The sequence below is a fragment of the Cupressus sempervirens genome, chromosome 9 (genome assembly GCF_028749045.1).
Source record: "Cupressus sempervirens isolate cs-2001-9-10 chromosome 9, ASM2874904v1, whole genome shotgun sequence".
NCBI classification, from domain to species: domain Eukaryota; kingdom Viridiplantae; phylum Streptophyta; class Pinopsida; order Cupressales; family Cupressaceae; genus Cupressus; species Cupressus sempervirens.
In genome coordinates, this window is record NC_143126.1 from 724,246,565 (window position 1) to 724,390,743 (window position 144,179).

Sequence of the window (144,179 nt, forward strand, 5' to 3'; positions counted from 1 at the left end):
AAGGGGGAAGAAAACATAGATGCTAGAAATTTAGTTTTGACACTAGGGAAAATTTCACATTTTTGGAACCTGTCATTAAGGTGCATAGGTACAAAAGTGCACTTTTCACAGAGGTGCGCCAAAAATTTTGAAGAAGAAACCGTGTACCAATAGTTAGCTTCCAATTGCTATTTTAAGAGCATTCCATGCACTAGAAATGCATTTTGATGGTAGTTCAACTCCTAGAAATGCTCAGAGAAGGCCAAGATTCTATTTTTAGAGCTTCCAGTGACTCTCAAATCCTCTTGCAACTTCTTTCTTCTTATCTACTTCTTCTTTTATTGTTTTAAGTCATATAAGGCTCATGCACCCATTAATTGATATAAACAAGGGTGGAGACCTACTTTAGCACCATTTAAAGAGTCAGTTTGTATATAATAGGATTTTTTTTATTAGTTTTTAGCATGAGTTGCATTTTAGGATCTCTCTCTCCTAACACAAAAGGAGGAGATGATTTCTTATAAATGCATGGATGTAATATGTACTCTAGGCCGTTATATTGATGCAATAATATATGTTATTAGTGCTCTCATTCTATGTGTAGTTATTATTGCCGGAGTGTGTTATTTTTGTGGCATGTTCATGAATAATAATGGAGCTAATGATTTTATTGTGTTGTTATGATTGTGTGATCTTTTAGTTGTGGTTTTTGCCTCATTTTAATGAATCCCATTGACATACCGAGTTGGAGACAAGATCACCTATTGTTCTTGCATAGCTTCTTGTCTCGCATGAGCATACTGTCCATGGCCTTGCAATTTTATGAGAAGTGAAACATTTTTTGATTATTATTGAGTTCCCACCGATGATTGCATCAATGGAATTGAAGAAGTAGTGCTCTTATTTTCATTGGTTTCCTACCCAATCTTTTCGACGATTTAACTCGTAGGCATGTTGTTACTATGATTTATGTCTATTAGGAATTTCTGTTTCAAGTTATTTTCTTTAATCTGTCATTACCTTATCTTTGTTATTTTCTTTGCTAACAATTAGTTAAAATAGGAATTCATATTAGTTGCATTGATAAATCATATTCATCATAAAAGAAAAAATATAAAAAATATATCTCTTTTGTGGTTACTTTTCAAACAGTGGATCAAACATCTTATCCAAAATTGGGTGAACCAGCAAAGGCTTCCTCATGAACATACACATTTATTTTCAATTGAGTAGATTCCAGTAGGTTGCAAGATCACCCGAAACCTTGGAGTTGATCCTAGATTATCTTTTCAAGAGAGGAGTTTGAAGGGATTCGTGTCGTTAAGCATCATGCAAAATAACAGCTCAACACCATTAAGATTAGGGATTAACATTTAAGATTAGATTTTTTAGTTAGGATTAGAATTAGGGCTTGGATTTTACTTTTAGGGTTAGGATTTAAAATTATGGAACTTAGCATTTACAAAATTAGATTTTAGTATTGACTATTAATATGTAGGTTAAGATTTAGGATTTAACATTTTGGATTAAAGTTTTTCCATTTAGAATTAAGGTTACAATTTAGCATTTAAGATAAGGGTTAGGATTACATTCAATATTGTGGTCTATCATTTAGTATTAGGGTTAGAGTTTAACATTTAAAGTACAATTTTAGCATTTACAATTAGGGATAGGATTATGGTTTGTTGTTGAGAACTATGATTAGCATTTAGAGTTAGTGTTTATATTTACAATCATCATTTACTATTTCAAGATGTTATTTAGGTAAGAATCTAAATTTATTATTTTATATTTATGTTTATCTTTTTCAATTAAGGTTAGGATTTGAATTAGGGTTAGGATTATACTTTAGCATTTATAATTAGGGCTTATTATTTATGATTAGTTTTTAAATTGAGATTTAATATTCAATATTTAAGATTTAAGATTTTTGTTTAGTAATTATGGTTTAGCATTTAAGATCGAGATTTTATATTTAAGATTGAGATTTATTTTCAAGATTAGGATTAAGTTTAGGGTATGGATTTACATCAACATAAAGTTTTTAGTGTTTAAACTAATAGGGAGGAGCTCAAGGACAACAGGATATGAACACAATTTTTTACATTTTTTTATTGTTTTGTAAGTTTAGAATTTTCAAATTTAGATTTCTTTTGTGCAATGAAGTTTTTTTAATTGTTTTACCTAAATTATTAATGTTTTTTATTTTTATTGTTTTACCTAACACTAATGTTTATGTTTTCTACTTAAATTTTATATTTTTGAATTGAAAACTAACCTATAGTTTATGTTTTCAGTATCAATTGAACCTATAATTTATGTTTTTGTTTATGGTTTACCTATTCTACGTTTTATATACTAAATTTGTTAAAGAAAATAAGTTTTAAAGTAAATACAAAAAAAATCTAATTATAGATATAAAACTAATAATCATGAATAAAAAATCAATAAATTGACCAAATTTTTAATCAAAAAACTGAAAATAATGAAATAAAATAATAGAAAACAAATTAAAATACCTGGTGTAGACACCTAGAAATCTTTAGAAAATAAAGTATTTTTATTTTCTGAAAAATTCCTGATGACATCATCATTTATTAATTAATTAATTATTTAATTTATTTATTTATTTTTATGCCATTAAATCCCTTTATCTTAATTAAAAATATTTAATTAAGGAATCCCTCCCAAAAATGTTTAAATCTTATTTAAACATTATTTCCTTATTTATTAATTATTTAATTAATAAATTGACCACAAAACCCAAAATAAATAAATAAATAAAATTTTGCCCAAAACTTGGCCAATTTCCTTAAGACCACTAACCTCTTCCAAAATCTTCTAATCCTTCTTTAATTTTGATTAAAGGCTAATCCCATCATTTCCTACCCCTAATCTCAACTCAAAATATTTAATTAAGATTAAATATTAATCCTCGTGTTTATTAAAAAAGTTTTAATAAATATCTCCTCAACCCAAACCCTTGAAATAAATAAAACTTTATTTATTTCCTAAAAATCTAATTTATCCTCATCCTAAGAAGTTCTAGACTCTTCTAGAAAGTCTTCATCCTCATCCTAGGAAATTCTAAACTATTCTAGAAAGTCTTTATCCTCATCCAAAGTCTAGACTTTTCTAGAAGATGTCTTTAAACCTAATCCTAATCCCCTCCTAACCTTGTCACATTCCCTAAACATGGGTTAAGAATTACTAACCCAAGCCAAAGTTAACAAATATCTCCTCCTTCACCCACCCTCATTAAATGCCATCCACTTGCCTATCCCTAAGCTAATCCTAAACCATCCTAATCCATCCTCTAATCATTTGCACAAGTCTAAGCAAGCTTAAAACCTTCCTAATCAAGCCCAAGTTGAAATTCCTCTCATCTCCCTCAAAATATCTCAACCATAAAACTTTATGAAGCCCACTAGGCCATAAATGACTCTTCCAAGCCCTTTTATTGCTCTTACAAGCCATTATGAGGGTCTTTATGAAGATTTTATCCCTTGAGCCTCCTTTGTTGACTCATCCTTCCCCTTTCCTCCATCCTCTCACCCTATGACATGTGTCACTCCCTGATTGGCTGTAAGGAAGCACAATCCATGTGCTCTCCTCTCATGCAATCTGAGCCCTCCATGAGCTTTTTTCCATCCTTGCATCTTAGCCCTCAATCCCTCAAGCCTCTTGCCTATAAATTAGATCCTTCCCCTTTGCAAAATAACACAATCCATGAAGTAAAGTCATAATGCCATTTTGAGAAGCCATTTTACATCAAAACCATACACTCACACCCAAATTCCAACTCCATTTGAAGCCCTTTTTGAAGCATAAGCTTGAGCATACATCCTATCTATTTAGACAAAGCTACTCAACAAGAGAGCTACTCATTGAGAGAGCCCATTAATGGCTCATATTCTCAATTGAGAGTTCATCTTAGTCTATCTTGAAGTTTATGAATTTTGTTTAGTTTGTAGAAGCTTTATTCGAATTTGGTTTCTATTAGCATACTAACATTGCTCATATACACCTGGAAGAGTGAAAAATTCAGCTGGGGGGGTTGGTAAGGCTTTTCAAATTGGGCTCTCATCTTCAAAAATTGCTATCACCAAAGGAGCTAACAAAAAATGTCCACAAAAAATGACACAAATGCTCAAAAAATTTTGATATAATATTTTACAAATCGAGCACCCAAATTTTGAATTGCACACATGTTTAGGTTCAGTAGATCTATCGATACTCTAGAATTAGGTGCCTGATTTTTTAAAATGGATCGGGCTATTAAACCATAACAAGCACCTCATTCTTAAAAATTGGGTGCCTAATTTAGAAGAAGTCTCATTCCGTGAAAAGGACTTCCAAAGAATTGAGACTCATCGTCTTGCTCTTACTCAAAGGTTAGTAATTATACATAGAGACGAAGTGTTTGGGGTCAACCTAGATAGAGAAGGGTTGTGGGGTAGAGGGAGTGGGTGTTGGGGGTTACTAAGAGAGTGAGAGAGAGATTATGGATTCATGTGTTTCTGTATACAAAAATAGAATAAAAATATTTAATTATATGTGAATTTAGTTATATACTTATAAATATCTAATTATAAACATATATATATATATATAATATATAGTATTTAATTATAAATATATATTTAATATTTAATTATACATTAATTTAGTTATATAATTATAAATATTTAATCCTAAATATAAATTAAAAATGTAATTATATTTGAATTTTTTTATATACTTCTAAATATTGAATTATAAATATTTGGTTAATTTGTGATAGATATAACCCGATCAAGGTTTGTCTAGCAAAATAACCCAATTGGGTTTTGTCTTGCAAATAACCTGATCGGGTTATTTAGATGTGGCAACATAATTTTTGCTTTAATAACTCGATTGGAATATTTGAAAATCTAAAATTCGACCGAGTTATGGCTTCCTTGGTATTAGCCTTGGGGACCCAAAGGCTTGGGAACTCATTTTCCCTCCAATTTCAACCCTTTAGGCATTTTTCATCTTCTAAGATGAATTCTTATATTTCCCTTCATCAGGTTTCCAAACGATAAAGTGGGCATCTCTGAATTCACCACCATAATCTCACATGTCTTCTTAGCTTTCTGAATAAATAAATTTATTTTTTGGACAACATTAATAATGGACTTTGATTAGTTTTACCACTATCTTCACAGTCCCTATAGACATATGTCTAACTTTTTTTTAATAACTTCTAATATACTTAACCAAATGCAAAATAAATTACATATTATTTTTCTATACTTCATTCTAAACACAAAAAAGTTTTTTTTTTCAATTATTTTTATGCATGTTATGTACTACACACAAATAGGAACTAAAATTTCATGATGTAGTCACCTCAATAATTCATAAAAAACATACTCATTAGAAAATCACACAACTTCTAGATATCACTTCTAGCTACTATCCTACCAAAGGGATTTGTAAATTATTAAATATAACTAGGTATTTTATGTTCCACAGGAAAATAACTATCTTATGTTTTCTAAAAAAAATCAAAGACTATTTTTCGTGTACACAAGCTTTGACCCACCAAATGTTATTTGTTTTGTATAAACTCCCATAGTTTAGAAAGTAGATTCAGAGTACTACAATTTATATTTTTCACACATCTTGTCATGTTGAGTGGATGACTCTCAAAAGTCTCATCCAGGTTTAGGTTTACCTAATTTTAGGAAAAAAAAATTTGTCCACTTACACTCTCCTTTTTGTACACCATCTTGGTGCACTTACCCACTTTTATATGTTGTATAAACTTTTTAACGATATAACGTGTAATAAAAATAATTATAAGGTTTATGTTATTAGCTAACAAAAATAAATAAAATAACATTTTTTATGAACTCAAATTCAATTTTTAATTTAATGTATTTTCTATTAGTCCAATTTGTCCCTTCTAGTATATTATTTATTTAACTATATCTTAGAAAATAATGAAAGCTTTATATGAATGTATCAACCACAAGAATAATCCCCAATAAAGTTTGAACAACTTATAATTAGGGTTATTACTTCCCCTTATGAACTAAGAGTGTAAACTTTAGCTTTCTATTTAAAACTATGTTGCTTGTCTTGAGTTAATGAAGTTGCTTCTAATATATTTGAACCTTTTTTATTGAAAATTTAATTTTTTAACCTTGGATTCTCTTAAATTTCTTTTAATATATCTAATATTTAATTTAAATATTTTAAAATAAATGTATATTTTAATATTAATTTATACTTAATAGTTATATGTAGTATTGTAAATAGTAAAATGGCTTATTAAACCATAGGTTTTTAGGAACTAAGATTTGCATTCAAACCATAAAAATATAGAGCATTAGATGAAGGTTTAGTCATAACAAATAACTTGCTATTGTGATATTTATTCTTTATTTGAAGAACCAACTCCAAATTTATCAAGTGATTGCATTGTTGTAGTTTTCATGGTTGCATTCATCATATCCTACATCTCTATAGACCTTATAAAAAAATTCATTTGTGGCCAACTCCACAATGGGTTTCTGCATTTTGGACAAGCAACCAACTATTTTGTACAAGTTGGGTATAAAATTAGGCTACCAAATATTGATAATTGAACTCTTACTACTTTGATTGTTGCTTTTGTTTATGAATTTTCATCTTGTGGGGACTTAATTATCTTCTCTAGCTCATTAATTTTGTCTAATTTTATCTCTCCTCAAGCAAGTGTTGAAATGTCATTGATAAAATAGTAAATTTCTACAATATTTACTAAGCAATAAGTAACCATTAGTTTTAAAATAATAGATAGTTACATAAATGTATAGATTAAGGATTGAAAATTGTAGGGACAACTAAGAAGAACAATTTTCTGAGAACCATAGATATCATTGAACAAGATTAAATAATTATATTTTAATCTATAATAAAATATACTCTCAAGTGGCCCAATGTTATAAAAGGATTGGCTTCACAAGGCCAAACTTTATATGCAATGAATAAGTAAAGAAGGTAACCTTTATGACATTACATATTTTTTAGTCTTTGACCAAAAATCTAAACCAACCCTAAAACATCAATGTGCTACTTGAACACTTTTGTTTTTCCTCCAAGAAAGATAATCTTACAGAACCATTTCAGCTTGACTAGACGCATTTGTTTCACATATTCAATGCACCATTAATTGCAACACATGTATTTATGTTGTTGAAATTGTTTCTTTTTAAATGTGGCCACCATCTAATCTTGTGCAAATTTTGTAGTCTACAATGCATCGAGATCCTACTGATTCCAAAAAATATTTTTATTATATTAGTTGTCAATCGTTACCAATACATTTATGTAGAAAGGAGGTGAAAGCATTGAATTAAGCATCCTATTAAATATGTCAACCTAGAAACATACATTACCTTCACTACATTGTGGAATGGCTTAAACATCACACACTAAGCTTAATTTCTAGACCAAAAGTGTTAAATAGTCAAAGTTGACTTTTTTTCCCATGTTTAATTCTTCCCTTAGTGTGTGATGTTTACTACATTGCCTTTCATATGCATCACAAAGAGTAATTTTCTGGTCAATTTTCTCTAAAACTTATTGGTAAACAGATTTTTCACTGTGAAATAATCTTCAAAATTGACTATGTTCGCTCTGTGAATAATGACACCCATGTCAACAATTGAAGAGATTGTAACTAATCACTATCAACTTGCAATCTTCCTCTACATTTGAGTGGGGCAACTCCCTTGTATTTTGGGTGTATTTGTATTTTTGTGTACTTTTCACTTGAAAGTATGAAAGAATAGAACTTGAAACTAAATAAGATGAACAATAGAACCCCAAAAGATATACATATGAACACCAAATGAGATTCCTAAAAGATAACAATTTCCAAGGGCTTTTGAGCAGAAAATGTAGCAATGACAAAGAGAGACCCCAACATACGAAAAGATAAACTATCCTAGTAGACTCACATCAAGATACCAAGAGATGAACAATTTTTCTTTGCATCAATTACATAACCCACACAAATGCATAAAGGAGCCACTTATTTAACATGTGATAAAGTAGCAGTCATAATTCAGAGAGACATTTGAACATATGCATTTTTAATTATTTTTGAGAAAGTACCAACCCAAAAACCTTAACACATTAACATAATTTATTGAAAGTTCCTATGTATTTCAGTAGGCTTTCATCTTTGTGATATATCCCCCCTCCCTCCCCACCATCTGGATTAATAACTAACTCCCTTTTACATGTTTTGAAGGAGGTAAATTAATCTCTAGATTTTTCTTTAAAATGGTCAAATGATTATTCTTTGACCAAGGTGACAAGAGTCATCATTTACAAAATTATAACCGGAGACCTAATATGTTAAATATAGAGACCAATTATTGACTTTACTAAAATAGCTCTCCATTAGCTATCACCATGCTTTAATTTCCTTATCTACACCTTTGATCACTGGGTATTCTATGTTGACATGATCCACAAATTCTCAAAGCATGCGATGAAACATCTGTTATACTGCCATGTCTTGGTTCTTACCAGGAGTTCCCTCTTACACAAGCAAGTAGCTTTTTAAATCTTTTTCAATATCTCTACATGCATATTTTGCAATTATTACATTTCATGTGATTTTGAGAAATTTTACTAGATAGCTTATGTGCAGGTCCATTTCATATTTCTATGTTTAATCAAAGCTTCCATTTTGACCTGCAGGGAAGTTGCTGATGAAACTTATCAATTTCCGCTTTCACCTGCCATTTACATCTGCTTGAGAATTTCTAAGTGCCGTATTCAACAATTTTATTCTATCATATCCTGCAATCACCCTTAACAACGAGCCTATTATTCAAAGCATTTTGTACAATAATTTATCAAAAGCTTCTGATGTGCTCCTTCACAAGCACTCTCTATGGCTTTAAACTCCAATCGTACAAGTTTCAAAAATAACTTCTAGCAGCGCTTCCATTGGCCCAAGAGTGACATTATCGTAAATTTCCATGGCCTTCCTTTCATATAATGATTAGAAAAATGAAAGGTGCAATCAAGGTGGCAGTCATATTATATAACATATCTCCTTTTGTTAGTTTGAGAATAACTACATTGTAAACTAAATGAAGACCACATTTTACTGTGCTTGAACGTTCTATCAGATGATTTGATCAACATCTCATTTTCTATGTTCCTCGCCTAATCTCGGCATTACGGCTTATTTATGAATTTGAATGGTGATTTATTATACTTAGTGCTCGCTATAATTATACAACATGTGAGCATTTCAAGCTATATTATATGATAAAATGCACCAGTGCCACGTTAAGCTGCACGTGCATACAATTACTTTATGTTCCCATCTTAACATTGGTGTTGATCACGCTTTAGACATTATGGAAAACAAGTCAACATTTTTTATAGGCTTTGAACGTATTGTAATTGTGAATTTCCATATAATGACATTTCTTTTGTAGCAAGTGATTTGAGTGTACCGTCTCAAATGGGAAGCCAAGAGAAATTAACTTTCTATACTACAATGTTTCAATGAAGATTTGTTTTCTTAAAAGTTCATACAACATCAAGATAACAATGCGGAAGAAAAACACACATACACATCCAGTACACATAATAAATTACAAATACAATTTTCATTTCTCAAAGGTTCCTTCATGGTGAGTCACATTTAAGAAATTTTTATTAATTATTTTTAATCCTAAGTACAATGTCCATAATCATAAAGGAATAACAAATACATAATCTCATAAGAAGATACATAAGTACAACTGATACAATGAAGCACATCCATTGCACATGTCACATGGAATGTAATAACAAATAAAAGTATATCAATAAACAATACATCATATTGTAGGATCTCAAGATATAAGATACATGATATGTAGATATATAAAATGAATAGAATCTTCAAGATAAGAATAAGAATGGTAATGATGCAACTGCATCAATGAACCTCCAATATTGGTGTCAATCTAAGGGGAACTCAAATGGTAAGAAGTCCTACCTCTCGACCGCATGGACACCTAGTTAGGCTCTTAGTCACACCATGTAGGAGGGATAATGTACAATCCACATATGAATAATAAAACCACAAAATCAAGAATGAAAATCCTAAGCATGGATCCTAAAAGCCCTCTACAACAAGTGGTACTACTTATACAAAAAGACAATCTTAGAGGCAACCCGAAACAAAAACATAAATATAAATATAAATAGGAAACTAAAGATGCATATGGGGAAGTGTCATCACATAATTCAACTCTAAGGTTACACTAGCAAACTCTTTAGACCCCAACCCCTTAGTGACTCTATGTGGTATTAGTAATCCTTTTGTACAAAAAAGGAAACTAAATGTGCAAGCTCACCATCAAACATCTTCTCCCACTCTCATCCTAGCATGTACTAGTGCTCAAGGAATGGGCGAGGAACACTTAATATTTTTGATTAATTTTAAATCTCCCTATTTAATGTGTAGTTTTATCACATAATTAAGTTACTTACAATGAGTTACCCTGGCAATCACTTAGGGCCCCAACCCCCTTGCAAGATACTTCCCCCTTATACACCTAGATAACCTACCCTAATGCTCCATTCAAAATAATCCAAATAATACCAAAAACATTCTCATAAATCATAATCATAAAATTCATCAAAGTAAATTAATGGGGCATAGACAAGAATATCACATCCACACAAGGATTCATTGTCCATCTCAATATAACATCTCATAAAATTATCCATCCCATAATGGATATCTCATAATCATAGTAACAAATCATAAAGTCTCATCATTATGAGAACAATAATAAATCAATATCAATAACATATACCTCTATTATAGAGTACATCACTCATAAAGATAACTATTCCAAATTATTGAAAGTAACATAAGACACAAGACAACAATCCAGAACATACAGTAACATAACTGATAACGTAAGATAACCAAGTAAATCAAACCTAACAAAATAATGGTTGTCACCCCTTTTGGTTAAAAGACATAATGATTGGATCAAGAAAGATCACTCACACTTACACTCCAAACCATACATTGACTAATCGAGACATAAAATGATTATATCATTCATGTAGAAAATAGAATCTAATAGCCTTTGGTGTTCAATACTAATTGGCCAACTACATAAACCCCAAAACATCATAAAAGAAAATGCAACAAAGCCATATACTAATACAAGTTTAGTTTTGCAACAAGATTAAGTTATATTATAAGGTTCGACTTGGCTATAAGAGTTTATGTTCAAAAATATGCATGAATTCCTATGGTATAAGTGTAAATCAATTCTTCATATATATTAAATTGCCATGATTAATCAATATTATAATGATATTATTGCCAATAATTTATTGAATGATTTAATTAATTTAATATGCATCGAGCTTTTGAGTTGACATTTTCTACATGTTATACTTTTTTTTGTCAGACTCCTTTCTTTTTGGAAGTTGATCATGTTGATTTTTTTAGACTGGTGTATTATTCTTCCTCATAAATGGACTTAATTCAAATGTGACTCCTTTCTTTTAGTTTAGTTGGGGATAACTACAGACATGCTTGTAAATAATTATTAACTCTACTTAGAAATTGATGGGATAATAAAATTAGTAACTTCACAACCCTAGAGGTTCCTTAATTGGCATGTGGTATGCTTAACTTCTTATTTAAAATGGGTAGTTTGTGGGCTGACATGTTGGCCAACCTAGGTACTTAGAATGTCTCCATTTATTCCACAAGCTTATTGTTTGATCTCTCTTCTTTTCTAAATATTTTGCATCTTATTGATAAATAAAAATGGGGTGGTGGTTAATTGGTCATACACATTTAATTGCAAATGAGTTGGACTTGTGTGGACATTTCATTCTCTATTTCCTTTCAACATAAAGAGGCTCTCAAAATCCACTTGTTGTTTTGATGGAACCACAGTTTGGATCTGATTATTATCAAGCAACATAGTGTGTTTTAATTGGATTAAATTCACAATGATTGTAGAGGTTGTAGATTGTCTAGAAATGGAGACTTTAGATTTTGATGCACACAGAGATTACACACTTACAAGAGGAGTGATTCAGTATGAATGGACATTATTGTTTGTTTCTATAAGTTGATTCCAGTTAGTTTTAAAAATGTCTTCACAACATGATCAAACTTGTTAAGTTTCAATCATTTCTAGCAAAGACTTATAAATTTAGTGGGGATGGCTTGTTTCTTTTATGACTGCTTGATGAAAAATTCCTGCATCTTATCTAAATTTCTAAAGTGTATCTATTGAATATTTAGAATCTAGTTATTAATGTAAGGAGGGAAATGTGAGTTAGGGGTTATGGGGCTTTATTCATAGCCCATTGTGATGTAAGGGATTTTGTTGAATATTGTATCATCTTAAAATGGAAGAACTTCCATGTTAAGAGTGCTTAGCCCTCTGAGTAAGTGGTTTGGGGTCATGTCAACTGCCCTAAATGGGTCTTTGCATGGCTGACTATTTTCCCCCTATTATGCTTCTCTCTCTCTATTTCTAGCCTATTCTTGATAAACTACTCTATTAAACTAATGACTTTGGCCTCTGGGTCAAGGATGACCTTCTAGGTCAAGGTCGACCTCGACCTCAACGTAGGTTATGGATGACCTCGACCCTAACCTAGGGCAAGGTCAACCTCATCCCTGACCCTAGGTCATATTTTCAAATTCTAGAAGTTTTAGCATCTCAAGCTTCAGAAAGTTTCTTTTCCCACTTCTGAGTCAGTTGTTTTTTGTTTCAGAATGGTAGACTCTTAAATTAAATTTAATCTAGGAATATTCCTAAGGGTTAAGGTTAAATGGGATTTAATGCTCCTATGTCAGCCTTCTCTAGGAATTAGTGCCATAGATTTCTATATAAGGAAGCCTTCTTCCCTCAATTTCTCTAAGATAGAACATCCATATTTTCATGAGCACATCCACTATCTACAAACTAATTTCGATCCACTTATTATGGAGTGAAGTTCTATCATGCATTCAAGTGTTCAAGAATCCAATTCATCAAGGAGATCCATTGTTAGACATTGAAGGATTCAATCTCTATGGAGCCTTCTTGTTGAAGATTTCATCCACATTCATTCAAGCCTTCTTCTATGCAAAGATACATTCAAGATTGGTGTTTAAGATCTAATGACATTGAGTTGAGACATCCTACATACATTCTACATACATCTGGAGCACACACCTATACTTGTGGATTTAAGGATTTGAATCCTCCACAAGGATTTCCACATAAGAAAGGTGAATAGTTTCATTTACTTTGTTTATGCATATATATTGTTTCAATTATATTTCAAGGTTAATTCCAAACTGGGGTTTGACTGAGGCAAACCCCCCATCCAACAAACAAAACCATTTTTCTTGCAGAAATAGGTGTGGAACAAAAAATTGGAGAGTAGATTCAAATACCCTTTTCGTCAAACTTGTGAGATCTGCAAACAAAAATTTTGTCAAAGTAGTGTAGGTCAAGGTTGACTTTTCAAGGTGCAATTGTGCCCTACCAATAGGGTCAAGTTTGGCCTCCCCTCAAAAAGATAGAAGATTTCTGGGTTTTCTTTATCTCGACATTTCTAATGCAAAATGGGTTGTAGATTTTCCAAAAACTACATACACACATCAAAAAATAGCATTTTTCAAATTCAAGGTGTGTATTTGTCTTTTATCTATTTTAGGTCTTTGGCACATACTCTCCCATAATATAAAGATCGCACATAACCCCACTCTTTCCCCCTATTTTCATCACTTGATCCATTTTTGCATTGAACACTTTCTTGTGTTTAATCAATCTGGATCATTCCTTTTGAAAATTAGGGTTGTGAAGAGGGTTTCCATTTTATTTCTATTCATTTTGGTGAACCTAACATGCTTACCCTCTTTTGTTTTTTGAAATTAGATGCCCTATTGTGCTTTGTGGTGTTATATTTCCTTTCATTTCATTAGGTCTTTTCTTGCATTAAGATTAGATTTAGTTTATGCTCTTGCATTTTAAATTCCAAAATACAAAAAAACTACAAAATCTATTTCAAAATACAAAAATATTGTTGTTTTTAGTTTAGTTCATTTGCTTTTCATTAGTTAATGAGCTTTATTATTTCTAATCTTAGGGTTAGATGCAGTCATAGACTTATGGGTACCTTTGAGCCTGAGTCTTCTTCTCCTTTCCTATGGATTTTGGATGAAACTTTGATTCTTCTTGATTCTAATCCTCTTATGGAGCAAAACTCTTCTCATCCATCTCATGATGAGGATGATGCTTTAAGAGTTCCTCCTAAACAAGTCCAAAAACTTTCAAATGAACTTGATAAAATAGTTAATTAGCTTCTTCAAGAAAACCATAATCAAGATTCTATTCAAGCTATAGAAGCTCTTAAGAAAGTTCTTTGTGATTGTAACCAAGGTGTTAATCTCTTGTGTGGAATTACTCACCTTGTGCACTCCAATGTTAAACCTTTAGCTCAAGAAGCTCAAGATTTAGGGTTGTTTCCTCCTGTCACTACTATCGAACCTTCTTTTGTTCCTCTTCCTAGTGTTCCTACTTACACTCCTTCTTTGGTGACTGCGACAGTTCCCTCTATTTCTATGAATGTTCCTCCTATGTCCCTTCCTATTTCACAACCTTCTTATTATAATGTTCCTTTTACTTATTCTACTCCTCTACCAACTATAGTTTCTAGTGTTCCTCCAGTTGGGTCTTCTATTCTTATAGCTTCTTACACTTTACCTGGTGTATCTAATGTTTCTATTCCTCCTATTTCTTCTCATTATTCTATAATTATCAGTTTGGCTCAAAATGTGTCATATTTACAACAACAACTTGCATCCTTTAGTCAAAAAAATCTTAGTATCCCTACTTGTGATATGGGAAGTCCTTTGTCTCGGGATATTATTCGTACTCCCATTCCTCAGCAAGCTGATATGCCTCATCTTGAGAATTATAATGGTAAGGGAGACCTTGTTCATCATGGTAAAGCATTTCAAATCCTCTGTAGTGATTATGCTCATGATCATAGTATTTTAGCGAAGTTGTTTGCTCAAACTTTTTGTGACAAGGCCTTATAATGGTTTTGTTCTTTGACTCCTTATTCTATTCATTCATTTCCTCAACTTGCTAATGCTCTTATTTAACAATTTCAAAACAACATTGGCCTACAAGTTTCTTTGATTGATTTGATGCATTGTAAACAAAATTCTAAAGAAAAATTGACTAAATTTATTGGTAGATTTAAGCATTTGCGGGATCATATTTCCTATTGTGTTCCTGATATTGATATTCAATGTATTTTTATTTCAAATTTGCAAAAGGATATTAGAGATAAGATTTTTCTTGCTGAATTTACTTCTTTTCAACAACTTTGTGTAGCACTTCATCATTATCAATTACAAATGAGTCAATTTGAGAGCACCACTCAAATGGTTCATGTTTTTATTGATAAAATTGATGTTGCTCCTAATCTAAATAAAGTGCAAAAATTTAACAACTATGTCAAGATAAATAAATAAGAAAATGTAGTTGTTGATCAAGTTGTTGTATTTCACAATGCTACTTCTGCATCCACTGCTTTTTGATTGAATCATACATTTACTCCTCTCTCTGAATCTTTACATTCTATTATGAATAGGTTGTTAATTGCTAATATGATTACTTTACCTCCTATTCATCCTCTTTTACCTGCTACAATGGTGGCTAAATCTTTTGATCCAAAAGATTTTTGTCAATATCATTTCCATAATGGTCATGATACTGAGACATGTTATTCTTTAAAACATAAGGTTCAGGACTTAATTGATCCTAATACTTTATTTGTTGATCATTTTGATGGCAGTGGGTATAAACATGTTTCTCCTCTTAATCAAAATTTGCAAATCTATTCGAATCCTTTACCTACACATGATACTAATACTATTGCTCAGCCATCTTCTATGGATATTGTATATGATTCAAAGATGGATAATCTTAATCATGTGGTTCAATCTATATCTCCACCTCAATATCAACCTCCACTTCAATCTCAAGTTTCAGTTGTACCTCAACTAAAACCTAAGCCTAAATTGAAGCCTCAACCTAAGATTTGACAACAACCTAAGAAGAAACAACCTCAAGAAATTTTGATTAGCTTTGATGATTCTAAGACTATTAAAGCTCCTAATGGTCCCCTTTATATTTATGCTAAGATTTATGAGATACTTACTCGTGGTTGTCTTGTTGATCCTACCTCCTTAGTCAATGTTATTACAAAAGAAAAAAAAAAATTATGAAAATTTTGCAACGTGATTTTTATGATAAATTGGATGTATGGATTCAAACTTGTAATGGTTTTATTTATCCATCATTTGGTTCTATTGATTTTCTGGTTCAACTTTGTGGAAAGATTATGAACACCATCTTTGTTTTTGTTCCTGCTTCTAATCAATTTCAAGTTAAGCTTGGTTTACCATGGTTAAATGCCATGCATGTTGTTGCTTCACCTATTTATAAATGTCTTAATTTTTTTTATGATGATGAAGTGAAGATAGTTAATCATAGTTTACATCATACTTCTAGGTCTAGAGATGTTGCTACCATTGATTTCTTTTGGCCTTCATTACCTAATTCATGTCCTACTCGACCTAATCATCTTTTTCGTTCATATCAAGTCTATAAGCAACGAAAGATTATTGAGTTAAGCTTACCTCCTAAGGATCTTAACCATGGTATTTTTCCTGCACCTTATATATATCCTTTATCTATGGCTTCTACAACTATTAATCAAGCTTCTCCTTTAGCTTGTCATTGTACTAGTAATCATGTTAATCCTCCTATAGAACCTGTGAAGGATCTTGTAATTGTTCCTCCTAGTTCTCAACAAATTCTAAGTAAAGAAAAATGTAACCGCTTTGCTAACGAACGCTGTAAAAAGTGCCATGCTAAAGCTCAATCTCATAATTCTACTATTCAAATATCTTTATCTTCTTTGGATACAACTATGCATGATGTGTTAGAAGAATTTTTTGTTGATAATAAGTTGTATGATTCTAATGATTCTATTTGTATCTTAGATCCTATTTTGTTCATGAAGATACTCTTGATGATATTGATGATGTTAATGATGAATATGAAACTATTGACATTGATGTTCATTTACCTAATATGATTTCCTCATAATTAACACTCACACCTTGTATTGAACATTGTGATTCTCAAGAAGATCCTTGTTTGGAACTGGCTATCATTCCTACTATGGTGGACATAGTCCCTCTTGTGAGTTACCCCCCTTCCCTAAATAATTAAAAATGAGATGAGGAGAGTTGGAGGAACACTTGATTGGATAGTCCTTTATCATAGTCTTTGTTGTGTGTTTGTATGTGTATTGTGCTTCTCTTGCAATATGTTTGCTAAATGTTATTAGATTCTTTTATATGATCTTTGTTTCTTCATTGGTGCAACATGATAAAAGAATTGAACCTATTGTATTATTCCTCTATATGTATCTCTATTCCTCCATATTTTATTTCATATTATGTCATACTTGTGTTATTGTTCGTACATGTTTCCTTGTGTAATATGCTTGGATTCGTGACTTGGTAGCACTAATTCGTTTTGGTCTCTAGGTCATGGTCCAAAAAGATTTTTCTTTGTTTTATTGTGTGGTCTTTCCTCCTTTGTGATTATATTTCTACTTTCTTTGGGGAATGATGTCAATTCATTTGCAATAATATTTTATATATATATAGATAGATAGATAGATAATCTTATGATCATACTGACCCCACAGTAGGTAGATCCCTTCTGTGTTCTCTATATGTTTATGTGGTATTTCCCTTGAGTTTCCTTTGTTTGGGGGCATCTCGTAGTGGAAATGTAATCACTTGAGTTGATTATGTTTCCATTTAAGACATTGCTCCTATTAAAGTGTTAGAAATGAATTTAACATGGGGGCATACACTTTTCTCACTTATTGCACACACACACACACTTTTCAATACATGTATATTATTTTTTCAAGATACCTTTCTCCCTTTTTGGATTAGTGACTAATCCTTAAAGCATGGATTTATATTTTAGGATCTCTTGATCCCTCCAATTTCAAATATTTTTGAACCCTTAAGGTTGAATGTGTCCTTAAGATTGGATCTCTTTAGGTTGTACTCTTGTAGAATAGAATGTCCTTGAGGCTGAATCCTTGATGGGTTGCCTAGTGAGTAGCCACATTCACTAGGCAGTTCAATTCCATCTTTCCAATTGTGCAGTTTCCTTGGGTGGTTCACAATGGGACATAAGTTCTCATTGGGGGAAATAATCACACTCTTTTTTCTTTTTTCTCTTTTTCTAGAGATGTCTCTCTTATTGTGATCTTGGAGTTGACGAAGACTTGAGTCTCTGGGGGCTTGAGGATTTCTTTATCCCTCTAACTAATAAGATTATCTTTTCATTGTGATCTTCTTTACCAAGATTTTGCATCAAGTCCATACTCTTGCTAAAGTGGGGGCTTAATGTATCATCTTAAAATGGAAGCACTTCCATGTTAAGAGCATTTAGTCCTCTGAGTAAGCGATCTAGGGCCATTTCAAGTGCCTTGAATGGTTCTTTTCATGGATCTAACTATTTTCCCCATGTTTTGCTTCTCTCTCTCTCTCTCTCTCTCTCTCTCTCTCTCTCTCTCTCTCTCTCTCTCTCTCTCTCTATTTCCAACCTATTTTTTATAAACCTCTCTATGAAACTGAGGACTTTGGCCTCTAGGTCAAGGACAACCTTCAAGGTCAAGGTTGACCTCAACCCTAACCTAGACCTTGTACCTAACGCTAGGTCCTATTCTCAATTTCTAGAAGTTTTGGGATCTCGAGCTTTAGAATGTTTCTTTTCTTGCTTCTAAGTTGGTTGTTTTAGGTTTTGGAATGGTAGACTCTTAAATTAAATTTAATCTAGGTCTATTGCTAAGGGTTAAGGTTAAATGGGATTTAATGCTCCTATGTCAGTCTTCTCTAGCAGTTAATGCCCTAGATTTCTATATAAGGAAGCCCTCTTCCCTCATTTTCTCTAAGATAGAACATCCATATTTTCATAAGCGCATCCACTATCTACAAACTACTTTTGATCCATTTACTATGGAGTGAAGTTTTATCAAGCATTCAAGTATTCAAGTATCCAATTCATCAAGGAGATCCATTGTTAGCCATTGAAGTGTTCAATCTCTATGGAGCCCTCTTGTTGAAGATTTCATCCACAATCATTCAAGCCTTTTTCTATGCAAATATACATTCAAGATTGGTGTTGAATATCTAATGACATTGATTTGAGACATCCTACATACATTCTACATACATTTGGAGCATCCATACTTGTGGATTCAAGGATGTGAATCCTCCATAAGGATTTCCACATAAGCAAGGTGAATAGTTCCATTTACTTTGTTTATGCATATATATTTGTTTCAATTATATTTCAAGGTTAATTCCAAACTGGGGTTTGACTGAGGCAAACCCCCCATCCAACAAACAAAACCATTTTTCTTGCAGAAACAAGTGTGAAACAGAAGATTAGAGAGTAGATCCGGATACCCTTTTCGTTGAACTTGTGAGTTCTGCCAACATAAATTTTGTTAGAGAAATGCAAGTCAAGGTCAATTTTTTAGGGTACAATTGTGCCCCAGGATAAGATTGTGCCCCACCAACAGGGTCAAGATCAACCTCCCCTCAAAAAGACAAAAGATTTCTGAGTTTTTTTCTATCTCAACATTTCCAGCATGGAACGGATTGAAGATTTTCTAGAAACTACATACAAACATTAGAAAATAGCATTTTCCAAATTCAAGGTGAGTATTTGTCTTTTATCTATTTTAGGTCTTTGGCACATACTCTCCCATAATAGAAAGATCACACATAACCCCCCTCTTTTCCCCTATTTTTCGTCACTTGATCCATTTCTGCATTGAACACCTTCTTGTGTTTAATCATTTTGGATCATTTCTTTTCAAAATTAGGGTTGTGAAGAGGGTTTCCATTTTCTTTCTATTCAAATATATATTATTGGTGGGTGATTTTTAGGTGCACTCTCATAGGGTATGTGTCAATATTGTAGTTATGCTTCACTCTGCAAATTCTATGTTCCTACACACATTATATTTTTTGGGCTCTTGGAGCCCTTGAACCACCTATAATTTATATAAATATTAAGTTTTGCCAAAAAAAATCAATTCTAACTATTCATACTATCATGCTATTATTAATTTAAATATTCTTAGATTATAAATGGCTTAGTTAATAATATAAAGCATTATATTAAATATTAATATCAATATCATTCTTAGAGTATTACTTTAACTTCCATATAAGTCCAATATTAATATTTAATTTTCATTAAATTTGTAGTTAAATTGGAACTAACTCAACTTAAATTATAATTATAATTATATTATATATAATTCCACCTATAAAATCTACTAACCATAACTAAATGATTATATAGTTAACTTCACCATAATTTCACTTAAAATATAATTAAATCATAGTTAAATATTTATTAACTTGTAACTACAATTGCATAAAAAAATTTAATAAGATTTTATTCCACCAAAAGTTAACTGAACTTAGTTGTATAAACAAAAGCATTAATATTATTTATTTATTTATTACAACTCACATATAAATAATAATTTAATTATTTATTTAATTTTCTAAAATAAATAGATAATAACATTTTTTTTTTTTTAATTTCAAATATGAAATTCATTATTTATTTTCTTTTTTTTAATGTGATTTTGAAAATATATATATTAAAAAATAAATACAAACAAGCTTGCATGCATCATTTTCACATGCCTATCTACTCTTAAACATGCAAGACTCTTAAATCAATTTTTCTAACATGAATTTATTCATGCATAAATATATTCATTTGTATTTATTTCTTTACATGCATAACTACATTGATTTGCATGTATATCTTTATACAAATATTTTCTTTTTAAACATAACTATTTTCATCATAAATATATTCTATTTTTATTTACAAAATATGTAAAAATATTTTGACATATAATTTTCTCAATTTTATTTTATTTCAATATTAGATTAAACTTCTAATTTGAATGGCAATGTCTAATTCATCTTTAACTTTCAATTTGTTTTAATTTTATAAATTATTTACAAAGATATTTAATCATTCTCTAAACTAGATGGATATTCATATTTTCTATTCATTTTACATGTAATTTTTCTCAAGAACAACCTATGGTTTTGACAAGTTGCATGTAACATAGTTTCTTTAATATTGAAACAAGGGTTTCTAGATTTAATTTTTATTAGAGTTTTATACACAAGAATAGTACATTTATTTTCTCTTAATTTCTCAAAAATAATATAACCCAGAAATAATTTCTCTTTTAAATTTCACAAATAAAACTCATTCATAAATTTTAATAATCACAATACCACAACCTGATAGACACGAAGAAGACAAACTTTTTGAAAGAAACATTTGAAAGGTTCTCAAACCTTACCTCAAATCTGCCAACAAATTTCCAAAATAACAAAAGCCCAAAACATGCAATACAAACTACTCCTAACCTTAGAACAAATTATCTAACTTTTCTTCTCACAATTGCTTTTCTAAAACCTGTCTAACTCTAAAATGGAAAAAAAAAAAAAAAAAAAACCTCTACTAAAGATCTCCAACCCTAACTAGGGTTTTCTAATTTATAATTATTTTTATAAAAAAAAAAACACTTACTTTTAATTAAATAACTTAATTTAATCAATCTTTTCATGTACACTCAAAGCACTTTTAATTTTAAATATTATTTTCTTTCTTTTCTCCACTTTATTTATTTTGCATGACACTTTTAGAATCATAATTTATTATTTTAGTTAATAATAAAAATTAAAGCCCACCATTTAAGAGCAGCTATAATTTTATCATTATTAATTAAATAATTATAATAAATCAACATTTATTCTTTAATATTTAAATTATCTTCTTCTTCTCTTTTCAAATTAGACTTTTAAATTAAGTTTTTAAATCAAATTAAAGTATATATTTAATTAATTTCTCAATTAATTAAATATTATCGTACTTTAATATTTAATAATGCTAATATCATATGATTAATCCAAGTACCTTAATTAAATCATTTATCAAGCAAATCACATAGTCAAATCCACATAAAAGCAACATAAGCAAAACCGACCAAAGTTAAAATCAAACAACATACAAAGGAAAATTAACAGGTTTCAAAAGGGTAGGCAGTCAAATAAATGTCCTCCTTCTCAGGACAAGTAATTAGGCTTTTGTTGGGATTGGACCTAAACATTATCTCCTCATTCTTACCATTTAGTTATTGTGATAGGGCATGCTCATTCTAACAATTCAGGGAAGTCGATGTTTAGTCCCTACAACCTGCTTAAAAGATGAGCATGTACATGTGCATATATATCTAAGCTAAATAGGCAATAGAGAAGAGTGGTATATCATGTAGATCCTAACTCTCAGGTGACTATGACTCCTTCCCTCAACCACATCAAGCACATCAACATAAATATGAAATAGGCGGACACACCATACACATGCAAGTATGGAGTAAGTATAATCAATAAATCACAAGTGGCATTATATTCTAATATAAACAACTCATCATTATCCTTTGAATTCATATCATATGATGTCATTATAGAAGCAATTACATTTACTAACTAAGAGCAATTACAACATCATCATTACAAAGATAGTCATGATCACCAAATAGACACGTGAAAGTATCATCATTGCAACTAAGTAACTATTAGTGAACAAATTACTCCTTTTAAATAATTTATCAAATTCCATCTATACCCAAATATCACAAAGGACAGAATCGCTCACTGCAGTTGAGGAAGCACTTTTATTTTACCTTACACTTCCTCTCTGAATTTTTTAAAGGTACAGCTCCCTTATTAAATTTACAATAAATTTGAAACCATTTTCACACTTTTTCCAAAAGTGCATAAGGGTCTCTCAACTACTCCTGGGTAGTGAGGTGATTATCAAAGGCTACTTAAAGATGAACAGATTCAACTGATACAAAAAAGAAAACCCACTTCAAAGAATGAATTTTCGTTAAAATCTCAACATGTATCACCAACAAAGAATGAAAATTTAAAGAACTTACAATCAAGTAACAGCAAACTGGGACTTTCGAATTGCCAAATCACATTCACAAAGTAATAATAATTCGACACTCTGAACACAAAGTTTCAAAGCATAATCCAAAATTCTTCATATATGTATATTCAAACTTCAATGCACCAAGTCGTTGAAAGCCAAAATATTCATATTCTATTCCCAAATACTGTTATCAAAATCAAATCTATAATGAAATACTGCTATCTAACCTCTATCTTCTATCTCCTATTTGCTCTTCGCTAAAAAAAACACAGTTCAATGCCCCAGCATTTATAGTTTTTCGAATCCGAAGGGCCTCCATTAAAACCCAGCCCTATCGGATTAATACAAGAAACCATTATTAAACTAGAAAGTAGTTATCAAAAAGAAAGGGTGCCAACAGACGATCGTTCAGTTCCCAGTATCTGCATCAGTTTTCTCCTCTTATCCAATAGTTTGACACACTAGCTTCCAACTCCGAAATGTGGATACAAATTCCTGCGTGGCATGGGGGTATGGGTTTTTCAAACTCATCACCTGGGCTCTGCATGTGTCTTTCTGCCACCTATACTCCTTCACCTTCAAGTTTTGAAGTGGAATCAGGTTCTCATTAAGGCGCAACAGGATTCGATGCTTGCCAAGGAGGTGAAATCATCAGCCTTCGGTGATTCTTTGTCTCTGATCTATTCTACTGCTCCGGTGAAACTCCTGATTAGTGCTTCAGTGTCCATATTTCCTTCCTCGAATTGTAAGATGCCTATAGGATTGACAATCTTCATGTCCTTTACCAGTTCCTCATGCATTCCTGTGAACTTACTTTCGATGCCCTGTATTTCCATGGTGGTCTCTTTGTAAATGGACTCCTTCCAATTCATATTATTTTTCAGAATAAAAAGTATATAGGGGTCCACAGCTTTCATAGGATTTTCATTCAGGAATTTGAGGACCCAAAAATTTTCAACCTCTGAGACCTGGAGAACTACAGCTTGGCAACGTGCTAATTCTATTTCCCATACTGGGCTCAAGGTTTGAATCTCCCCTAGAAGTATTTCAGCTTCGAAGTAGATGCTAGCAACTTCAGAGATAAATTTATTTCCCTAGTTTACTATGTTATTTGTCCAGTAGTCATGGCATCAGTTACTAGTTTTCCCCTCTACATCTGTTTCATCAATTGCTGGCTCTCAACAGAGTTTGGGTCAAAAGGCTGTGATACCTGGATTATGGGAGCAGCCCCTAGGTTGATCAGCGAATTGATGTATGCGGCCATTGTCACCACCATTGCTTTTAGTTCTTTCTTTTCCCTGGAATCTTTCTTTGATTATGTGAGCATGTGGTCAGCAGAGAACTTAAAGAAATTGTTGCCAGTATTTCTATTTATAGCACCTAGTTCAAAAGAAGTAACTTTGAACCCTTCATCATCGATCTCCCCAGATTCTTTCTTTTGTTTATAACTGGCCACCTCTACTATGATTTTTCCCGTTACTAGGTCTTTGGTGAGACAAGCATCCATTTTTACTTTTTTTGTCTTAGAACCTCTGGCCGCGTATCTAGTGACTATGTCCTTTACTAGTGTGGATACTGGTTGTAGACTCCGCTTCTTGTTGATTGAATTCGATAACCATGAAGGAACAGTAGGAGTGGTTGACATTACCTGAGTGTCTCTAGCTGGAGTTAAGAATTTAGGTTGATCTACTCTCAGGGCTTCAATGAATTGAACCTCGCCATCTGCTTCATCAGGGGAAACAAATTTATCGTCTGAATCCTGCCTCTGAGATGTCATTTTCTATTTCTGAATACTAGGCTGCTTTGAGGCTTTGGACTTAGACTGGGATCTCATCCTAGGGGTCGTAGGTTTTGAATGGGGAGGGGATCTCAATTTCTTATCTAGAATCGGTGCATCACCTGCAATATGAGAAAATGGAATGTCAGATTGAAGTGGTCCTGGGGAAGAAATCACCTTAGGAGAAGACTCATTGATATTTCTTTTCCTTTTCCTCTATAACTAGTCATCTATATAGGTTAATATAGATCTAGCTCTCAAATTAACATCATCTTCCTCCTCTTTGCTCCAGTCTACCGCTAGGAACTTTGACTCATTGGACTCTTCCCAACCGAGCTCGATTAGGTATGAACTGTCTTCAATAATTTCCTACGTTTGGAACTTCAATCTGAAAGACTTGATTTTTTGTAAGGTTAATCTAGAATGGTCTTTCCTCAAGACTTCTTCTTCATCTCCACAATCTCTCCATAGATCTTCTAGATGAGGAGCATCTGAAGGATTTACTTCAAGGCCAAGGGTTAGAGCTGCATACCCCTTACTATCAAAATTTCTCCTGCTGTGGTAGAAACCAAGATTGAATCCCAGCAAATTGTTTCTGATGATGGAAGCATTATTCATATTAGTACAGACTAAGGAGCCCAATGTGATAGGAAAAGCTATTTCCCAATTCTCCTGAGGAAGATTATCTTTGATGACTAAGAAAAGTTGTCTGCATAATTCGGCTAAAATGAAACAATCGAGGGCATATCGAGGTAACTTCAGAGGTTCATCTTCAAACCCTCCGACTCTTAAGTATGTGAACCTAGGAAATTGAATGAAGTGACTCCCATACTGTTGAACTAGTTTTTGTGACTCAGAAGAAAGTCGTGCCATCTGAACACCCTTTAGAGTCAAATAAACGCTTCCATACAACACATCATGCACCTTACGAAAATCCTCCAAAACTCCGTCTTTCTGCAACAAAGGACAATACTGGAAGATGATTATCTCTTCGTTCCATACCCCATGTGGAAGGGTAGTGAGATCACATGTACAAGCAATACAATAAGTCAAATACGAGGCCATATAGAAATCCTCGCAAGATTCTTTGGCCCTTTTGAGTTGGTTCCTCAAGGAATTGGCAATGATCTCCGCCCAGTCCATCCACTACTCGCCCTTCAAGATAATCTCAATATATCTATACATCCATTCTTCAAACAACTATACATCAGTTGAACCCTTCACCCTATGCAATAATACAACCAGGTCATGTATATGAGGTTTCATGTGATCCTTCGTAATGACTTTGGGCAGCCTAGACCCACCTCCATAGTTAACTTCGGTCCATTTCCTGGCAAGGGTGTTTCAAAAAACGCTAGGGGTTTCCTGATATTCGGCCAAAGCTTGAGTGGGTGAAAATGCAACAAAGGTGTTTGTTGTTAATTGTAAAACAAATGATTTCCCTTGAGATGGAAAGTATTGTGTTGCCATTCTCACTTATTATGCTTCTACTCCTTACATCATAATGGTCAATGCAAAGTTGCAGAAGCTCAGGGCTCACAAAAGCAGGAGGAAAGGCAGGGGCTTCAATTATCCCACTTGTTAACACTTCCATGCATCCCTTAACCTCTTTGGCATTCTCAAGAAAATTCATTTGCAGCTTTTCTACATTCACCCCTTCTAAATTTGTATCATAGATCACTGGTCTTTTACATTCAAGGTTGGAAGCATTGCCGAAAAAGTGCAAGACTGGCTTCATTTTCAACCAAACAAGAAAAACCTCTGGCAGATAATTCTTTGAAAACAACAGATTTGCAAAACAAAACAAAGATTTCTAAATTCTTGCCTGCTTTCCGCTGAAAACCAAACAACTTCTTCTATCTTCTCTAACAGCTCCTCTTTGAAATCAGCTTTTTGCAAAGTAATTTACGAAGCTACTGAATGGTTTTGTTAAAGGAAAGGTTTACATGCGGAAGTATTGGATAATTAATAGGCATGATGACATATCACCTCACATCAACCTTGGCATGTTCGAAGCATCGCTGCATGAGCGTTTCATTTAATGATTTCTCTTTTCACATAAATTAACAATGATTGATTTTGTACAATATCTGATCATTCCTCAAGTCTGAGATCTTTTCTCCCACTTCTAATGATGACGACCTCCTCCTTGGAAAAAGAGCAAGATCTTTTGACTTTGATATCTAACACGAGCCTCAATTGATTGTGAAAAGGTGGCACATCGTATTTTAGAAATAAATCATTGCCAATCGTTCTGATCAAGAACCACTTTGAACCATTTTCAACTAAGATTCAAAGTGGTTCGAAGTGCTTCAATGAAAGCCACCGCATAAAAAAATATTTCTTGCCAAAGAACAAAAACATTAGTATGAAAATATTTGGTTGAACTACTTTGAACTACTTTGAACCTCAGTTCAAAGTGGTTCAAAATGGTTCAAATGAAGGGGATCACAACTGCTGAAGCTTGCGACTTCGACTAACTACTTCAAGGAGTGGTGAACACATAAATGGTGAGGAAAGGACTTCGAATGAAGATAGGTAAAGGGGGTTTGAAGGAGGTCCTTGAAAAAAAAAAAGGCGACTCTACACATGACTAATAGGGGCTCTGACTGGGGACTGTGTATGCGAAATACATAGAGAACTCAAAAAAAGGGGACAAAAACTAGACAAAGCGAACGGGAAAGAAAACAAGAAGAACAAGAAAGACTAAACACGAAAAAATTGATATGTACATGGCAGGGGACATTAAAATTCAGATCTTGACCAACTTCAAATCCTGCCCATTATATGTAAAAGGCAGATATGTTCCGTCTGGATATCTCAATCGAAAAGTATTAGGGCCAACAATCTCTGAAATGAAGAATGGACCTTTCCAAAGAGATTCAAATTTTCCGTGTGCCCCTTTTGGTTCTTTCCTCTTATCCCACAAGAGTACTTCATCATGTTTAAGGAAATTTCTTGGTCGAGCTCTTCTATCGAAGATACGTTTCACATTCATCTGGTGTTCTATGATATGGTCAACCAGTTTGCATCTCTCATTTTCCAATTTGTGCAGATACATGACTCTTTTTTCCAATGAATTCCTAAAGAATTGATCCTCAATGATCGATTGCAATTTTGCAACTGATAACTCCAAGGGTAAAGATATCTAGGCTCCAATCCCATATACTAGTTCAAAGGGAGCCATTCCAATAGCTCTTTTTGGTGTGATCCGATCTGCCCATAGTGCTTCATAGAGTCTTTTGTGCCAATCTTGGGAATTATCAGACACTAATTTTTGTATGATGGCTACTAGATTTTTATTGCTGGACTCCGCCTACCCATTCCCCTGTGGGAAGTAATCCAACGAATGAGCCAAGGATACACCATGTTCATAACAAAAAAAAGATATATCTTTTGATGAAAAATAAGTGGCATTATCTGAAACTATTTTCTGAGGTATGCCAAATCTGACAAAAATCTGCTCCATCAGGAACTCGCACACCACTTGGGAGTTAGATTTCTTCGTTGGTATCGCTTCCACCCATTTAGAGAAATAGTCTGTTGTTGTTAAAATGTAGATATGTTCGGTGCTTGATGGAGGATTTATTGGTCCGATAAAATCAAAACCCCATTGTCAGAAAGGTTCATCAATTACCACAGGCCTGAGTGGCAATGTTGTTAATTGAGGGCGTCTAGTAAAAAGCTGGCATTTTTCGTAGTTTTTCACAAATTTATAAGCATCTTTGAACATACCTGGCCAGTAGAAACAATTCCTGAGAATTTTAAAAGCAGTAACAGTGATGAAAAATGTCCTCCGCAAGCCTCTAAATGATATGCTTTTAACAATTTTTCCTGTTGTTCTGTGTCCACACACCTTAAAAAGGTCCCATCGATTCCTCTCTTATAGAGAACACCATTTGAAATTACATATTTTGCTGCTTTCAACATTAAATATTGTCTTTCTTTATGATTCATATTCGATGGGCATTCACCATATGATAGAAAATATGCAATGTCTAAGAACCAAGAATTTGTTAGGCTAACCAATAAGACTGTATGGGCTTCCTCAGATTTATCAGGGGATTCATCTTTACCTTCAGCTATCGATTTGCACAAACCGCGCCCTCTTACCAAAGAAGTAGGATTGATAGTCAGATCATATTCTTGGACTTTAGTCACCCAAACCACCTGTTTATTCATTCCTACTTCTTGTTGAGTTAAAATGCTTTTGACTGCGGTTTCAAGTACATACACGACAGAATGAGAATGTAGTATATAATACCTAAATTGTTTCAATGCTTTTACTACAAGGAATGCATGTTTTTCTATTGGAGTATAATTCAACTCATGTCTCTTCAGAGGAACACTCATAAAGGCGATGGGAGCCTCACCTCCATCATTCTGCTGAGTTGGAATACTAGATAGAGAGTGTTCAGAAGCATAACAATAAATAATGAAATCCTTTTCAAAGTTAGGACTCACCAGCATTGGGGTGCTTGCGATAGCTATTTTGATATCTTCGAAGGCCTTTTTACCCTCCTCTTGCCATCTAAAAGGATGCTTTTTGCTCATTATATCCAGCATATGTTTAACCTTCTCAGAGAATTCGAGTACAAAACTTCTCAAGAAATTGATCTGACCGAAGAAGGATTTTAGGTCACTTCTATTAGTAGGCAGAACCAACTTTTGTATTGCTCTCACCCTCTCTGGATCAATTTTTATCCCCTCTTTGGAAACAATATGCCCAAGCAATTTACCTTCTTCCACGAAGAACAAAGACTTTTTAGGATTCAAAGATATACCGTATTGTCTGCATCTTCCCAGCACCTTTTCTAGATCCCTCAAATGATGTTTCCTTCTTTTAGAATAGATAGTCAAATCATCAAGATATATAACAATTATCCTATCTCAGAGGTCCTTGAAAGAGGAGTTCATAGCACGCTAAAAAGTGGCCCCAGCTTTAATCAGACCAAAAGGCATTCGGCTATAAGCGAAGGTACCCCAAGGAGTAATAAAGGTTGTCTTGTGTTGATCCTCTGATGCAACACTAATCTGATTATATCCTGAATAGCCATCAAGCATAGACATTACTTCGGACCCAGCAACTGTTTGCAGGACATGGTCCATAGTAGGAAGTGCATAGTTATCTTTAAGGCTTGCTTGGTTCAGATTCCTAAAATCCATGCAAATCCTTATTTCTCCATTCTTTTTCCTTATAGGAATGATATTTGCCACCCATGTTGAATGATGTATTGGGTAAATTATACAAGCCTTCAACATCTTTTCCACTTCTCAGAAAATAGCTTCTGAAACTTTGGGGTTGTAATTCCTGAGTTTTTGTCTGAAGGTGGTAGCCCCTAGTTTCAACGGTATATGATGCACAAATTCACCGTTTCTAAAAATTTTTAAATCACTATAACCCCACGCAAAAACATCCTGATATCGAATTAAAAGTTCAAATAACTTCTCCTTCTCCTTTGTAGAACAAGTTCGTCCTATAGAAATCCACTTAGGGTTTTTTGCATTTCCTATGTTGATCTTGTCAGATTCTTCCTCCTTCTCATTAGAGCCAACATCTTTCTTTAGAGCGCTATCATCTTTTCTACCAAAAAGATGTTCTAGGGAAACCAAACCTTTAGGAATCCTGTTTCCTAAGAGTTGGATCACTTCCCCTATTTCCACTGATTCTTCCTCAATGGGTCTACCACAATGTTCGGATCCTTCGAAGAAGGTTTTAGCAAAATCGCCAGCACAGGCTATAAATTCTTTTAGTTGTGCATCATCATTAAAAACTTGCCAATGATTAACATTGTCTGGAACCCTGGGCCTATAAATCATTTCGATCCTATAAGTATCATTTTTGAATTCAGGATGTGGTAGCAGTAAAGATGCTGAGACAGCTAAAGAGTCAACTTTTTTATTTTGAGCACAAGGAATGAATTCAATAGAAAATGCTTCAAATGACTCGATTTCATCCCACACTAAGTTTCTATAGTGCTTCAATCTATCATTTTTTTACTGAAAATTGTTTTCTCACTTGCTTCACAATGAGTTCAGTGTCACCTTTCACCTTGAGGCACTTTACTCCTTTAGCTTTGGCTTCTTGCAAACCTAGAAGCAGTGCTTCATATTCTACAGTGTTATTGGTATTATGGAAGTCTAGCTTAAAAGAAAAAGGAAAAACTTCCCCAAAAGGTGAAATGAGAACTACACCTGCACCTGAGCCTGAATTCGAATAACCTCCATTGAATTCTAGGGTCCCTAAAGCGTCTTCTGAACTTACCTCTTCTTCTCTGCATGTCTCCTCTCGCAGAATAATACAATTTTTGAACTGACACTCTTCATACAATATCTATGCTTTAGGGTTATCAGAAGGTACTACAGTATATTTATGCTTGGGCTCAGGTTCTAGCTTTATTTTCTTCTTCCCCACAGAAATCCATGCTTCTGACCAATCCATTTTAATTTCCCCACCCATGTCTTTGCAAAAAGTTCTACTAAGCAGCATTCCATAGCTGGCTAGGATATCAGCTACTAGAATAGTAAGTTTTACCCTCTTTTCAGGACAAGCATAAAGAACAGCCTGCACATCTTTCACCTGACCAACCAAGGGTACTTGCTTCTCGTCCATAGCGTAGCAACATCCAAAGGTCTTTGTGAGCTCTAAACCAAGGGCTTTTGCAACCGGTTGGGGCATAATGTTATCTAATGCTCCAGAGTCAATGATGCAATTACTAAGTTTCTGACCATTTAATAATAAAGATATATAAAATGGATTAGGCTTAGTCTCCTCTATTTCCTTTTGAACAGAATTAGCAATGGTTTCAGTGCCTTTGGCGTATCGTTCAGATACAAATATGGGTTTGTCGACAGTTTTTGAATCTTCAAAAACTTCATCTGTAACATGTGCATTAGTGGCAGAACTTCCCTTTACATATTGAACCAACTTGTCCAATTCCTTTGGGTTAAGTTTTAGATATTCAGCTGGAGAAATTGATATGGAAGAAGTTTTGCAGAATTCAACAATATCAAATGTCGAGGTACTAGCTTTCGTTTTTGTTCTGGACAAGATTTTCGGTTCTATAATTTTTGTTGTATCAGCATGTATATGTTCTTTACCTTTAGAATTTGATACATTGGGGGAAGTTCCTGGATAGGATTTCTGATTTCGTTGGCCTCTAGTCATTATGTTGCAAGTAGAGTCTTGAAGTGTTGTATAAGCATCACCTCCTCTTTCAGAATCAGACTCATACTCAAGGAAATAAGAACCGAATTCTCCACTCTCTACACTTTCATTTTCGGTCATTCGCTCTGTTGCAATGGCATTTTTTCTAGTTGGATACAATTTAGCCAATCAAGGCATTCTCATTCGTCATGATCTGAAGTCATATGAAATGAACACATGGTTTCTTTTGGAGCTTCTTCAATTTGTAGTCTTGTTTGAGGAGCAGTTAATAGGGGTGTTTTACCAGAATTTTGAGGTTGTTGTCGTCTATGAATATCCTAGTAAGGGGTCTGATATGGGTTGTGGATCTTGTTCTGCTGTCCCTTCATCATTGATATATCATTCATCAAATTCTACAAAACTGGGTCTATGGGGGAAGAAGATGAAGTAGTCCCAGGGGTATGTACATCTCCTTTCCACTTACCAGCATTAATGAATGCATCTTCCAATTGAATAGCCAACCTCTAAGTAGCGTCCAAATCAACACAAGCATCTTTAATAAGGTGAAAACTTATATCCGCTAGGACGACATTAATAAAAAATGATTTTTGATTTTCTACGTTGGGCCTAGATGTTGTAGGAATTCTTTGGACCAGTCTATTAAATTTAGCCACAAACTCTCTCATGGGTTCATGCATATCTTTCTTCATTTGACTGAGTTGAGAGAATAGAGAACATTCATTTTCAGGGGTTTTAAATCTATTTTCAAAAGCATTCTTCATATCATCCCAGCTAGTAATGGACTGATGAGGCAAATGATTAAACCAGTCAGTCGCGGCATCGATCAAGGTCCGCACAAATAATCTCACAGCAACTTCCTGTGTGGGGACACTTATGACAGCACAAGCTGAATGAAAAGCACTCAAATGATCATCTATTGAAACCTTGTCATCTCCACTAAACTTGGGTAAAACCTCAGTAGCGCCTTTAGGAAGTGCTGCGAGATTCACACCTAAATTTAATAGACCTATGTTTTTCCCCCAAGGTTGATTAGCGGCCATGTTAGGTGGAATAACTTGCAGGGGTTGGATTGATGGGTAGGCTGGAACAAGAGTATTCAATGGAAGCAAAGATTGTACTAAAGGTGAGAAAGGGGATGGTTTGGGTGGAGAGTTAGGCCTGCTTTAGGGTCTAATCAGCTTCTTTTTAGGGTTGTTAAATTCTGGCAAGAATTTTAGGTTCTTCAATGGCTCAAAGTTTTCATCAAGAATTCCTTTTTCTCTTTCTCGTCTCGTGTATCTACGAGTAGCCAGTTCTATCTTACTTATAGGTTCAAGGCCTTGCAGGTGCCTGGGCTAATCTATCCACAATGGCCGTTGCTTGAACTTCTGGTACTCCTCTCAACAATTCAGCTCTTTCTTCTTCTCTTTCAAGGACTGCTAATATTTGTTGATATTGTTGACCATTCCTACGTACTCGCCAAGCGGTTGCAGCTAAGTCTGAAATTATGTCTTCTTGAGTATCTTCAAATCGAAGGTTAGGTTGTAATATAGGGAAGACCTCGTTATGTGGAAGAACCATTGTTACATATTGCATCTAAGGGTTAAGGCTCTTTCAAAAGGGACTCTCCCCAGCAGAGTCGCCAAAAATCTGTTAGTGAACAGATTAGTCCTTTTAAATAATTTATCAAATTCACTCTATACCCAAATATCACAAAGGATAGAATCGCTCACTGCAATTGAGGAAGCACTTTTATTTTACTTTACACTTTCTCTTTGAAATTTCTAAAGGTACAGCTCCCTTATTAAATTTACAATAAATTTGAAACCATTTTCACACTTTTTCTAAAAGTGCATAAGGGTCTCTCAACTACTCCTGGGTAGTGAGGTGATTATCAAAGGCTACTTAAAGATGAACAGATTCAACTAATACGAAAAAGAAAACCCACTTCAAAGAATGAATTTCCGTTAAAATCTCAACATGTATCACCAACAAAGAATGAAAATTTAAAGAACTTACAATCAAGTAACAGAAAACTAGGACTTTCGAATTGCCAAATCACATTCACAAAGTAATAATAATTCAACACTCTGAACACAAAGTTTCAAAGCATAATCCAAAATTCTTCATATATGTATATTCAAACTTCAATGCACCAAGTCGTTGAAAGCCAAAACATTCATATACTATTCCCAAATACTATTATCAAAATCAAATCTATAATGAAATACTGCTATCTAACCTCTATCTTCTATCTCCTATTTGCTCTCCGCTAAAAAAAATACAGTTCAATGCCCCAGCATTTATAGTTTTTCGAATCCGAAGGGCCTCCATTAAAACCCAGCCCTATCGGATTAATACAAGAAACCGTTATTAAACTAGAAAGAAGTTATCAAAAAGAAAGGGTGCCAATAGACGATCGTTTAGTTCCCAGTATCTACATCTATTTTCTCCTCTTCTCCAACAGTTTGATGCACTAGCTTCCAACTTCAAAATGTGGATACAAATTCCTGCGTGGCATGGGGGTATGGGTTTTTCAAACTCATCACTTGAGCTCTGCATGCATCTTTTTGCCACCTATACTCCTTCACCTTCAAGTTCTGACGTGGCATCAGGTTCTCATTAAGGCGCAACAGGGATTCGATGCTTGCCAAGGAGGTGAAATCATCAGCCTTCGGTGATTCTTTGTCTCTGATCTATTCTACTGCTCTGGTGAAACTCTTGATTAGTTCTTTAGTGTCCATATTTCCTTCCTCGAATTGTAAGATGCCTGTAGGATTGACAATCTTCATGTCCTTTACTAGTTCCTCATGCATTCCTGTGATCTTACTTTCGATGCCCTGTATTTCCATGATGGTCTCTTTGTAAATGGACTCCTTCCAATTCATATTATTTTTCAGAATAAAAAGTATACAGGGGTCCACGGCTTTCATAGGATTTTCATTCAGGAATTTGAGGACCCCAAAATTTTCAACCTCTGAGACCTGGAGAACTACAACTTGGCAACGTGCTAATTCTGTTTCCCATACTGGGATCAAGGTTTGAATCTCCCCTAGAAGTATTTCACCTTCAGAGTAGATGCTAGCAACTTCAGAGATAAATTTATTTCCCTGGTTTACTATGTTATTTGTCCATTTATTCATGGCATCAATTACCAGTTTTCCCCTCTGCATCTATTTCATCAATTGTTGGCTCTCAATAGAGTTTGGGTCAAAAGGCTATGATACTTGGATTATGGGAGCAGCCCCTAGGTTGATCAGCGAATTGATGTATGTGGCCATTGTCACCACCATTGCTTTTAGTTCTTTCTTTTCCCTGGAATCTTTCTCTGATTGTGTGAGCATGTGGTCAGCAGAGAACTTAAAGAAATTGTTGCCAGTATTTCTATTTATAGCACCTAGTTCAAAAGAAGTAACTTTGAACCCTTCATCATCGATCTCCCCAGATTCTTTCTTTTGTTTATAAGTGGCCACCTTTGCTGTGATTTTTCCCATTACCAGGTCTTTGGTGAGACAAGCATCCATTTTTACTTTTTTTGTCTTAAAACCTCTGGCCACGTATCTAGTGACTATGTCCTTTACTAGTGTGGATACCGGCTGTAGACTCTGCTTCTTGTTGATTGAATTCGATAACCACGAAGGAATAATAGGAGTGGTTGACATTACCTGAGTGTCTCTAGTTGGAGTTAAGAATTTAGGTTGATCTACTCTCAGGGCTTCAATGAATTGAACCTTGCCATCTGCTTCATCAGGGGAAACAAATTTATCGTCTGAATCCTGCCTCTGAGATGTCATTTTTTGTTTCTGAATACTAGGCTGCTTTGAGGCTTTGGACTTAGACTGGGATCTCGTCCTAGGGGCCATAGCTTGCGAATGGGGAGGGGATCTCAGTTTCCTATCTGGAATCGGTGCATCACCTGCAATATGAGAAAATGGAATGTCAAATTGAAGTGGTCCTGGGGAAGAAATCACGTTAGGAGAAGACTCATTGATATTTCCTTTCCTTTTCCTCTGTAACCAGTCATCTATATAGGTTAATATAGATCTAGCTCTCAAATTAACATCATCTTCCTCCTCTTTGCTCTAGTCTACCGCTAGGAACTTTGACTCATTGGACTCTTCCCAACTGGGCTCGATTAGGTATGAACTGTCTTCAATAATTCCCTGCGTTTGGAACTTCAATCTGAAAGACTTGATTTGTTGTAAGGTTAATCTAGAATGGTCTTTCCTCAAGACTTCTTCTTCATCTCCACAATCTCTCCATAGATCTTCTATATGAGGAGCATCTAAAGGATTTACTTCAAGGCCAAGGGTTAGAGCTGCATACCCCTTACTATCAAAATTTCTCCTGCTGTGGTAGAAACCAAGATTGAATCCCAGCAAATTGTTTCTGATGATGGAAGCATTATTCATATTAGTACAGACTAAGGAGCCCAATGTGATAGGAAAAGCCATTTTCCAATTCTCCTGAGGAAGATTATCTTTGATGACTAAGAAAAGCTGTCTGCATAATTCGGCTAAAATGAAACAATCGAGGGCATATCGGGGTAACTTCAGAGGTTCATCTTCAAACCCTCCGACTCTTAAGTATGTGAACCTAGGAAATTGAATGAAATGACTCCCATACTGTTGAACTAGTTTCTGTGACTCAAAAGAAAGTCGTGGCATCTCAACACCCTTTAGAGTCAAATAAACGCTTCCATACAACACATCATGCACCTTACGAAAATCCTCCAAAACTTCGTCTTTCTGCAACAAAGGACAATACTGGAAGACGGTTATCTCTTCGTTCCATACCCCATGTGGAAGGGTAGTGAGATCACATGTACAGGCAATACAATAAGTCAAATACGAGGCCATATAGAAATCCTCATGAGATTCTTTGGCCCTTTTGAGGTGGTTCCTCAAGGAATTGGCAATGATCTCTGCCCAATCCATCCACTGCTCACCCTTCAAGATAATCTCAATATATCTATACATCCATTCTTCAAGCAAGTATACATCAGCTAAACCCTTCACCCTGTACAATAATACAACCAGGTCATGTATATGAGGTTTCATGTGATCCTTCGTAATGACTTTGGGCAGCCTAGACCCACCTCCATAGTTAACTTCGGTCCATTTCCTGGCAAGGGTGTTTCGAAAAATGCTAGGGGTTTCCTAATATTTGGCCAAAGCTTGAGTGGGTGAAAATGCAGCAAAGGTATTTGCTGTTAATTGTAAAATAGATGAAATGGTTTCCCTTGAGATGGAAAGTATTGTGTTTCCATTCTCACTTATTATGCTTCTACTCCTTACATCATAATGGTCAATGCAAAGTTGCAGAAGCTTAAGGCTCACGAAAGCATGAGGAAAGGCAGGGGCTTTAATTAACCCACTTGTTAACACTTCCATGTATCCCTTAACCTCTTTGGTATTCTCAAGAAAATTTGTTTGCAGCTTTTCTACATTCACCCCTTCTAAATTTGTATCACAGATCACTGGTCTTTTACATTCAAGGCTGGAAGCATTGCAAAAAAAATTCCAAGATTGACTTCATTTTCAACCAAACAAGCAAAACCTCTGGCAGACAATCCTTTGAAAACAACAGATTTGCAGAACAAAACAAAGATTTCTAAATTCTCACCTGCTTTTCGCTAAAAACCAAACAACTTCTTCCATCTTCTCTAACAGCACCTTCTCTTTGAAATCAACTTTTTGCAAAGTAATTTACGAAGCTACTGAATGGTTTTGTTAAAGGAAAGGTTTACATGCGGAAGTATTGGATAATTAATTGGCATGATGACATATCACCTCACATCAACCTTGGCATGTTCGAAGCATCGTTGCATGAGCGTTTCATTTAATGATTTCTCTTTTCACATAAATTAACAATGATTGATTTTGTACAATATCTGATCATTCCTCAAGTCTGAGATCTTTTCTCCCACTCCTATGATGACGACCTCCTCCTTGGAAAAAGAGCAAGATCTTTTGATTTTTGATATCTAACACGAGCCTCAATTGATTGTGAAAAGGTGGTGCACCGTATTTTAGAAATAAATCATCGCCAATCGTTTTGATCAAGAACCACTTTGAATCGTTTTGAACTAAGATTCAAAGTGGTTTGAAGTGATTCAATGAAAGCCACCGCATAAAAAAATATTTCCTGCCAAAGAAAAAACCCATTAGTATGAAAATCTTTTGTTGAACTACTTTGAACTACTTTGAACCTCAGCTCAAAGTGGTTCAAAATGGTTCAAATGAAGGGGATCACAACTGCTAAAGCCTGCGACTTCGACTGACTACTTCAAGGAGCAGTGAACACATAAATGGTGAGGAAAGGACTTCGAACAAAGATAGGTAAAGGGGGTTTGAAGGAGTTCCTTGGAAAAAAAAAAAAAAGGCAACTCTGCACACGACTAACAGTAACCATTACTATCTAGTGCAATCAATTTCCCTATATATTAAAGTATCATATTTCAAATATTAGTTAAGGACTAACATGTCCATAGAAGGGTCGAATAGAAATTTAACAATGAATTCTATAATGATAGTAAAGAAGGGGTATTACATTGAGATCTTATCAAACAATTCAAACGTAGCTTCTTTGACTCTACATTTTACATGCATGTCTTCCTTTCATTTTTGTTAAGATCATTTCATTCCTTAAGATGACATCCTTAGTGGCATGTTGCTAAGGACTTATCATGTATCTCTATCACCACGATGCCAAATCCATGTGTGGTGTAGCTTAGAGGATGAATTAACGCCAATGTTTACATTAACTTAAAATTTTCTGAAGACTTCTCAACAATATTGTCTTCCACGAGATGTCATTTTCCGGTGGCAAGCTACACTTGATGTGTGCCCTTGGTAGATAATAGAAAAAGTGGTAAGTTAATAATATGCATCTATTATTTCCATTGGCTCTACAGAAACTCTGAAAGAACTCCACATTTATATTCTGATGAATGTTCAATTTGTGTTTAGGACCTCCATTTTGGCGTAATATGAAGAATATTCATCGGCGAATTCGTGCATCAAATTATATTGTTAAAACATATGCATTTCCATATTTCACAAGCATGTCTATCGAGCTGCAACTACAACTTCAGACAAAAATGATATGTAATGCCCTGCCAGGGAACCCAAAAGAAATTAACCTAATATCTCACTAAGTTTTCCAAACATTTTATTTTTGAAAGATTAAAACAACAAGAGATAATATAGTGTAAGCAATAACTCACATACATAGAAATAATCCATAAAATAGATTACATCTCTTAAGTGTTCCACAATAATGTTGAATCACATATATAAGTTTTATTAAGATTAAATCTTATACATAACAAATTCCACATCATAGGATAATCATAAGTATGAAATCAAATGAAAGAATATACAAATACATAAGATGTCACATGGCATAATCCAACATGCATAATCATCCTCTATACAAGTCACCGAGTATGAAATGCTAAAAGAATATACGTCATAAAAAGATACCACATCTCATAAGATCTCCAATAATCAAGTACAGTACATCAAAATATGACTGTAGAACAAAATCACAAAATTAAAAGAATGGAACAACTTCACAAGTACATCCAACAATGACATCCAATTGTCAGATCTCCATGGTATAAGAAACACTGCCACTTGACCTCGTAGAACCTAAATGGACCACTCCCATCGTGTTGAGGAAATAATCTCAAGTCCCAAATGGATAAAAAATCCAACATTGTAACAAGAATCTAGGTTGAGGAATCCTAATAGCAATCTATCTCAAAGGTGCCAAGTACACAAGTAACATCTAATCCTAGAGGCAACAAAGACACATAGGAAACCTAATATACATGTGGGCAAGTGTCATCACAAGAGCCAATTCTGAGGTTAGTTTGGCAACCTTTCTGGACTCTGGCCCCCTAGTGATTCTATGCGGAATCAATATCCTTTCTTACAGATAAGGCATATTAATGAGGCATGGTCGCAACCAAGCATCCTCTCTACTCCCATCCTAGCATGTACTAGCACTCGAGACATGTGCGAGGTAAAATAATGACTCTTGTTAATTCATTTTAACTCATTTAATGAAATGTTATCACTTATTAATACAACTTACAATGGGTTACCCAAGCAACCTCTTTAGAGCTCTGACTTCCATTGCAAGCCACTTCCCAACATACACATAGATAACCTACCCTAAGCTCATAAAAGTATATCTCATAAAATTACAATTCACATCAATCCCATACAAGCAACTGGAAAGCACCAATAGATAAATCATAATATTCACCTCAGTCCTATACAAGCAACTGGAAAGAACCAATAGATATAGCACATTGGTTGGGAATAAAATAATCATGACAAAGCAACGTCACATAAAAGCATCACAAAAACAACCACTTCCCAAGCCTCTGGTAAACATGCCTATCTGATCAGACTACTGGGTTTCCCCAAACCCACCACAAAATAAAACATGACATCTTGACATGCATTTAAATCAAGTGGAGGTATTTAGTCTTCTTTTTAATAAAAATATACTGCCATAAAAATTGATTTGTGTATTATCATGTTATTAATTTAAATAATCTTAAATCATGAATGATTTAATTGATAAAATAAATGTATATTATTAGATTAAATCTTAATATCAATTTCATTTCTAAAATATTAATTTGACTTCTATTTAAGTTTAATATTAATATTTATTTTTATTTTTATTCATAATGCAACTCAAGATAACTTAAATTTGAAATTATAATTATAATTAAGTTATCTGCAATTTCTCTCATAATATTAAATATTCATAATTAGATGATTATAGTGAACTCAATTATAACTTCTCTTAAAATATAACTAAATTACAATTATTTATTTATTAACTTCCCACTTGCATTAATAAATATAAAATTATTTATATACAACTAATAGTTTAACTAAACTTAAAGATTCTTTAATACCAATATCCACTTTATAATTCCCGTGTTCAGCTTCTGTGTCCGGCTTTGGCTCCTGCATCTAGCTCTGGCTCCTGTGTCCAACTTCGGCTCCTACATCTGGCTTCTGCGTCCAACTTTGGCTCCTGTATTTGGCTTTATGGCAGCCGCTCCAGCCTCTACTTTTCAAGCTAGGGCTTCTCCTAATCCTGATGGGGATATTCATTCCCTAGGAACTATGGGTGGTTTGGCCATTTCCTATGCTAATGTGGCTACCTATGAGGCTGGTCTTGGTGGTCAGGTTGTGTGTTCAAGGCCTCGTGCTACTGTGCCTATTGCAGTAAGTAACCCTTTGATAAATCTTGAGTCTGATCTTGTCGATGAGATTTCTACTCAAGTGGAGGACTTCTCCTCTACTGCTATCATTTTTCATTTTAGGGGTTTTTGGCTCTGGCTCAGTAGAGGAGAATTCCTCCACTTGTGTAGAAATCTCATCGACAAGATTAGACTCAAGATTGATCAAAGGGTTACTTGCTGCAACAAGCACAGTAGCAAAGGGCCCTGGCTCTAGGGAGAGTTGTTGCCCCTTTTCATGTGGTGGTGGTACTTATGCCCTGGTTGGAAGGGTTTTGGGGGATTCTTGTGGTTAGGATGACTTTGCTTGGCAGAAGGATGTTGGGATGGTGGAGGATGGATGGACAAAAGTAAAAGGAAAATAGGTCAAGCCCTCTTTTCCATCATTTGATATGTCTTTACATTCTCAAAAGATGAGATCTAAAAAGTAAATCTTGAGGCTTAGATTTCTTTTCCAACTGCTCACATGGTCTTTTTGAGGTTGTCCCTTTTTGTTTTGGTTATCCTAGTCTCTTTGGCCTGTTGTTTTGTAGCTTGACATGGTTCGGGATTAAATGTCTTCTTTTGTAACCATGGGCTTTCAAGATCCCATTTAGAACCTATTTAGGTGGTAACAGTTCATTGTGTTATTTGTGAGGCCATGATGGTCACCTTGTTTTGTTAGGTGACCTATTTGATATAAGGGTTGTTATTTCTAAGTTTGGGCTTCATTAAAAATTAGATCTGTAAACGGTTTCAAGCACCCTTCAAAACCTGTTTTCCTTAATAAAAACCATCCACTTTATAATTAAATAACTAGTATTAATTTAATTTTTGAAATTAATAAATAAAAAATAATTTTTCTAACTAATATATTTTTAAAAAATTTAGAATTAATAAATAATTCTAAAATAATAATAATAATAAATCTAATAATTGAATTTTCAAAATCAACAAATAATCATTAAAATTAGTGTTTTTAAATTTTTTATAATAAATAAATAAATATGAAAACTATATTATATTTTTATAAAATAAAAATAATAATGCAAATAGTACTTTCACATGCATTTGATCTTTCAAATCATGCAACCATAATATACTTAGTTTTCTACATTTAGTATATTTGTTTTTACATGCATGTATAAGTTTAGCTACAACATGCTTTCCTCCCAATTAATCTTTTTCTTTTCCAATAATTTTTGCAATTAAATTATTTTAGATATAAGAAGAATATTTATCTTTATTGAAAAATTAATGATAATCACATGACAAATTTAAATTCCAAACACTAGATGTTAAATTTGTTGTTTTCTTCCAATTTTCTACAATTGAATTAGAAAGGGTTTTAAAAGAATATAGTCATAATAATTTTCTAAAATTTTCTATAGTTTTCCTCAATCACATTCTCTTGATTAATAAGTTTTCCTTTTCAAAAGCTACAACATAATTCTTTATCCAAAGATTAATACAATAAATTTATAAGCATTATGCAAGCACCCAAGAAGACACAAAGTAGGCAGATCTTTCAATAAAATTCTACAATGGGTTTTCAAACCCTACCTCAAAACAATAGCTAAAGTCTTAAACAGCCTGTGAGTGCATGCAAATCCAAATTCTCTGAAACTTTCAAAATTTATTTTTCTCCAATTCCAAATTTTGCTCCCCAAAACTAGTGTGGAGAAATGAGTTCTCATCTCCTAATAAAGAATTTCTCAACCTAGGAGTTCATTTTTACAAACATGCAAAAGTCTTTCTTTTTTATTATTTTAATTAATTTAATTCTTTATGCATACTTTTTGCATTTTAATTCTAATAAAGTTTATTTAAATTATTCTCACTTGCTTTTATTATATAATAAGACATAATTTGAAAGTATATTTATTAATTTAACTAATAATGATATTTAGAGTTCATTTTAAAAATGAAACTTCTAAATTAATTATTATTAAATTAAATAAAAATAATTACGCCAAATTTGGACTTTTAATTAAATCTTTAAATCTATTTCCTCTATTTAATTAATTAAATATAATTAAAATTTGATTTTTCTTTATAAAAATTTTGTTGAATTAAATCATTTAATATTCTCTTTACTTAATATAATTATAACTAAAAATCATAATAGACCCACAAATATGAATAAGAAAACCTATCTAAAAAACAAAGTACTAAATCAAACTCAAGGGTCAAAATCTCGAATTCATGTCACTTGACGAATTCGAAAGGGTAAATAACTCAGATACTTGTCATATTTTTTAGGACAATTAGCTTAGGGTTAGGATTTAGACTCGAGAACTATCTCCCCTCTTTACCATTGAATATTGTGATAGGGCATGCTCATCCTAGCAATTCAGGGAAGTCGATGTCGAGTACCTGCAATTTGCATTAAAAAGTCAAACATGTACATATGCATACATATATACATACATAGATATGTATGTATGTATGTATGTATGTATAATAGGCAATGGCTAGGAGTGGTGCATTGTGTAGATCCCGACTAGCAGGTGACTACGACTCCCTCCCTCAACCACATCAAAAATGTCAAACATCAAGTAAAATATGCATGTACACCATACACTTGCAAGTATGGGGTAAGTAACCATAAAACCACATATAAATCATCCATATAATTGTCATCATGAAAGTAGCTAAAATCACTATGTGAAACATAAAAAGCATCATCATCGAAAGAATAACCATGAACACATGAAATAACCGAGTATCAAGTAGCTCATCAAATATATAAACTAAGTATGAAATAAAATCAATCAAATTAGGTAACCAAGTACCACTAAATCATAATACAACCATAAAAAGTTGACCTAAAAGAATTTGACAATAAAACATGAATAGTAAACTAGAGATAGGCACTACATGATACTCATACTCTACGATGCACATGTATTGTATATTAACAAGAAATTCACCTTCTTAGTTCATGGCTCAATACTTGTCATTCATGGAAGCCACAGGTAATTTGTGCTTTAATCTCCTGGTATTCCACCAATAATTAACATTTAATTCAATTCAATCAAAAGCTACTTTGTACATCTCCTTGTATGGAATGTATTGATGAAGCCGTTAATCCTCAAGTATTGCTAAGATATCTACATAGGCACGTGCTATATAGATGGGTTAAATGTGACTTATTTTTTCAAGCCTAATTTATTCCTTAGTGTGTGATGTTTAAGGGTGGCTTGTACTATAAGGTGACATTTCTTTGAAGAATATTGTCAAACAAGTTGCATACATGGTGTCTCTAGTTTTCATGAAGGCCTATGATTTCTCAAGGAGCATAAATCTCCAACCATCACACATTTACAAAAGTCTCCCATGTCCACTAACGTATCAGTTTTATAGCAACCTGGCATTCTGTCAAATATTTCATATATCCTCTGATTAATCTAGTAGTACTTATCAATCATGAACATGCATTGTGTGTTCTTGCAACACTCTAAACACCTCACATAGCATCACCTACAATATCGATATCATGTGAGTTGTATCAAGGGTGGAAGATGGGTATTAACTCTTTGGGTTACTCCAATGCTCCTTTCCAAAGCATGTGCCTTGAATATATATATATACATACATGGTGTTTACATAGAATATCCTCATGAATACTGCACAACTCTTCTATGATAGTCATTGTTTCAAAGAGTTCTATGTTTGCCATAGTTCCTATTCAAAACTTACTAACTCACTCCTCATGGCGTGTGTATCAGGAAGCTAATCTAGAATCTTTGTATCAGGAAGCTCATCTAGAATCTTTGTTTGGATCAACACCTATGCTTCATTATTGATCTGTGGCATTGCATGTTCTAGTCCCTGCAGTTTCTTAGGGTTGTTTTTAAGTATACTTAGTTTAGAATTTAAACACCTACATGAGCAAAAAAAACAAGAAAAAAATATATACAAAATATGCTTTGTTTTGAATAGAGAAACCTTCAACTTTACATGAAGGAACAAGAGAACAAACCAAATATTTTATGCTACAAGTAACATCACAAAATGATGGCTTTAATTTCAAGACTTCAATATCTTTTTCCAAAATATTTACCTTCTTATCCAAATCAACATTCTCCTTCTTGACTTCACCAAACAAGATTAATTTTTCTTTCATATTAGAACAACTTTGATGTTTCAATTTCTACACTTTGATTGTGCACGTTTGGTGCATGTGAAATGAACATACTTTAATCCCATGCCAGCTCTACTTGTAATTTCTTATAAAATTTCCCCTTCCATGAGCTATCAGAGATCTATAATTTCTTCATTAGGTATGGGCATATAAAATAACTAACTTTTATTTGGGTTCATTAAGCTCTTTAACTTGAGCTTTCAAAAGAGGTTAAAATTTTATTCTAAAATATATTTTTAAGTTTAGCCACTTAACTTCCTTCTTTTGAGGGGGTTAATATTTTGCCCAAAAAAACATTTTCAAGATTTCTCACCTAACCTCTTTTTAGTTAGAGAGGTTAAGAATTGAAAACCAAAACCTATTTTTTCAGAGGTTAAAGTTTTGATTACCAAAATGTATTTTTAGGCTTTTTTAACCTGCCATAACTTTTGACTCAAACATTGAATTCTAAAAATTCAAAAGCTACATGGAGCTATGTTACCCAAATATTTTTGTGAGAGAGTTAGTTAAATTAATTGCACAAAGAGAGAGAGAGAGAGAGAGAGAGAGAGAGAGAGAGAGAGATTATGATTATTTTTCTTCTTTTCAAAACATATTCTCTCTCCTCGTACTTTTCTCTCTCCACCTACTACCTCTCTCTATGTACTAAAACTTATAGAGAGAAGTTCGGGTTTGGATTGCTTTCTCTCACACAAAACTTTCTCTCTCCACGTACTAAATATAATCTTTCTCTACGTGCTCAAAATTTTTAACCTAATCCTAACCAAAATTTCCAACCCAAACTTTGACTTTAAAACAACCAACGGTTGGAAATAAAGTGCACAAATATAATCTAGAAGACTGGTTTTATCGGTAGGGAAAGCCATCTTTACAATTATATAGCTATCTGAAAGAATGTTTTAGTTCCCATCTCACGAAACATTTAAAACCAATCAAGGTAGAATTTAGAGTCTTCACAGGTTGCACCAAGATCCAAGCATCATCATTTGATCTACAACATAATTACATTGATCTTGAGAAGATGTAACCAAAATTACATATGTTGGAAGCAAATTAGAACAATAGTCTTTGACAGTATTATAGCTCTTGTCACTCTGATGTCTTCATGTTACGATACATATAAACAAGGCATGCAAAGTATCTGACAGAATGATCATTGGAGTCATATTATATTCATGTTGTGAGTCCAAGTTACTTCTCTGAAATTCTGTTGCCAAGCCCTAAAAAGGGAAAGTTTCAAGCAGAAGAAAAATATTCAATGGAAGCATAGATGTAGCACATGATATGTTTGACTAAATGTAATTGCTATCACTTCCATGAACTACGCTACGGTGGTTGTAAGCACTTGAACCATGGAACGTAGGTAGAAGGTAAAAGAGCCAAGTTTTATCAAGACATCACCATGCACATGAGCTATTTAATTCCAACCGCAAGAAAGAAAAGTTTGAAGTAGAGGCAAGACACAGCTTTGTTCAATGGTTTCCACAAAAACCAAATATGACCATGTCAAAGGATTCAGCATTAAACCCATTTGACAAATTATCAAATACAAAACCGAGGATGCCAAAGAGGAGATAGAAAAGGCAATAAACTGTTTGGTTTTATGTCCTCAACCCAATGCAGCCGTAGGTGTAAAGCATGTAAACTATTTGAATGAATGTATAACTCCCCAGCCAATAGCGGTTTGATTGTTAGACTAAAATTTCACCCTATTTAGCGTAGATGTGAACCTCTTGGCAAAATTGCCCATCATTTCTCCAACCCGCTGCCTTGATGGGAATATGAAATGAGTTGTGGTTTTTTGACACAATGCATTGAAAGCATTGGAATGAAGGGAGGTATGCGAATAAGGCACTAAAATCTGCGTCAAACAAGCTTAGACCAGGCATGTGAATTGTTTTACGAGATGCTCATGCTCTATCTAAAGTCAGAGAAAAGGAACTCGATACCTTTGAGACTCAAAAACAAAAGGCACAATACATGGCAATATACTGAAGCATTCAAGTGTTTGATGCAATACCAAATGCTATATTCAGGAAGAGTGTAGCTTTTAAGCGATTCTCACTACATCCAAAATATCGAAGCATAAAATCAAGGGGGAACATGCCATGTATTTGATTGAATACATCATCAAGTTTCTATTTTAACACACTCCATAGTTGACAAGAGCCCGTGTAGAATAAAATATTTATTGGGGAGTCAATGCTCTTAAAAAGAGAATGTGAAGTAACCCACATCTTCCTACCCTGCAACAGTTCAATGGAAACATCAAAATGCATGGAAACTATTTGACATAATGCCTCTATTGTATATAAAATGTGTGCACTATTTAGAAGAAGTAAATGGACCAAAATGGTATTGATAAAGGTTTAAAAATATCTTGTGAATGCAATATATAGCTTATTTGAAGACGTGGATACACAGAAAAATAAGAACCATGCATAGAGTTGCGCCTATATGATTTTCAATATGTTAAAGGCGTTGTTCTATCATAAAATGATAGACTTGAAATAAAACAATAATGTCGTTGAGACACCGTCGTGAAAGGAGAGCTCAATTCTCAACTTCCTATTTACAAAGCTTATCATTTCAATTATTTGAATGCTCCAAATAAATTATGGAACCTACGAGTGAAATGGAGATTTTGATAAAGTTTTACAATTGCCTCAAGGAAATGGAACAAAGAGTTTGATATGAGGCAAAGGGAACATTGACTTCACATTTGACATCACATGAGGACAAGGAGTTGTAAGCAATACTATGAGGTACAAATTCCAAGGTAAGGAGCCTCCCATGATACTAACAAGCACACTTCCCAAGATATCAGATACAAAGATGGGACATATGGAAATTGTAGACTTTTGGAAAATGATGAGCAAAGAAGGTAAATCAACTCTAGCGCAACGAACATTGGAAAGTGGTCTATCCCATGCAGGAGGACTCCCACTTGCAGTTCAATGTGCAAAACTAGTTTTGGAATGTATCAAGCCATATGATCAGAATTCCAAGGATATCAAGACCTCAAGAGGTAATATCGTGGCGAGGTTTGATCTAGTGTCTATCTCCATCACATTCAAATTGCCAGTAAGAGAAGAATTCATAGAAATCTCTAAAGAAGGTGCTCAAGGATACTTCCATCAGAATAAGAAAACATGTCTGAATGTCATTTCTACGAGTTGGTTGGATCAACCTAGAAGAGGACAAACACAGTTACCAAGAGTGTTACTCAGAAATATCTTTAATGAAGACATTTTTGGTATGATAATTCTTCTCAACAAGGTAGTGGGAAATCAGATTGTTGAAGATTTTCAAGATTGGATGTTTTTGTACATTAGTACCATCACCACTAGAAAACAATTTATAGATTGGGGAGAAATGATTAGTGATGCCCTTCATCACCAGGTAACCGGATTCAATGCAAGTCAGGGGTTTTACATGTTGTCGTACCTAATGTATGCAATTGCTAGTATGAAGTCATGGCTTGGTCTTAATCCTTATGGGGAGTATAACTTAACCACACAAATTTATAATTATTACCCCCAATTGCAATTAAAAGAAAGCAATGTGCTCTTCTGCAGGGTGAACGATGCTTTTTCTATGCTCACACCCAATGAGCTACAAGGAGATATAGGACTTTGAATTTCTCGTAAAGTAGCTAGTCTCATCAGTACTTATGGTAGCTTCATACAATACCCCCGATTCACCTACATCCACATTGGAGGATTTCAAGATTGTCCTGTCATGTTGCCTCGCTTAATAGATGACAGGTTGGTGCTTTCAAAAGTTTGCAGGCAAATTGGTCAGGTAAACAAAAAGTGCAAGAACAAAAGATCAATTCCTTTCCCAATCAGTATTGGGGCACTACAGTTATCTTTCTTCTTCATATGCTCAAAATATCGAGAGATCCATGGTGAACATAACTTTACACTCTTTCCATTTTCGCTTCCCATTTGATGGCAGCGAGTATGTTAAAAATAACTTGGCACTTGGACCAAGCTATCTCCATTTCCCTACAATGGAAGATTATTAGGTGAACTGTGAAAATGACTTCGAAGTGAGGAGAAGGGATTGGATGAGATTCACAGTACAACAAATCATTGATTACAAAATGGGATGGGATGTGACAGGCATAAAAGAGGATGGGTCAAGCTTAATTGATCCTTTCTTCTTCAAGTGAATACAGTTGTTAGAATTGTCGTATATTAATTGGTCTCTGTCGAAATTGAAAGACCTCAAGGAAAGGACCTTATTTGTGATTCAACGAACTGAAAATTGGTTAAAGAATAAAGTTAAAGAAGTCACAACTACTAGATCAACAGGAAGAGGCAGCTCAAAGAAAAATAACAATTCCTAGGAAGGTACATCAGTTTCAGCCATTCCATCTTCTATCCCTACTTCTTTTGGTTCTTTACATAACACACAAGGTGGAGATGATGGTGAAGATCCGAATAAAGGAGTTCATCTAGATTCAGCATGTGAACTCAACGCAGTCACTAGGAAGAGGAGATCAAAACCCAAGGAGAAGACTTTAAAACCAATTCAAAGGATGATAGAGGAAGCTCCCGAGATGAATGCTTTACCGTCATCATTTGTAGATGAGATGATTCAATCCATAACATCCCCTGCACGCTCATTGTCTCTTGAAAGTGTGGAAGCAACTCAAGAGGTGCCAATTGTAGAAAATGTACATTTGGATTTATCATCTACAATCCTACAGGTTCCTTCAGTAATCGGCCCATCTACCAATACCTCAACATCTTGGTTGCAAAAAAGTTTAGAGAGGAAGAAGAAAAGGATGATCCAATTGGAAGCACCAAATCTGGATGTCATAGTTGATTTAGTGCATAAAGGTGCAAAGATAAAGAAGACTAGAATAGATTCTAGAATGGCAGTGAATCCTACCTCAGGAAACTTATTTGTTGAAATTGCACAACCAATTGCAAAGAAAGACATGAATGAGGCAAGCGAAGTTGATTTTAGCATAATTAAAGTGGATCTACGCCAAACCACCCGTGAGAGAAGAGAGCACAATTTTCAAGTGCCAGTTGTTGTCTTGATGGAACAGTCAAGGAGAGATAAACAAGCTAAGAATCAACTCAAGTGTCAAGTTGGAGCCCTCTCTTCATGCATCTAATTGGTGGTCGGTGATTCTTTTCCAGATCCTAGCTCATCTACAGAAATTACAAGAGATCCCAAGAAGATGTTTGAAGAAGAAACCATCCAAGACATAGGAGAATGCCAAACTTAATGTAAGATGGTAAAGGCATGGATAAAATGCATGAAAGAATGAGCATCAAGCCTATTTCAGGAAGTTAAGGTCACATTTACTAAGGCAGATCATATACAACAAAACATTCAAAAAGAGTTAACAACTCTCAAGGAACAACAAACATTCTGGAAAGAAATTGATGCTAATTTAGTAGAGTTTAAAGGAATGGACAACGATATAGTCAAATCGTTGAAGTTAGTCACCAGTGGAGAAGAAGAGCAAATTGACATATGGCTAGAAAACATCAAATGGAAGATTGATAGCATGAATCAACAATTGGAAGAAGCAGAGCAATTCTTAAACTCCTGCAAGCTACTGAAAAAGAAGGCCTTGGGGAATATATCGATGATTGTAGAAGGTATTCCTATTAGTGAACACACTCAAGATCCAGGCCTATCTTCCATTTTGGAATGCATAGAGGTAAAAATCAACACCGAACTTGGCAATAAACAAAGTTCAGATGCTAGCATTATGACGAGATTGAGTAATGTCTCAACGGCGTTGGACTCCTGTATTAAAACTTACCAGGTTACATCCTAGAGTTGGATGAAGTTAGAAAGAGACACAATCTATGCAAGCTAAAAATGCAAAGTTTAATCATCATTAAAAACAAGGCTTTGGCACAGGTCATCAAATCATTTAGAGCATACAAGGCAAACTTGACTCAACTACTCACAACACTTACAGATCAAAGAGCAAGCTCAGGAAATATCAGTAATCATAGTTGAAAGTTAGAAGTGGATATATCTAAAGTTGTCTCATATTTTTGTTTATGTATTTTGTAAAGAGGTCAACTTTAGAATTAATTTTGGTTTTGGCCATTGTCTTAACTTTTTCTAACTGTAGTTAAGCATTGAAAGTTAGAGTTGGTTACGAACTATCTTTGAAGTAATCCAAACTCTAACTTTTTGAGTAGTTACGAACCCGAAAGGTTAGTTATGCTAGAATAGCTATAAATTTATGAACCTCAATGTAATAAGGAACTTTTTTGGACTTGGAGACAGGGAACACTTATGTTTTGATAACAAGGCAATTTTTGGAAAATGCATACAATTGTTGTTCTTGTAATCAATCATTTCTTATGTTCTTGGTGCTAAGAAACAAAGAAGGTACACTTTGCGTTCTCTCTTTCTACATATTTGAAATGTTGAAATGTTGATTCTTTCTTTGTAATGGGTGTTTTCCACGGTATTGTACAAATGCTCATGAATTATTGAATCAACATTGTGTCAGTGATAGCTCTCAAGTGTAGTTCTTGATTGTTTTCATTAACAGCTTACATTGATTTTATGAAAACATTGAAGTCATGTGGTGCATTTTCTATCAATGGTTTCCTTTTTATATTGTGAGTTCTAATCATCTTTATTGAAAAATCAAAAAATTTATCTTACGAGGGAGATGCCCCTCTAAACACAGAGGAAGGTCAAATATCAAGGGCCTATCCAACTGTTGGAGATATCGATTTGCCACACATTCCATTGGGCTAAATCACGTATTTTCTAAGTGACAAATCTATTTACCAACAAGCTAGAAGCTAATTTTGGACAAATATCAGCCATAGCATAGGTATTGTTACCCCACAAGAAACCTTAGTTGAGATGATGAAAATTTAAAAAATATGGCCAAATTTAATATCAAGCCAACAAAACTATATAAGAAACCTGCTATAGAATAATTATCACTGCCACATATATTTGCAAAACTCTTAACTTTGTTGCATGAACTCATGTTCTAGGTTGGGATACCATTTTTGGCGCATTTGAACTTCTAATATTGTGTAGAATTCCCTTCATCGCACATAATGGAAATTTCTAATATTTTTTCCACACATCAAATCATCGTTTCAGTATTATGACATCATCAAGGTTAAGACTTGCTTCTGCATGATCAAACTTCAATGTCAATTAACCGTGTGGAGGTTCCCTCAACAACTATTTGAAATGCCACTTCCTCACAAACTTGTAATCGACAGTATTCTTTCAACAGGTGAGATCAAAGTGTTCCGTATATAATAGCCTATCAACCTCTTATATAATAATAATAATAAAAATCTTGAAAACTTACAAACCTTGTTTTTCAAAATGCATTTTTCATTTTCTTTTATTAGTATAAAAGAAAAAGATGTGTAGAAAATATAAAAGTGGTGTCATTATCTCGAGTTGCATAAGGGAAAGGTCAACTGTTCTTAGAAGTTACAAAAGTTTTGATATACCCGATGTATCAATTGTGAATGATGTATATATTGTAAGCTAATTGGAAGATGTCTCCAAACTTTTGTTGCTCATTGTATCTTATTCTTATTATTTTTTAACATCTAAATTATTTTTTCTTGAAGTGTTACCTTTTTATGTATTTCAGCTTTGTTCAATACAAAAAAAATATTTTAAAAAAACTTCCATCAACCTAATGTAAACACAATTTACATTTTACTTTGCATGAAGGTTTGTGTCGTATTCACAAATGAGATGGGGTTTTGTACTTCCAACACAATGGATAAAATTACCTTAATTATATTTTACCACAAGTAACACTGTAAAATAGATCTTTTTTTTTTTTTTTTAATTATTATTTTTTAACATGAAACATAAAAAAAATTAAAATGAGTTTAATACATTTATATTGTTATAATAAAGAATTATAAAACACCCTGAATATTTTTTGCCCATATAATTTTTAATGAAAAGCAAATTACAACTATAAATTAATTTTCTATTTAAAAGTTGAGACGAGTCGCTTATAACTATATAAATGTACATATAACTATTACTTTATTCATTTAAAACACTTATGTACATTTATATATATCTGATTTTTCTTGATCTTTAAATCATATATAAGTAATGTCAGATTAAGATTATAACCACACAAAAATAAAAGCAGAAAAGTATAAAAGCCAGAACTTGAGCAACGTTCTCAGGCTTCTGCTATGATAGGGTTGAGATTTCCTGCATATTTCTTTGTAAAATCTGTCAAGAATTCCTCTGTATGCCCCTCACTCTTTCCTTGCAAGAAATTACGATACCAGTAGGCTGATAACTTGGGATAGCGTTGTAGTCCATCATTAAAATCAATATGGTACATACCAAATTTGGAGGTGTATCCATATATCCATTCGAAGTTATCTAGCAAAGACCAAACAAAATATCCTCGCACATCTGCTCCCTGCCTGTTGCCACAAGTTTACTGTTACATTTCATGGCGCAAATTTGAAACGAGACAAATTTTGTTAATATGCTATTGTATTAACATTTTAATTTCAGTCTTCAAGATTTTAAACCTGACAGATTTTTCCAAATACTTGAGAGCATTTTGGATGCATTCCACTCTAAATGTATCGTTCAATATCTCCAAGAAAGGGAGGTTGTCATTCCCCTTGTTGCCGAAACCTGCAATGGATACAATTTAAGAGAAGGGTTAAATGTTTGTATCTTACTTTGAATTATTTAAAATAATGAACAAACTAAAAATTTCGATTTACCATTTTCTGATACAAATAGAAGTGGATTGGAATATCTGGTCTTCACATAATTTACTATCTTTTCAATTCCGTAGGGTACACAAACCATATTTGGTGGGTACATCTGTCACATGACAATTCAAATTTTGAATTTATTGAAGTTAAATGATAGATATACCAAAGGCCATTTGTGCTTGGTAAACTAACCTTTTTACCAATGGGAATGCCATCTCTTTCGTCTGTCAATAGAATTAAAAGGCAAATCAAATACCTCATATTTACCAGCAGATTTGCTTCAATTTTTTGAGGTTTTCTTATTGCAGTGTCTTAGCATGTACTTTTAGGAAATAAAATAGGATTCATTGAGATGGTAAATAAGATTTGGTAAACCGGAAGAAACTTTATGAAATGTTTCTCTCACCTGTAACTTTAGTTAAGGAATCGCCGTGGATTTCGCGCGGGGGAGAATTCTTCACAAATGAAGTACTTGTTGCATACAATGAACTGTAGTAATTTAAACCAATGAAATCAAATGAGCCTCTAAGTTTGTGGCGCAAATCCTCTGAGATAGTGGGCAGGTGTTTTCCCAGCAATTTCCGCATAATGGCTGGGTATTCTCCAAACACTATGGGATCCAAAAACCTGGAAAAAGATCTTCACATTCTCAGTTTTTAGAGACAAATCATCATGGCTAATCAAAAGAGGAATTGAATTTGATAGGATTATGTGGCGAATATATATAATGAACAAAGCTGAGAATAAACAAACAACAAAAAGAGAGTTTTGTTAAATAGCAGATGACTATACCAAACACAAGCAACAAGATAGAACAATAAAGCTGTAGCTAGTGCAGCCCAGGAAAGGCTTCATAGCAGAGAATCATGACCAGGCAGGCCTCAAAATATAAGAAAAGATTTCAGATTACATAGCATGCCCACTGTCTCATAATAAGCCATGATAAAACTTTTGTGAGAAGCACAGCCCATAGAGGAGTTCTTAAAAGTCATTCTTCAAGAATTGGAATAGGACATTCAACCCCTGATTATCTTTCAGCTGTGTCTGTTCTTGGACCTACTCCAACTGTTTAGCCAGCTTTATAAAGAGGCAAACTGAAAAAGAATTCTAAATGAAGCACTAAAATTGCAATCTCCAGATAAGATAATGATTCGTAAAGAATTGCACTACACTCTGATCTCCACAAATGATTAAGAACAGTTTGCCATATAGACTTTGAAATAACATTCTCCTGAATTCCTAGTCCCCAAAATGGCTTCTTCCCATCTTAGTGCGCAACTAAACAGGAGGGATACCTTTATTAAAACATTTAGAGGAAAGAGCAAGAAATTGCATAAAGATAGCTAGCACCCATCCTTGAGAAAATTGCTTTAGATGAGCAGAGAGAGCTTAATAGTCAACTGAGGAACTGAGAAGAATACCATTTCAACAAAATATTTGTCCTTGAGGGAAGGCTACAACAGTTTTTCATGTGTTCCAAGAGAGCAGAATACTCCTAGTATCCATATATCATCAAGGTGAAGGATGTCTCAGACTCTCAAGTGATGAGCCTGATTAGGAAAGCCAAGGTCAATGGTTTATCATCAACTTGAATGAACCTGTTTCACTTTATGGAAGAGGAGGAAAGCTTAATCTGTGCTGACAAGATGAGGCTTTCCAGTTGAAAAAACTGAGTTGCCAGTTGCCATTCTTTCCACCTCCTTTTCATTGGCGCAGCAATTCTGATTTGGAAGAATTCAAGAAAGCAGTAAGAAAAATCTTATCCTGCCAGTTGACATTCTACTATTCTCCTTTCCCAGAAGCTGTGGAAAGCTTATAATGGGTGATAATCTTCCATGGTACATCTTGGGAAACTCAGGTGATCCATTGGGCGATGAACAAATGCCCTGAATTTTGTGGTCAATAAAACTCAGACTTCCTCTAGTTTTAAACTTATAGGCTGAACACAATTCAAACAAGGATTATTTTCCATTAAGGTCTTCAGTTCCCTCTAACAGTAAGTTAGCTGGTTTGTAACATTTTATCTTCACAGCATGAGCCTGAATTTTGGCTTTTCCAAAACAGTCTTTGTCATCACACAGACTTCAATTTTACTATTCTACTACTTCACAAAAATTGAGTGGCTCATGATGATGGGTTTAAACTTTAAAATTTAGCAGATAAGCCCATAATCTCCCACATTACGTATGAAACTCAATTAGTTCCAGGAGCGCTTGGCAAAGTAATACTTTAAATAAACCACTCTTAGAGCAAAATAAAGAATGTTTACCAAATTCTTGTTCAGATAATCAGATTTTATCAATGACTAAGTTAAACTGAAATAAAATAATATAATATTCTATTACTTGAAAATGAAAATTTAAGCAGGAATAGTACCAAGAATTATGGAAAGCATGGATTCTGTCCTTGGCTTCAAGGTCTTCTGAGGAGTTTGTAAGCGGTTCGAACCATGCTGATGAAATGACTATTCCAATGAAACCTCCTTGATGAGCCTGCCTTTTCAATTCCAGATGTCAGCTGATGCTCATTAATCCTTGCAGTGTCAAATTACACTTGATAAATCTTTTCTGAAAAGCTTTTTTTTAAAATTGCATCATGATTGTTCTGTGTTAATTGTATCATATTAGAACCTTTTTTTGGAATCAAATGTGCAGTTTGATTGGGTTACATTGTTTCAGGCCTCATTAATAGCTATGAGGGAAAGGATTAAAGAGTATATTGCTAAAATATTAATTTTAAAATGACAAATGACCTGAAATTGTCTTCTGTAGACATCCACAGCTGAGGCATGAGCACGCAGTAGGTTATGGCCAGCAACGTAAGGCTCTATTGAAGAGTTGCCAGCACTGCAATTCCACAAGGAAGCAGAGCATCTTTGTGGAGGATATCCCCCTGTTTCATATCCCATTGGTATGAAGACATTGGGCTCATTGAACGTAGTCCAGTATTTCACTCTGTCTCCAAACATCTCAAAGCAAGCTGCTGCATACCGAGCAAAATCATCTCTGATAAACAAAACGAAAATACACATGCCTTTGAGTTTGTTGAATCTTCGCCAAGAGTTTCCTAGATTTATTATGAAAAAATTTGAATTCCATCATTTCTAGCCTCTTTGCTGAAGTATGAACCCATAGTAAGGGCAGTGTTCAATATTAGCTTGTAAGTTTGTAACCATTTAATCCTGTTTATTGTTCCAGCAGAGAAGCCAAAGAGGTGGTCTCAAATAGTATAAGCAGGCATATTGAAAAATCCTGGCAATGAAATTCTCTGCAAACAAACCACTCTCAAAGCAAGAGCTAAATCATCAACTTTTTATCAAAAAGGAGAGTAGAGAAAATAGGATTTTACACAATGCGTGGATTCAGCCATCCGCCATATTGGTCTTCCAAGGCCTGAGGAATATCATAGTGACACAATGTGATGAATGGCTGTATTCCTGTCACATAAAACATTCTGAGCCCTTAGAATGTCTTGTTGTATACCATAATATGATACAAAGCAATACAAAACAGGGGTTTTGTAGGAAGAAAAGAATGGAAAGAGGATTGCCTTTACTGAGAAGCTCATTTATGAGATCATTATAATATCCAACTCCCCTTTCATTTATTTTTCTGCTACCCTCTGTAGACAAAAAACATTTATCAAATGTTAAATTAACTAGACATTTCTATCAGACTCAATCTCCTATTGTTTCTACATACTGCAGGTAAATGCTCAAAACTTCTTGTGGAATTGCAAATTTAGTTAAAGGAATGCAAATTATTGATAACATATAAAATGGAATGGAAGGTGAACTTGTGAACAAAATTTAGGGAAAATCATGGAATTTATTAGATATGCTCCTTAAATGCTGAGTCTAAGGAGCATCTTGCATTCGAAATGTCTTCCCAATATGAGATCAGTGGACACTTTTTGGTCTCTTCAAAGACTTGGTTGGTTCTATACAAGCTTTCAAGAGCCTTATGTGGACTCAATATCTTTCCTTCAAGATGTATGACATATTTGACATTTGTCAATGACTTTCTAGAAGAATCTGTACAAGAGAACCTCATTGTAGATTGATTTTTTCCTACTTCCAGCTCTCTTACTTCGATAGGAAGAGGTCTCCTACCAACTTCCAAGTTCACATAGTAGATCTACTAGGCATGGCAAACCTATTGACCCCCATGACCTCATTCCATAAACACAATTCCTATTGGCCTTGAATGTGAGGATTGCAAATGGCTTTAAAGATTATCTTTCGAACACACTTACTTTCCTTTGTTTCACCATTCACTTTTTGTTTTTTATTTTTCATAGGATGTGCCCCGACACTCCTTTTTGTGATCTATACGTTGTATTCTTTTACTTCCATGGACCAAATTCGATATTTCATGGACACTAATATATTAAATGAATTGCCCTTGTCAATGAAGAAAAGTGTTTTTGATAGAAAGTATATTGTTTAGCAAACACCCCCAATTGACTCATTAAATTTTATCAACAAAAGTTAACAAACATTCTTACATGACCCCAGTTGTAGCCTTCCATGGCTAGATAATGTGCTCTAGGTTTTAGTTTTAAGTTGATTGCATGGTTAAATTGTTCAGAGATATCCTGCACATCGCAAAAATTAAAAATCTGTGAAATGGTGCATCTAAAGGGAATCTAGATTGAGATGGAGGAGACATAATTGGTAGAGATTCCAATGGTGGCTTGATTCATGTGGGCTCTCTTCACATAAATGATAACACAAATAATGAAACGAAATAGCTAGCTTTAGTAGTAGGTTTGAATTTGGCTTTATAAAAAGGGTGTAAGCATGGTCAAAAATGATTTGAATTTTTTTATTACAAGGATTAAGAATCAAAATCGTCCAAATTTTGAATATCTCTAGGTTGCCTGATTAAGGCTTAGTGTTTGCAAGAACTTCTCTAATGCATCCTTAATGCATTGCTATAGAGAAGGCAATCGGGCATGTAATACTGTTGCAAATGTGAGTATCTCTTGGAATCCATTATCTACCCTCTTAATGATTCAATGACTCACCACCTTCATTGGGAATGCTTTGATAGGATTCCTTGGTGGGATGTTGCCTCTCCAAACCCTTGTTAGATTGTTTTTTTTCTGTCGCATCTTGTTCTAATGCTACACATTGACCATTCACATAGTGGTATAGTACTAGATAATTTTTAATCTGTGATGGGTAATTATCCCCACCCTAGTATGTGTGCTCACATATTTCTTGCTCCTTTTTGGTATCATGATGGCTTTGGTGCCTTGTGTTTAAGCTATGTGGCTGCTTCTGAACTAGTGTTTTCTTTCTAGCTAAGGTTAGGTGGCATTTATTTGTACATAAGCATCTAGATGGCACCTAAGAACTTTTTCCTTTTTTGTGAGGGACCCCAGATGTCAGATTACCATGAGTGCAAAAAAAATTAAGATCCCCTACCAATCATTGCATACGGTGAAGAAGGTTTTGATTTAGGCGAATTTTAAGGACAGTGGAAAGCTTTAGTCAAGAGGTCCGATTCTAAATAACTTCAAAGCTAGATTAAATGTAGTAGTGATCTTGGAGAACGTGCAATAATGACTTGCTAGTTTGGTACAGTGGAAAGCTTTAGTCAAGAGGTCCAATTCTAGATAACTTCAAAGCTAGATTAAATGTAGTAGTGATCTTGGAGAACGTGCAATGACAACTTGCTAGTTTGGTTCTTCACTACAATAACATGAATCTCCCAGGGGTGGTAGGAATTCATTTTATTCAAGTTGAACCATATTTGTGGGAGGCTACAGAGCAAGAGAAGTTTGAAGAAATTGTTGGTCTTGATGCTTACAAGGAACTTTTGGCCCCCTCATCAGAACCTTATGAAGGGAGAAGTTAAGGCAATGAAGGATGATTTCAAAAACTTGTCTTTAGTGAAATGAAAGCTTTAGTCAAGAGGTCCAATTCTAGATAACTTCAAAGCTAGATTAAATGTAGTAGTGATCTTGGAGAACGTGCAATGACAACTTGCTAGTTTGGTTCTTCACTACAATAACATGAATCTCCCAGGGGTGGTAGGAATTCATTTTATTCAAGTTGAACCATATTTGTGGGAGGCTACAGAGCAAGAGAAGTTTGAAGAAATTGTTGGTCTTGATGCTTACAAGGAACTTTTGGCCCCCTCATCAGAACCTTATGAAGGGAGAAGTTAAGGCAATGAAGGATGATTTCAAAAACTTGTCTTTTTATTTTGAAATGATCTCTACGTGGAGATTCAGAATATACTTGTTTCTCATAGGATTAGGACTTTGGAGGTGGTAAGTGCTTTTACACTTCCTGCTAAGATGAACATTCTGGCAAATTAAATAGGAGTTAAAAGCAATTTTTGAATTCTTACTTTGCTACACAAATAAATTCTTCCACTAAATAATTTACTGTGATCAAAATCACAGAACACATTTGCCCAAAAAATAATTGTTTAGTTACAAAAACAATATAAAATAGCCATATTGGACATTGTTACCATAAAATTACTTTATTATGGGGGATAGCACGAACGTATAATAGAATACTAATTGTGCTTGCATCAAATAGCTCAAATCTTCTATGCTCAATATTGTATACAAGTATGAATATCCCCTTAGGGCAGCCTGAGAATGGTCAAATGTGAAATCCTTGTTCCTAGCCTACTTGTTGGATATGGTGTGCATTTGGATGTTTGAGTTTCATTTAGCTGGAGGTTAGACACTTCAAAATTATGTGGTGGGCAGACTGAGGTTACCTCTATTCTGTCAATTCCTTGTTGATATTTTGACTCTGCTTAGCCTTGGACAAATTTGGGTGTAACTGACTTGGGAAGTACTGCTTCAAGGAATCAGATTGTAACTTTGTGATGGCAATAAATGGGCAAACAGTTCTATAACCGTCTCCATCCTTCCTCTAATTTGTAAGATTCTGACATGGAATGAGAATTTTTAGTGTTGGTACAATAAATGTATGAATTTGCATTAAGAAAAATCATAACAAGGATTTGCATCCTCACCGAAGGTTTTCTTGTTGAGGATTTTTGTCTTCATTGGTGGTGATTACCATACTACTTTTGCTGGTTTTAGGAAGTTATAGGTTTTCTTTGAATTCTTTCACAATATTTAAACTTTGTTACATCAAATCTTTAGCTCTTGATACTCTACTTGTTAGAGTTTAGACAAACTAAAGCAATAAAAATATCTAATATAATGCAAAATGAAAGGAAAAAATAACAATTTACAATAATATAGTTTAACCAGTTTTACAGAGAGACATGTCTTCCCTCCTTCGAGACGTGTCTCCAAGACTTTTTGAGTCTCCAGAGTCTTCAAAAATGGCTGGAGACTTCATGGAAAAGTTTCCCAAAGAATCCCAATCTCCGTTCCCAAAAAACAGTCTCTTGTGCATCTCTAGATAAAAAGGCAATTTTAAAACATAACATTTTATTTTGACCCTCATTTTGAGACATTTTGAGATAGATTTCTGACTTTTGTTTTCAGTTCTAGATAGATTTTGACCCTCATTTATAGTCCTTTATAGAAAGATTTCTGATTTTTTTTACAGTCAAGAGTTTTGTGTTTGCATATCAGCAATTTAGCATCAAACTATATATTTTTTAATTTCAAATCTCAATATCTAATGATAATCTCAATGATTATTAAATCTGATATGATCATATGCGATACTCAGAAATCAGATATGCAATGCAAGTTATGAACTATTTGACTCTATATGACACAATAGTAAATGACTGAATGAGTAAATAACATTACTACTTAGTATTAGTCTTTGACTCTTCAGTATTTGCCTTGGTTTTAATGTTCAATGTTCATAGTTAAAACTTTCCATTGTTCTTGTTTTCAAAGCACTATATTATGCATTTATGATATTTCTTAGAAATTATTATTAAAAAATTCCGTCTTCAAGTACCCGTCTCCTGTTTTTGAAAAATAGTCAAACCAGTACTGGAGAACCCCAAAACTCCCCATCTCCTATTTTTGAAAAATAGTCAAGCCAGTACAAGAGGCCTCCCCGTCTCCAAGGGACCTTGGATTTTTTACACAATGCACTCGATGCAGGCTACATCCATAGAGAAACATCTACCTTTTATTTTTATAATCCAGCAAAGAAACAAATTTAAATCTCATGGATTTTCACATTCTACAACCACTTATTTATCAGCCATTTTGGAGGGTTACAGAGATTTGTATACATACCAAAATAATTTTCTACTCCTTTATTGAATACAGGGCAATTTTTTCTTCAAGGGTGCTGCCCCTAGATCTCTATCGTGGGCTCAACATTTGGGCCCCCACGTCAAGGATCACCACTTGAGCCACACAAGAGGGGCTCTTCTCCACTTGCACCCCTCTATAATTGACTTGGAGGGGAACAAGACTAAAATAGTCACCAAATTTAATCTCAACAACATGATCAATTACCACTTACCAATACTACCATCCACAAGGATCATGTATATGAATAAAATACAATCATAACAATAAAATTCCTTAAAGGAAATCATGCATATTGATATGTCATCAGTATAATTGTAGTAATCTTCCCTAGGGTGCAGTCATTTGACCCACACGGTTTGTTGCATTGTACTTTGACGAAATGACATGGAAATAAGTATATGTAGTGATCATGTCAATAATCTCATAGATACAATCTTTACCTTGCACCTTTGGAAGGCCCATAGTGGATTTCATTGAGACACTCCCATTTCTAATTTGGAATGATAGGGGCTACAACAAACTGACTAGAAATACATCCTCCATTTTGTTTTGTTTCCACAGCATACACTACATAGCATGCTTCAACACGTCATTATTGAGCCCTTTCAATGAAAAATGTTCCCTTACTTTCTTGTATGTTTTGTAGTAACCTAGATGACTAGCAAGTGGTGTGCCATGACATGCTCTCAAAATTCTTTCCATCGCCTTAGATTCCGGTACAAGATACACCCAATTTTTGTAAAGGTTGAGCTCATCAACCACCCTAACCTATTACCTTGTAATTTTCCATTCAAAATATTAGAAGCAACTATGATCTTAGCATATTTGGCCATTATGAAAGCCTTTCAATCAGTTAATCAGCCATAGAGCAGAAATAAGGTTTCCTAGATAGTAGATCAACCACTACATTATTCTTCCTCCTAACATACTCAATGTAAAAATCATAGGCTTGGAATTATTTTATGCATTTTTGTTGCCTATCATTCAAATCTTTCTAATAGAGGAAGATTTTCAAGTTGTTATGATCTACCTTAATCACAAACCAAGCATTGTTTGAGTTTGGATTCTGCATGCATGATGGAAAACATCTCCTTGTCATAAATAGAGAAGCTCCTATCCATCTTGAGCTTCCTAATCTCAAATGCTATGGGATGCTTATTCTACATCAAGATTGCTCCAATCCCCTCTCTTGCAGCATTACATTCTATAACAAAAGAAATTGAGATATCAGGAATACCCTAAATAGGAAATTAACTCATTGCCTCCTTGAGTTTTCCAAAAGCTTTCTATGTTGAAGCGGCCTAAGAGAAAAGCTCCTTTCTTAATCAAATCTACCAATGGGGCTGCAAGCTATTAGAAAACCTTAATAAACAGCATGTAGCAGCTACAAATTTCCACAAATCCAGTCAAATTTGTCGAAATCCTTGCTCGAGGCCAATCTTGTATTGCTTTGACCTTTTTTCCGTCCATGCTAACTCTTTGAGCACTAATCTTAAATCCAAAATATAATATTTCAGTAAAACAATCAAACACAAGGATGCATTTCCCCCTCAACCTATGAGCTTTTGCTACTTGAACATCCCAGAGATTTGGGAATGGGTACTTGGCATCCCCTCACCACTACTCAGTCACTGCCAAAGTACGGGGATGACTAGATATATAGATATATTTTTGGCTGATTGAATGATGTTTTCAGATCATTTGCAACAGAGTTCCCAAACTGAGACTCAAGAAGGCTGACTTAGCTACAACTTGGCAATGGCTCGACAATGACTAGGCAAAATGAAAAAATAAAAACCTTGAAATTATATACCTTTATAATTATATATATATATATATATATATATAATGTGAAATTCTATATCATATTCCATAACTTGGGCCAAGTCATAAAAATTCGGCAAGGTTTTCTCAGCTTGGTGACCCAGACTACTTGCACGGCTTGCGAAGAGTCATGGAACTCTGATTTGCAAACATAATATGAGCAGTTTATGAGCCTAGTTTGGTTTTTGGGTAAGTGCCTCATATTACCTCATAGTTTGGAATCCTTCGTTGTGGAGGTACCACCAACTATGAGCATCCTTCCTAAACTGATGACAAATAACATCATTCCTTAGACCTCTTGTATTGACAAACTCTATGAACTCCCGTAATCAAATCCCGTATATAAACATTAGGAAAGAGTCTTTTAAATGCTACCTTGTACACATCAGACACTTCTAAATCTCCATATGGGTGGAAACCTTTCTAAGATCAGTATATTGGGTGTTATAATATTTGGGTATCAATCATAGGCAATAATATGTAGAGTGGTCATTTCGTTCCATTGTTCTATGACTACTTGCAATTGTTTTAAACAAAGTCTCCTCAGGATCTTGCTCTTTTTTCATTTGCAATTTACTTGATGTTCTCAAGCATTGAGTCTATGTCATCATGGATCTCTCCAAGGCAAGGCCTATACATGTCAATATACTAAAGCATGCTCATAATGGGCTCAGTGAATTCAATAAGATAATCCACACATTCCCATCATGAGTCATCTAGTATCCTTTGCTTTATTTTGGTAATCTTCTTAGTGTTGCTTTGCTTCCATATAGACCTATTATTACTAATTACAATATTGCAAAGTGTCGCTTTCACTTGCACAAGTCATCTCAAGACGATTAAATTTGATGCAAATCTGGTTCAGCAACCTGTAACATAAATTAGAGCCAAAAAAAATACAACTACTAGAGATATATTTTTAAAAAGAATACACATTACACAATCAAATGATGAAAGTGAGAAATTGTCAAGTACTAATTTTATTTTTTTTAATTTACTTGAGTTCAAGTTCACTTACCTCCAATTGCTCCAACAAACTAGAAACTCTACAATTCTGTGTTTTCCATTATGACTTGGACAATATTTCTAGCTCCCACTTGTTCAATGGCAGAGGAGAGAATATCAACAATATATGAGTCATCCTTTACTTCCCCTCACAATCCACAAAATTCAAAAACATTGCCCCTTTAGGGGACACCGCCATGACATTGATCAAGGGACGATTTCTTGCATCTTTCCACCCATATGAACTAAATGATACCCCTATCTCAACACATGAATCCCTTATGGGCTTCAATGCATCATCAATCCCCTTGACCTCACTATCCAACAAGGTGGTTCGTACTCTCATAACCAAGGCCCTTATACCCTCGTGGGGCGTCATTGACACTTTTCAACATCTTTTAGTATGGAGAGTGAACAACACCAAAAGGTAGCCCATTTGCACATAAGAAACTTGCCACATCAATATCGACAATTTCCTGACTCTCATTTTGAAATGTTATTTCCAATTGTCCCTTTCTTTTGTATATAAGGGGTGCTTCAATTTTAGTATCAAGGCCAGAGGAGGTAGCATAAAAGGGGTGATCTTCTATCACAACATATGTAGAGGGGGTTGCATTCCCTTTGCATTTTTTTTACTTTTACTACCAATGGTTCTATTTTGTCTGTGTGTTTCTCTCTCTTCTACTGCCTCATGCTCTGCAATACATCTTAATATTGTTTCATTTGGTATTGTTGAGACTGTTGACTTGGTGGTCAGCACTTCCTTGGAGATTCATGTTGTGGATTGAGTTAAATCTGACATTTGTATCGGGCACTAACAATTTGAGCTTCTGGTGCAATGGAAAATGCTTCCAACAAGTGGTATCAGAGTCTCGGGTCACAGGTTCGAGTCTCCCTTCAGTGGGTGTTGAAGGCTCAGTCAGTCCTGAGGGGGGATTGTTGAGATTGTTGACTTGTTGTTCAGCACCTCCTTGGAGATTCAAGTCATGGATTGAGTTAAATCTAGCATTTGTATCAGGCACTAACAGTTCAAGCTTTTGGTGCAATGACAAATTCCTCTAGCGAGTATAGGTACAATTTTTTTGCTTGATCATTTTGTGACTCCTTCTAAGGATTTCACCCAAATGGCTTAGCACACGAAAATAAAGGAGAATCAAAATGGGGTTTTATTTTTTGTTCAGTATTGCCTAAGGAGGAAGAGGTAGATGTTATTGTAGTTCCTTTTCCTATGGCAAGGAATTGTATACATATTCAATATAAAAGAAAGAGAATGACAAATTCTTAAAAAGTACGTAGATCTTATGGACAATGAAAGAGAAATGAAAAAAAAAACTTTAAAGAAAAAATAAGGCAAAAACAAAAGAAAATGAAAAAAGGACTTACCTTTTCCACTCATTGTAAGCTTGCAAAGGTGTATGAATGAGAAACAAACACTTGAAGAAGATCCGCAAATCAAACTAAACTCTTGCTCAGCCACCTATTTGCACCAACTCAAGAGAAAATACCTTATTTGCACACCAAAAATTGTTGAAGATGGTAGCTGCGATAGAGATCTTTATCGCTAGAAATATGAACGTTATTACCGTTATTGTTACGTTCAGCTGAAAAAGACACTTAAGTTTTAATTTGTAATATTAAATGAAATGACATGTGTCATTCTCATGCATTGAGGCATGAATATTCGAAGAGTCATAGGAGTTATGAGAATCTCAAGGGACATTCGGTTATAATGTGAAGAGTCTCTCCTATTGTTATATATATCGCATTCAGTGATAGGCATTGTACACTTAAATTTCATTATCAATAAAGATATGTTTTGTTGTGTGGCTGGGTTTTTCCCTTCATTCGAGAAGGGTTTTCCCAGGATATTTCTGGTGTTCTCTATTTCAATTTTTGTCTCTTTCTTATGTCTGGTTATTTTCATGGATTTTTGATCTCTAGTTTCAACATGGTATCAGAGCCTAGTTTTGATAACAATGCAATGGAAGAAAATTATATATTGGTTATTCTCTCTAGTTCTGTCTCATCCTATTGCATGCATGTAATATTGCATGTATGTAATGTATTATGATAAGGGTTTAATCCTTTTTGAGCATTTTGATTATCGGTTTGTGATTGTTATTTTAGTATGCATTTTGATCTGTATGACAGATAATTTTAATCTGATTCTGGATGTCTTTAGGTGGGTTTGTTATTCATATGGTAATGTCTTCATTTTGAATGTTTTGAGCGGGATTTAGTGCATGAGTTTCATCTTGTAACTACAGGCACATGTGTTGATTGAGTGCGATTTTTTTGGCTTTGGGTGTGGGATTTATGATGGCTAAAATGGTGTTGCAAGAGCTTATGGATCCTTCCATATTCATGAAGTTCAAATCCTTCTTAATAGTCAAAAATAATTCTTCAAGCTTGCATGAATTTTTGTTGTCTATTATATTCAAAAGACACCTGCAGGTAGTATTGGTCTACAATGCATGCTCGAGATGCATGTACACAACAATGCATGATCAATTCATAAACTCACAGTCGGTATATGATCAGAGCACTGTGGTTCTTCGTTGAGGTGGCTCGCATGTTTTTTTTCTGAAAGTCTTTTTGTTGACATTTTCACTCTGTCTTTCTTGGTTTTAATATCTCTTTTGATTGCATGGGTCTCAGTTTTAGATTATCTAAGAGTTTTCATTTCGAGGCATGCATATCTTGATAACTGCAGAGATTCATTTTTTTCTTTCATTATAGTTTTTGTGTTTTTCCTCCCATAAGTTTGAGGCATTATGCAAAGTATTTTCTTTGCGTAATTGAAGTGCAAGGTGGGAGAGGAAGAGGCTGGGTAAAGGAAGAGGAAAATGGGTCGCGTGATCAGAGCTCAGAGGAAGGGAATTGGATCTGTGTTCAAGTCTCACACGCATCATCAAAAGGGCCCTGTATGCTTTCGTAGTTTGGATTATGGAAAGCGAAATGATTACCTAAAGGGCATCGTTACAGAAGTTGTTCACGATTCGGGACTCAGCGCCCCCCTCTACCGTATTAACTTTAGGCATCCCTTCCGATCGTCAGCAAAAAGAGTTGTTCATCGCTACCAAAGGAATGTACACTAGACAGTTCATATATTGTGGTAAGAAGGCTAATATGACTGTGGGGAATGTCTTGCCGCTGAGATCTATTCCGAAGGAAGCTGTGGTCTGCAATGTGGAGCAACATGTGGAGGACCATGGCTCTTTTGCCAGGGCATCTGGTTACTATGCTATTGTTATCAGTCATAACCCGAATAATGGCACTTCAAGGGTTAAACTTCCTTCTGGAGCTAAGAAAATTGTGCCTAGTAGTTGTTGGGCAATGATTGGGCAGGTCGCTAGAGGGGGTCATACAGAGAAACCTATGCTGAAAACAAGTAATGCATATCATAAGTATAGGATTAAGAGAAACTGCTGGCCTAAGGTATGTGGTGTGGCCATGAACCCTGTCGAACATCCTCATGGTGGAGGAAACCACCAACATATAGCGCACACAAGTACTGTACGTCTTGATGCTCCACCTGGACAAAAGGTTGGACTTATTGCTGCTAGAAGAACTGGGCATTTGTGTGGACAGACTGCAACAACAAACAGATAAGGATGCAACAAGAATCATGAAATGGAGATATTGTTAAAGATATATTATTGCATTCAGATACAAAGCTCAAAAGGAGCTTGTGCTTCAGAGGGAGGCTTCATAGTTAAAAGGAAGTGTTTATGGAATCCCTTTCACTCTCATTTATGCTTGTGATGCTTATGGTATTTGTAAAATTTGAGATTTAAATGGAACTAAGTCTTATTTTTATGCTTACTTTTATTCTTGTGTGAATAAATGAGATTGTAAGAGCAGCTATGATAACTCTTTCACTATGCGATAGTGAACATCATGTTGAGAGAGTCCATGATGTCATCACGTTGAGAAAATCTGTGATGGGAGTTGGATGTCATGTTGAGAGATTCCATGACAGTTTACATTGAGTGAGTCCGTGAACAAAGGCTTAGCTATGAGTCTTGCAAATCTTTTCATGTTGAGAGATTCCATGAATGTGATTAATTATTACAAGTTTTCATGTTGAGAAATTCCATGAATGTGATTAATTGTTACAAGTTTTCATGTTGAGCAATTCCATGAATATGACTGATTGTTATAGTTTTTCATGAATCTAATAGGATATATGGGATTAAATTTCATCATTAACATTTTGGTTGCAGTCTTGTGTGATTGTTCAGCTAAAGATCTCTCTCTGGCTAAGAGGAAGTGTTGAAGATGGTAGCTGCGATAGAGATCTTTATCGCTAGAAATATGAACGTTATTACCGTTATTGTTACGTTTAGCTGAAAAAGACACTTAAGTTTTAATTTGTAATATTAAAAGAAATGACATGTGTCATTCTCATGCATTGAGGCATGAATATTTGAAGAGTCGTAGGAGTTATGAGAATCTCAAGAGACCTTCGGTTATAATGTAAAGAGTCTCTCCTATTGTTATATATATTGCATTCAGCGATAGGCATTGTACACTTGAATTTCATTATCAATAAAGATATGTTTTGTTGTGTGGCTGGGTTTTTCCCTTCATTCGAGAATGGTTTTCCCAAGATATTTCTGGTGTTCTCTATTTCAGTTTTTGTCTCTTTCTTATGTCTGGTTATTTTCATGGATTTCTAGGCTCTAGTTTCAACAAAAATAAGAGTTAGAAGTCAGCATAAGCCTTTCAAATTCACAGTTTAAAGTGTGGACGTTACAAAAAAGATTACATTTGCCAAAAAAACAACTTGGTCACTGTCTTCAATTGTTTATAGAGCCAATTTCTCTCATGGTTCAATAGGGGTCCTTTTTTGCATGTAGTCTGCCCAAGTCCAAACAACTAGTGGTATGGTTCAAACTAGGCCCCTACGGGCTGAAACCTTTCTAGACCCACAAACAGACCAAACCAAAACCACAAACCAATTCAAACCATGGCTCGTTTAGTGACCCATTCTAGCAAATTGGATATCCTAATATAAAATATGTGCAACACCCCCACAACCCCCCCCCCCCCCCCCCCCCCCCCCCCCCCACCAACTTATTTTTATTCAGGCCTTACAAAGAAGGGTTTAGGCTATTTTGGTAAATAAATTCAACCAACCCCAATACTTTTATTGATTAACGTATTAGAAGACTTTACGAAACCTCTATCTCTTAGTTTTCGACTTTTTGGAAATATATTAGTTGACAAATTGGTAGTTGTCGTTCTTGTTTCGTTAGTAGTGGTATCCTCATAGTCTCATCCTTTTTCTTCACTAATACCACAAAAGAAGCAAATAGCCTAAAACTAGGACTATGTGCCCCATGTCTTGTAGCTCCATAATTACCTTCCAATCTCTTACTTGTATCTCCTTGTGTGGTAAAGGCATAGTGATGATGAATTTTTCTCCTTCCTCAAGCTCAAGAACATCCTCTAAGCCCCTATCTAGTGGTAGTCTAGGAGAAAATTTATTATCTTTTATGTTTATCCAAGACATATTCAATATCAAAATAATAAGATCTCATGTAAGTGTCCCATGTCTTGTGGCTCCTTACCTTATCAATGTCTTCCTTGTATCTCCTTGGGTGCTAATAAGACAATGATGGTTTTTTCTCCTTTCCCAAGCTCAATCACATCCTATAAGCCCTTATCCAATGGTAATCTAGGAGGAATTTCACTATGTTACTTCTATGTTTGTCCCAAATGGGTTGAATATCAAAATAGTAATACTTCCCATCCTTGGATAGACATGTATTTGCAATCAACCACTCTATTATCTAAGAAACTTGGTCAATCCCAAAAAATCTCTATCTTTTATATTGAAAGCACTATAAGGCTCCCATTAGAAAGGTTGTGTTAAGTTACCTCCTTCCCATTAGATTTGAACTTCAGCTCCATACTCTAACAACTTTGTGTGTAGTCACCATGTGAGTGCAATCATTTCACTCCCAACAACAACTTTATCTCACCAATGCCAATCACAGAACACATATTTGACACTATAAAATTGAACTCTTCAAAGTCTTTTGTCCTTAATCTCATTTCATCCACTAATCCCTCACAAATGAAGTTGTGTGCGGTCTCTCTATCAATCACTTATTGTCCTTACAAAACTCGTCTATCATGCAAAGCATGATATCTAGGTGCCCCCAATAGTGTTGCCTAGATTCTTTCTCGTAAGGTCTTCATACTCCACTTCATACCTATAATTTATTTGACCCTTCCCCAAAAATTTCTAACTTGACTAGCATGGATCTCTACAAGTGTCTCATCACTTTTTCTTGGAAGCTCATTCTTGGGTTTCTCAACCTTTGTTTGGTTTTAGGGTAAGTGCCTTTAGTTGAGGAAAAATCATTCGAGTAGGCTCCCTATGTTTGATGGTGCCTTCGTGGAGTAAAGTTTGTTTTTGGCCATTGCGTCCTCTAAGATTAGGGCTCTACCAATAGCCTCCAACAAGGAACTCATATCAAATGCCTTATCAAACCCTTGAGTTCTTCCAAAAAAAATACCTACAAAAAGAAATGAGTCTTATTTGCATCACATCTAGAATCATTGCTAATAGGCTCAAAATTTTTCCACATAGGGCTTCACTATGTCCTACCTTATTTCTACTAGCTTGACTTCTCTTCTTACATCTCCTCCTATGCCCATTATACTCCATGAAAGTCATGTTGCAATGGATGCCTAGACTTCAAGCAAAATAATTGACATAATATCTTGTCATATATTCATTTGAATTGGGCGGTACTAGTGACTCTTCATCAAGTGAATCTTCTCCTTTTTGAAAGAATTTGGCTTTGAATGTCTTTGGTCGGAGGATTATTCGAAACTTTTTTATTGGAAAAGTGACTTCCTTCAGCACTATTGGAATTAGATCTCCCTACATTCCATTGTTGATTCATTTCCCTCAAATTCCTAACTCAACCCTATGCTCTCTAAAGGAGATTTGCAATTCTCTAGCCATCTATTGTCATTTCTAATGACTTCTTGGAGGTTGATGTCATTATTACTTTCATCCATGGCCTCTTCTTTCTTTTTCTTCTCTAGTACCTTATTTCAAAAGAACACTTATACATACACTCATAGGAAGGCAAGAAACAACAGCTCTAATACCTTTTAGATGAACCTTCTAGGAAACCAAATAGAAAATAAATGCAATTTCAGAATTCCTATTGGGCTACACAAAGAAACGCTTTAACTACATAATAATTTATTTTGGCAATAGTCAGATTACACCTTAGAAATTAGAATTGTTCAAAAAGTAATTCTCCTACTTAGTTACAAAAGCACGAACAATATAAATAACCAGATCTGATAATTGTTGTCATAAAATTGCTTCATTATGAAGGATAGTGTGATCATAAAAAAGAAATTATTGTGTATTCTTTCACATAATATCTTAGATCTTCTATACTCAAATTTGTACAAGGATGTCACAATTACCCCAGAGAAAGTGGTCGAATGTGAAACCCTTGTTGCTAGGCTAGTTGGACCTAATCCACACTTAGATGTTCATTTTTTTCCTAGCCAGCAAGTGAGTCACCTCAAATGGGAGTTTCACCATAGGAAGACTGGGGTCACCTCCACTCTTCTTGTTTCCTTGATATTTTGAGTTTGTTGCACCTAGGATAGATTTGGGCATGATTGTAATGGGTGGTGTTGCTCCAAGGACTCATTATATAACTAGCTGATAGAAACAAACAGGCAAGCAACTCTATAACATGAACTACCCGTACTCTAATGTGTAAGATCATCATGTGGAATGACTGAATTTTCAGTACTGGTATTAAAAAAGATTAAAAATTACCCAAGAAAAACTAGTGATGAGGGTTTGCATCCTCACCAAGGGTTATGTTGTCGAGTTTTTTCGTCCTCATAGGCAATAATTGACCATAAAAATGTATGCCCAAAATTGGTTCATCCTCCCAAAAGATCAAATGCTTACCTTTATACTTGATTGTCTTTGGTAGAAGATGTATAATACAGATTAAGTTACCATAGGGTGTTTCTTGACTCCCTAGCTAGCTTTGGTGGTGTAAGGCGACCAAGCTCTTATGCAAGTGGTTATTATGGCTTAAGGATGATATGTAACATCTAAAGTGTTGGAAGCTTCTTTAGATGGTTGTAAAGGGTTTAATTCTCAGGGAGTATACCATCTCTAAACACTACTTGTTTCCTGTTAGCTTTTGGACTTGAAGGTTCAACTTGTTTGGTCTTTGGTTTCTAGGCCTCAATTATTTCCAAGGATTTTGTCTCTTTTTGTCTCAAGATAATTGGTGGTTCTTCATCCCCACCATTCCAATACTTTGTCTAATGCATATAGTTGTGGAAGGCACCACAACCCTATTAGACATTCCAATTGCCAGAAGAAGATTCATGATGTCTATGGGAATCAACTTGGATAAAGTGCACTAGTGAGGTTGACCTTCAACACCCAAATGAGGTATGGACTTATCAACTAATAAAGAGACTTTGGGGAAGGTAAGGTTTTCAAATCCCAACTATATAGGGGTACTAGACATGATGTCTAATAGCAAGTAGAGAACATTTATTTGGCCCTCAAAGGTGTCCCAAATTAATGAATATTTTATGAATTTGCAAAATTCTATTTGGGAAAGCTAGGGTTGAACAGTAAAGTTCTACCAAAGGGATAAGTAAAGTATACATCTCTTGTATGTCCATTGCCCTTAAGCTATGCTAAAATATGGAATATGAGTTATGTGGTCAAAATTACCACCTCCGAAATTAAAGCTTTGACTTTTGTCAAGGTTATCCCCATCATGCTATCATGTTCCTATTCCTTAATCTTGCTTTCAGACAATACCTTTAACAGATTTCCAGGCTAGGTTGTGTCACTTGAGGCAAAACAATGTCAATAAGTTCATCACTCTGCAGGTTCATCAATAAGTTCATCACTCTACATGTTCATTGATAAGTTCATCACTCTACATGTTCATTGATGAGCATGAATCTATTAGCATACAATGACAAAACTCCAACAGAAAATGCATAAGTTGGGGAACAATTTTTAAACAATAACCAAGAAATTAAAACAGATCAATGGTTTGTGGGGTAGCTTTCAAATTTGAGTCCAATGCTCAAAGAACAAGGAAATTTTAATCAACATATTCTCTTATTTATTAAGAGCATGCATGGTGCTATTCGGAGGGCGTTGTTAAAAATGGGGTCACCTATGGTACTTCCAAAGTTGACGAGGAATTTGTGTGAGCTGTGCAGTGTTTGCTACATGTCGGTATTTAGTATTTGTAGTTGTTTCAGTGGGGCAGAGCCCTTGCTCTTAGATTGGCTAAGTAAATTTATACTCAGTTATGAAGTTGTTTTTGTTCCAGAGATCACAGTTACACTGAAAATCTTTTGGGGGTGTATGGTTTTGTCTTCTACTTGGATCAACATAAAAACTATATATATCAAAGCACACCCCAATGATAAGTTTTACCAGAACATTTCACTTAGAAGTACAGTTTAGTGTAACCACTAAAGATCCAAGACCAGCCCATGGTAAGTGTCTCCTCAAGAGGCCCCATATCACCTGGGTTTCTTGAGTTCACTAAAAAAATGACTTGATCAAACTATATAAGAACTCTTACTTATATTTCAAACATTAGTAGTGGTAGTTCTTCAATGCAAGCTCCCAAGTTACTGTATTGGAAAATAAGAGATCGTGATGCACCATACAGGAGCATTTTCCCTGCAAAGTGTTTTTATTTTTCCTAATCCTTAATTGCTTCCCTCAATAGAGGCTTCTGGATTTTTAGCGGGTGAATTCTCACACGGGTCCAACATTGCTCATATTCTTCTGGCCTAGGGGGTTCATATCATTCCAAAAAACAAAGCAATGATAGCATCTTCCCATTAAAATCATAAGATTCTTGCTTGAACTGTGAGAATGCACTAATTTTGGTGTAACTATCTCATGTTTGTTGCACAATTTTACTTTCAGGCTGCCAAATCTTTTCAGCAGTGAAGGATCCCAAATTTTCTTCAGCACTCAGCAGAGTAACAACCCCCATAGAACCGCCAGTTAAAGTCTTGTAGCTTTTGTAAATCCACATTAAACTGCTCAAATGATTTTAATCTTCATGTGGTCTAATACAATTGATCTCCTTAAGAAACGACTTTGCATATTTCAAAAGTATAGGGTCTGATCTTGTAGTTTCATAAAGCTGGGCAGAATCTTTGAACTATGTAGTAAGCTCTAAATGTCTCTAGTAGTCATCACTGATCACAGCCTATCTCACAGCTGGTGCTATCAAGCATTATTGCAAGAAACACTGCAGCAAAAACAGAAAAGCAATGTAAAATTAAACAGAATCTTCACATAAAAAACAGTGTGGCTACCGTACAGGACAAATTTCGAACAGGGGCTTAGAGATTTAGTGCCACCTGAAGATGCTTTAGCACAATTTATTTACCAGCTTCTAATATGTGTAGAACTACTTGGATAAATATAGTGGAAAGTTTAGTCACAAATCTACAGAATTTATACACCGAAAATCTCAGAAAAATTATGTGAAATTTATTACTTACCAGGAAAAATACGTGACCAAGCAATAGAGAACCTGTATACATCTACTCCCATCTCGGACATTATTTCCACATGTTCCTGCAAAATTTTACATAAAATTCATTATATACTCAAACATAAAGTAGATTTTTTCCTCTATATTTTAAATTTTTTGATGTCGTACTTTGTAGCGATGATATTCATCGATTGCCACATCCCCTGTTTTTCCATCCGCAATATTTCCTGCAGTTGCAAATCTCAATGATAAGTAATATTATGTACATACTGCAAATACTGGAGAGTACTTTCTCAGTCACAGCCCCAGTTAGTTTCAATGAGTGCCCGCCTCCTTGATGAGGCACCTAAAAGCCTAAAATAAATTAAGAATGGAAACATAATCTAAAAGACTATAAAATACCATGCAAGATAAATCTTATAGACTAGTTTTAAGAGAATTTTAAATATTGTGGTGGATATTTTTGGCTTCGAGACGTTAAATATTTCTTGAGAGGGTCAATTTTAGCCAACACTTGGGCATTTAGTCTATTAAAATTCGTTTTTCTTTGGCTAAGAGTTAAGAACTAAGATGTGGGATTTTCATTTTGACACAGACACTTCTTTTTCTCTGATATGCAACCTATTAACTCATTACAGATTAAAAATCAGACTCTGCGCACTGGAAGAAATAAGGCAGAAAGAACATATAGAACAGAATAAATATCCTTGAAAATAATGGAAACACAGAGAAGATCTAAATTATAATATAACAGTTACTTTTCATATGTTCTAACTCTTTCAATCTGACCAAACAAATTATTATACACACCCAAAAAGAACATGCAAGTGACGACTCATAATTTAACTCTCTAAGACCCACAAATAGCTGGTAGATGACACCTGTTTTGTTTAACCTAAAAAAACTGAGAAGTTCCAAACAACTGCTTCAGGAAGAGATTTTCAGCTGGCCACTGAGTCTGTGGCACATAATCCACTCCTTTTCTAAATTCTGAACTTCAAGAGTAAGAACTAGTTTTGCCCAAGCTCTGAAATAGAATATGCTAACGAAGCTCAAGAGGTCAGCTGCTATTAATTTTTTTTTTTCCTTGGTATGTAAGATTGGTTACCGGTACAAGTTCAGGTTCAAGTTCAGATTCGAAGAACCAGTTCGCTGGTACGGCAAAATCTTGTGGGTTTGTTTGGGTTTGTTAGTACAAAAACATGTAAAATTTATATTTATATATATATATATATATATATAGACACACATGTTTGCAGCCTAGAAAAATGAATTAAGATTAGAATGCTACATGGTATCATTAAAACAACAAAAACACTATAAACTTGTAATCTTAGCATCATATCTATTATCAACACCAAAATGTTAAAATAATATCGAGTTCAAGCATCATTGTTTAGATTTTCAACGATTAGAACTTTATGCTATGTTTCAATCATCTAATGGATTATCTAAATATTCATCATCTTCTTCTTCATCAAAAGCATTAAACATTGTCAATGTTATTGGGATCAAATGCACTAATAACTTTCCGGTTTTCCAATGTCCAACACTTATTACTTTTTCATTGTACAAAGAGCTTGTTTGTTTGTAATTAACATCCTACTTGAAAAATATTATATAAGCAGCTTGCAATGCTCTTTACCTACTGAAGATGTTATTTAATGTTTCAAATTTGATTTATCACTATAATTATACAGAGCTTCAAATTATTCAGACAGGGGTCATTATCAGCATTGGATATAAAAATGTCACTGAAAGAAATCTTGAGGGCTAGTTTAATTTTGTGTAATAAATATTTCTTCAGAAAATTTTGTTTTGTAATGTTAATAATCTTTATTAAAATTCTGTTATAATTGTTTTCTGCACTAAATTATAGAATGTTCCCAATGGAACTGCACTCGGTCTACCTGGGTCTGCCCTAGTTCGATCATGGTTTGACCTAGGTTCAACTTGGAGGAACCCACCTGCTTGGGTATGAACCCAAGTGGAACCCAAAACGAACTAGGACAAGGACCAAGAACTGGTTTGAAATTTGCCTGGTTCGAAGGGCCAAGAGGAGAACTGGGTAACTAAGCTTTTATGCTAAGATGTTACTGCATCAAATGTAAATTCTTTTAAACATACTGCTCACAATTTGGACTAGATGGTAGAACCATTCTTTTGAGCTAGAGAATAGAGGTATGGCATTCCATGTCACCATGTTAGGTACTGTCATTTTTCACAACATTTCTTCTTCGTCCACCTAGTTTTGATTACCTTTCTCTTTCTTTCTCCAATCAACAAGGCATAGATTCTTCTCCTAATTGTTCTCTTTCTATTTTGTTTTTCTCTTCTCCGGACTAAGACCCACACCTATATTTCCTCCACCACAGAAAGATATCTTGGCTTTTTATATTACTTGTTTTACTTTTTAGAAGGAAATATTTTGGTGCTCCAATGCCATTGCTGTCATTTTCTTCAAGCATTATCCTCTTTTATGAAGATGTTTTCCTTTCCTATCTTGGCCTGATGTCTCTAGAACTTTAGTTGCTCATAGGGAAACTCTTCCTTTGCACCATCGTCCTTTGATGTGCACTCCTTTACGCTTGCAACAATACTAGAAAATAAACTTTGGTAAACAAAACTTCCCGTAATCATTCTAATTTCTTTTCTAAGTAAGAGATCTCTCTTTTCACCAGTAATGGGATTTTCAAAACACCTCTCTAACTGCTCCTTTTTTGGTCTTCTCTAATGTTTTTATTATTTCATCAATATGGGGTTCCTAAAGATCTCCATCTCTATTGCTGCTTCATCTCGAATATTACATCCCAAAATTTGACCTAATTTTAAATTTGCTGATATCCATTAGATTCAATGGATTTTTCTTTCATAATCATGTGAAGTAGGTAGTTATTTATATCCATTGTATTAACTGTTAATGAAGATGGTCATTATCCATTATCTGTCATGTGATGTTTAGCAGTTGCTTGATTTTGAAATTATGGTTAATAATTAAATTCTTTTAAATATTTATATGAAAATTATTATGGAACTTGTTATTATTGTGGAAGTATTTCACAGGTGATTGCAGGAGAAGATGAAGGGGGGAAGCATTGCTAAACGGGATCAACGGAATGGGATGCTAGCTCAGTCCAGTCATCAAGATTGACAGGTATGATCTTAAATTACCTTGGTAAGGACCTAGCGACTTGAACTTCAGGATACAACTGAAGGACCTGCATGAGCTATTAAATAAATAATTTAAAACATAAAATAATTTAATTAAAATAAAATACGTACCTCAAAGGATTTTGAATGATCTTTCACCATACTATTTTAATATATACCTATATACGTACACATAGATATAAATATAAAGTGACACCATAATATTATTTTCTTTATAATAAAATGATGCCACCTCATTAATATATCTACGTGTACATAGATAAATATAAACCATAATATTTTTCGATTTATAACCTTCAAATCTTCTTCCATCCTTTTATTCTTTTTCTTATTTGAAACTGATTGAACACTTGACACATTTATTTGGCATCCAAGAGCCAAGACATTTCTCTTATGTTACGGCTTCTTGGAAGCCAAAAAGACATAATATCTCTTTATATTTTGAAGTCGAGGGAGATGGAAGGCATCATTATTCTTTTTTTTACATCACCCGACTTCCTTGTTTATATATTTGACTTTTGTGTTCATCACCGCCTTCTTCCATATTACCGACTACATTTTTCTTAGCTCCGATATCACTGTTGTTATCAATTTGTAACTATTGCATTTTTTTCCTTTCCACAATTTCTTAAATATACAGTTATTTCGCCGGAAATTGTGAGCAATCTCATACTAGGATTTGTGTTCAAGATCCTTGCAAGCAAAAGTGAGGAAGGTTATTGAGCATCCAACAAGACTCCATTTTTAGATTATTCTAGGTTATGTGGATATCCGAATACAACATTGCAATATGATTTTTCTTGATCAATTGTTACAGCAAAATCGAATTACATGGCAGTAAGCTGCAGCTTATATCATGATGAAAAATATCTTGTTTAATATCATAGGATAGATCTTCTCTAAATTAGATTTGTTTATGACAATTAAAAACCAAGTAACCATGTTATGAAATCATGATTTATTATGCCATTGGAGATTAGAGTTTAAACAATATTTTTTGCAAATCTTTAAGAACATCTTCTTCAAATCACAGATTGTGATAAACTGGAATATATATATTAATCATGAATTAGTTGAGAATCAACGGACAGAGCCGATTGCTCTGAGATTCGGGCACCTAGGACTCACCGGCTGTATAGCCATGGAAAAGGTGAAGAGGTGAGATGGAATCTGCAATGATATAGAAATAAAAGTCAGATATGATGAATTAAAAACGAAAATCATTTTATTAATAGCTCATGCTCGTCCTTATTATTGTTTCTTGTTGTCAAGTTGAGCGGTGGTGATCGGGTCATTGAACCCATCAAAGAAACTTGGCTAAGGTCGTTTAAAGACATGTTTGCCATCTATGATCACTTGATGTCAGTGGTGCCAGTTATGCAGACATGTTCATCCATAACTATGTGGACATTCTAAACACCAGAATGCTCAGGTGGCTGGACTAAAAGTATCCCAAGCCCGATCTCAGAGTAGGGAGGGCCTTTCTAATTCAATAGATTGTGTGGGGATAAGTATGGTCCAAAGTTGAGAGGTTAAGCCTAAGTCAATGCTTCTCTTACCGAAAGTCGAGGCTTGCACAACCAACTAAAGACCCACCAGATAATACTTGTATGTTTTCTTTTTTTTCTTTCCATGTTAAGCATTTACTTTACTTAAAGATAGTTAATTGTTATCATAGTTATAGTTAAATTTAGTTAAACTGATCTTGATATAGTTATTTCAGTTAATCTTTATTCTAGTTATTTCAATTGATCATCGATATAGTTATTTCAGTTAATCGTTATTCTAGTTATTTCAGTTGATTATTGATATAGTTATTTTCAGTTAATCGTTAATATGGTTATTACAGTTGATCATTGATATAGTTATCTCAATTGAACATGGTTATTTCAGTTAATCGTTGGTAGTTAAAACAGTTAATGTCCTATGAAAAGGAATTTAGTGATTAGTTCAATTATTTGTTGGGAAAAACTCTTTATAAATCGTCTTTGTTTTTGTTATGAAAAACCATTTGTTACATCGAATGTGAATTGCTGCAATAGCTGCAATGTCTTGGGCAGTGATATGATAAATTCTTCTTCATTTCAGTCTTCCAAATATTCACCCCCTTTGTGCTTCATGGTAATCATTAATGTATTCCTCTTGTTCAAGGTAACATAGTTCAGCATTTTCATCTCATTCATCTATCCCCTCTCTCAAATTCTTTGCAAAGTACCTTTAAGGGTCTTCCATCCACTAGCAACTCTGCCAACTCAAAACATTTAAAATTTCCATGTTCTAAAACTATTCTCTCCATGTTCTAGTAGTTTTGTCCCTTGACCAGTCCTGAGCTCCTTGTCTTTGTTTTTCTTTTCTTTTCCATTATTTTCTGTCTTCTACTGCTTCAGCATCTACCACAATTCCCGTAACTGAAACTCCAATTTTCATAACCTCCTTCAATTGCTTTTGTCCCTTCCTTCATCTTAGTTCTTCCAACTTAATTATCCTTTGGCACATCATGTAAAAACTCTACCGTTGCATCCATAGCCATAGCCACAACACTTCTCTGCAAAACTCTTGGCTCTTTTTACTAACAACTAAAGCTTCCCTACAAATTCTCTACTCCCAATATCTTTGGATGCTTTCATAAAAAACGGTTCAGGCACTTGCTTTATCTCCAATCTAGAACCTGTTAACTCACTAAAATTAAAAACAAACTCTTTTTCATAACAACTAAGGCTGTCCCAAAAATTCTCTACTCCAAGCATCCATACCAACAGATACAAATTTCTCTCTCTGATTTGTAGCCTGTTAACTCACTGTAAATAAAACACTCTTTTAAATAACAATTAAGGCTATCCCAAAATCCTCTATTTGCAGCATCTTTGGATGCTCTGATACCAACTGGTGCAGACACTCTTTATGTGTTACAAACTGTTAACTCACTATAGATGAAAAAAACACAGTAGAAAGAAAAGTACAGGACAGACAGAATAACACTATAAATATCTTTAAAAACAATGGAAAAATATAGAAAATATAATCTACATTATAATAACATCTTTTCATACTCTCTGACTTTCCCTTAAGTCTACCCAAATGCATTCCTATATGTAGCTAAAAAGCACATGCAAGAAAATACTACTCTAGAACTTTCTAGGATCTAATAACAGCTAGTGGATGATACTTGTTTCAGTTAACCCAAAAAAACAGATCAGTTACAACCAAATTAATGAGACTCGGACCCGGCTCGGACCCGGCAAGGGTAACTCAACTCGTGACCCAGCTCAGACTCGCCTGTGACTCAACAATGACTCGGCAAAGTGATAAAACCCTTGAAATTTAGAGATTTTTTTGGATTTAAATTAATTCCATGCACCCATTATTGAATAAAGATTAAAGACACAATAACATCATAAAATAGAAGGTAATTTGATCACATACATAACATACATCGATTACGTAACTACAAAGGCAAGAAAATTAAAAATCAACCGAGTCAACCGAGTCACCTAGGCAAGTCACTTGTTCCATATTATTGCCACTTTCCTTGATCATATGCCAAAGACCTTGTTCATATTCCTTCAATTTTTCAGGTATATTTCCCACCTGGGTTTCCAGCAACACAAGTTTGGCCCGAGCATTCTCCTGATCCTTCTACACTTTACCCAATTTTTTCTTTAATTGCATATTCTCATTGTAAGTCCAGGAATCTCCACAGAGGGAGGAGTCAGCTTTAATCTTTGCAGTATTAAGGAAGGAGAGCGAAATCCCCAAACTCGAATCATCCACCTCCTTCTCCCTATGGATCTCCGTGCCCTTCTCTTCTTTTCCTAAATCTTTCTCCCTTCCCATTTCCTCCTCCACATTTTCCTCTCCAAATCTCTGGGTTTCTCCACCCTGGTTTTCTTCATTACTAGTGTTACCCGACCCTTCATTTTTTTCCAGACTTTCCTCCACATCATTCTTCTCGGTCTCATCTTTACTACCAAGATAACCCTCCAAATTAGAGCTAATATCCCCCATCTCCGTGTCTTCCTCTGTCTCCGCATTTTTATCTTCATATTTATCAAAGGACTCAATAATATCCTCAACATTTTTTTAGGGGGTATCCTTAATCACTAATTTCTTCTTCGCGCTCTGTCCTTCATCCCCTTTGCTCTTTTTTGACTGGGAGTCACTCGCCGACCCCCTTTTCTTCTCCAAAATAGGCGAAACGTTTTGGATCTTCCATCTAAAATAAAATATTCATGAAGACAAGATAAAACATCCCTTCATATTACCTTTATCTAGTTAAGCTCGTAAAAGTCCCCAATCTTCTCCAATTTTTGCTCTTCCTCCTCAGTTTTCGGAAACTTTTGAAAGTGGCATTAGAAATGCTCATTTCCTTGCTGTATTTCAGTCCATCCTTTGGGAGACCAGTCACTTCAGCAATGAAGTCCTCTGTGAGATGAGTCAGACGCCATGCAAAGTTATCGTATCCTCGAACCAATTCTTAAAGAAAGCATCTATAACATGCGGTTTGAAACCATGCAATTGCTCTAGGTAAGGAGTCACATTTCCTTTCTCAAGAATTTGCCAGACAAAGGCTTTAGCCTTCCAATTTTTGCAATTTTTGGGCTCTTGTTTCCTTGGCTCTCCCCCCATTATCAAACAATGTGTGTCTCTAAGAATGAACAGAGTAGCTAATCCCAGAAAAAGAGACAAAATGAAGCAAGCCAAAATACTCGCAAAAGTTAACAAGGATTTCATTAATCTTCCAACGTGCCATGCCCAGATAATAATAGCAATGAAGTACATCCTAGGGATTGTAACACACCCCTCCGTAGACCCTCTTTCAATTATCATTAAATTACTGATCTTGGAGGATCTTTCCCTCCGTCGCATATGTACCATCATACTTAATGAGCGATTTTAAATCCACATTTTTTCTGAGGTCGTTGTGCCACCTCAGCATACTACCCCCTTGCACAGCCCTGCTGGCAAGCCAATCGGCAACGACATCACCTTCTTGGTAAGAATGGGAAAAGGTGACTTTTTCAAAATTAGTTGTTAGAGCTTTAATTTCCATTATACTATCCTCTATAGTCCATGTACTTGGGGTTTTGTCATTGAGCATATTTATAATGTTTAGGGAATCACCTTCCATCCAAAGGTACCTGCTTCCAGTTTCCACAACCATTCTCATGGTGTAAAGGGCAGCCGTGGCTTCAGCTCTATGGCTGGTTGATATGCCAATAGGAATTGCTATAGCATCAATAGTGTTACCTGTATGATCCCTCATAATTCCTCCACACCCTACTTTTTCAGGGTTGCCCTTAGAAGCCCCATCAAAATTCCCTTTAACCCATCCCCTCGGAGGAGCCTTCCATTTTACACTTGATCTTTGATCCTCCACCTTCTTTTTAGGTTCTGTATTATGCATAGGATTGTCAATCAAGAAACCATCAGGAACATTTTTCTAAGATTTGAAATTTTCATTTATTGCTCTGATGATGTTTTGACCAAGAACCCATTCAGGCATTTCTTTCTCTTTGAAAATTCTATTATTTCTTTCTTTCTAGATTCCCCACCACAAGTGAGGAAGGGTGATTTTCCATAGATATTCCACATTACTGTCCTTAGTTGGGCAAGTCTAGCTCTGAAAATAGTGCTCAATTTTATTATGATGAACCTGTTGGTAAACAGATTGTTCTTTCCAATGTAACTCTTAAATGCCCGAACCTGTGAGAAACAATTTGATACCAACAGTTGGATAATCTATCATGAGGTTGATAGATTTCCTCTGAAGAAAGGTACAACTCCCTTATCAATGATATTCAATGAATTTGTTTGTTCCTAAACTAATTGAGTACGTTCTTAACCCGAGAACGGAAGAGGAAAACCAAGCCATCCCTAGACAGAACTAACTCAGGTAGAGAATTCAGTTCTACACCTAGCCAACCCCAGGAATTCACATTTCCTATGACTCCCCGACATTGGTAATGCAATGTGAATGCTATGTGTGCAAATGCATTGGAAAATGAAATGAAAAAGAGTGTTAAATAATCCCAATTCTTGTAACAGGAATGTCTGCAAATACTCTGATCTACAACCCATTCATAATTCAACACAAGATGGAAGATGATGCCCAAAACTGAAAATAACAATACTTTGATTGATAATAATCAAAGGAGAAATACTAAATGCTCTGATTTAGAATAAAACCCCTGTTGCTTTAAACATCACAAATAAGAATACTCAGATTTTATTTGCTCACAACTTATGCTCAATCTATTACAAAAACTCGAACTCTTAACCTGCATAATGAAAATGCAAAACAAATTAACTAAGTCCCTTCCCCCTACTCCAGCTCTCTGACTCTTGCAGAAAAGAAGAACCTATATGTAATGCAATAAAATATCTAAATTAAAATGCCCTCTCTTCTGTTCCAGCTCTCCGACTGTATGCAGAAAAGACCCCCTCCCGCTTTTTACTGAAAACTTTACAGAATTTATAGATCTTTACAATAACAGGCTTGTAAGAGCCAATGACCTTTCCTCTTCTTTGAATACAAAGAGACAAAATACAAAGAAAAAGACTTTTCAAATCTGAGAACTCGAACAGTCACCACGGATGAAGGAATACAAGAATAATGACTTCTCAATTCTGAAACTATTCATTTCTAACCAACATTTGACCTGAATCCATTGGGCTTCTAGAGTCGCATCATTTCCTCTGCTCATATCTGCTGCCTGAGTTCAATGATCATTGTTATAACTATTCCCATGATATCAATCCTGAACTGCGATATAACATTGACCAAACAATGGTGGAGAATGATAATGGTGACAATGATGGCGTATTACAGCATTGTATTTACTAGTTACATCTACCATATCTTTGACATTTACATATTCCTCCCTCGTGATAGAAGTAGCAAGGCCACTGTAGACTGCCAATCTTTTATGATATGCAGCCATACCTTTTACAAATTCCTCATAAGCCCTTGGGCATCCTGGATAATAAAAGAAATATTGCAATTTTCACAATCACGGCGTATTCTTTCAGGGTGGAATTGCAGACCCACGATGAACTTTCCTTCCTCTGGATTTTATCCATTTGGGTCATAAAAGCTTCAATCAAACCACTTGGGGCATATGCCATTGCCATGAATCTCTCCTTCATTTTCAACATTGCGTTGCTTAGTTTCTCCATAAGAATGAGACCAAAAATACATTGGACTTGAGATGTAGTGGCAAGAACTACACTTTTGTTTAACTTGCATTCATTCCATGGAATAGCCTCTCGAGTACAACAGGATCATCCAAAGCACTTATGCATAATAATGGCTTTGATATGTTGCTCACAAAATAAGCACTGCTACACTTGCGGTAATATGTATCCACTGTCACATATTTACCAATAGGATAAGTAAAATATTTGTCAAAAATCACTGATAGAACGTGTCTTTTTCAATCTGTGCATGGGTGCTCTGATGCATCTGAGCATAATCTCGAGGACCAATAGCTAGAGCCTTGTTGTAAAGTCTTTGGACAAACCCTCTATTTATACACTGATCACATATCACAAGATCCCAAGGGCAACATATAGCAGCACCTCCAACTAATGGAGTATTCTCCCCTTCCTCTCCAAGATATTTGACTAGTATATTTGCACCAATGCTTGTCTCAACAGCTAATAAAGGGGCCTTGGGATTCTCATCACGCAAATAACCAATAACTCTCCACAGATCTTCTATCCACCTAGCATTATAAAAATGTCCTGTAATAACAGAAGTGCCCCCTAGTCCTCGATGATTGACAACAACAATCTTCCATCCTTTCTTAGCAAGAGCATAAGCCATGTGCTTCACATAAGGATCATTAGAATCACTTGTCAGACCAGGACCACAATCACTATAGGTGTTGAGTTATTCCCTGAAAAGCGCATGTTTGGACTTGTAGATCTTTTAATGTCGTCATCTATAAGCCAATCCAGAGCAATAGTTTCCCCATCGAAAGAGAGAAATATCTGCACCAATCAATTATAGGATCTTTCTTGTTGAAAACACAATTTGGTAAAATGCTCAAGACACAAGGTAAAACAACATCTTCTACAGCCTCCTTTGGTGTCATGCCTTGAGATTTACGTTCAGTGCTTGCACCAAATGCTATCTTTCTACAAGATGAAGCCTTAAACATTATAATTAGCAAAATGTACCAACAAAATATTTACTTGATAGGCTGATTTGGAAGCTTAAAATTGGGGAACTGGGAGTATGCCTACAGAACCCAAGCAATATTCCAGAAGATGAAGATGTAGCTCCACACATTTTAGCTATAATTGCAGTTTAAAAACAAGTGATCCTTGTTCTCCAAGTCTTTCTTGCATAGACAGCAACGGTTGACCACATTTATCCCTCTTTTTTGCAAGTTGTCCTAGGTCAAAATTTTATTCTACAATAGAATCCAATAAAAAATATTGATTTTGGGAATTAGACCTTTTATCCAGGCTTTAGACCATAATGGACCAGGTCCTTTTTCTTTAGATCTAAAAATAGAAGAGACTTTGAAACTCCCATTAGCATCATTCCTCCATAACATTCTGTCCTCCTTATAGGGATGCAAATAGTAAGCATTCAGCATAATCTGGATATTATTGAACTCCTGTCTAATGTTAGTAAGACTGACCTAGCTATTATTAGCCTAGTAATTTTCCACATGAATACCATAAAACTGCTTGCATTGTTCAATGTAGGTTCTGTCCTCAAAATCTTCTATCAGCAGATGGTCCATAATCCAGGAATCTTCCCAGAACCGGATCTTCTGCCCATTTCCAACTTTCCATGAGCACCTTTCACTTAGGATATTCTTAGCACCTTGCACAGCCCCCCATATAGCAGAAGGGGAAATAACAATGGGATACGAGAGGAAATCAGAAAGAGAAGGGACATTATATAAATATTTATGTTTCCATATAGAGCTCCACTCCTTATCATCATGGTACACTCTCCATCCTTGCTTAGCAAGAAGAGCCTTGTTCATACTTCGAATAGTCCTTATTCCCAAGCCTCCATCTCTGATCGGTTTACAAATATGGTCCCAAGCAATCAGGGCCATTCTCTTCTTCTCCTCAATACCAGACCAAAGAAAGTTCCTTTGGATTTTGTCAAGGGAATCAGCATATTTAGTGGGAATTTTGAAAAGGCTCAAAGCATAAGTAGGTATACTTTGAAGGCAAGCTTTCAAAAGAGTGACTTTACCAACTTGGCTCAACAAGTTTCCCTTCCATCCAGCAAGTTTCTTAGAAAACTTTTTGATAATATCTTCCCAGAAGGAATCAGGGGCATTAAGCCCCAAAGGGAGCACAAGTAAGTACAAGGAAAGGATCCTATGGAAGATCCCAAGATTTTAGCAATTTTGGTTTGTCTAGACAATAGGGTATTCACAAAGAACAAAGAACTTTTATTCCAATTAATCAGCTGTCTTGAGGCCGAGGAGTAGAGGCTTAGAGCTTTTTTCAGATTTTAGCTTCCCTAACATCAGCTTTGCCCATAAAAATAGTGTCATCAACAAACTGACCATGGGAGCATACAAGGGGCTGAGAAGAGGGTTGCAAGCCTTTTATATCACCATCCAAAACCAATTTACCAATATACCTACCCAAGCAATCAGCCATAATGGTGAAAAGAATAGGAGATAAAGGGTCTCCCTGTCTCAGACCTCTGGAGGGATTAAAGAAAGTAGAAGAGCACCCATTAACCAAAACAACAATCGAAGAGGTAGAGATGAGTTGAAAAACAATCCTCAAAATATTATTATTAAAACCAAAAGCCAATAACACCTTTTCAAGGAAGGTCCACTCCACTCTATCATAGAGTTATCTTGATGTAAATAATGTCAATTAAAAATTAAGATATCTCTCAATAAACAATGATAGAGGAATGTATAATAAATTAGAATTTATAGCTTGCCATTTTTATCCTCTCCAACATGGTTTCCATGGCATCATAGACATCCTCGAGGCATGGTTCATCAGTGTCAACAAAGCAAAGCATGGTGAATTCCAATACGACACCACCAATCCTCATCCAGTATCATTACTTTCACTTTTGGGCCCCTTACTGTATTGAAATGCTTCCAAATGCCCCATTGGTTGGTAATGACCATTTGTGAACAATGTCTCTTTTACCTTCACAAGTTGTCTCAAGATGATTGTGTGAGAGGTAAAACGGGTTTCAGCCACCTAAGGATATGTAAAATTAAAATATATAAACAACATGAATAATATTCTATTCAATTATACAAAACATGACATAAATGATAAATGAAACTAAATAAATTATATCTTAAAATTTGCCTTTAGTAGTTCCAATTTTGAGAAAGTTTCAAAAATTGCTTGTGACATATGGTGATCTGTCACAAACATCAGAATCTCCTCACCCTCCTCATAAATTTGTTTCACCCAATCTAGTTGGGTGCCAATTGCTTGCATCACCAAATTAAGTATATGTACAATGGATAGTGTCCAAAAGATGTGATCATATCTAACCTCTACCAAAGCACTTGTAGCCCTACAAACTTTTGTATTATCTGTAATTACTTGGACAAAAATTAACACTACCAATTGTCTCTATGGAATCAATGAGAATATGGGAATAAATATTTTACTTCCCCCTCACAATTAACCGCCTTCAAAATCATTGCCCCCTAGGAGACACGGCAATAACATTGATCAACAAATGATTTTTTTCAATATTTCCACCCATCAAAGACAATAGATACATCTGTTTGAACCCAAGAATCTCTAGTTGATTTTGATTGGCCTCTACAATTTTCCTCTCTTTATGCAATAAGGCGGTGTGCACCTTTTCAAATTAGGGACCTTGGTAACTAGAAGGTAAATTATTTATTGCTGTCACCATCAACCTCCAATAGGGTGACCTCACTAAGTTTAATGGAAGACCATTTGTGTAGAGACAACATGCAATTTTTTCAACAGCAATATCTCTTGCCTCATTTTGAAATGCTTGATCTAGTGGGCCTCTCTTGTGGGTGGTGACTTGTGGTTCATCTACATCTTCATCCTCCCTACAAGGCATAGGCAAGAAGGGATTCTTAGAAAGTAAAGTCCACTTATAGAACTGAGGGGGGGGGGAGCATGTATATCAGTTGTATGCATAATCAAAATTAAACTTAACTCATCAAATCCAACTTCAATAACCAATATTATGAACAATGTCAAGAGATAGAACATACACAATGACACAATGATTTGTTAACTAGGGAAACCCTTGATCAAAGGGAAAACCCTAGTGGGATTGTTGCCCACAAAATGATGTACTAATATAAAAGTTCCTTGTAAGAGAATATGACCCTATTAGGAACCGATTACATACAATTAGTACATATGAGTCCCTGTTAGGAGACTTTGGATCCTTGTTAGAAGATTCCAACCCTATTAGGAGTTGTTCCAACCTTGTTAGGAGCTGAGAGGAAGACAGTTGAATCCACTATCCAAACTATTACACAAAACATATCTCTAGGATAACATATCCCAATATTGAACTGACCAATACAACAACTTCTTTGCCAATACTGTTCCTTTGAAGTTCTCAACATCATTTGCTTCTCTTCTCTGATCAAATTCGCATCCTCGGCATTAATTACACAATTGCACACTTACAACCAAAGAAACAACCTTTCCTTTATACCTTGTCCTAAAAGGAAAAAACTAACTGAGTCGGCCTTGAGGGCTTTCCCAATATACAATGAGTAATATAGGACCTCAATAAGATATTACAATAAAGTTTTGCATGCTAAAACACACTTTAGAACTTCCAAAATAAAACTCAATTACACAATCAGCTGCCAGTGAGCATATTACACATTATACTTCAGCGAACTCCACAGAATGATCTCCAACATCTGCTATCACGAACATGTCTTCAACCATGATCTAAGCTCGCTTAACCTTATTCCATCTTGCTTAACAGATAGAATTGAATTACCAGTAAATTGTTTCCTGCATATTGGCCTGTAACCAGTCTTCAATAAATCAACTGTAACTCATCTGAATCTTCATACTAACTTGAGTGAACATAGATGTAGCATCCGAACACATCCATGAACACTAATCTAAGCCCACATAACTTAATTCACTATACCCAAGCCTCATTGATCAAATTTTCTTTTTCGATGTATTGCAACTCTGTCTGTCATAAAGCAGAATATATATATGTTGACATCAATGACAAACCAAGTCATGAATGCAACACATAAGAAATCAATCCAAGTGCCAATCACTCAACAATATCCCAACAATCATGCTAACAATCTCCCCTTTTTGGAAAAATACTCAATAATATACTAACAGGGATGTCTAGAGGCTAATTGAGTGGGTGGTGGTGGTGTTGTTTTTTTTTTCTTGGAAGCATAACCACTTTGTTTTCTTTTTGCAACTAATTTATCTGCATCTTCTTGTTCTTTGATGAATGTTGTTATTTGTCCTAGTGGCAACCGCTTCTTATATCCCCCTGGTGGACCCTCACACATATTAATCCCTGCACCCCCAGGGCTCATAGAATGAAGTTTTAACTCAGTAGTAGGAGATTCTATATTCTGAATTGCAAAAATTACATTTCCATACAAACCCCCCACCTCCAAGACATTGAGAAATTCTTGTAGTGTATTTCCATAGAGGAGACCCTTTTATCAATTTTAAATTTTTGAGACCTACCCACTGAGCTTCGACTACTTATTGTTGCAATCTATAACAAAAATGAAAAAGAAAAAAAGCCTTCCAAGCTTCTACAAAAACTTGAAAAAAATAAAAACTTTTCGAAAACTTCAAACAATCTATCAAAAAACTAAAGAATGTGGCTGAAATGCATACCTTCAACACTTAAATCTGCTCTTTGGAAGAAATTTGCAACTCCACAATTAATCTCCTTCAAATACAATCACCTCACTTCAAACTTGCGAGATGGAGAAAGCAAAATGAGAGAGTCAAACAAGAGAGAAAATGTGAAATGAAATGTGTTTGGAGGCACCTTAATAAGGTTGTTTAAGGTTTTGGAGAAAAAATAACAATAAAGAATATTCTTTTAATTCTTTTTGGGCTCACTTTTCTACTTTAGAGTCATGGGTTCCAGGTGGTTTTGCGCGGGGCTCCTCCTGGGTCCACACAAGGTCCACAATGGTACAGAACCAGACAGACCCACAGGTCCAAACATGGACCTACAAGGGCCTGGCAGGAACCATATCACGAACCTGAATCCAGTTCGCACCCTGACCTGATTCAAGGGTCCAAGGTATGAACCCAATAACGTAGTTTAAAAGTAGATAAAGTTTAAACCTATCAGAGTAAAAGCCAAATAATGCAGTTCTTCACTTTTTCCATAAAAGTAGACATTCAGAACTAGAAGTTTGTAATCTATCAATAATGAATCTTCTTTAGTTAAAAACCAAGAGCTAAAAATCAAGGATCTTAGCCAAGGACTCCTAGATTTTAGTTAATAATCCATCTTCTTTAAACAAAAGTGAAGAACCGAAGACTTGGGACATTGCATGGAGCCAAACACTTCAGAATATCTTTTCAAATGATCTTTAATTAAGAAACTCAGCTAAAAACTGTGACTATGAACCAGATGAATATCTAGTCAAAACATCTTTGATTACGAAACTAAGCTAAAAACTGTGACTATGACCTAGATGAATATCTAAAAATCCATCTTCTTTGTTTAAGAGTCCATTGCTCTGGTTATCATCCTTTTAGTACGAAATCACTGCACACAACAAAATCTATCACAAGCAAATTTGAGCAACCTCTCTAGAAACCTAATAGCTATTTTAACTTGATGAAATATTTGCAGAATCCAGATCTTAGTGAAATTTTCACTTGTTCAATACTCCTAAAATTCGAACTGGAAGACTAGAATACTGCGTTGTTTGTAAACAGAACTAGAAAGCGTGATTTTTACCAGAAATATGGGAAAACCAATCCCAATTGCTGAGACCCTTTCCATCTTCAGCATAAGCTCCCTCGTACTGCAAGTAAACACCATCTTCATTCATAAGCTAAGCATTTTATATTAAATCGTCATCCACAAAGTCAGGGCAGTAAAAGAGAGAGATAACCTGATAAGCAGAAGAGGCCACGCCAAAGAGGAACTCTGATGGGAATACTTTCCTGGTGAATTCGTCACTGTCCTCTGCCACAGAGTACACAAGAGATGAAATTAAAGCTGCAATGCATATGGTTTTTTCCAAAGCCATTGTATGACATTCACAAAGCATTAGCAGAAAGGATTATATGACTGCATAACATCACATCAAATGACATGACACCATGGAACCCACTTTCCCCAAATTGTGAAGGCATCAGAAAGGTAAAATACCTGGAATTTATTCTAAACGTTGATGTTCTGTCAACGTCCATGAAAACGAAGCTTGCTTCTGACTTCGCACAAATCTATTCGGTGTTTGGTATAAGACGAATATAGAATGTTATTCAATGTCTAAATTCTGGGGATTAGGTAAAAATATATTTGAGCAAATTAATTTAAGTGTTGGTAGCTATCCTATTGTCGTTGGTAGTCAAAAAAAAATGTGAAAATTTAGATTTATTGCCGGATTATTCAGTAATCAAATTCAAGCAGTCAATATAGAATGAATTGTTTGAATTTTTCCAATGTGGTTCATTTGATTCAACATAATTGTCGACAGTTATGGTACTTGATTATATAACACCAAAATTCAAATTTCTAGAATTACAATATATTAGATAGTGGATCAGATTGTGTCTCCAAGGATTCCCAGAAAATAAATATATTGTTCTCCTCCATGAAATTAAGAAATGATGTTACGAATAATATAAAACCCTTACCGCATGGTGGAGATAGAGACAGATGCCTCCACATCCACCTTATGCATTAAGTGGGACTAGTTTGGTATTTTCAATATTCGTGCACTGTATATTACATTAAATTGCATACTTCCCAATAGTTATTGTTGGCCTTTCGTATGGGAACGATATTGATTCGATCCATTTATTGGGTGATAAAATGAAAATTATCAAGGGAGGAAAATGAAAGAAAATCACTGTTTCTCTGTTCACATGTGACTGCTAAGAAGAAAAGACAAGTGAATTTGTTTTCGCGAGAAGAGCCTTTGCTAGTGGGTCGAAAATCGCTGTCCATTTACAGTGTTGTATTACGATTAATGACAGTGATTCCTTCAGTAAAACTACAGCACAGCAGAATAAGAATCAAACGGCACGTCTTACGCCTTATGCTTTGTTTTTGTTCCCTCTCAACTTGGGAGAGACCAACCACCCTAACTTTGGGTCTATCAAAATCTTACATAAAACTTTAAAATCATGTTTATTTGACAAGTCATCTTCTTATAACTAAGATTTGTTCACTCTCGCACATATCCTCATATCTAAGAATTTGACCTAAAGTTTTGGGGTATGTTCGACCAAAGATCTTACCCATTGTTAAAACTAGCAATCGCTAGTGTGCAATGGGTACGCCGTAGAGATAGGGAAGGTGAATTAAGTATTTGTCCCTTTATGTGTCTCTCCCATCATCCTCTCTATATATCATTTGTCTATCAATCTATCTCTATTTCTCTATCTATTTGTTTTCCATCCCATCACTCTATCTTCATCTCTATTTCTATCTCCCTCTCCCACCTCTATATCCATTTTCTTCTTGATCTCCATACCTTTCTCTATATCCTTACTATCTATCTCTCTTACTCTTCCCTCTACACCTTGCCCTCTTTCTATCTTTATCTCTCCCTATCTCTTCCCCCCTCTCTCTCCATATCTCTATTTCTCTATCAATCTCCCTCCATTTTACTCTCTCCATTTTTATCTCACTATCTCTCCTCTCTCCCTCTATATATCTCCCCCTTTCCATTTTCTAATATCCCTTTACTTATCCTTTTTATCTTTCTATCAATATATTTCACTATTTATATCTCTTCCTATCTATCTCTCCCTGTCCATGTATCCCTTTCTATCTCCCTATTTCTCTTACTATCTTTACCTCTTTATCGATCTCTAACTCTCTATTCATTTGTCTTCTATCCTCTCACTCTATATCCATCTAGACATGTATCCCTCTCTATACCCATCCATCTCTCCTCATTACCTCTGTGTGTGTGTGTGTGTGTGTCTTCCTATATTTATATTTTCCATTCCCACTCTCTCCCTCTATCCTCCCCCCCTCCTTTCCATATCCCTCATCTTCTCAGTCTCCATCTCTACACATCTTTCTGCCCCCTTACTCTCTCATTCTCTTCCCTCTACACCACTCCCTCTATATTTTCCCTCTCTCTCCCTCTCTATCTCTCTTCATCTCTCCATCTTCATCTTTCTTTGTCTCTCACTCTCATTCTTTCCTCATGTCTCCTTTACAAATATTTTCTATCTAGTATTAATTAAATTAATATCAAGACATTAGATTCTTCAATCTATATTATTTAGAGTAGGCTTTGGATTTAAGTATTTGAATTTTATTTAAGTCAAATAATGTTTCAAATCATACTCAATGAACCACCATCCAGAAATTGTATCATATCTATCTTTACTTCTTTCTTCCAATCTATCTCTCTCCCTTGTTTGTATCTCCTTACCTTTCCCCACCCTATCTCCCTAAATACATATCTTTTCTATCTCCTTGCTTTGTCTCTATCTCCTTACCTCTCCCCACCCCCTCTGCCTACATATGTAGGCTTTCTTTCTCCCTCTTTGTCTCTATCTCCTTACATCTTCTCACCCCCTTTCCCCTTTCCTACATATGTATCCTTTCTATCTCCCTCCCTTTCTCCATCTCCTTACCCCCCCTCACCCCCTCTCTTTACATATGTATCCAATCTCTATGTATATCTATCTACCCCCCTCTTCGTCTTTCTATTACTTGTCTCTTATCACTTTTTTAATTTCTCATTCTCACCCTCTCTACCTCTATCTTTTTATCTCTCCCTCTCCCTCTCCATCTATATGTTATTAATTTTACGTCACATATTCACTATAATTATATCTCACTATCTATCACCACCCTCCTCTTTATACATATCTTATTAACATTATATGTCCCATATTCACTTCTACTATATATAACACATTATCTCTCTATCTCTCTCTTTCTCTTCTCATACATATTTATCATGCATATTTATCTGTCTTCCCATATATCTCTATACTTCACTCTTTCTCTCTCCTCCCCTCTATCTTTTGTATATCTATACCTCCATCTCTAGATCTCGTCTTCTCATCATCTGTATTTGTTTGTCTCTATCTTCTTTCTATATGTTTGTCTCTTTATCTATTTCTATAATTATCCCTCTCTAGATTATGGAAAGTGAGGGGTCTTCTTCTTTGTCTCTATCTTCTTTCTATATGTTTGTCTCTTTATCTATTTCTATAACTATCCCTCTCTAGATTATGGAAAGTGAGGGGTCTTCAGTAACTTTCTTTATCCTATTGTATTAATATATGAATAATGCCAGAAATGGAAATTTGTAACTATAATTTTTTTCCCAATATTCTCTCAAATGAAGCTTCAATTGTTTTCGGCCTTCGTCCACTCCAACCTTTATCTTCTTCCTCATAAATGAGTTGACTTTGTCAAAATCTTTGTTGCCAGATTATAAGCACAATTTCACTTACACATATTTGCAAGACCACTTGCATATGAATGGAATATGTAATGCATAGGTCTGAGTAATAGAGAATCGTAAGTCTAAGATAATTATAGGAAACCGCGTGACAAAAAGAGAGTAGTATCCTTAAAAAAGGACTCTAAAACACACCGAATGTCTATAGTTTTAGATAAAATTTATTGATCAACTAAACAATCAAACCAGAACTTTAATTATTTGAAGTCCGAAATTTTGAAGTAAAAGATACATTCACTGATATAATTTGTCAAGGATCTGTTTAACTCTCTCTGAGCAATGGGAGTTTTATACATTCTCTCTTGACAGGGCATTGAGACCCAGCGTTGGGCCTAATCTTCTGTAGCACGTCAAATATTTGCGACTACATACGTGGAGTGGCGAGAAGACATCCACGAAGGAGGTAACATGGTTCAAGAGATAAGCATTGAGAACAATGATGTGGATTTAGTTTTTAAAAAGCATTGAAATCATCTATCCCATCTAACGGCACAAATGACTCTGATGGTCGTCTACTGCTATGAAACGATTTCAACCGTTGATGTAGGAAATTAGCTCCTTCATTTCATATAGGGAATGCCTTCGGCGTAACTAAGGGAGGGAAAGCACCCGTGCAAGAAGGAGAAGGTAGTTACGATGGATGAATTTGTCCACATCATAAATTACTATCAGCATCCCATAGAAATATCTATTTTCCATGGAGCATAGACTGGACAAAAAACACATCACCTAGATCCAATGAGTGCTAAGTGTTCCATTTATTCTCATGAGAGATGGATTCATGTTGAATCACTACTCATGAAACATGGGTCATCGAGTTTGACTCAAAAATCACACAGTTAAATCCTGATATTCACATCACAATTTGACCAGCTGTGGAAATCATCTCCTACTTATCAATTGATGAGCTTAAGGGGCTTTCTAATGAATGGTTCATAAGGCACAACACTTGGTGAAGGTTTTGCAAATGGGGTTGCAAGCTTTGGGTTTAACTGTGGAGGAAACTCCATAGTTAAGCGCGCTCAGGCTGGAGTAGTACTGGGATGGGTGACCTCCCGGGAAGTCCCGGTGCTTCACCCCTGTGAGCATCATCTAGATCCAATGAGTGCTAAGTGTTCCATTTATTCTCATGAGAGATGGATTCATGTTGAATCACTACTCATGAAACATGGGTCATCGAGTTTGACTCAAAAATCACACAGTTAAATCCTGATATTCACATCACAAAAAACACATTGTAACATAACAATCAGTAAATGAGCAAAGAATAAATCAGGAGCATAAAATATAAGTTGATCTCTTTGCATAATGTAGTAAGTGCCTATAAGAACTTTGATGGCAGCACCATATTAAAAAAATGGGCTATAAAAAAATCATAATTTAAATCCATATCTTCAATGAAGCAACTAATTCAATTCCATTCACAAGAAACCATTTCCACTTCGGAAACTCTTAACAACAATAATTAAGATGAACACTCAATGATTTCTAAAAGGCATTGAAAGAACCTGGATTGATATATGTTTTTCAATCTCTGGGTGGTTAAACTTGTTTCCACCCATAGAGCATGCTTTCTTAGTTACATAGTCCTAAGGTGAGTGATGTACGAGTTTCAATTGTTTTTGAATAGTTACCTGGCTTGAAATGTGTCTCAAAAAAGTTGTCAAACTCAAATGATAAAGCATCTCATATTTTGACAAAAAATATCTTTGGTTTCATTTTCACAACCATCTGAGCTCATCTAGTATATTGTTTTAATGTTTTCTCTATTGCGTGATGTGGCCAATAGTACCAGTTTATAAAAGAACTATCTCAAATTTGTGAGCTACACAGAAATGGATAGAAAACCACATTTCATTTAAATTATTAAACACCTATCGCCAATTTTTCATGGCCCCAAGAGACCTACTCAATCAATAGTGAATTTTCTCCAACGTCTTGCCTTTTTTAAATATATTTTAATCACATATTGAAAAGATAAGTAATATAAATATCTCAGGAAAGTAGGAAAGGAGAAACAAAGATCTTGCAAGGCCACGAGTACATGAAGCTTGATATTTATATAAATTTATTGCTAAGGGTGTTGCGATGCTCCTATAGGAAAAACTAAAATGCCTTCTACACAGTCTTTGACTACTATTTATTCATTTAAAAGGAAAATTATATAACAACAAGAAGATGCTACAAGAAGAAGAGAAAACCTACAAGTATTTAGTTGGGTATGCATGTTAAATTGTAGAAAGTTTCTTAATTCCTGAAAAGGTAATTACCGATGATTAATTTATCTATCCAAGAAAAGTTTTGATCTCTAGATCACAAAACAAAAAAATAATCAAATGGAATTTGCACATATGTTCTAAATTTATGAAAAACAGACAAGACTCCACGCACCAGGCATTGCATTAAGGCACCCAAATTATTCAACAAGGTGTAGTTTTTAAAACATTGATATGTTCAACGACTTGAATTGAGTAAACTTACAGTCATCTAAAGATTCAAAGTCAAGCATTGTCTATGAAACAAAAACAAAACACGATGAGTTCAACAATATCACTTGGATATGATGCCTCTGGATGGAATTTGTGTCACAATATTTTTCAAGTTGTTTTCACATCTCAGTTTCATATGTTTAGGTTTAACAAGGGTAAGTTAATTAATGTCATCAAGGGTGTGGTCTTGAAAATTCGTATGAAGATTTTTGTAATAGTAGTGCAGGTATAAGGGTATCGCTCATGCCTCAACATATGAAGCTACTTCTATTATGTGCACTCAAAAAAAAACAAATAGATTCAATCAATATTGATTACAATGGATATTTCATATGAGATCATATAATATTGCACTGACCTATGATTGGTGTTTTAGCATAAATGTGATGAATGTTTAGATCCTCTACATCGAAGCTCATCCCCAATGTAACCATGCAAACATGGAGAAAAATGATTTGGCTTGATTTTTATTCATTAGATCAAATAGTGTAGCCTTTCCCAATCTGCCAATCACCCATGTTGATGTCACAAAAGAATATAAAAATGGATTTGTGGAAAATATGGATAAAAGTCCAAGGAATGCTCATTCTCATAAATCCAAACAAAAGGAGAGCCTCTGTTATTCATTTGTTCTCCTAGTTTGTGGGAGATGAAACCAAATCGTGATGAGCATCATTGCAAAACTAAGAGAATAGATGAGTTGGAAAACTAACTTAGGAAGAAAAAAATCAATGTCCCAAATGCTTCTAAGGATTCAAATCTATCCACTTCAAAGGGAAAAGGGAAAGCATTTATGGCAAGTTCAAGTTCTTCAGGGGAATGGATTCTTGACTCGGGTGCCTCACATCATATGGTTCTCCAAAAGGACACTTTTCTTCATTGGAACAATCTAAGGGACCTCACATCTTTGTAGGGAATGATACACAAGTGGAAGTTGAAGGGAAAGGACAAGTTGAGATGGAAAAAGGACAAGTTGAGATGGAAAATGGAGAGTTCAAAGATGTTCTCTATGTTCCTAACCTTAGCACTAATCTCCTTTCAATTTACCAAATCACTCATTGTAGAGGTGGAAATAAAGTTGAGTTCCTTCTTGATTCAATAATGGTGCGAAATCATAAGGATGCTTTATTGGTTGTTGTGGGTAAAGTTAATCACAACACAAGGCTTTATTCTTTCTCCCACTTTGTGCCTAAGTCTCCTTCACATGCCTTGTTGACACATTCACAATCACAAAGTAAATTATGGCATGAGCGGTATGTACATCTTTCCTTCTGCTATCTTCATCAGCTTAGCTCAAAAAATATGGTCAAAGGTCTACCTAGAATCAACTTTTCTAAGGGTGAATGTTCAACTTGTTCAATGGATATGCATCTAGAAGAGAAGTTTGACAAAGGGAAGTCTTGGAGAGCATCAATAGTTCTTGAGTTGGTTCACACTGTTCTAGCAGGCCCTTTTTCAGTGACATTAGTTAGCAAGGCTTGCTATGTCCTCACTTTCATTGATGACTTTTCACACTATACATGGGTCTACTTTCTTGATCACAAGAATGAAGTCTTTGATAAGTTTCTAGCCTTCAAGAGTCATGTTGAGAAGCAATCAAGTAAAGCCATCAAAGTTCTCCATATGGACAATGAAAGTTGATATATGAACTCAAGACTTAGAGACTTTTGTGAACTTGAGGGTATTGATCTTCATAATCTTGTAGCATTTAGTCCACAAAAGACAAGTGTTGCGGCAATGAGGATTATAACTCTTAAGTCAATGGCAAGTTGTATGATTCAAGCTAAGTCTCTTGATTCATCACTTCAGGTAGAAGCTATAAGTAGTGCCAATCACATCCTTAATAGATCTCCTCATAATGTCTTAGATGGAATGACTCCTTTTGAGGCATGGTGCTAAAGAAAACCAATTATGAAACATTTCAAAGTTTTTGGTTGTCCAACATGGGCACACATATCTTCAAGGGAATGTAAGGCACCACCACCAAGGCCTTGTACTTTCATTGGATATGAAGAAGGTGTTAAGGAATATAGACTTATGGATCTTGAGACTCATGAGATATTCATAGAGAGGAATGTTCACTTTGAGGAAAGTTCGCCTAGTTTATCCTCTAATCCTCTCCATACTTCATACATTGTGGAAACTAATAGTGACAATAGTGATAGTGATTCAACAGGCTCACTTGTGGGGGATCCTTCTAACAAGAGAAGGATAAGGTTACAACATCATAACAGTTCACATGCATACATTGCTATAGTGATAGGTCCATCTAATTCAGTTCAGTTGGGTACACCTTGCCTTCTGATTTTAGCATCAAGGGATAACTACCTGACAAACATTTTAGGTTTGTTTGTGGAGTCCTACACAACATCTTTTGGAGACATTATTGATGATATACATCTTCTCTTTGATGAAGATGACCCTTCTTCAATTGTTGCAAGGGAACACTTTGATCCTCTTGTCCATTCTCTACATGATCAGTCTTTCAAGATTGATATGATTGTGGATCCTTATGTACAATAGTTGCAAGAGGTCTCTTTATCATTCGAGGCAACAATTGGTTCTTTGGGATACATTCTATATCTATCCTTGCTAGATTCGAAGTTGTTCTTTTCAGTAGTGTTGGAAGGGTTGACCATCAGTCACGACACAGGGACAGTTGAGCAATTTTTAGGGACACCATTCATCTTGAGGTTACTTCCTACACAATGGGGAGGCATCTCATATGTACCTATGACATTGTTTCTTTCTAAGTTGAGAAACATTATTCAACAGTCATGGATCAACTACTACATTCATTTTGGAGCAACTATTACTGATGGGCATTCTACATTGAGGGTGGACTACCTTGTCTCCTTTCTTCTTCTTCTACTTCTTCTCTCTTATGGGGGGAACCTTTTCCACTTCTGGGATTGTGTCCTTCTCATACTTCTCTATTGTATATACATGATGTATATTGTAATAGGGGGGTCTTAATTACTCCATCCATCCATGCATCTTGTTTTTTCATCTCTCTTTTTGGGGGAGGGTTTTTCCCATGAGGTTTTCTCTATTTCTCTGCTTTATGTGAGCTTGCATGTTTTTTGCATTTTGTATGTGGGTACCTAACATGGCCTAGTAGTCGGGACCCATCTTGCATTATCATCGAGCTTTTGTGAGCTTAAGTGCATTCCGCTAAGTTGCACTTAAGGGGGGGTGTTGGTGTAATTAAGTATTTACTAATTACTCTTTACTTTACTTAGGTTAATGCACTAGCATATTAGTTGTCATGAAGACACCTAGGAGTTTGCATATTCACATGAGTTATCATGTAGACAACATAGTTGTTCACACTCCAATTGAGCACATGTTGTCTACTACATCTCTTTATGAGATACACCTTTGTATTCTTATCCTCTCATAGTTGCACGTACATTCATGCAAAATGGATGATAATCCACTCTTAGTGGACATGTGCTTAGTTGTTATGATTATCTCTTTGCTGACTCCTAGTCATCCTAGTTGCCTTTTATATACATGCACTTCTATGTTATATTTATCTGATGTGCATTATCATTTTGATCATTATTGAGATTCTCATTTGATCACTATTTGTCTCTCTTGTGCTATCTACTAAGCTTCTTGATCTTGGTGTTGAATTATTGCCTTAGGAAAATTATTACAAAATGGGGTTAGGTGTTACAAATCTAAGGGATCCAAACTAAAAAATAGACAAGTGCTCTCAATTGCCAACTTAATCCTTTGTCAAATCAGATAGTTATTGTGGGGTGTGTAAGAGGTGGTAATGCATTGAATTCATTAAGGCCACAGTACAAAATAAGTACAAATTGTTATATTATAAGTCTATGAGGAACTTGTACATTCCCTTATTATGACTGCAACATTTACCTTTTTGTGGAAACTCAATTCTGGTGCTTGCCTCATTCATTCTTCCCTCACACTACTTTCAACCAAGAACAAGAAAAACTCAAATTCCGTCCTCTCACCTCCTCTAGATCTCATTCTCCCTCTTTTAATTTAATTTTCCTAACTGTTTCTTTCTTGAGATTGAAAATATATTAGTGTCCACTCTCTCATCCATCCAACTAATGTACATAGGATATGGTTTTAACTAACAACCAGATGAAATGGCATAAATAACAATAAGTGGGGTGAGTGAATAAATTTCAAAATCTCAATAAAAAACTGTTTGAGTATTTGTTGGTGTAAATACGTATTTACTATTTAGGCTTACTTAAGTTTACTTTGGTTAATGCATTATTTTATTATTTTATTTTGTAAGACACTTAGGAGTTTGAGCACCTTTTTGAGTTGTCATGTTGACAACACAGAAGTACACAACTCTATTTCAGCACATGGTGTCTACAACACTAGAGTTTGCATCATTCACTAAGTTGTCATGTTGACAACACAGTTATTCACACTCCCTTTTTAGCACATGTTGTCTACAACACTGATTTGTGTGTTACACCCTTGTAGGCTTATCCTCTCATCATTGCACTTACTTCCATGCTTAATGGAGGATAACCCATATCTGGTGGACATGTGCTTGGTTGTAGGACTTATCATGTAGCCGATTTCGAGACATTCTAGATGTATCTCAGAGGCCTTTATATACAGGCACTCCTAGTGTACTCTCAATGCATATTGAATGAATATATTGTCACTCTAATCATACTCTCTCTTTCTAGTCTACAGTTGCACTTGTGTTTGAGTTCTTAGTTCCTGGGTGAATTTTACCCTAAGGAAAATTCTTACATGGTATCAAAGCTTAGAGATTTTCTCATCACATAGCCATTCGAGACCATTGTTGCTTTAGCAACTCGGCCCAAATCTAGAGTATTGCAGAAATTGGGAGTGTCTAGAGCCATATCTGACCTAGCCATTGCATTTGGAATGCTGATTCGATGAAGATTGACTATAAACTCGGCTACCCTATGCCAAAGTTGATTGTGAGGCAAATTTTTTTGGCAAATCAGAACCTGGAGGCTTTGATTTGCAGTTTGGGTATGGTCATTTGTAGATCTATTTGAATTTTTTTTGGGCCTATAATTAATTCTCTGCAATTTTTTTTTTTAAATTTTTTTTTCAGGTAGTAGAGAATTTTTTTTTTGCAGAACCGAGTTGTTAGATCTTGGCCCTGCACAGAGTATATTTTGTTTGATATTCATAGAATATTCCATTGTTACCAGTGCACATACCAACACATGTCTACCTTTTACCTTGCCACACGGCGAATAGTCTCCAACCCACGTGACATCGAACAAGGACACGTGGACAAATAACAATCCGCCACGTGGTGTTCTACCTACTCCACATCTTTGTACAGTTAGTGACTGCTGGACAAACATGTGTTTGCCATGTAGGCATCCCTATCACGCCACATAAGCAGATTGTTAGCAATTTTTACAATGCCACCTCATCTGCCACCGCATACATCCATACATTCGTACCTTTGACACGTGTATAGTCTGTACCGTATGGACGGTCCAGTCAACTGCCACGTCACCTAACTAGTTTTTTTTTGCTGACGAAATCATTTCATGGGAAAAAATTTGACCATCGTCTAACTGTCATTCCCAAGAAATTTTGAATTGTAGTGATGGTCGTTTGACCATCAAATTTAAGATAGCAATTTTCCTTCCAGACCCCTCTCCAGATTGCTTTTTGATTTGGCAGCCTGACTTTGCAAGCCCATAACTTGGTCATTTGGACTCTAATTTAGGTGCAATTTTTTTTGAAATTGGGTAGAATTTCCTGAACTTTCTAATGGTGGTGTTGTTTTTTGGTTTTGGTACAAGGATTTTTCATAAATTGCATTTTTTGGTGACTGTACCTGCTTAATCCTACGTTTTGCAACTTCAAACGCTCTGTACGGGCACATTTGGTCACTTTTTCAGTTCTATTTTTTTGAAAGTGCATTTTTTTCATCTACTTTCTAGATTTGCAATCAGATTCTAGGATTATGTGGACAAAAATCTCATTTTTAGAACTAAGGTTTTTCTGCATTATAAAGCTTTGATTACTTTTTAGAATTGTTGTACATCTAAGCTATAGTGCTTAGTGACATATTTGGGCCTCAAAAGGCAGTCATAAAAAGAAAAATTAGAAAGTCCACTTTGTTCATTTTGACAAGTTGCCCATTGTACACATACTACTTATAAAGTGCCAAAAGCATCTTTTTTGGGGGGTCTTTTGATTGAGTGAAAAGGGGGGTGTGTATTGTGTTATTTTGTCTCTCTTTTGTGCTTTTTTCATTTTCTGCATCATGGGTTTATTTAAATGTCCACCTCTAACTTCACACAATTATTCTATATGGAAAGATATTGCATGGAGTAGATTAATGGAAAAAGGTTACAGTCTTTATGTTGATGGTACAATTACCAAACCTATTGATGCTAAAGAACTCATTGATTGGAAAAAAAAAGACCAATAGGCTTTAGGAATTATCTGTTGTGTACATAAATATCTCCTCTTTCCCATTGCCAGTTGTACAGAATCCAAATCTGCTTGGGACAAACTTGAATTATTATATGGTAAAGTGGATGAAGAACATGGATTTCAAATTGAGGATGATCTACTTCTCTTGGATCCAAAGAACTTTGACACAATTCAAGATTACATCAAAAAAGCCAATGAGTATAGGGCACTACTTAAATATTGTGGAAATCCCATGAAGGATGAAAAGTTGATTCATCACATCTTGAAGAGGCTACCTTCAGAGTATGCTTCATTTGTTTCAAGTTTTAATACTCATAGGTTGACCATGGAAACTGCTTACCAAAAGCCTTCATTTGATGTATTTGCAAAAATGTTGATTGTTGAACAATCTCACTTGATGGATTTAGGAATTCTCACAACATCAAAGACCAAAGCCTTAGTGGTTAGTGATGAGCACCAATCAAGTCAAGGAGGGAAAAGTTCTAGCAACAAGAAGAAGAAGCAGTGGAAGCAGAAATCACAATTTGAGACACAATAATCCTCCTCATAGCAAGGCAATTCTTCTTCCAACAAGAAGGGAAGTAACGAAAAGAAGGACAAAATTTTTTGTGAATATTACAAAAAGCCAAATCATGATGAGCATCATTGCAAGACTAAAAGAATCGATGAGTTAGAAAATCTACTCAGGAAGAACAAGATGCAAGTGCCAGGTACTTCCAAGGATTCAACTCCAACCTCTTCAAAGGGAAAAGGGCAAGCACTTATAGAAAACTCAAGTTCTTCTTCAGAATGGATACTTGACTCGGGTTCCTCCTATCATATGGGTTCTTCAAAGGGAGATTTTTCTTCATTGAAGCAGTTACAGGTACCGCACATCTTCGTGGGAGATGATACCAAAATGGAAGTTGAAGGAAAAGGACATGTGGAAATGGACAATGGGGAATTCAAAGATGTTCTCTACGTTCAAACCTTAGCTCCAATCTCCTCTCAGTTTACCAAATCACTCACCTTGGAGATGGTCACAAAGTTGAGTTCCTTCCAGATTCAGTGATGGTGTGTAGTCTTAGAGATGATTCATTGGTTGCAGTGGGGAAAGTCAATCATGACAAGAGACTTTATTCCTTCTCCCACTTTGTGCCTAGGTCTCCTTCTCAAGCCTTTTTGACTCACTCTAATTCACAAATCACTTTATGGCATGAGCAGTTTGGTCATATTGCCTCCTGCCATCTTCAACAACTTTTCTCAAAACACATGGTCAAAGGTCTACCTAAAATCAACTTTTCTAAGGGAAAGTGTTCAACATGTTTAGTGGATATGCATCTTGAGGAGAAGTATGATAAAGGCAAGTCTTCTAGAGCTCCAATTGTTCTTCAGTTGGTTCACATGGTTTTAGTAGGACCTTTTGCAGTGACTTTAGTCAGCCAAGGCCACTACATCCTCACATTTGTTGATGACTTTTCACGATTCACATGGGTCTACTTCCTTCGTCACAAGAATGAAGTCATTCATAAGCTTCAAGACTTTAAGACTCATGTTGAACACAAATCAAGGAAAGCCATCAAGGTTCTATGGGTGGACAATGAGAATAAATATGTAGACAGAAGACTTAGAGACATTTGCAAACTTGAGGCGATTGATCTTCAAAACCCACCAGCATTCAGTCCGCACACGATAGATTTTGTAGCTATGAGGATTAGAACTCTCAAAAATCATGGCAAGTTGCATGATAAAAGCCAAGTCTCTTGACCCAACACTTGAAGTTGAAGCCATTAGCAGTGCTACTCACATACTTAGCAGGTCTCCTCATAATGCCCTCAATGGGAATACTCCTTTTGAGGCATGGTGCGATAGAAAGCCAATTGTGAGTCACTTTAGAGTCTTCGGTTGTCCAACATGGGCAAACCTATCTTCCAGGGGATACAAGGCACCAACACCTAGGCCTTGTACTTTCATCAATTATGAAGACAATGTTAAGGCTTACAAACTTATGGATCTAGAGACTCATGAGATTTTTGTGGAGAAGGATGTTCACTTTGAGGAAAGTTCACCCAACTTATCCTTTACTCCTCTCTGCACATCATACACAATGGAAACTGGTAGTGACACCAACAATAGTGCTTCAATAGATTCAGACACGTGGGGTTCTATCAACAGTTGCAGTAAGAGGTCACAACATTAGTATAGTCCACATCCTTACATTGCCACAGTGAAAGGTCCAATAAAATGGGTACATGTTGTCTTCCTGCTCCAGCTTCAGTTGATGACCACATGGCAGACATTGCAGGTTTGTTTGTGAAGTCACACATTGCAAACTTGGGAGTTAGCCTTGATGATTTGCATCTTTTCTTTGATGAAGATGATCCTTCTACAGTTGTTACGAGGGCTCACTCTGACCCTTATGTCCATTCTCTAGATGATCAATCTTCATAGATTGGCATGATTGTGGATCCTTATGAACAACAATTGTCGGAGGTATCTTTGTCAGTTGAGGAGATAGATGGTTTATTGGAACAGGTTCAATAGACATCCTTGCCAGATTTGCATTCGTTCTTTTCAGCATAGTTGGAAGGGGTGAACATTAGTATCAACATAGGGATACTTGAGTAGGTTTTAGGACCAACATACATATTCAAGATTGCACCTTTGTCATTGTTTCTTCCAAAGGGGAAGAATGTCATTCTGCATTCTTGGACTAGCTTCTTCCTTGGAGCAACACTCACTAGTCGACATTCTTCATTTGGGGGGAGGGACTACCTTGTCTCTCTTCCTCTTCTTTCTTATGAGGGGGACTTTTTCCTCTTATGAGGTTTTGTCTCTCTCATTCTTCACTTTTGTATATACTAGATGTATGTCGTAATGGGGGGGTTCTTGATTACTTCATCCATCCATGCATCTCTTTTCATCTCTCTTTTTGGGGGAGGGTTTTTCTCATGAGGTTTTTCCTCTTTTTTCACTTTATGAGAGATTGCATTTTCATTATGTACATGGGTGCCTAACATGGCCTAGTAGCCAGGACCCATTATGCATTTCATTCTAGTTTTCATAAGCTTAAGGGCATTCCCCTAAGTTGCACTTAAGGCGGGGTGTTGGTGTAAATACGTATTTACTATTTACACTTACTTAAGTTTACTTAGGTCAATGCATTATTTTATTATTTTGCATTATTTTATTTTGTGAGACACTTAGGAGTTTGCACACCTTTTTGAGTTGTCATGTTGACAACACAGAAGTATGCAACTCTATTTCAGCACATGGTGTCTACAACACTGGAGTTTGCATCATTCACTGAGTTGTCATGTTGACAACATAGTTATTCGCACTCCCTTTTTAGCACATGTTGTCTACAACATTGATTTTCATGTTACACCCTTGTAGGCTTATCCTCTCATCATCGTACCTTACTTCTGTGCTTAATAGAGGATAACCCATATCTGGTGGACATGTGCCTGGTTGTATGACTTATCATGTAGCTGATTTTGAGGCATTCTAGATGTATCTTTGAGGCCTTTATATATAGGCACTCCTAGTGTACTCTCAACGCATATTGAATGAATATATCATCATTCTGATCATACTTTCTCTTTCTGGTCTACAGTTGTGCTTGTGTTTGAGTTCTTAGTTCCTGGGTGAATTTTGCCCTAAGGAAAATTCTTACAGTATTTTTTTCTAGTGTCAACATCAGACACATTTTAGGCATTTGACAATTTTCAGGCCACTGTGTGCCACAATAAAAAGCCTACCGGCTTAATAAAAAGTGAGACTAATAGTTGTGTGAAAGGAGTGCCCATTTAAAAAATAAATTAGACATTAAGTTTGAGTATTAAATCAATAAGGTAGGGTCCCATTAGAGGGGCTTGGGATCTATTTTTGTGGAGTGGGTGGCCCCACGATAATTTTTTTAGTTGGGCTAAATGTTTATTTAGAATATTTTCTTATAAAATAGGAGCTTTGACTTTTTAGCCCTTTCAATTTGAATGGGTGAAATGGAGTGGGACTGGAAATAGCCCCACTAGCTTAGGGCTTTTCTTGTCACGTGTCAACAATTAGTATATTATTTTTAAAAATTAATTATGATAACAATAAAACAATGACACCATAATTATAAAACTTAAGATGATATTCACTCTAAAATCTATGAAACCACTAGCTTCCTTAAATTTAGGAGCTAAAATTCTAATGTTGAAACAAACTAAAAAATTAATTAGACCATTCACCTTAGAATACTCCTAAAAGATCTCACAACCACCCTCTCTATTATTAAGAAAACCCCCCTCCATGGGACCCCAACCTAAGTATGGGTATCAAGGAACAATTCTTATCACGACCACTGAAACACATTCAAGTACGAGGTCCTTTCTCCTATATGATTTTTTCTTTATGTCTACAGGTTATGTATCATGTAATTATTTTAGTGTAGTTCAAGAATTTTTGAGTATATAGATTAATTTGACATATAATTTCACATAAATAAGAGCTAAAGTTTAAATAGATATATGAAATTAATGAACATTGAAGTAAATTATAGATTAATGAATTGAAATATGTATACAAATTAAAATTGAAGGAAAGAATCTAATTTGATTATAATAAAAAAAAAATATTTAAAATTTAAATTGAATTTAAAAATGTAAAGTTGTTTTGAATATATTCTCAAATCTAGCTATGTTTAGAGATACAAATCAAAGTTGAAAGTGTGGTTTATCCTTCAAAATAGCATAATTAACTTTTTGGTATGGCCCTTCTAAATATCTAGAACTTCAAAATGGTATGCTTCTGCCTATACTTATGAATAAAAGATTTGGTGTTGTTGAGGAACATGTTACAACAAGGGAGAATATATGAAATCATTTAATTACAAAAAAAATGTATGTTGAACATTATAACAATTTTAAGATTAGTTGGAAGATATATTGACTAATGTATGTGACAATTGTGTAAGTAGATGTCTAAGTGTAGTAGAACTAAAATGAATGCTTATAGCACGATGTTATTAATGATTTAGACCCAACTACAATGAATGGTTCAAAAGTATATTAGGTGCATGATGATAAGGTTTTTCATGCATTTGATGTGAGAGTTGAAGTAATACAAAGATAGTTCAATATGATAGAGATTATAAATGTAATTTTGCATATTTCAATTCATGATCTTGGGATCTTAAGGATAACGATGATTTAACGATATTTTATTTATTTTGTGATTAAAATAACCTATGGAGTGATGTGTCCTTTCAGACTTGCCCTTTCACCCAAGATGTTTTTTAATCAAGCACTTTTTAATCAAGAGTTTATTATTATGTTTGTTTAATTGAGTGGTTAATTTGGTCTAGAAGATAACATGTTATACCCAATAATTTTCTAAAGTAAAATGAGTAGTCTAAGCACATCAACAAAGGATAATGGTTCAAATGAAAATTGGCATCTAACACCTCCTACAAGCTTTCATGGCCAATTATTTCAATTAAAAAAACATTTCTCATAAAATATTTGTATTTGTCACCCTTGTGAAAATGATTTTTAATGTGCCCAAACCTTAAAAATGAAAGGAAGGTTGTAAAGGAGAATGACAAGTGGAGATATATGTCGAAACTACATGTAGAACCAAAGGAAAAGAAGGTTGAGATGATTTAAGAGCTTATCATTTTTACAAATAGATGAAGTGTTCATATATGCAATGATTACAACTAATAGATTTTATTAAAAATCTTTTAAAAAATCATAGTGAAATTTTACACTTAAATGTACTATCAAAGGGGTATACGCATTAAAGTGGAGGACCAAAAATGACCAAATTGGACATTTTGACTGTAGCACATGATCTAAGAATATTTAAAAGTTGAAATAATATAGATCTGTTATAACTTATCAAATAGAAATCTAGAACTTGATCAAACTAATACAATTGCATTTTATGTATGTATGTATACAACTACCATCGGGAAATATGAGAAAACCAATCTCAATTGTTGAGATCATTTCCATCATCAACATAACTTCCCTCATATTGCAAATAAGTCCCATTTGCATAAATAAGTTCAGCATTTTATAATAAATAATCATCTATGACAAGAGATTAAAATCCTCATAAGTAGAAGAAGCCATCCCAAATAGGATCGTTGATAGAAGTGTGTATCTAGCAAACAGAGAATTATGATATGCCTTGTCATACACAATAGATGAAATTAAATTTGTAATATATAATAGTTTCTTACTAAGATATTCATAAAGACTAAAAAAGATTATCTACTTGCATAACATTGCTTCGCATTACTTAATCCATGCAACCCAATTTCTTCAAATGGTCGATGTATCTTGTGCCCTTAAAAGTACCTTAAATTTATTCTATATGTTAATGTCTTAAAGATAAATTTGAAATGATTTCTAATGTTGACTATTTTGATGATTAGGTAAAATTAAATTTGAATAAATTATGTATTATACTTAAAGCTCAATAGAAATCTTACCATTGTTGGTAGCCAAACAAAATGGTTGTTGTTGGATTTCAAATCAAATTTTGTATGTAATCAAATAATGCAATTGAACAACACCTCAAATTGATGAATTTTGAAGTATCTTGATAGAATTTAAATTGATTAATTTGTATAATTTTTAAGAATAATAGTACTTGAATACATGTTATCAAAACATAAATTTTTAAAATATTGTAAATTAAAAATCAAATCAAATTGTAGCTAAAAATATTTTAACAAAATTGATATAAACAAACAATAAGAATATATATATATATATGATCCTTTAACATTTTTTTAAAATATTAAATATTACGTAATAGTGTAGAAAGAGACAAGTCCATCCACTTTGTGTATTAAGAGGGACTAATTTGGCCTTTCAATTATTCCCACAAGTAATTTTTTTAAAATATCTAGTATAAGAAAGCCAAAATAGAGAGTAACATCAGACAAAGGAGTTCAACATTACAGACAACACATTTGTAAAACGAGAACAATATCAAAGATGTGGACCACTTCAGATCAATTCATCCATAAACATGTTGTCAACAACAATAAAGATCAAAGCTAATTCTATATGACTATGTTCTAAATATGTCACTCTTCCATCTAGGCTATCCAGGCAGAGTATCCCTCAACACATTTTAAGCACATATTCCCTTGCTTAATGATGTTGAAGGGGTTGTTGAGTATGATGTAGGAGGGATGAGAGGAGGTCTTGGAACATGATTGATAGTGATAATCGGCCTGCTCTCAACTCTAATCTTTGATGTTTGATTTGCAATAATCAGGGTGTTCTTAGCTCTATTATTTCGGATCACTATGTTTACCAATTCAACTATTGTAGTGGGATTTTGCTTCCTGTTACTACCTTCTACTTTGATTTGCATTAGTTTTGCCTGAAGGGGATTAGTTGTTTTTGCTGTCAACTCGTGATCTCCAGGAACAAGATGTTCAATATGGGTTGTTGTTATGATTCTAGCTCTCTTCTTCATCTTGATATGGTTCAACATTTCACATGTGCAATCATCTTTTGTTGCATCTCCTCATTTCACATGAATGGAAAATGTTAGATCCTCCCTCTTTATAACTTTTGTGCATTCTTTAGTGACTTGCTAGAACCTCTACCCTTTGACCTTAAAGACAATGGACACCTACACACAAATTTTTCTGATAATGAGTCTCAAAGACTCAATAAGAACTCTATGTCAACTCTTAAATATATCATAATTTCTCATTATCCACAATAGCCAAACTAATAAATAAGAGAAAGAGGATTAGATAATATTGAGGTTCTTAGATAAATCTGGAACATGGCTGATGATGACATGAAAAGAGATATATGGTAATCTAACTTAATACCAAAGAGAATCTAGACCCTCTTGGCAAAGGTGCAAACAAAAAAGATGTGGTCGACTGATTCACGTTGGTGACAAACAATACACAAATAAGGGTTCCCATCTATCACAGTGATAGGCTAGATTTTATGAAGCAAAGTTTGCCACAAGAAACAAATGATCTTGGATTCAATAGGTATGTGCCAAAGAAAGTAGAACATCTTAGTCCAATTAGGTTGATCAAGATTGATATGCCAAATAGAGTTGAGGTAGTTGATGGTGTTCAAGAAATTAGGCAAAAGATTATTTATATATATTTTTCTTTAGTGTCCATAACCACTGATCCATCATGCCATCTCAGTTCGAAGAGTCTGTTTATGGAAACTCTGCGTTGAAGGGGTAGTTTGGCTTGTGACTAGGCTTCCTTAATGGTGTTGTTGATTCTTATGTGAGAGGGGGGAAAGATAAAACTTAGACTTTAGATCTTCCCATTTGATTAGGAAACCATCCTTAACCAAGTCACTAAATCTAGATATACCACACTTACACCAATACTTGGCTGAGAATCCTTGCAACAGGGCTAATGGATTCCCATTCCTTTCCAGATTCTACCATGGGGATTTATCTCCACAAAGTTTGGAGGTGCAATCAGTCTCCTTTTTACCACCTATCCACTATCTAACATGTTCCCATCCTTTCTAGATTTCCTTGAATACTTCAGACCCACTCACTCTTATTTTCCATTTACTAGATAGAATATCATAAATGTATAGGTTCTTCCAACCTTTCCCTAGGTGGGGGACTCCTCTGGAAATATTATTTCTGATTAGGAGCTTCCAATTTTCATTTCCTTGGAGTGATTTGGCAAACCATTTAATTGAGAGAGCACATACTTGCCATCTCAACTCCTTCAGCCCCAATCCTCCCTTTTCTTCCCTTCTAACACAACATTCCCATCTCATTGCATGTCTTTTTATATTTTCTTTACCGTCTGACCATAGGAAGTCTTTGATCACTTTTTAGACATAATTAATGTGTGTCATATTGAACAACCAGGCTAAAGAGTAGTATATGGTATAAGCAGCTAGGACTTTTTGACAAACTTGCATTCTTCCAGCCAAGGATAAGTCATTCTTATTCCATTTTCCTAGCTTTATTTCAATCTTGCACTTAACCTAGGTCCACATATTGTTAAGTTTAGGAGATACAGAGAAGGGTATTCCCAAATACCTAACAATAAGGTTTGGTCCTCCCTAAGAGAATCCATTTCTTCTATTCCAGTTTGGAGGGATTTCTTGCCATCCTAGCATTATGGATTTGTTGATGGATATCTTTCTACCAAAGGCTTTAAAAAAAATGTCTAACTTATTGGCAAGGTTATGAATATTAGAATGTAAAAGTTCAATAAGGTAGTATCATCAGAAAATTGTACATTAGAGACTTCTTCATCATTGGGGAGCACAATGCCTTTGACTTGTAGGGAGAGAGAGGCATCCCTCAAAATTTAATGAAGGCAATCTACAGTTATGACAAATAGGGAGGGGGATAGTAGGAACCTTGTCATATAGATCTGAAGAGTTGAAAATCATGAGATCTTGATCCATTAACTTCTACTACAATGGAAGCATCTTTCATGAGAACAAACACCATTTTTATGAATATTTTTGGGAATCCCAAACACCTCATCATCATTTTGATAAACTTCCATTCCACTCTATCATATGCTTTTTCATAGTCTATAAGGAACATGGCTAATTTTTTCTCTGATTGTTTAGCCCAATCCATGACTTCCCAACAAGTGATTAGGTTCTCCAAAATGTATCTTCCTTTAACAAAGCTAGTTTGGGTCTGACTTACAATTTTAGGTAGTACATCTTTTATCTTGTTAGCTAGTATCTTGGCTAGTATTCTATATGATACATTCCATAAAGTTATAGGTCTATAGTTTTTAATAAGTATTCTGTCTCCTTCTTTAGGTATAAGTTTGATTATGCCTTTGTTGATAGTTGGACCTAGTGATCCTTCCTAGGTAGCCTGGTTATATATCCACAGTAGATCTTGCTAGATCCAATCAATATGTTTTTTGTAAAACTTAATTGGGATGTCATTTGGACCAGGGACTTTACCATTACTCATTTGCATGATTGCTGAAGTAATCTCATCTTTAGATAAAGGTTGTCCTAATATATCTTTGTCGTCATCATTCACTTTCTTTGGAATGAGATTTCTAATTTCATCTCTCACCTCCTCCATAGTGTTCCCCTCATCTTCATTAGTAAATAACACAAAATAATATTTAATAAAAGTCTGGAGGATTTGATCCTGGATTGAGATGGTAGATGTTCCTTCCACAATCATTTCAATTATGTCTCTTGCTTCCTTAAATTTTAACATTTGGAAGAAGTTTTTGGATCCTATGTCTCTATGTTCTAGCCACTCCATTCTAACTCTCACTTTGGCTCCTTGAATTTTTTAGTTTTGAAAATTTTGAAGGGAGTCTCTAGCTATAATAAGATTTCGTAGAGTGGTTGAGTCATGGGGGTCTTGTTGCATCATGCTCTCTGCCATTACTAGTTCTTCATGTAATGCATTTTTAGTTCTTATAAAATCTTTAGTTCTTTTCTTAACAACTATTTGAAAAATATTTCTCCAGCTATTAACCATAGTATTCCATTTTTTGATATCATCACTATGTCTAGCTATATGAATGTTGTACCATCTGATGAAGAATGCAACATTATTATCCTCACTATTTTTGAGAAGAGAGGTGTTAAGGGAAAAAATTGACTTCCTTGTGATAGGTTCTTGAGGATTCTTGATTTGAATTATAGATGCAATGGCAAGGTGGTGGTTAGAGAGGGTCAAGGGGTACACTTGGATGGAATCACTGTTGGGGTTTCAATGGAAGGAGAAGGTATATTTGCTGGCATAGAACCTATCTAATCTTTAGTATATCCTTTTACCTCCCTTTTTGAAATTTGGTCCATGTGTACCATATGCCCTTATGGCCATTCTTAGTCCCTACTAGGGGGTCAAAAAGTTTGTGTTTATTAATGAATTTGTTCCATGAAATATTTTCTCCAATCCTCGATTCTACTTTTTTCCCTCCAACCTTGTCCCATTGTCTCTCCACCATGTTAAAATCTCCAACCATGATCCATAATATCTCTTTTAATTGGAAACACAAGTTCCATATATTAGTTCTGATGTCTATTTCATTTGGGGCATAGATGGAACAAATTCCAATTTATTTCTCTTGGAACATGACCGATATGCAAACCATCTTGTTACAAGGAGAAGTCCCCTAGTCTAGAACATGCTTGCTACATTTAGGGCTAACTAGGATGACATACCCACCTCTACCTTTTGGATGATTGGTGAAGTAGGGTTTATCATCTTTATGTATGCATTTCAAAGAAACATCCAACTAGAAATTAGAGGCTTTAATCTCTTGAAGAAGCAGAAAATCAATGTTAGAGTGAGCTCCGAGGAGTCTCTTGATAATATATTTTCTGTCAGGAGATTCTAATCTTCTAACATTCCAAGTTATAAAATTAGCACCCATTAGGAGATGGTTTAGGGGTAGACTCTACTATGGGCTCAACATTCTTGAAGAATCTGGGGAGCTTACATTTTTGAATCTTGTCTAGTTTGGATGTAGCAATAGAATTGGAATGTCTACCTCTTTTCCTAGATACACATTGCTTTGCTTCACCTTTAGGGGAAGCTTCACCCTCAAAATTTTCACCATCTTCTATGGACCCTCTCCTTGGTTTCCTAGAATTCTTCTTAGCTCTAAACATGAATGGGGCATTGCCATCTTCTTTATCTTCTTGGGTTTGGGCTTCACTCCTATTATTATCTAACTTGTCAAGTGTCTGATCTTCCTTAATATCTAGTATATGAATGATAGAGGCTAGCCTTCTTAATGGTTGACTATTATCCTGGTTGGAAAAAATATTACCATCTAAGGAAAAGATAATAACCTCCTCAAAGTTATTCAATTTATCCTCTACATTATAAGAGTTTTGAGAGCATGAAGACTCCCAGAGGATCCATCATATGAGACACTGGGGGGGTTGAGAATATTTATCCACCTCCATTCTACTGTCAAAATTAGTTTCCTTTACACTAGGGAGAGAGTTAAGATTACCCAAAAGGATTTCTTCCACTTCATTAGGGGGGATAGGGGGTACAGTATCACTATTTCTAAATTTGTGTCTTGACCTCATCTTGATCTTTTTAAGCACAATTTGTTGTGCATTCATAGTTTGATGTTTAGGGCCACAATTTGTAAGACCTAGTGCATAAGTATATGGTAATGAGATCTTAATATTAAGATTTTTGCCATTGGAATGAGCGATAGGAGTTTCATGTGGGGGCTTAAAGGCTTCACATAATGAGTTGAGTTCTGCAAAAAAAATTTAGAGAGGGGGCAAGTTTAACAGTGAGTGCTGGAATTTGTTGACTCTCTAGTTTACTATGCATACTAGAATTCTGAGAAGTTTTAGAGCCTTGACTAGGACTCTTCATAATAGGGAAATTTTTCCTCTAATGCCCTTCTTTCTTACATAGGAAGCAGACATTAATACCTCCCAAAAGGTAATAGGGTAGGTGTATCTATGCTCTTGAATGTTGAAAACCACTTCATTGGGAAAATCTTTACTGGGATCGATAGTAATCAAGATTTCAGCATTAGAATATAGTATTAGGGAAGATGATTTCTCAAATTTAATGACCTTGTCAAGGGGTTCTAATACCCAAGGAGTTAGGTTCCAAAGAAAAGGTGGGAAGTTTCCTACATAAACCCATTTGGGGGTTGAGAGTGCTAACACTTCAGCCCTAACTGCCTCTAGTGACTAGGAAATGACTCTAAAGGTAGAGTAACCAATTCTCCAGATTATTTTTCAACAACTTGCTTCTAGGAGTTTGGGTTTTCAAAAAAAACAAGAAAAAATCCTTTCTAGATCATTCGAAGGAAGGAGAATGGAAGCCAAGTTTCCTACTCCAAACATTATGAAGTCATTCATTTAGGAAGGCTCTTGAGGGTAGTTTGTCGATATCTTGGTCAACTAAGAAAATTATAGTGTTATGGAGTTTAAAGATCTCATATTTAATAACAGACTGCATTTGTGAGTTCAGAAAGAGGATACAAGAAGAGGACAATGGGTTCTTACCTAAATCTCACGGTTGGATTCCTCCACTTCCTCCTTTCCTCTTCTTGAATTTGGCTCGATCAAGAATGATTGGGTCATTCTTCTATGCTTGCAAAAAGGTTTTTCTTGCTCCTGGGTTAGTTGTTGATCTCTCTAGGGATGCAAAAGAAAGTTGCTTAACAACCAAGGAAGGAAAATAAGGACTTGAAAATTTTGAATGCATTGTAAATGATGTTCACCACCTTTGCATTTAATATTTGAGGGCTTGTATGATTGGTGGGTGTCATTCCACCAAGTTGCAAAGCCCCCAACCTCAAATCTTAGTCAACTTTAATTCTTCTCATAGGAATTACATGTTATTTATTTTACAACGATATTAGTTTGATTCATTTAGTTGGCAATGGAATAATTAAATTATCAATGAAGACAATAAAAGTAGCTCACTTTCTCTCTCTTCATAACTAATGCATGCATTTTCTTTTGCTTGTGGATTCACTTAACAAATTTCAATTCACCTTTAAGAACACAACTTTATTAGTGGTTCAAAAATAGTTTTCCTTATTTACTTTCCTTTCCTTCATAATGCACTAATCCCTTCTTGAAATCTAAATTGACAGGTGAATACAAGCTTAAGGGCACATTTATTTGCGAGAATTCAATTGGAATAGGAATTGGGATTTGGGATTTGTCTTTAATTCTCAATTTGGTAAGCCACATCAAAATTGGGAATTGGAATTCATATTCCCATTTTAGATTCCCATTTTGTCCCTAAAATGAGAATTTGTGATTCCACCAAAATGGTTGTAATTGGAATTGCAATTCCAATTCCTATTTTGACTTTCACAAATTTGATCAAATTTTCAATTTCATTGTCCCAAATTTATGGTTAACATCAATACTAATACAAATTTGTAAAAAATGATAGATTATGGAGTCCACATGAGCCTTTCTCCAGTGAGCCTGATCTAGTCCAATTATCACATGGGTTGAACAAAAGAGGGTTGCAAGAACCTATACATTGTTAGAATGTTTAAAATAACTGGCAGGGGGGGGAGAGGGTGAATCAGTTATCCAAGGTCTAGATTTACCAATCCAACAAATAAACACTTCAACTACTTCAAGTCTAATCATCCATTAGCTCAACCTCTATAGAAGATTATCAATAACATCAATTAGAAATCCTCTATCCTAATAATAACACACTTGTAAAATGTAGAACATTAATAGTAAATCATCACAAATAACACCCATACAAGTTTAACACTAGGATTTAATGTAGAAACCCAATTTGGGAAAAATGACCAGTAACATGTCACCAATCTTTTCACTCTTCTAAAGTGAGCTCTATTAGGAGCCAACCCTATTAAATTTTACAAAACACACTGTTAAATGTGACCTTGTTAAATGATTTAACCACCCTATTAGGAGTGGCCTTGTTAGAGGACTTTAGAAAATTCCATTATAATGCCACCTTGATTAAAATATTTGCATATGACTATTAGGTCAACCTTGATTAAATGATTTTTAATACCGATACAATGATTAGAAAGTAATAATAGGCTTTGATCTAACTAATACAACTCACTTTACAAATATAGATCACAGTTTGAATCACATGCTAATCCACTAAATGGCCTTCATTATCATCTCTATCTCTGATTCATTTGGAAACCCTTCAAGCAATCACTCTTCACCACTTCTCAACCCTTTTTAGCCTTCTTCTTAAGTTTGCCAATCAATAACATCAACAACTACTCCAAACTTGCTAGGTTAGCCCTTGTACCTTCTTAAATAGGTAATTTTGATCATTTTTTTCTTAAACACCACCATAAATCTTAGGATTTTGATTAGATTCAATAGATACAATGAATCTATCCACCACCTTGTTCATCCTCTACTTTTCTAGATTATTCTCTTTGAATCCTTGCATAGAAACATGCAAACACAACTTCCCTCAATTTAAATATTCCAAGTTATCCATCCTTATCTTCCACACACATTACATATTCTAATAATCAATTATGTCATATAGAAATCATGATTTCCTCATAAACTATCAAATGTTGTCCTTGAATCAACACAGTGTTATGATGCTTGGTCATTAATGGGCTACTTGGTTTCTACTAATCTTTCTATTTAGCACATACACTAACACTGAGCCAATACAGATGCTCTATCAACACTAATTCTTCTTGACACATATTGTGGCTTGATCGACACTAGCATCACTTGACATAAACTCCAAGTTACTTGATCTTTTTCTCTTTTGCTTGGTCAAGCCTATGCATTTAGTCATTCTTTGATCACTTCTTTAAGGCTTTAGTACAATTATCTTCTTCACTTGTAGCATGATTAAACTACCACTTTATCTTTCAAAGTCTAACTAATCAAGTGCCCATTTTAGTTTCCTCTCATAACTCTGCCTTTCCTCTAGGTGCTATTAGTATGACCAACTTCTCAAATTCTCTTCATCAATCATCTAGATATAGCACTCAAATGAAATAGCAAACTATCTTACCAATAAGGTTTGACATCAATGACAACATCATAATTGTTCCAATTGTAGTTTCCAAAAATATCCCTCTTTGGTATTGATGGAAACACCTCTAGTTACCATGTAATCCAAAGCATGTACTTCTTTGAGAAATCTCCCTCTATGTTTAGTATCAGATCTTCATTAATATCCTTAGTTTCATTCCGATTCTCATCTCTATGTCTAAAAATCTTCTTCTTTTAGCCTCATCTAGGGTAATCACCCCTAATTTACCTCTTTGATATTCATGTGCAACCTTAGGTAAAGCTTTAGTAAAAATATTAGCTATTTTCTCCTTAGTGTTTACACACTCCAATCTCACTTCTTTGTCTTGAAATAACCCTCTCAAGTAATGATACTTGATAGCAATATGCTCAGTCTTGGTGTGCATCATATGATTATTTGATATGTTTATAGCACCAGTTTTATCATAGTAGATAACAATTGGATCAATGATCTCTTCCTCCATCCCTTTCAGAAATTGTTTGATCCATATTATATTTGAAAAATTCACTACTATTACCACATAATCAGCTTTAAATATTGATTAAGAAATCTAGTTATGCTTCTTACTTGTCCATGAAACTAGTTTCTTTCCTAGAAAGAAATCTCCTCTGCTTGTACTTTTTTTGTCATCAACATTTCCTACCCAATCTAAATCAATGAACACTTTCAGTTCAAATTTGTCATTCTACTTGTAATAAAATCCATGGTCTTATGTTCCTTTTAGATATCTCAGTATCATTTTCACTACCATCATGTGATTCTCCTTAGGACTTGCAAAAAATCTCGCAACAATCCCAATTACTAATGCAATATTAGGTCTATTGTGAACAACATATTGTAGCTTTCTAATCATTGATCTATATAATGCTTGGTTGACATAAGTAGAATCATCATTCTTAGATAGCTTATGTCATGTAGCCGTAGGCATACTAACTGGTCTTGAATCTTCCATTCCAAAGGTTTTCAATATCTCCTTGATGTATTTGAATTGAGTAATAAAGATAGATTTCTTCATTTGATATACTTGTAAACCAACAAATAATTTGATCTCACCAAACATAGGCATTTCAAATTCCTTCTTCATCTCATCTACAAATGATTTTCACAATGCTTCCTTTCCTCCAAATATGATATCATCAACAAAGATTTCAGATAACAATACATCATTATTATTACCAATCTTCAAGTATAGATTGATGTTATCATTAGTTCTTGCAAATATAATATTCACCAAATAATTATTTAATCTCTCATACCATGCTCTAAGGGCTTGTTTCAAAACACACAGTGCCTTGTGTAGCTTTCATACCATGTTCTTGTTGTTGGGGTCAACAAATCCTTCTGGCTGATCAATGTAAACTTCTTCTTCCAATATTCCATTTAGAAATTAAGATTTGACATCCATTTGATATACTTTAAATCCTTTATAAGTAGACTAGGCAAGTAGTGCTATAACTCCTCCTAATCTTGCAGCTAGTAAACATGTTTCCCCATAGTCAATTCCTTCTTCTTGTGCATATCCTTTGCATTCTAGTCTAACCTTGCTCCTTGTGACTTCACCTTTTTCATTTAGCTCATTCTTGAATACCCACTTTGTTCCAATAACATTTTTTTCCTTAGGTCTAGGTACCAGCGTCCATGTTTTTTTCTTCTCTATTTGTTCAATTTCTTCATTCATTGCTTGAATCTAGTCCTCATTCTCCAAAGCATCTTTTATTGATTTGGGCTCAAACTCACAAAGTAAATATGTCTCACTTCTGAGTCTTTTCCTTTTCATAACTCTAAATTTTTTATTACCAATGATTTTCTCAGGTGCATTGTGTCTTCTCACATACTTTTCTAGTACAGGTTCTTTCCTTCTCTCTTCTTCTACAAGTTCATCTTGAAAAATGATTTCAATTTCATTTTGTCTCTCTAGTTCAAGTTATACTTTCTTAGCACTGTCTTCCTAATGTTCAATATCTTCTACATATACCTCAACATCATTTTGTTATTACTCGACACCCATAGTTTGTTGCTCAACAATTTTCTATTGCAACTTGACATTCACATTTTGTTGTTGATTTGTAACTATTAGGATTTGACAGATCTAAAAAAATATAAGAATAAATAGTTTTATGCATAATTAAAAGAAGAATACATAAGGAACACAGATAACACACAAATTTAACATGGTTGACCCAAAACCTAGGTTGCATCCACCTACATAGCCTTCAACCTTTCCATTATCTAGCAAAATTGTACACCAACATAATTACAATGTAATATGCATCTTAGTTGCTTATAACAATGTTTTAGGCCAACCTCTAAAATTGACCATTTTAGGGTTTTACAACATTGAGAATGTTGGCATTATGATACATTTTTGTCATTAGTTACAACACTTATTGGATTCTGAATGCTTACCGAGCTCTCACCGAACATTCCTTTGTAAGCCAAGCTTTACCTAGTTCTCAGTGTTTACCGAGTGATCGAGGTGAACAAAGAAGTCAGTGTTTACCGAGTGATCGAGGTGAACAAAGCAGCCAGTGTTTACCGAGTGTTCGAGGTAAAGAAAGGAATCAGTTTTGACCGAGTGAAGATGTACTTAGTATTGACCGAGAACTTCGTGATAACCGAGCTCCTGAGGTTATCAAGGAAATTAATTTTACCGAGCTCAGACGGTTATCAAGGAAACTAACTATCACCGAGTCACAAGGTTCTATCGAGTGTTTCCTTTGATCACCGAGCTACAGTTCAGATAGAAGTGTTCACCGAGTGACATCTCTTCTACCGAGTCTCCAGTGGTTATCGAGTTTAGAACTACTCGAAGTGTTTAGTATGGACCGTGCCTTCACTTCTACCGAGTGCATGACAATGCCGAGTAACACAGTGGACGTCGAGTATCAGAAAGACACCGAGTCAGTTCAGTGAACCCGAGTTTTTACCTTGGGCCGACTTTGTATAGAGATTTGCACTTGTTGTTTTGGCCGACCTTGCATGTATTGTTTATTTGGATGGTATATATATGCAATGTATTGTATCATTCAAATGTAATGGTAATGAATGAAAATGTGAAAGTGTGAAAGAAATACATGTGTGCGAAAGTATGTGTGCTGAGTTGTGAAGGTATTCAGCAAGGTCAAGTTTTGGAGTAGAAAAGTTTTATCTATCACATCAAGGTGAATCAGAGCAGAGCGGATCTTATCAGCAATCAGTTGTAATCGGATCCACTGTTTCATTCTAACCGGTGAATCAGTTTTTGTAAATTCTTTAACAAGGTAGACTTTACAGTCTTTTGTAAATCTCCTAACAGAGTGCATACTTTATTGTATGTTTGTAAATCCTCTAACAAGGTGGATCTAGCAATCCTTTGTGCTCCTAACAGGGAAGATCACCAGCAGTGGTCATTGTAAGCCTTAACCGGCCAACTTCATACTGCAGTAAAGAAGCTTTGTGGGTTTCATCCCCACCCCAGTTTTACTTTCTATTTGGAAGGTTTCTGGGTCACCAAATCTGTGTGTTCAAGTGTTGCAAATGATTTTGTTTCATGCTTACAGTAGGTTACTTGGATGAATGGTGAATATATCAGTATGTAGTTTTATTGTTTGAAATTTTAAAAGTTACTGATTCACCCCTCCCCTCTCAGTAACTTGTCATATCTTGAATATTTCCAACAATTGGTATCAGAGCAATAAGGTTCTCAAGATAAAAGTTTCACAGATTGAGAAAAGATCAAGGACAATGGAGATATTCAGACTTGACAAATCTATTGAGAATGAAAAGCTAGATCTGAAAATGGCCATGGCTCAACTCAATGAAGCAAAAGAGCATCTTTCACAATCCTTGAAAAGAAGAAAAGAACTTGCAAGGCAAATGAATGACCATCAGTATGTTGAAGAAAAGATTGAAGATCTCTCACCATCAAGTAGTTCAGATGAAGCTGAAAAAGCAATCAAAGAACTTTTAGAAAAGAATGGATCTCTGCAGGAAGAAGTAAGAAAGCTTAAAAGGGAACAAGAAATCCAGTCCATCAGGCTATGTGAAATCTTGGAGCAAAGGAACAAGGCAGCTGAAGACTTAGAGGTAAGGAATAATCAATCCTCTCAGCTTGAAAATCTTGTAACTCAATTATCTAATGCAAATGAAGAAATTATGAATCTAAGATCTGAGAATGAGAATTTGAGAAATGACTTAATTACTGAAAGGAAAATCAATGCAAGCTTACAAAGTGATCTAATCTCTGAAAAACAAGTCAATGAGAGAATGGTAAAATATCAAAAGGACATGGATCAATTGAATCTGTAAAATGAAGAAAACTTTCATAAACAAAATGGTAAAGTAGGCCTTGGATACAAGGAAGAAGGTGAATCCTCCAAACAGGGTACTCAAAAGAATCAAAGACCTACTTGCAGCCACTATGGTAAGTTAGGTCATACATCTAACAGATGTTGGAGCAATGGAAAAGGAAAATTTAATGGAAAGTGCTACAATTGCAATCAGCATGGACACAAAGCCAATGAATGCAAAGAGAAACCGAAATTTGAAGGTAAATGTCACAAATGCCAAAAGCAAGGTCATAAGGCATCACAATGCAAATCCAAATCATTTAATCCAGCTGAACAACTTGTCAAAGCAATATTTGGTTGGGACTACAACACTTGGTGCAGATGTCATTATTGTGGAGAATATGGTCATACTGGCATAAACTGTGCAAGGCATCACCTAAGAAAAAGGGATACCACTGTAAGATGTTATACATGTACAGAACTTGGTCATATATCTAAAAACTGCATGAACATAACGAAAGTCGAGGATGAGAAGAAAATCAAAGTAGACAATATTCGGAAGCAAATGAAGCAGCAATGGATTCCTAAGTCTACCGAGCCAGATAATTCAAGTGATGGAATGGTCACTCAAGAAGTGAGTGACTCTACCATTTCCAATTAAGACTCATCAGGATAAGACCAGGACTGTATCTACAAAGCAATATCCTAAGCAGTCCTAGAATGAAAATATGATCAAATCAGTATTTCAGATACATCAGGATCATGGTCGGTACATGACCTTACCGAGCTCAGTCGGGTGCAATAAGGCTTCTTTCACCAAGTTGCACTTACCGAGCATGGTTGGTTCTTCTCTTACCGAGTTAAGGTTGGTTTAACCTATTTTCTTTTGGTCACCAAGTTGCGAAGTTTAAGCCGAGCTAGTGGATGACAGTCTATCGATCGCGGCTACCTCCGTACTGAACATTAATGGCAATTTTTTCATCAAAAGGGCAGATTTTGACCTCATTTTTCACTGCGAATTCGAGATTTACACAGAAAAAAAAGGCTTTCAAGCGAGTTCAAGCAATTTGAAGAGATTTTTCAGTGAAGTATTCTTACGAAACCTTTTCACTCACCGAGCAGCAATGGCATCCACAAGCACCAGCAGCAGCAAGGCGAAGAAGGGTTTCGAAATGCTTGTGAAGGGAACGGAATAGAAGGCACCTACGTTCAAGCTCGTTCCTGCCATCGCTGAATCGCTCGATCCCAATGGAGCTCAATCAAAGATTCCACCCAAGGTACTCCTCATGAACGACATTTGCACTCATTTTAAGTGTGCTATTCAAGAAATAGGGACATTGGACATGGATAATGCCCTAGCGGAGTTATGTGTAAATGGTTCTCTCAAAATCGAGCACAAGCATTTGGAAACTAAAGGTTTGACTCACATTGCGCATATGCCTAGAAACTTCCAAACCAAATGGATTAGGTATATCTTGAGTCGAGTGCATAATGGTTAGTTGTGGTTGGAACAACCCGTTTTGATAACCAAGAAGATGATTCACAAAATCACAGGTCTCCCGATGCTCAGCAAAGCCAAAACCACCAAAACCCTAGGATGGGATGAGTTACAGAGGCAAACCCTAGCTGAGTGGGACGGTAGAGGTTTGAAGGTTAACACTGTAACAGATCCGGAACTAAGATTTGGCATACATATTATTGCATATAAGTTATATAGTTCCAGCAGGTTAAATAGTGTACCGTGTGAAGCTGTGGATTTGGCCCTGAAAATTGTAAAGAAGAATCTTGAGTTTGATCTGTCAGAAGTAATGTTGAAGCAGTTAAACAAGAACATGGACAGTATAAGGACATCGAAGAATAACCCCTGTAAATTTGGATCTCTGTTAATATGTTTACTATTTTATGTACAAAAATTCTTTCCATCAAAGGGAACCGTAGAATGGAAAAAAGATGTCCCAATTTTGTATCAGATTAAAGAGTTTATAGCAGAGATGGGAGAAAATTTTGATAGTATCATGGATAACTATTTTGAAGACTTTAAGGAGAGGATGAATAACCGATTCAGAATTCCTCCTAGGCTTGTTGAAGAATATAAAGATGACGTATGTTTTATGGTTGACTGTGACAAGGTGTACATACAGGCAGTTAGACCCTGAGTTGCATGGGTGAAACCTCTTCCATATGAGGTAAATATTGATGAAACAAGGGATATCATTGAAGCACTAGTAAATGAGCCAGTAGACCCAAGGCAATGGATTTTTGGTACTTATGATGAAGCAAAGGCCAGAATTGAACTGGAAATCAAAATTCCACAGGCCATCAGCAAAGGTAAGAGGAAAGTGGCCAAACTGAAAACTGCAATGGGTCCTCTTATGCTCACCGAGGGAAAAGGTGAAGATAAAGAAAGTGAAGAAGAAGAAGAAGGAGAAGAAGAATCAGAAGAAGAGCAACCGGCAAAGAAGAAAGGCAAGGTAATCATTACCAAGCCCAAGAAGCAGCCTACTGCAGTATTTACTCGGAGGACAAGAAAAGGTATTCAGGAACTTGTATTGGTCAAGCCTGCACCTACATTCGAGCAAAGGCTCAAGTCATTGGAAGAAGGAGTTGGCATCACAAATTTCAAGGCATTGAAATTTGAGACAAGGACTGATGCAGAGAAAATGCAGATTGAGGAACTGGTACTTAACAAAATGGGAAAATGGAAATACTCCCCGGACCAGATTGCTCCTCATATCTCTAAAGAACTACTGGAGAGAGTACAGTCAAGATGGTAGTTAGCCACCAAGACGATAAAAGATATATATGAGCAATCCCTGAAGAATCTTCGGCCTAGTCTCACTGGAGCAGAGGTAAAATCTGAATTGAAAACCTATGAAGGTAAAATGATGATCAGATTCCACACTTGTTTGATTTTGATCAAAGATATAGAGCATGTTGTAAATGATGCTACAAACATGTGGAAAAACATCTATCATCTACATAAGCCCAGTGTAGACCCAGTAGAAATAAAGGATGATGACAGCAGCAACAGCAGTGATGAATCAGATAGCGCTCCATCCATCACAGTTACACCAGGAGAGTTGCATGCAATGATGGAAGAGAAAGAGGAAGAAGAAAAAGAGGAAGAAGCTGAAGAGGAAGATAAGGAGGATGATCTGGTAAAAATTGCAGTAGAAGTTATTGCATCCCTTCCTCACTCCCCAGCTAAACCTATGACATCATCAAGGTTGGAGTCAGCTTCAGCAGGTTCATCTACACCAGATTTACCATCTACACCTTCCATATCTCAGCTCCAGGTATCATCAGTAGAAGTGACTACCACTTCATCTACCGAGCTGCATCCCTCTTCGTCTACCGAGCTGCACCCCTCTTCATCTACCGAGTTGGCCTCCTCGACTCCATCATCATCAGTTGGTATTGCTGTGAGTTCTCCAATTTTGACTACTCAAATTTTTTCTACAATTTTGTCGCCATCTACTTCAGGCACAGTGAGATTAGATACTATATTACCGAGTGTATCACCATTTTTGGCCAGTACTCAAATTTTTGACCCTGTACATACTCCTATTGGCACTCAACCCTCAAGTATCCCAGTTTTTACTGCTAGTCCTTCTGTCTCTACTGTTGTGTCTATTCCAAAGGTCAAACCAATCATCTCAGAAGTCAAACAAAAGCAACCATTAAGACTTATGATCACTGGAAAGGAAATTCCTGAAGACATTGACTTAGACACAGAGATAGTAATTCCAAAGATTGACTTTGATAATGCTACCATTGAAGAAATGAGGTATGCTAGTCAACTTATTGAGAAAAAGGCTACTCAGATGTAGTTAAGATCGGAAAGGGATAAGGAATACAGGATAATTGAGGATGCCCGGAACATAATTACTGAAGCTATAGGTGTTGATGTTGATACTTCTCAACACATTTTGATTCAATTGGAAGAGGCAATTAATAAATTCAATGAAGATGCCTCCGGACAAGAAAAGCTGATTGAGCGTGCAGCAAAGAAATTTGATAATAAGGTGTTGGGGCACATTGCCCAGAACATTGCAATAAATCAGGTTGCATTAACCTTAGTTTTGGCAGATATGGAAAATTCTTTTAATAATGTAACATCTCTTTTTGCTAAGCTTTGTGATGTTACCGAGTACACTAAGGGAATAAGAGAGAAACTAAATAAAATTGATGAGGATCTGAAGGTGAGCACACAGAATTTGAAGCTTGACCCCAGTTCAAGCTCATCTCATCACCTCAGGATCAAATTTTTGTCAGAGAAGTAGGCAGAGCTATTGAGAGAAGAGGCAAGGATCCGATCTACATTGATAGATATCCAAAACATGATCCTTCCCATCATGGATTCAATGCAGAAGCACATTGCACATTCAAAGACATTAATCCATGATAATAACTTCTCCATTGCAGACCATTTGATTGAACTTTCGGCTGAAGTTCAAGTAGCTCTTTCCACCTGCAAAATTTTGCAAGAGAATTGGGATAAGACTCTCCAGCTTATTCTTCAGGTACATTCAGAGTTCATCTCTCATTTTGGTGTTTCTATATAAGTATATATATTCTTTTATTCTTTGGCATTATTGTCAAAAAGGGGGAGATTATTGTTGGATATGTATACTATGGGTGAATAAGTGTTTTCGGAGAAATTGTACAAAGGAAGAGATATACAGCTCATGTAAATACTGTATGTACATTCTATGGGGGAGTTGTATATAACGAAGCTATGTATATTCAGAATCAGTCATCAGCATGTCAGATAAATTTTGTCTCATAAGTGTTTTTGTCACTAATGCCAAAGGGGGAGATTGTTGGCATTATGATACATTTTTGTCATTAGTTACAACACTTATTGGATTCTGAATGCTTATCGAGCTCTCACCGGACATTCCTTTGTAAGCCAAGCTTTACCTAGTTTTCAGTGTTTACCGAGTGATCGAGGTGAACAAAGAAGTCAGTGTTTACCGAGTGATCGAGGTGAACAAAGCAGCCAGTGTTTACCGAGTGTTCAAGGTAAAGAAAGGAATCAGTTTTGACCGAGTGAAGATGTACTTAGTATTGACCGAGAACTTCGTGATAACTGAGCTCCTGAGGTTATCAAGGAAATTAATTTTATCGAGCTCAGACGGTTATCAAGGAAACTAACTATCAGCGAGTCACAAGGTTCTATCGAGTGTTTCCTTTGATCATCGAGCTACAGTTCAGATAGAAGTGTTCACTGAGTGACATCTCTTCTACCGAGTCTCCAGTGGTTACCGAGTTCAGAACTACTCGAAGTGTTTAGTATGGACCATGCCTTCACTTCTACTGAGTGCATGACGATGCTGAGTAACGTAGTGGACGCCGAGTATCAGAAGGACACCAAGTCAGTTCAGTGAACCCGAGTTTTTACCTTGGGCCGACTTTGTATAGAGATTTGCACTTGTTGTTTTGGCTGACCTTGCATGTATTGTTTATTTGGATGGTATATATATGCAATGTATTGTATCATTCAAATGTAATGGTAATGAATAAAAATGTGAAAGTGTGAAAGAAATACATGTGTGCGAAAGTATGTGTGTTGAGTTGTGAAGGTATTCAACAAGGTCAAGTTTTGGAGCAGAAAAGTTTTATCTATCACATCAAGGTGAATCAGAGCATAGCAGATCTTATCAGCAATCAGTTGTAATCAGATCCACTGTTTCATTCTAACAGGTGAATCAGTTTTTGTAAATCCTTTAACAAGGTAGACTTAACAGTCTTTTGTAAATCTCCTAACAGAGTGCATACTTTATTGTATGTTTGTAAATCCTCTAACAAGGTGGATCTAGCAATCCTTTGTGCTCCTAATAGGGTAGATCACCAGAAGTGGTCATTGTAAGCCTTAACCGGCCAACTTCATACTGCAGTAAAGAAGCTTTGTGGGTTTCATCCCCACCCCAGTTTTACTTTCTATTTGGAAGGTTTTTGGGTCACCAAATTTGTGTGTTCAAGTGTTGCAAATGATTTTGTTTCATGCTTACAGTAGGTTACTTGGATGAATGGTGAATATATCAGTATGCAGTTTTATTGTTTGAAATTTTAAAAGTTACTGATTCACCCCTCCCCTCTCAGTAACTTGTCATATCTTGAATATTTCCAACAGAGAAGTCGCCACAACATCAACATCCACTACATGATTAGTTGCTGAAATATCAACAATAACTTTGTTCTCTTACACAAGTGGGGTGTAGGGAGCACCTTTGTTCACATATATGAATGTGCTATAATCTTTAGGTTCCTTTTTGCATTCAACTTCATTGTTTTATGCATATTCATAAACTTTCACATTTGCACTTTCTACAACTTTGTTAATGTTAGAGTTCAAACACTTATAAGCTTGGCTCTTAGTATAATATCCTAGGAATATGCCTTCATGAATCTTAGCATCAAGTTTTACATTTTTGTTATCCTTTAGTATATAACATTTTCTTCCAAAAAAATTAAAATACTTTACATTAGGTGTATAACCATACCACAATTCAAAGGATGTAACATTTTTACATTTATTTACTTGCACTCTATTCAAAGTATAAACTATTGTACTTATAGATTCTCTCCAATATTTCTATGACACATTCTTTTCCATCATCAGTGTTCTAGCACAATCCATGATTGATCTATTTCTTCTTTCAACTATTCCATTTTGGGGAGGGGTCCTTGGTGTTGACATCTACCTTTTGATTCCTTGATCATTGTAGAATATATTGAATTCATTAGAGATGAATTCTCCACCTCTATCAGTTCTCAAGCATTTTAGACTCTTTCTTGTTTCCTTTTCAATTGTAGCTAAATAACACTTAAACAACTAAAAAGCATCAAATTTTCTTTAAGATACATCACAATTATCATCCTAGAATATTCATCAACAAATATAATGAAATATTTGTCTCCACAATAGCTTCGAACACCAATAGGTCCACAAAGGTTAGTATGAAAAAATTCCAAAACATCATCAGATGAGTATGCCTTGCTCTTGAAACCAGACTTTTTCGTTTTTCCCAATTGACATTGTTTACACATAGCATTATCATGTTTCTTTAATTTTGGCAAACCTCTAACTCTTTTCATCTTACCAATGCTTACCAAATTGTCAAAGTTTAGATGACATAACCTCTTATGACATAATTATATATCTTCATATTGTGCAAAAAAACATGTATCATCAGATAGATCTAGATAGAACAAGTTACCTTTTGTTTGATCACCACTTCTAATTAGTTCACCATCGACATCAAATATCTTGGCCTTCTTGTGATGGAATTCAACCCTGTATCCTAATTTGTTCAACTGTGAAAAAAAATCAAAATCATAGTTAAGTTATTCAAACCAATAAACATTGTCACACTTGATCTTATCAGTCAATTGTATTGATCATTTACCTATCACAAGACACGGTGCATCGTTACCAAACTTAACACAACTACTCTTGTATGGTCCCATGGTTTCAAATTTACTTTTATCGCTAGTCATGTGATGTGAACAATGCCTATCAATTATCCATCAATCACCTTTACTTACATATGAAATTAATGATGTTTCTCATCTTCATCAGAATCTTCTTTCATAGCTACATAGAAAACTTCTTCACCATTACTTTTAGATTCATTATTAGTTTCTTCTTCAACAATGTAACGAGATTTCTTACCTTTGTCTTTGTAGTCCTTGTTTTTCTTGTTATCTCTATCATCTCTTTTGCCTTTGTACTTGTTTTCCCTTCTTTCATCCTTGTCTTCTTTGTCAGGACATCTTGCAAAAATATGCCCAACTTTGTTATATGACAAACATATTATAGAAATTTACCTTCGTATTTTCCTCTACCTCTTAAAAGTCTTCTAACCATCAGTGCTTCAAGCTGATCAAGTTCATCATCAAAAACATCATTGTCACTTTTCACACATTTTCATTTTCCTTTCTTACTAAGAACCAATTGTGATTTAAAAGTAGATTCAACAGTGGTAGGAGTGAAATTATCAAAATTTGACATCTCAAAAGTAGTAAGCCTACCAATCACACCTTTAAGAGTTAGATTATTACTAGGAGCACATCTTAATTCTTGTATTGCAAAAACCATAATAGCATAAATGGGAAGTAGAGTTCTCAATACCTTGTTGACCACAGTCTCATCATCAATCTTTCCATTTGTTCCTCTTATAGCATTAACAACCTCTTTGATTCTTCCACAATAGTAGACAATATTCTCACCTTCCATCATTCTCATTTCATAAAACTTACCTCTCAAGCTTTCTTATTTTTCCCTCAAGATTTTTTTCTCCTCCATGAATACTCTATAGTGTATCCCATATTTCTTTGGTAGTCTTGCAATATTTTATGTCATCGAACTCGACATAGCTTAGGGAAGATGCAATCTCCAACATAACTTGGTTGTGTTCTTGCTTCTCTTTTAGCCATTGAGTTGTGAGAGGAAGAACTTTTATTTCTACATATGCATTGTTCACAAAATGTATTGCACTATCTCCAACACCTACCAAATGTAGCCTCATCAAACTCTGCCATACAAGGAAGTTCTCTTTGTTCAACCTAGGCACATCCTTTTTGTACATCTTGATATTTAGCTACAAGTACCTTTAAAAATTTCTCTACAAGAACCAATGCTCTAATATCAATTGTTAGAATTCTTAGAATAATTGAGAGAGAGGGGGGGGGGGGGGGGGGGGGGGGGGGTGAATTAGTTATCTAAGGTTCAGATGTACCAATTCAAAAAATAAACACTTCAACTACTTCAAGTCTAATCATCCATTAGTTTGGCCTCTATAGAAGATTATCATTAACATCAACTAGCAATCCTCTATCCTAATAATAACACACTTTCAAAATGTAGAACATTAACACTAAATCATCACAAGTTTGACACTAGGATTTAATGCCGAAACCCAAATTGGGAAAAAACACCAGTAACATGTCACCAATATTTTGATCACTCTTATGAAGTGAGCTCTATTAGGAGCCAACCCTATAAAAGGTTACAAAATATTTTAAATGTAACCTTGTTAAAGGATTTAATCACCATGTTGGGAGTGGCCTTGTTAGAGGACTTTACAAAATTTCATTAGAATGCCACCTTGATTAAAAGATTTACATTTGACTATTAGGTCAAACTTGAGTAAAGGATTTCAATACTGATACAATGGTTAGAAAGTAATAGTAGGTTTCAATCTAACTAATACAACACACTTTGTAGATAAAAATTACATTTCAGCTCACATGTTGATCTACTGACTGGCCTTCATTGTCATCTCTATCTTTGATTTGCTTAGCAACCCTTCAAGAAATTACTCTTCACCACTTCTCAACTCTTCTTAGCCTTGTGCTTAAGTTCACCAATCAATAGCATCAACAACTATTCCAACCTTGCTAGGTTAGCCCTTGTACCTTATTTAATAGGTAATTCTAATCTTTTTTTGCTAAAACACCACCATAGATCTTAGGGTTTCGATTAGATTCAACACATACAATGAATTTGACCACCTTCTTATTCATCCTCTACTTTCCTAGAAACTTCTCTTTGAATCCTTGCATAGAAATGCACAAACATGATTTCCCTCAATTTAAATGTTCCAGATAATCCATCCTCATCTTCCATAGACTTTACATATTCCAAGAAATCATTTGTGTTAGCTAAACAATCATGATTTCCTCATAAATAGTCAAATGTTGTCCCTCATCCAACATTGTGTTCAAACACTCGGTCATTACTAGGTTACTCAGTCACTACTAATATTTATGTTCAACACATATACTGATGCTCATTCAATATTGATGCTTGGTCAACACTACTTCTTCTCGGCACATATTGTGGCTTAGTTGACATTAGCATCACTCAACATAAACTCCAAGTTCCTTAACTTTCTACGCTTATTCTTGGTCAAGCCTATGCATTTAGTCATCCTTTGATCACTTCTTCAAGGCTTCAATACAACAATCTTCTTCATGTGTAGCATGATTAAACAACCACTTTATCTTGTCAAGGTCTAACTAATCAAATGTCCATTGTAGTTTTCTCTCATAACTCAACCTTTCCTCTAGATGCTATTGTTATGACCAACTTCTCAAATCCTCTTCATTAATAATCTAGATATGGCACTCAAATCGGATAGCAAACTATCTTAAGGATATAGTTTGACATCAACAACAACATAACAATTGTTCCAATTGTAATGTCTAATAATACATATCCAAATTAGCAGATGACATGGCTAGTCTTGTTGGGAAACCTACATCAATAAAGATGGAAGATTTATTGTAAATGAATAGTGGTTATAGTTATAGTTGACATGAATGAATGACTAGTCTTTGTACATTCTCACATGTTCACACTAGGCATTTCAATAGATTGGGAGTAGAATTCATCCATAAAAGGGCACCTAATTATTTTTATTATTTCATTCTTTCATTTATTTTTACCATAATCTTTTTGGCTCTTTTGTAGAGAAATATTTTTGAAGCCTAATTCCTAGGATAAGGTTACCATTGATATTGATGTATGTTCCTTTGTTTTATTTGTTCATTTTCTTTACTTATTAGTCCCTAATAGAGAATTTCATTCTCCTTAGTGTTCACTCCACTACAATCCATTACTACCGCCCAATTGCAATAACTAGCCATCTCACTGGTAATAAAAAAGATGCTCAATATTGGTTCTAAAAGGCATGTGAGAGAAGCCATCATTGTCGTGGAGAAAATAGTGTACCATAACCATATCACCCATCATTTTCTCTGACTATTTAGGTGGTTTCAAATTTAAATATCATTCTAATTATAATTCCAAATCCAATTTTGCACAACCAAACACATGATAAGCATATTACCCATCAAGTTATGAGTGAACCAAATGGATCGAGAATAACAAATTTGAAATAAAAAATTCTAGATTAACAAATCCAAAATAATAAATTCCTATTTCCACGGCCAAATAGGCCCTTAATGTCATATTATTACTTTCATTACAAGGCACATGGCCTTATTTTTTGTATTTCTATGTATAATTTAACTATATTATTAATATTCTTGTAGTCAACATTCCTTCAATAATATAGGTATCAATTATGGCTCTTAAAAAGTTAGGTAGGTATGTTTGCACATAGTTTTCGTATGCGTAGTATGTGACTAACATATAAAGATACATGTTTATTTGATATTTTTGAATTTTGTATGGACCTAATAGTTTATGGTATAGATTTAATATTTTGATCGTCAATGAGTTAATGTAAGGGTTTTATCTATATATTATGCTATATTTTCTACATTAATCAATTATTGATATTTTGTGATGATGTATTTTTTTGATTTTTTTTTTTTGGCAGATATTAAGGGTAATGAAATAAGCCTCCTAGTCTATTCTATGAACAATCTCAACCCTCTAGATATATTTTTTGGTGACTCTATAAAACCCTTATCTCTGAAATTCCACAAGTAAGAATGACAAGAAAGATTAGTTCGACAATGCAAGATTGGAGAATTGATAACTAAGCATAAGAATGTACATATAAACCTTATATAATTAGGCAAGGTGAAATAAAAAGTTGGACAAGATGTTAAAAAGTGTCATTATCATATGGAATTGATAACTTATAATCCATCCATACAAGGTGGAAAAGTGAGATTGTGATAAGTCCACTATAGGTGAGTCTCCTATTTATAGTGGGAATATTCCTAAAATGATCACTAAGTAAACTAAGGGATAGTTATACATGAGCCTATGTGAAGTCATGGCTAGGTATTGTTACATATTTTTAGTAACCATAAAAAATATGGGTTTTCTAATGGAGTCTTAGGTCGAAAGTGTAAAGAGAAAACATTCTTTTTTTATGTTTGTCAAAATAATTCTAGCTCCAAAAGGGTATTTTAAATTGAATGTCATGTTGAAAAGGAAATTGAGGGAAAGAGAAAAAGTCATATTTTTTATATTTGACTTAGCTCTAAGTAGGAAAAGAGAGTTGGTTGTTTTGGGGAGAACATGAGACATAATTTTTTGTTTTCTTCTTTAGGGTCGCCAAGTTCCATAATGAGTTTAGTAAAAGGTGGAATTGGAGTATAAAGACCCCAGTATTTGTGCATAGAAAAGAGTAGATTTTATGATAAAGATATTGGAATAATTGATGCAGATTTCTTGAAGAACATGGTTGATGATGATTATATAAATTATTGCATTGTCATTGATGTCAACTTGGTAGTTGGTGTTGAACTGTTTATTGGAAGCTAAGTTACTTACCATACATGTGAAAAATCAAGTGTGTGGTTGATTTGTGTGATGAGTTAGTGTGTGTGATTGGTATGGGAGACTAAAAGATATTTATATTGAGTGTATATGTAATTTTTTGTATTGTACATCAGTATTGAGTGAGTTATGAGTGATTGAAGCAAGACGATTTAATCCAATTGATCACTTCATAATCGTAAGTGAATGATTTGATTGGTTTATCAAATTTGTGTTGTTTTAGTTGTTGAAATCTAGGATTTATGATGGTTACTAAATTTTTGGATTGTGGCCAAAGTTTTATTTGATTTTTTTAACAAGAAGATGTGTTTTGGATCAATCGAATAAAGTTCACAAAGAAAAATGAAGAAAGGGTTGAATATTTGTGTTTAATCTTGAGATGCTAACATGTAGGTTGTTTCTAGCAAATATTTCACAATTGTGGATTTGGAAATGACATGGAATGAATAAGTTTTGATGGATCAATTGTATATTGGGAATTGTGATGAGTTTTTGTGGAACTATGTTTGTTCATTTGAAAAAAATAAAAATGTTAGATGTTCTATGTTAGACCAATCTATGATTAAAGAGGTTGATTGTGTATTACTAGCTAAAGATGAATTAGAGTTCAATAGTACATCCATGTCAAATATAGATGGATCTAATGAGGTAACACATTTAGAGTTAGGGTTACCTAATGATAAGAAGTATATGTATATGGAAGAATATTATTTTGTAAGTGTAAGAGTGTAGATAAGTGTTTGTGATCGATGAGGGTTGTGCGATCAAGCTGATAGTTGAATGTCTACTAGGAGATGTAGATGGTGAACTAAGAAGGATTTTTCAATAAATATTGGAGTTTTATTTCTTAGACCATTATACCTTGTTAATGTTATGGTAATTAGATATTTCCTAATTAACTCTAGTTTGCTTAAGCTAAACTTTAGGCATCAAATAATTAATTCTTTTATTGATTATTATGATGTAACCTAGGTTAGAACTTTTTAGGGTTTTGATCTCCTTTATAAGGATGATCTCTCTTTGAAATTATTAACCAATTCAATCTCTCTTTTTTGCTCATCAAGAATGTCTCATCTATGGATCTGGCAATTCTAGTCTCCATAGCTTTTTGCTTCTCTCTTCTATGCCAGGTGTTTGCATGCATGTGATTCTTGGGATCTGTGAGGTTGATCTTTCATCAACTTCAACACGGTATCAAAGCTCTAGATCTTCATGCCCCTATTCTATTTATGAGAAGTTTGGCTTGGCTTTCAGATCTGTATTTTTCTTTCAGAGGGTTTCATTTTTTAGAGTTTTTTTTTGTATTGAATTTGGGGATCATCATTTTTTGGCGCACTTTGAGCCCAAATGGACCTCCTCGTTGAGCTCAAAATACTCAAAAACCCCCATTCCATTTAAAATATGTCTAGTTTGGATGCTTTTGAAATTAGAGGCAAATTTTTTTTTGCAACCAAGCCATCTTGACCTAGGCATGCAAATCAAGATGGTGAAATTTTTTTAATCACAAAATTATTTCTATATTTTGTTTAGAAATATTTTTTTTTCACTTTTAAATAAGGGGAATGCAACTTTTTTAAATAGTTTCATGTGGAAGAAGCACTTTATTTTGGAGGCCAATCTTTGGTAACTGCATTGGGTGGCCAATGCTCAATACTCGCGTACCCTTGTGCAGATCTGATTCATACATGTCAACTATGTATAGACATTGACCTTGGAGACTAGGAAACTTCTTCTAAAAGCATCCTTGCCCATTCTCATTGTCATGTGTATGCTTTCTTGAAACCTCACACTCAATCTTGGAGGATGTACAACTTATTGGTGCGTGTGAATGCTTTTTTGGAGAAAAGTGCCCCTTTTTTTGGCTTAGGCTCTGCAAATTTTTTCTTGGGCTCTAATTTTTGCAGTGAATTTGGCTCTATCATATCTAATCACACTAAAATTTGCAAACATCACTTTCCAATCACATGCACATCAAGAGGAATTGAAGGTGCATCCGGTGGGATGTGTGTGGAGGCTTACCCCACCACACCACCTTTTACTCCTAGCTCTGTGTGCTCAACTCCCCACGTGGGCCCCTACCTTTTAGCTTTGGATGGTGATTTTTTTAAAGAGATCCCATGTTAATTTTGGTGCCCATGCTTAAGGAATTAACTTTGAGATTTGTACTTTTTGGCTCATGATTTGTACTCTATTATGAATGCACAACCAACACTCTCCATTCGAAAGAAAATGTTGCCAAAAAAAATTCCTCCAGGAATGAGTACCATTGTTTCATTAATGGTCTCAACTGGTGCAAGGATTGCATTATATTTTAATAGGCATGCGCTAAGTGTTATGAGTGTTGAGGAGCTATAGCCGACCATGCCTATTCCTTCGTTGTTTTGTAGGCCAATGAAGGTGTTTAAAGAGGGCTCGAATCCACATTGAAGGCCCTATTAGCACCTTGGGTTTGGACATAATTTTGGCATTCTTTGCATAAGTTTTGGCAATGGTTTGGAGTTTATCTTTGTGGTTTCATTCATTGACAACAATTTTCAAATCATTCCCTTGTTTTTGGGTGGTAATTTTGTGGTTATTCACATTTTTTGGAGGCACTCTAAAAGGACCTATCTCCACCTTGGACCCATGTGTTTGGGTGGTATAAAGATGGGCAATTGTTTTATTTGGAGCCTATTTTATTGGTAATGTGTCTTCTCTCCAGAGAAGGTTCCTCCACCAATCACGTCTCTTACATGGAAATTTCCTACCCACACCCCTTTTTCAAGTGGTTTATTGAAGCATTATTTGCCATGGCTTCACTAGTCTTAGTTCAACCAAAATCTTGGTCCACCATGCTCCATGCCAAATCTTCTACTGGTATTTTGTGATTTTTTTTGGGGACGTGGCTATCTTCTCACAAAAATGTACAATTGAAATTTCAGCATTTGATCTTCATGATCTGCATAGTTTGTAGTCGAAAACAACAAAAAAAATCACTACATTTTCATGAATCTAGAAAAAAAAGTTTGACTTTGTTTTGTTTTTGGTACTTTTTTGTGGGAGGATATCTTGTCCCTTTTTTTGGAGGCTTCTACGGTGGTTTTCTCAAGATTTTCCCACAGTCTATGCCCATTAACCTTGGATTGTGTTATCGATGATTTGATGATAGGCATGGACATTTTATCCATTGATGTATGTGGTTTTAGTATCTATTACTTAGGCCATTTTTTTGCCTTATTTGGAAATTATTCTAAAATACATGCATTATTCATGGCCATAGGTTATTTTTTACCAGCTCTTGCTCTTTGTTACCGATGTCATTTTTTTTTGGTGATCTTGTTTTTCTCCAATGACTTTGTCCAATCTTGGCCACTAGTTTTTTATTCTAGCACTGGCCCTTGGTTTTCTAGCTTATTTCTAATGGATGGATTTTATTTTTCTAGCAGGGGTCATTTTTTAGGCATTTTTTTACCTCCACGACCATTTGACTGTCAAATTTGGGCTCGTCACTTGCTGACATCACCACCATGTATGACTGTATCATCAACCTATTTTCCCTTCAAGCTCTGTTTGGACCTACCTTCACATTTTTGCTCATATCTTAGGCATACAAACTCTATTTTTCAAAAAAAAGATATTGTCAAAAAGTTGGTTCTAAACCTGTCACAGTGGTATAGGTGATTTTTAGTTTTGATGTTTTTTTATGGCTTTTTGTATTGTCAAAGTCAGGGGTACATTTTTTCACTCTGGGATACATGTCTTGAGCGTCTAATCTCTAATTTGGGAATTCTTTATATCATTGAAAAGGTCTTTCCAAGATCTTTCCAATGATGGTTTTTTTTCTAGATTTTGCTCCAGGCACATTCTATTCAATCTTTTGCATTTTTGCATTCTGGTAGATATCTTGGTTGTTGCAGGTCTAGGGATTGATTTCATTGCTTCAGATACTTTATCATTACTTTTACTATCTATTATACTAGTCTTGTGTCTCTTCTGGTCTATTTAGACATCATTTGTATGCATTCTTGCAAACACATTGAGATATATTGTCATATTACATCAATATTTTTGTTTCAATAGTTTTTCCTTAGTTTTCCTTATGATTCAAGTAGTGTCATCTGAGGACACTCATGTAGATTATTGTATTCTTGGGATTCATCATATCTTGTGCCTTATTGTACATGCACTACTCTGATTCAAGTGCCATGGGGGGTTGATGTCTTGCCTTTGTTTGCCATCTTCCTTTGTCCAATGAGCTTCCCTTCTATGACATAAGCCTCATGATGTGTCTAAGATTGATCATCTCAGTACACACATATGTACTCTTTTGTGCATCTTGATTGTGGTTCCTTGACATGCAGTTCTTTTGGTCCACTTTTCCAATTTCTTGTCACCTCACCCTTGTCTACATTGGGGGGGTTCTTCTATTGTTTCTCATGCTTTCTTGGTTCGATAGAGTGAGCTATGTATTCATTTTTTATTCCTATGTACTAGGTAGATGCAGTGGCTGGGTACCTATACATTTTGGTGAGATGGATCATTTACCATATAGACACTCTTCTTTCGATTCCTACTTTGTTTGTAACCTTCTATGTTTGATTGATCAACTCTTCAGTCTTTGGTGTTTCATGCCATCTGTATCTTTGAGTTCAATTGTTTTCCTTTGTGTGCCTCCTAATTTGATGCAAATTATAGTCTTCTCTACCTAGTCAGGTTCTATTTTAGTGGACGTTCTTCAGATTAGCATTTACTTTTGATAGAGCTTTGTAGCTTCTACATGCTTTAGTGGTGTTCTTCATGATTATCTTTTGTTCCTATCTTATGGGAAATTCCCTAGTTTGGAGGCTTCTTAAAGTCCTTCATTAGTTCTTTCAACATTATTTCCATCTCTTTTTGGAGTAGGGTTTTTCCCATGGGGTTTTCTGTATTTCTCCTCTTTTTAGAGATTTGATTGTGCTTGGGTACCTCATCGGGCCTTGTTATCGAAACCCAACTTTACTTTCAATAGTAGTTTCTAGGTTTTCAGCTACTCCCCAAATTTATCTTAAGGGGGGGTGTAGAGTAATTGGATATTTCCTAATTAACTCTAGTTTTCTTAAGTTAAACTTTAGGCATCAAATAATTAATTCTTTTATTAATTATTATGATGCAACCTAGGTTAGACCTTTTTAGGGTTTCAATCTCCTTTATAAGGACAATCTCTCTTTGTAATTATTAACCAATTCACTTTTGATAATAGCATTCTCTTTTTTTTCTCATCAAGACTGTCTAATCTATGGATTTCAAAATTCCAACCTCCATAGCATTTTGCTTCTCTCTTCTGTGATAGGTGTTTGCATGTAGGTAATTCTTGGGAGCTATGGATTTGATCTTTCATCAACTTCAACAATTAATCCTAACATGTTGTCAAGTTAAAAGCCTCTAACAAGGTCACTTCTAATAGGGTGAGCAAGATCTGGAGTTAATTCCTTTAACCATGTGGCTCATTAATTTGAGTTAGAAAGTCCTTTAACAAGGTTACTCCTAATAGAGTAAAGATCATAATAGGTTTGAGGCAAATCCATTAATCAGGTGACTCTTGTAGACACCTAAATTTGATTACACCACTTTGGTAATCTAATTTAGCCATCTCTAAAGGCATCATTAATTAAATTTTTATTTAATTAATCCTTTGCCATCCCTAGTTGATTAATTTAATTAATAATCTATAGTCATAATTGATAAATCAAAATACCTATTATTTATCAATTAAATCATATTCTTCTATCTAATTCCAAAAATGTCCATTTATTAAATAAATCTATTTGATAAATAAAATCCTCAAATCTAAAAACCCCTAACCTATCCCTAATCCTCCATTTAGCCTAATCCACCCCATCCACCCATACTAACCAAGCTTAGCCACTAACTGACCCAACCTCATTAATGTCATCCACTTGCACATCTCTAACATCCTTAATCTAATCCTAAACCCAAGCCTAATCCACCCCCTAATGTTGTCACATTCCTTAAACAAGTTTAAGACTTTCCTAAACCAAACCAAAGTCTCCCCTCAAAAATCCCAACCATCAAGTCATGAGTGCTCTTACAAACCATAAAAGACTCTTACAAGCCCACTCATGACTCTTACATCCATCTTCCACACTCTTCCCTCTTCCACACTCATTCCTCTTACAGCTCTCTTACATACTCAATGCCACTCATCATGCCTTTAACCAACCCTTTACCCTACCCTCTCACACTCATCCTCCTTGTGACAAGTGTCACCTTCCCATTGGTGCTAAACAAGCACAATCCATGTGCTCTCCTTTGAGTGCATCCTAGCCCTCCTTAAGCTTTCATCTCTCCTTGCATCTTAGCCCTCCATCCCTCAAGCCCTTAGCCTATAAATTGAATCCCATCCCAAGCCATTTTAACAATAATCTTTGAGCTAAAGTTACCATTCTATTTTGGGAACCAAAGTCATCAATCTTAACCTTATAATGTCAAATTGAGAGCTCACAAGGCTACCAATTTGCCATTACCCATCTCCACCATTGAAGCAATTGGGCAAGCAATTGAGCATACATCCACATCAAAGGACAC

General features: G+C 35.0%; 1 protein-coding gene and 1 pseudogene across 1 annotated transcript; one reads left to right on the forward strand and one right to left on the reverse strand.

Moving 5' to 3' along the window:
• Positions 1-53,471: 53,471 nt before the first annotated feature.
• On the reverse strand, positions 53,472-93,245 carry LOC149540760 (coniferin beta-glucosidase-like). The gene is made up of 13 exons (XM_089801852.1): positions 93,100-93,245; positions 92,943-93,009; positions 75,998-76,056; positions 75,837-75,912; positions 57,759-57,830; positions 57,558-57,645; positions 56,962-57,214; positions 56,586-56,701; positions 54,616-54,836; positions 54,402-54,433; positions 54,216-54,318; positions 54,015-54,123; positions 53,472-53,903 (listed from the first exon to the last, which is right to left on the reverse strand). Exons 1-13 carry the CDS (start codon positions 93,235-93,237, stop codon positions 53,651-53,653), a joined length of 1,587 nt encoding a protein of 528 aa, XP_089657978.1. The 5' UTR covers positions 93,238-93,245; the 3' UTR covers positions 53,472-53,650.
• Positions 67,983-68,994, forward strand: LOC149540761 (large ribosomal subunit protein uL2x pseudogene; annotated as a pseudogene).
• Positions 93,246-144,179: the final 50,934 nt, after the last annotated feature.

What these genes read in the sequence shown, in the direction of transcription:
- LOC149540760 (XM_089801852.1), bottom strand. Translation starts at nt 93,237, where the DNA reads ATGGCTTTGGAAAAAACCATATGCATTGCAGCTTTAATTTCATCTCTT. An exon ending in ATGAATATCATCGCTACAAA is followed by an intron (nt 75,913 to 75,997) that starts GTACGACATCAA and finishes AAAATTTTGCAG; the next exon opens with GAACATGTGGAAATAATGTC. An exon ending in TCTATTTGTATCAGAAAATG is followed by an intron (nt 54,124 to 54,215) that starts GTAAATCGAAAT and finishes TATCCATTGCAG; the next exon opens with GTTTCGGCAACAAGGGGAAT.